Source organism: Procambarus clarkii, unplaced genomic scaffold (assembly GCF_040958095.1).
Source record: "Procambarus clarkii isolate CNS0578487 unplaced genomic scaffold, FALCON_Pclarkii_2.0 HiC_scaffold_377, whole genome shotgun sequence".
NCBI classification, from domain to species: domain Eukaryota; kingdom Metazoa; phylum Arthropoda; class Malacostraca; order Decapoda; family Cambaridae; genus Procambarus; species Procambarus clarkii.
Window position 1 is genome coordinate 558 of NW_027189410.1, and position 144,179 is coordinate 144,736.

General features: G+C 42.0%; 22 protein-coding genes across 22 annotated transcripts; all 22 read left to right on the forward strand.

Moving 5' to 3' along the window:
• Positions 1-38,751: 38,751 nt before the first annotated feature.
• On the forward strand, positions 38,752-42,868 carry LOC138361420 (golgin subfamily A member 6-like protein 22). Its single transcript, XM_069320751.1, has 4 exons — positions 38,752-39,259; positions 39,929-40,498; positions 42,215-42,586; positions 42,864-42,868. Exons 1-4 carry the CDS (start codon positions 38,752-38,754, stop codon positions 42,866-42,868), a joined length of 1,455 nt encoding a protein of 484 aa, XP_069176852.1.
• A 331-nt stretch (positions 42,869-43,199) lies between these two features.
• LOC138361421 (golgin subfamily A member 6-like protein 22) lies at positions 43,200-45,708 on the forward strand. Its single transcript, XM_069320752.1, has 3 exons — positions 43,200-43,722; positions 45,139-45,510; positions 45,704-45,708. Exons 1-3 carry the CDS (start codon positions 43,200-43,202, stop codon positions 45,706-45,708), a joined length of 900 nt encoding a protein of 299 aa, XP_069176853.1.
• A 331-nt stretch (positions 45,709-46,039) lies between these two features.
• Positions 46,040-48,545, forward strand: LOC138361422 (golgin subfamily A member 6-like protein 25). The gene is made up of 3 exons (XM_069320754.1): positions 46,040-46,808; positions 47,976-48,347; positions 48,541-48,545. The coding sequence occupies exons 1-3, from the start codon at positions 46,040-46,042 to the stop codon at positions 48,543-48,545; spliced, it is 1,146 nt and encodes a 381-aa protein (XP_069176855.1).
• Positions 48,546-48,876: 331 nt separating this feature from the next.
• Positions 48,877-50,722, forward strand: LOC138361423 (golgin subfamily A member 6-like protein 25). The gene is made up of 2 exons (XM_069320755.1): positions 48,877-49,645; positions 50,718-50,722. The coding sequence occupies exons 1-2, from the start codon at positions 48,877-48,879 to the stop codon at positions 50,720-50,722; spliced, it is 774 nt and encodes a 257-aa protein (XP_069176856.1).
• Positions 50,723-51,053: 331 nt separating this feature from the next.
• LOC138361424 (golgin subfamily A member 6-like protein 25) lies at positions 51,054-55,096 on the forward strand. The gene is made up of 4 exons (XM_069320756.1): positions 51,054-51,579; positions 51,812-52,147; positions 54,527-54,898; positions 55,092-55,096. Exons 1-4 carry the CDS (start codon positions 51,054-51,056, stop codon positions 55,094-55,096), a joined length of 1,239 nt encoding a protein of 412 aa, XP_069176857.1.
• Positions 55,097-55,427: 331 nt separating this feature from the next.
• On the forward strand, positions 55,428-57,933 carry LOC138361425 (golgin subfamily A member 6-like protein 22). The gene is made up of 3 exons (XM_069320757.1): positions 55,428-56,196; positions 57,097-57,735; positions 57,929-57,933. The coding sequence occupies exons 1-3, from the start codon at positions 55,428-55,430 to the stop codon at positions 57,931-57,933; spliced, it is 1,413 nt and encodes a 470-aa protein (XP_069176858.1).
• A 331-nt stretch (positions 57,934-58,264) lies between these two features.
• LOC138361427 (golgin subfamily A member 6-like protein 25) lies at positions 58,265-60,110 on the forward strand. Its single transcript, XM_069320758.1, has 2 exons — positions 58,265-59,033; positions 60,106-60,110. Exons 1-2 carry the CDS (start codon positions 58,265-58,267, stop codon positions 60,108-60,110), a joined length of 774 nt encoding a protein of 257 aa, XP_069176859.1.
• Positions 60,111-60,441: 331 nt separating this feature from the next.
• On the forward strand, positions 60,442-61,892 carry LOC138361428 (golgin subfamily A member 6-like protein 22). Its single transcript, XM_069320759.1, has 3 exons — positions 60,442-60,967; positions 61,200-61,526; positions 61,870-61,892. The coding sequence occupies exons 1-3, from the start codon at positions 60,442-60,444 to the stop codon at positions 61,890-61,892; spliced, it is 876 nt and encodes a 291-aa protein (XP_069176860.1).
• Positions 61,893-63,585: 1,693 nt separating this feature from the next.
• Positions 63,586-64,308, forward strand: LOC138361429 (golgin subfamily A member 6-like protein 22). Its single transcript, XM_069320760.1, has one exon. The coding sequence runs from the start codon at positions 63,586-63,588 to the stop codon at positions 64,306-64,308; it is 723 nt and encodes a 240-aa protein (XP_069176861.1).
• Positions 64,309-67,452: 3,144 nt separating this feature from the next.
• LOC138361430 (golgin subfamily A member 6-like protein 22) lies at positions 67,453-70,234 on the forward strand. The gene is made up of 4 exons (XM_069320762.1): positions 67,453-67,860; positions 68,404-69,049; positions 69,476-69,772; positions 70,146-70,234. Exons 1-4 carry the CDS (start codon positions 67,453-67,455, stop codon positions 70,232-70,234), a joined length of 1,440 nt encoding a protein of 479 aa, XP_069176863.1.
• Positions 70,235-70,308: 74 nt separating this feature from the next.
• On the forward strand, positions 70,309-70,881 carry LOC138361431 (golgin subfamily A member 6-like protein 22). Its single transcript, XM_069320763.1, has 2 exons — positions 70,309-70,656; positions 70,783-70,881. Exons 1-2 carry the CDS (start codon positions 70,309-70,311, stop codon positions 70,879-70,881), a joined length of 447 nt encoding a protein of 148 aa, XP_069176864.1.
• A 1,348-nt stretch (positions 70,882-72,229) lies between these two features.
• LOC138361432 (golgin subfamily A member 6-like protein 22) lies at positions 72,230-73,939 on the forward strand. Its single transcript, XM_069320764.1, has 3 exons — positions 72,230-72,610; positions 72,794-73,003; positions 73,667-73,939. The coding sequence occupies exons 1-3, from the start codon at positions 72,230-72,232 to the stop codon at positions 73,937-73,939; spliced, it is 864 nt and encodes a 287-aa protein (XP_069176865.1).
• A 4,056-nt stretch (positions 73,940-77,995) lies between these two features.
• LOC138361433 (golgin subfamily A member 6-like protein 22) lies at positions 77,996-79,676 on the forward strand. The gene is made up of 3 exons (XM_069320765.1): positions 77,996-78,422; positions 79,278-79,520; positions 79,663-79,676. Exons 1-3 carry the CDS (start codon positions 77,996-77,998, stop codon positions 79,674-79,676), a joined length of 684 nt encoding a protein of 227 aa, XP_069176866.1.
• A 1,202-nt stretch (positions 79,677-80,878) lies between these two features.
• LOC138361434 (golgin subfamily A member 6-like protein 22) lies at positions 80,879-82,766 on the forward strand. The gene is made up of 2 exons (XM_069320766.1): positions 80,879-81,494; positions 82,402-82,766. Exons 1-2 carry the CDS (start codon positions 80,879-80,881, stop codon positions 82,764-82,766), a joined length of 981 nt encoding a protein of 326 aa, XP_069176867.1.
• Positions 82,767-83,499: 733 nt separating this feature from the next.
• Positions 83,500-85,202, forward strand: LOC138361435 (golgin subfamily A member 6-like protein 22). The gene is made up of 3 exons (XM_069320767.1): positions 83,500-84,090; positions 84,331-84,915; positions 85,164-85,202. Exons 1-3 carry the CDS (start codon positions 83,500-83,502, stop codon positions 85,200-85,202), a joined length of 1,215 nt encoding a protein of 404 aa, XP_069176868.1.
• A 3,240-nt stretch (positions 85,203-88,442) lies between these two features.
• On the forward strand, positions 88,443-89,425 carry LOC138361436 (golgin subfamily A member 6-like protein 22). Its single transcript, XM_069320768.1, has 2 exons — positions 88,443-88,821; positions 89,061-89,425. The coding sequence occupies exons 1-2, from the start codon at positions 88,443-88,445 to the stop codon at positions 89,423-89,425; spliced, it is 744 nt and encodes a 247-aa protein (XP_069176869.1).
• A 4,929-nt stretch (positions 89,426-94,354) lies between these two features.
• LOC138361438 (golgin subfamily A member 6-like protein 22) lies at positions 94,355-95,547 on the forward strand. The gene is made up of 2 exons (XM_069320769.1): positions 94,355-94,733; positions 94,973-95,547. Exons 1-2 carry the CDS (start codon positions 94,355-94,357, stop codon positions 95,545-95,547), a joined length of 954 nt encoding a protein of 317 aa, XP_069176870.1.
• A 1,794-nt stretch (positions 95,548-97,341) lies between these two features.
• LOC138361439 (golgin subfamily A member 6-like protein 22) lies at positions 97,342-98,387 on the forward strand. The gene is made up of 2 exons (XM_069320770.1): positions 97,342-97,720; positions 97,960-98,387. Exons 1-2 carry the CDS (start codon positions 97,342-97,344, stop codon positions 98,385-98,387), a joined length of 807 nt encoding a protein of 268 aa, XP_069176871.1.
• A 1,864-nt stretch (positions 98,388-100,251) lies between these two features.
• On the forward strand, positions 100,252-101,480 carry LOC138361440 (golgin subfamily A member 6-like protein 22). Its single transcript, XM_069320771.1, has 2 exons — positions 100,252-100,599; positions 101,019-101,480. The coding sequence occupies exons 1-2, from the start codon at positions 100,252-100,254 to the stop codon at positions 101,478-101,480; spliced, it is 810 nt and encodes a 269-aa protein (XP_069176872.1).
• Positions 101,481-106,214: 4,734 nt separating this feature from the next.
• On the forward strand, positions 106,215-107,294 carry LOC138361441 (golgin subfamily A member 6-like protein 6). Its single transcript, XM_069320773.1, has 2 exons — positions 106,215-106,638; positions 106,993-107,294. Exons 1-2 carry the CDS (start codon positions 106,215-106,217, stop codon positions 107,292-107,294), a joined length of 726 nt encoding a protein of 241 aa, XP_069176874.1.
• Positions 107,295-109,381: 2,087 nt separating this feature from the next.
• Positions 109,382-109,786, forward strand: LOC138361442 (uncharacterized). Its single transcript, XM_069320774.1, has one exon. It carries the CDS (start codon positions 109,382-109,384, stop codon positions 109,784-109,786), a length of 405 nt encoding a protein of 134 aa, XP_069176875.1.
• Positions 109,787-115,979: 6,193 nt separating this feature from the next.
• LOC138361443 (golgin subfamily A member 6-like protein 22) lies at positions 115,980-116,532 on the forward strand (the record flags this gene model as incomplete). The annotated part of the gene is made up of 1 exon (XM_069320775.1): positions 115,980-116,532. A coding segment is annotated over exon 1 (553 nt), but the record flags the coding sequence as incomplete, so codon positions are not given.
• Positions 116,533-144,179: the final 27,647 nt, after the last annotated feature.

The following is a 144,179-nucleotide window of genomic DNA, read 5'->3' on the forward strand; positions in this document are numbered from 1 at the left end:
TTTCAGTGGCACGTATCTAGTTGTCAGTGGCACATATCAGGCTGTCAGAGGCATGTACCTTGTTGTCAGTGGCACATATTATGGTGTCAGTGGCACATATTATGTTGTCAGTGGCACGTATCATGTTGTCAGTGGCAAGTATCATGGTGTCAGTGGCATGTATCCTGTTTTCTGTGGCACATATCTTGCTACCAGTGGCACGTATCCTGTTGTCAGTGGCTTGTATCCCGTTTTCTGTGGCACATATCTTGCTATCAGTGGCACGTTTCTCAATAACATGTATCATGTTTTCAGTGGCACGTGTTTTGTTGTTATTGGGACGTATCTTGTTGTCGGCACGTATCTTGTTGTCAGTGGCACGAATCTTGTTGTCAGTGACACGTATCTTGTTGTCAGTGGCACCTATCATGTTGTCAGTGGCACGTACCTTGTAGTCAGTAGCACGTATCATGTGTCAGTGGCACGTATCTTGTTGTCAGAAGGATGTATCATGTTTTCAGTGGCATGTATCATGTTGTCAGTGGCATATATCATGTTGTCAGTGGCACGTATCTTGTTGTCAGTGGCATGTATCATATTGTCAGTGGCATGTATGATGTTGTCACTGGCATGTATCATTTTGTCTGTGGCACGTATCATGTTGTCATTTGCACGTATATTGTGGTCAGTGGCACATATCATGTTATCAGTGGCATGTATCATGGTGTCACTGGCATGTATCATTTTGTCTGTGGCACGTATCTTGTTGTCAGTGGGATGTATCTTGTTTTCAGTGGAATGTATCTTGTTGTCAGTGGTATGTATCATGTTGTCAGTGGCACGAATCTTGTTGTCAGTGGCACGTATCATGTTGTCAGTGGCATGTATGATGTTGTCACTTTCATGTATCATTTTGTCTGTGGCACGTATCATGTTGTCAGTTGCATATATCTTGTTGTCAGTTGGACGTATCTTGTTGTCTGTGGCACGTATCTTGTTGTCAGTGGCACGTATCTTGTTGTCAGTGACACGTATCTTGTTGTCAGTGGCACGTATCTTGTTGTCAGTGACACGTATCTTGTTGCCAGTGGCACATTTGTCAGTGGCACATATCGTTTTGTCAGTGGCACGTATCTTGTTGTCAATGGCACGTATCATGTTGTCAGTGGCACGTATCTTTTTGTCAGTGGGAAGCATCTTGTTATCAGGAGCACGTATCTTGTTGTCAGTAGCATGCATCATGTTGTCAGTGGCACGTATCATATTGTCAGTGGTACGTATCATGTTGTCTGTGGCATGTATCATTTTGTCTTTGGCATGTATCCTGTTGTAAGTGGCACTTATCTTGTTATCATTGGCACGTTTGTCAGTGGCATGTATCTGTTGTCAGTGGGACAAATCGTGTAGTCAGTGGCACGTATCTCGTTTTCAGTGGCACGTATCATTGTTGTCAGAGGCATGTATCATGTTATCAGTGACACTTTGTCAGTGGTACGTATCCTGTTGTCAGTGGCACGTATCCTGTTTTCTGTGGCATATATCTTGCTATCAGTGGCACGTTTTTCAATGGCACGTATCATGTTTTCAGTGGCACGTTTTTTTGTTGTTTGTGGGACGTATCTTGTTGTCGGTGGCACGTATCTTGTTGTCAGATGCACGAATCTTGTGTCAGTGACACGTATCTTGTTGTCAGTGGCACGTTTGTCACTGGCACGTATCATGTGGTCAGTGGCACGTATCTTGTTGTCAGTGGCACGGATCATGTTGTCAGTGGCACGTATCTTCTTGTCAGTGGGATGTATTTTGTTTCAGTGGCATGTATCTTGTTGTCAGTGTCATGTATCATGTTGTCACTGGCATGTATCATTTTGTCTGTGGCACGTATCATGTTATCAGTGGCACGTATCATGTTATCAGTGGCATGTATCTGGTTATCAGTGGCACGTATCCTGTTGTCAGTGGCACGTATCCTGTTTTCAGTGGCACATATCTTGTTATCAGTGGCATGTTTTCAATGGCACGTATCATCTTGTCAGTGGCACGTAACAGGTTGTCAGTAGCATGTATCAAGTTGTCAGTGGGACGTATCATGTTGTCAGTGGCACCTATCAGGTTTTCAGTGGAACGTATCCTGTTGTCAGTGGCACGTATCATGTTGTCATTGGCACGTATCATTTTGTCAGTGGCATGTATCTGTTCTAAGTGGCACGAGTCATGGTGTCAGTGGAACGTATCTTGTTGTCTGTGGCATGTATCTTGTTATCAGTGGCACGTATCTTGTTGTCAGTGGCACGTATCATGGTGTCAGTGGCCCGTGTCTTGTTGTCAGTGGAATGTATCTTGTTGTCAATGGCACGTATCATGGTGTCAGTGGCACATATCTTGTTGTCAGTGGTATGTATCTTGTTGTTAGTGGCATGTATCTTGTTGTCTGTGGCACGTATGATGCTGTCAATGGCATGTATCTGTTGTCAGTGCCACGTATCATTTTGTCAGTGGCACATATCTGGTTGTCAGTGGCATGTACCTGTTGTCAATGGCACGTTTCATGGTGTCAGTGTCACGTATCATGTTGTCAGTGGCACGTATCATGTTGTCAGTGGCACGTATCATGCTGTCAGTGGCACGTATCTTGTTGTCAGTGACACGTATCTTGTTGTCAGTGGCACGTATCTTGTTGTCAGTGGCACGTATCTTTTTGTCAGTGGCATGTATCTTCTTGTCAGTGGCAGGTATCTTGTCTCAGTGGCACGTATCTGTTGTCGGTGGCACGTATCATGCTAACAGTGGCACGTATCTTGTTATCAGTTGCACGTATCTTGTTATCAGTGGCACGTATCTTGTTATCAGTGGCACGTATCTTGTTGTCAGTGGCACCTATCAGGTTGTCAGTAGCACCTATCAGGTTGTCAGTGGCACGTATCTTCTTGTCAGTGGCACGTATGTTGTTGTCAGTGGCACGTATGTTGTTGTCAGTGGCACGTATCTTGATGTCAATGGCACGTATCTTGTTGTCAGTGGTATGTATCTTGTTGTTAGTGGCATGTATCATGTTGTCAGTGGCACGTATCCTCTTGTCAGTTGCACGTATCTTGTTGTCAGTGGCATGTACCTGTTGTCAGTGGAATGTATCTTGTTGTCAGTGACATGTATCTTGTTGTCAGTGGCACGTATCTTGTTACCAGTGGCACGTATCTTGTTATCATTGGCATGTATCTTGTTGTCACTGGCACGTATCTTGTTATAATCAGAACATATCCTGTTTTTAGTTGCACGTATTTTGATATCAGTGCCACGTATCTTTTTATCAGTGGCATGTATCTTGTTATCAGTGGCCCGTTTCTTGTTGTCAGTGGCATGTATCCTGTTGTCAGTGGCACATATCTTGTTATAAGTGGCACGTTGTCAGTGGCACGTATCATGTTGTCAGTTGCACGTATCTTGTTGTCAGTTGGACTTATCTTGATTTCTGTGGCACGTATCTTATTGTCAGTGGCACGTATCTTGTTGTCAGTGACACGTATCTTGTTGTCAGTGGCACATTTGTCAGTGGCACATATCGTTTTCTCAGTGGCACGTATCTTGTTGTCAGTGGGAAGTATCTTGTTATCAGTGGCACGTATCTTCTTGTCAGTAGCACGTATCATGTTTTCATGGCACGTATCTTGTTGTCAATGGCACGTATCATATTGTCAGTGGCATGTATCATGTTGTCTGTGGCACGTGTCATTTTGTCTTTGGCATGTATCCTGTTGTCAGTGGCACGTATCTTGTTATCATTGGCACGTTTGCAGTGGCATGTATAATGTTGTCAGTGGCACGTATCATGTTGTCAGTGGGACGTATCGTGTTGTCAGTGGCACGTATCTTGTTGTCAGTGGCACATATCTTATTGTCAGTGGCACGTATCATGTTATTCGTGGCACTTTTGTCAGTGTCACATATCATGTTGTCAGTGGGACGTATCTTGTTGTCAGTGGAACTTATCGTGTTGTCGGTGGCACGTATCTTGTTGTCAGTGGCACGTATCTTATTGTCAGTGGCACATATCATTATCAGTGGCACTTTTGTCAGTGGCACGTATCATGTTGTCAGTGGCACGTATCTTGTTGTCAGTGGCACGTATCATGTTGTCTGTGGCATGTATCATGTTGTCGGTGGAACATATCTTGTTTTCAGTGGAATGTATCATGTTGTCAGTGGCACATATCAGGTTGTCAGAGGCACGTATCATGTTGTCAGTGGCACGTATCATGGTGTCGGTGGCATGTATCCTGTTTTCTGTGGCACATATCTTGCTACCAGTGGCACGTATCCTGTTGTCAGTGGCACGTATCATGGTGTCGGTGGCATGTATCCTGTTTTCTGTGGCACATATCTTGCTATCAGTGGCACGTTTCTCAATAACATGTATCATGTTTTCAGTGGCACGTGTTTGTTGTTATTGGGACGTATCTTGTTGTCGGTGGCACGTATCTTGTTGTCAGTGGCACGAATCTTGTTGTCAGTGACACGTATCTTGTTGTCAGTGGCACCTATCATGTTGTCAGTGCACGTATCTTGTAGTCAGTAGCACATATCATGTTGTCAGTGGCACGTATCTTGTTGTCAGTGGATGTATCATGTTTTCAGTGGCATGTATCATGTTGTCAGTGGCATATATCATGTTGTCAGTGGCACGTATCTTGTTGTCAGTGGCATGTATCATATTGTCAGTGGCATGTATGATGTTGTCACTGGCATGTATCATTTGTCTGTGGCACGTATCATGTTGTCATTTGCACGTATATTGTGGTCAGTGGCACATATCATGTTATCAGTGGCATGTATCATGTTGTCACTGGCATGTATCATTTTGTCTGTGGCACGTATCTTGTTGTCAGGGGATGTATCTTGTTTTCAGTGGAATGTATCTTGTTGTCAGTGGTATGTATCATGTTGTCAGTGGCACGAATCTTGTGTCAGTGGCACGTATCATGTTGTCAGTGGCATGTATGATGTTGTCACTTTCATGTATCATTTTGTCTGTGGCACGTATCATGTGTCAGTTGCATGTATCTTGTTGTCAGTTGGACGTATCTTGTTGTCTGTGGCACGTATCTTGTTGTCAGTGGCACGTATCTTGTTGTCAGTGACACGTATCTTGTTGTCCGTGGCACGTATCTTGTTGTTAGTGACACGTATCTTGTTGCCAGTGGCACATTTGTCAGTGGCACATATCGTTTTGTCAGTGGCACGTATCTTGTTGTCAATGGCACGTATCATATTGTCAGTGGCACGTATCTTTTTGTCAGTGGGAAGCATCTTGTTATCAGGAGCACGTATCTTGTTGTCAGTAGCATGCATCATGTTGTCAGTGGCACGTATCATATTGTCAGTGGTACGTATCATGTTGTCTGGCATGTATCATTTGTCTTTGGCATGAATCCTGTTGTAAGTGGCACTTATCTTGTTATCATTGGCACGTTTGTCAGTGCATGTATCTTGTTGTCAGTGGGACAAATGTGTAGTCAGTGGCACGTATCTCGTTTTCAGTGGCACGTATCATTGTTGTCAGAGGCATGTATCATGTTATCAGTGGCACTTTGTCAGTGGTACGTATCCTGTTGTCAGTGGCACGTATCCTGTTTTCTGTGGCATATATCTTGCTATCAGTGGCACGTTTTTCAATGGCACGTATCATGTTTCAGTGGCACGTTTTTTGTTGTTTGTGGGACGTATCTTGTTGTCGGTGGCACGTATCTTGTTGTCAGATGCACGAATCTTGTTGTCAGTGACACGTATCTTGTTGTCAGTGGCACGTTGTCAGTGGCACGTATCATGTGGTCAGTGGCATGTATCTTGTTGTCAGTGGCACGGATCATGTTGTCAGTGGCACGTATCTTCTTGTCAGTGGGATGTATTTTGTTTTCAGTGCATGTATCTTGTGTCAGTGTCATGTATCATGTTGTCACTGGCATGTATCATTTTGTCTGTGGCACGTATCATGTTATCAGTGGCACGTATCATGTTATCAGTGGCATGTATCTGGTTATCAGTGGCACGTATCCTGTTGTCAGTGGCACGTATCCTGTTTTCAGTGGCACATATCTTGTTATCAGTGGCATGTTTTCAATGGCACGTATCATCTGGTCAGTGGCACGTATCAGGTTGTCAGTGGCATGTATCTTGTTGTCAGTGGCACGTATCAGGTTGTAAGGGCACGTAACAGGTGTCACCCAGCAAACACAAATCATCTACACAACGTTCGCCTATCTCTTCCCATAGGTGTGGAATGATTTGCATTGAGAATGGTGATTGAGAGTTAGTGAGAGTAGGAGTGATTGAGAGTAAGAGTGATTGAGAGTAAGAGTGAATTGAGAGTAAGAGTGATTGGATTAAGAGTGATTGGGAGTAAGAGTGATTGAGAGTAAGAGTGATTGAGAGTAAGAGTGATTGAGAGTAAGAGTGATTGGGAGTAGGAGTTAGAGTGAGAGCAGGAGTAAGAATGAGAATAAGAGTGATTGAGAGTAAGAGTGAGTAAGAGTAAGAATGAGAGTAAGAGTGATTGAGAGTAAGAGTGATTGAGAGTAAGAGTGATTGAGAGTAAGAGTGATTGGAGTAAGAGTGATTGGGAGTAAGAGTAAGAGTGAGAGTAAGAGTAAGAATGAGAATAAGAGTGATTGAGAGTAAGAGTGATTGGGAGTAAGAGTAAGAGTAAGAATGAGAGTAGGAGTGATTGAGAGTAGGAGTGATTGGGAGTAGGAGTGATTGGGAGTAAGAGTGATTGAGAGTAAGAGTAATTGAGAGTAAGAGTATGAGAGTAAGAGTGAGAGAGTGAGTATGAATGGGTAAGGGTGACTGAGAGTGAGTAAGAGTGACAGAGTAAGAATGATAGAGTAAGAGTGATAGAGAGTAAGAGTGACAGAGAGTAAGAGTGACAGAGAGTAAGAGTGACAGAGAGTAAGAGTGACAGAGAGTAAGAGTGACAGAGAGTAAGAGTGACAGAGTAAGAGTGAGTATGAGAGTGAGTAAGGATGACTGAGAGAAAGAGTGAGTAATAGTGCATATGAGTGATTGAGAGTTAGAGTGAGAGTAAGAGTGATTGAGAGTTAGTGAGAGTAAGAGTGATTGAGAGTAAGAGTAATTGAGAGTAAAAGTGATTGAGAGTAAGAGTGATTGAGAGTAAGAGTGATTGGGAGTAAGAGTGATTGAGAGTAAGAGTGATTGGGAGTAAGAGTGATGAGAGTAAGAGTGATTGGGAGTAAGAGTGATTGAGAGTAAGAGTGATTGGGAGTAAGAGTGATTGAGAGTAAGAGTGATTGGAGTAAGAGTGATTGGGAGTAGGAGTAAGAATGAGAATAAGAGTGATTGAGAGTAAGAGTGAGTAAGAGTAAGAATGAGAGTAAGAGTGATTGAGAGTAAGAGTGATTGAGAGTAAGAGTGATTGAGAGTAAGAGTGATTGGGAGTAAGAGTGATTGGGAGTAAGAGTAAGAGTGAGAGTAAGAGTAAGAATGAGAATAAGAGTGATTGAGAGTAAGAGTGATTGGGAGTAAGAGTAAGAGTAAGAATGAATGTAGGAGTGATTGAGAGTAGGAGTGATTGGGAGTAGGAGTGATTGGGAGTAAGAGTGATTGAGAGTAAGAGTAATTGAGAGTAAGAGTATGAGAGTAAGAGTGAGAGAGTGAGTATGAATGGGTAAGGGTGACTGAGAGTGAGTAAGAATGACAGAGTAAGAGTGACAGCGAGTAAGAGTGACAGAGAGTAAGAGTGACAGAGAGTAAGAGTGACAGAGAGTAAGAGTGACAGAGTAAGAGTGACAGAGAGTAAGAGTGACAGAGAGTAAGAGTGACAGAGAGTAAGAGTGACAGAGAGTAAGAGTGACAGAGAGTAAGAGTGACAGAGAGTAAGAGTGACAGAGTAAGAGTGACAGAGAGTAAGAGTGACAGAGAGTAAGAGTGACAGAGAGTAAGAGTGACAGAGTGTAAGAGTGACAGAGAGTAAGAGTGACAGAGAGTAAGAGTGACAGAGAGTAAGAGTGACAGAGAGTAAGAGTGACAGAGTAAGAGTGACAGAGAGTAAGAGTGACAGAGAGTAAGAGTGACAGAGAGTAAGAGTGACAGAGAGTAAGAGTGACAGAGAGTAAGAGTGACAGAGAGTAAGAGTGACAGAGAGTAAGAGTGACAGAGAGTAAGAGTGACAGAGAGTGAGGTGACAGAGAGTAAGAGTGACAGAGAGTAAGAGTGACAGAGAGTAAGAGTGACAGAGAGTAAGAGTGACAGAGAGTAAGAGTGACAGAGTAAGAGTGACAGAGAGTAAGAGTGACAGAGAGTAAGAGTGACAGAGAGTAAGAGTGACAGAGAGTAAGAGTGACAGAGAGTAGAGTGACAGAGAGTAAGAGTGACAGAGTAAGAGTGACAGAGAGTAAGAGTGACAGAGAGTAAGAGTGACAGAGAGTAAGAGTGACAGAGTGTAAGAGTGACAGAGAGTAAGAGTGACAGAGAGTAAGAGTGACAGAGAGTAAGAGTGACAGAGAGTAAGAGTGACAGAGTAAGAGTGACAGAGAGTAAGAGTGACAGAGAGTAAGAGTGACAGAGAGTAAGAGTGACAGAGAGTAAGAGTGACAGAGAGTAAGAGTGACAGAGAGTAAGAGTGACAGAGAGTGAGAGTGACAGAGAGTAAGAGTGACAGAGAGTAAGAGTGACAGAGAGTAAGAGTGACAGAGAGTAAGAGTGACAGAGAGTAAGAGTGACAGAGTAAGAGTGACAGAGAGTAAGAGTGACAGAGAGTAAGAGTGACAGAGAGTAAGAGTGACAGAGAGTAAGAGTGACAGAGAGTAAGAGTGACAGAGTAAGAGTGACAGAGTAAGAGTGACAGAGTAAGAGTGACAGAGAGTAAGAGTGACAGAGAGTAAGAGTGACAGAGAGTAAGAGTGACAGAGAGTAAGAGTGACAGAGAGTAAGAGTGACAGAGAGTAAGAGTGACAGAGAGTAAGAGTGACAGAGTAAGAGTGACAGAGAGTAAGAGTGACAGAGTAAGAGTGACAGAGAGTAAGAGTGACAGAGAGTAAGAGTGACAGAGTAAGAGTGACAGAGAGTAAGAGTGACAGAGAGTAAGAGTGACAGAGAGTAAGAGTGACAGAGAGTAATAGTGACAGAGAGTAAGAGTGACAGAGAGTAAGAGTGACAGAGTAAGAGTGACAGAGAGTAAGAGTGACAGAGTAAGAGAGTGAGAGTGATTATGAGAGAGTTAAGAGTGTGAGGTGTGTGAGTGTAGCAGGCCAGGGAGGCAGGATGTGTGGTCACAGGCGAGGCCTAGGCCTCGTGATCTCTAATGTTGGTTTTTATATATATGTGGGATTTTTTGTCCTGTTTCAAATTATAATTATTTAGCAGAATGTAATAAGATATTGCACAGTATTAATGTGACAATAATATATGCATTATTTCCTTGATAATCAAACTTGTTGTTCAGAGATAATATACAATCTTTGAAGGAAACATTTTGAGAGCGCGAGCTGGCAACACTGGGCTGGTGGATGAGAGAGACATATGTTAGTTTTGCTCAGACCTTCAGTGGTGAAGGGTGTGTCCCAGCTGGCCGCCACCAGCCGCCACCCGCCGCCACCCGCCGCCCACCACCAGCCGCCACCCGCCACCACCCACCACCAGCCGCCTCCCACCACCAGCCGCCACCCGCCACCACCCACCACCAGCCGCCACCTGCCACCACCCACCACCCGCCGCCACCCGCCACCAGCCGCCACCCGCCGCCACCCACCACCACCCGCACCACCCACCGTCAGCCGCCACCCGCCACCACCCACCACCAGCCGCCACCCGCCACCACCCACCACCAGCCGCCACCAGCCACCGCCACCCACCACCGCCACTCACCACCCGCCGCCACCACCCACCACCAGCCGCCACCCGCCAACACCAGCCGCCACCCACCACCAGCCGCCACCCGCCACCCGCCACCACCCACCACCAGCCGCCACCCGCCACCACCCACCACCAGCCGCCACCCGCCACCAGCCACCGCCACCCACCACCGCCACTCACCACCCGCCGCCACCACCCACCACCCGCCGCCACCACCACCAGCCGCCACCCGCCACCACCCACCACCAGCCGCCACCCGCCACCACCCGCCACCCGCCACCACCCGCCACCAGCCACCGCCACCCACCACCGCCACTCACCACCCGCCGCCACCACCCACCACAGCCGCCACCAGCCACCGCCACCCACCACCGCCACCCGCCGCCACCACCACCACCACCACCCACCACCAGCAAACACAAATCATCTACACAACGTTCGCCTATCTCTTGCCATAGGTGTGGGAATGATTTGCATTGAGAATGGTGCAGGAGAAGCCTTTGAGAAACTTTTACTCAAAAAATCCAACACAAAGGTTTAATTATAAATTGTTTTTCTACAATTATTTCTTCCAAATGTAAAACAAATAGTTTTTACATGTTTAAATATAAAATTTATGGTGTTTTTTTGTAAAATTCATTAATAAATTGTGAATGATATATTGGCTGAGTGAAACCTTTATAATCCATTTAGTTATAATTTGAACAGAAAAAAGTATTTTCCAAATTTTCTAAAAATTGCTCTTTTTAACACAATTTGACTCCTTATACATTCCACTAAACACTATATCATGTTTAAATATATAATTTATGTATTATTCTCTAAAATAATTTATATAAATTATATAAGTTGCTGGAAAGTGGTGTTAAGGATTTTGAAAACATTTTGTTGTGTTAATATGTTCTTATTAACTATGTCTCAAGTTCACAGTTTATCAAACAAGAATATTAACATTCGTCAACTCTTAAAATCTTATATGTTATCTTGCTGGTGCAAAAAAGGGTGAATCTTTAGGAACAGCTATAGTATCTATATATCCACAAATTGGTGTTTCCCTAACTCAAACAATGTAGGGTTTATTATTCTACACATATTTCTAATGACTCTTAGATGTTTACATTCTCTGAAGTATAATTGTGAAGGCTGTGTCCATCACTCTCAACACAGATTCTTAAACTCGTCTCTGCAGGTTCAACTATATAATTAGTTTCCATTTTGAATTTCCATGGACATTTGTATCCAAAATGAAACCAATGTGGTTTCCTTCAGCGCCTTCAGCCAGCACATTTGCTCATTCATTTCCACAGATTCCAACAAGGTAGGGATTTACAGAAATTTGTATATTCATATTGTTTATATATTAAAATATGAATGCAGTTCAATATGATAAGACAAATACATGAGTTTATGATAAATTCGTTTTCTGGATATACCATTGATATGCTCTTTTTTCTTTAAACGGCAGACTAAACTAAAGTGCTCACATCAACAGATTTGATGTATAAATGGTCAACGCTCAACAGAGTTAGTATAAATGTATTAGTATAAATCTTACTTGTCTCATTGTTAATTCACATTCAATGTCAACTTGTGGTTTTGATGTGGCACGTTTGGCCAAGACACCCCACCCCATTATGCACCCCATACCCATCTTGTGGGCGGTTGTGGAAAGGGTTTACAGAGGCACATAATGGGCTCAGGGACTGAACCCCACAATTCATTTAGCTAAGCAAGTTACAATCTTGATGAGCTAGTTACAAAATTCAATATAAGTCATCACATCAACAATGGGTTCGAGATCGACCTCAAGTACAGGTTCTAATTAAGCAACTGACATATGTGGAGAGCTAGTATCAAAATTTATATGTTTGTCCTGCACACCGTCCCCCATCCAGTGGGCAGCGGTGGATAGGTTACAATCACTTAGTTGTTATCTACAGTTAGCAAACTGGGGATATTTGGCTAAATTTCTGGTAGCAGATCATTTTGAATGAAATATTGACACATCGCTGGAACATTGGTTATAGAATTGTCTCTAAATTCATGTATCTTTTCGCACTCCATCACATAGTGACGGAGGGTGTGCGAATAATTTTGTTGACACAGTTTACATTTGGTCAGGTCTACATCAGCAGATAATGAGAATTCCCAGAGATACTTGTAACCGAGTCTAAGCCGAGCAGTAGTAACATCTAGAAGTCTGCTGATTTTATTGGATGATCCATAGATGTGTGGCTCCTCTTGTATGATATGTATGATAGATGGAATTACTAGTTCCAGTTTCTAGGCAGGCGATGAGTACTCACAATAACCTTAATTAAGCGTCAAAACAAAAATGTGTATACTCTTTTTACTCTCCTGACCTTAGTTCTCGAGCTATGTATTTCATTTTGGTACCAACGTGTTCGCAATAACATTCTCTAGAAGAAAATCAGCAAAAACGGTCACCAAAATTATATGAATACCAGCACCCAATAAATACCTACGTAGATGACTCGCCGTGAGTGCCCAAGAGCAACAAAATGTTTTTACTCTTGGGATTGTTATCACTTCACACTTGTCCTACAGCGTTAATTTTGGTATCAATGTACTCGCAATGAAATTCCCAACACGGTGATTGAATATAAACGTAGAATAATGGTCGCTGCCCACCGCAAGAGTGTGGGAAGTGGCGGAACTGTTACCCAGTATTGGTGACAAGACGACACATGGGCGATACAGTGCTTTGAAAGTTTATAATTATATCACTGTCCTGACATTATTATTGTATGTACGTCATTCATTTTTGTGCCAATGTTTTCGCAATAGAATGTTCTATGAGCCCGTAGGTAAAAAAGAGCAACAAAGCGTAGATAGAATAGCACCATATATAAAACAACGCTGGTACATATCAGTGAGCGTCAAACACACACGAAATGTGTGTGTTTGATGGTGGTCAAACGATGTTTGATGTGTTTGATCAGGTGATGTCCTGATCCGCATAATTAAAGTATGAATTATGTTGAGAAAAAATAAGAAAAAAGGGAAAAAACAGGGGTGGGAGAAACATGACAGAAAAGAGTAAAATACAATTTGGTCAACAAAACAGCATTGTTTAAAATAAAAGATATGGATTGACATTTTGGGGGTTAGGTTGGTAGGTTACATTGAGTTAATTAGGTAGTACTTAGTGTTTATCTGTTATAGATAGGAGCTGCCTGGTATGGGCAATAGGCCTTCTGCAGTTACCTTTGTTTTTATGTTTTTGCCCTGTAACCTAAATGGTTAGAGAGGCACATATATGGGCTTAGGGACTGAACCCCACACTACATTTAGCTAAGCTGGTTACAATCTTGATGATATAGTTACAAAATTCTGTATAAGTCGTCACATTATCAATGGGTTCGAGATCAACCACAATTTCCTGAATAGATATAACAAAGGGGATATTAATAGGGTATTAAAATTGTCAACACAAGATAGAACACGAAACAATGGGTATAAATTGGATAAGTTTAGATTTAGGAAAGGACTTGGGTAAATACAGGGTCAGTACAGGGTTGTTGATTTGTGGAATTTTTCTTAACTTATAAATTTATCTTTATTTATCTTAAACTGGTTGGGAGAGGTACAGTTTTTAACATAATTGGGAAGGTCATTCCACATTCGAGGTTCTCTTGATTTGTAAAGCATTTCTAGTTTGACTAAGTCGTACTCTTGGAATATCAAATAGGTATTTGTTTCTGGTGTGGTGCTCATGGGATCTGTTTACAACCTTCTAGGAAGCTTTTAAGGTCAGGATTGACATTACAGTGCAGCGTTTTTATATATATAAAATACACATGAGAGTATGTGCAGGGACTTAATATCTAACATATTCAGAGATTTGAGTAGGGGTCCATATATACTGCCCGGTTGCCTGAAATGCTATATAGGCCTACTATAGTGGCTTTAGGTATTGTATGCACTAGCTCTATCTATAAATCCAACATTATGTTTGTAAATCAACTATGTATGTATGAAAAAAATGACTAATACGTTCGGCGAATGACTTTGACTTCAACTTCACTTTGACTTCGTTCATGTCATCCGTATTTTCCGTAATCTATAAAGGTTATGACAATGCAATTATATTATTGTGTGCAAATAGTTTGAAATTTCATGTACCCTAAAAATATTAAATAAAGAATAAGAATAATTAAATAATTGTTGTAGTAAATTGTCACACGTTCATCATACGCAAACGAACACACAGTTTGGAGCGTCAGTACAAGACCGCCGCCATTTTAAAACACCTGCTTCGAATGTAAGTAATGTTTTTCTCGTACTAACACTGTGTTATACAATAGATTTGGTCTTGAATTCACAAATTTAGTTGTTACATCTGACAGAGTATGTTAGACGGTGTAATGCTGGTCCATGTTAACGTATTTGTGGCTTGGTTGGTTTAAATGTGGAGGCGAGGCCTGGCAGTGCTGGTGTATGTGGAGGCGAGGCGAGGCCTGGCAGTGCTGGTGTATGTGGAGGCGAGGCCTGGCTGTGCTGGTGAGTATGTGGAGGCGAGGCCCTGGCAGTGCTGGTGTATGTGGAGGCGAGGCCTGGCTGTGCTAGTGTGTATGTGGAGGCGAGGCCTGGCTGTGCTAGTGTGTATGTGGAGGCGAGGCCTGGCAGTGCTGGTGTATGTGGAGCGAGGCCTGGCTGTGCTAGTGTGTATGTGGAGGCGAGGCTGGCAGTGCTGGTGTATGTGGAGGCGAGGCCTGGCTGTGCTAGTGTGTATGTGGAGGCGAGGCCTGCTGTGCTAGTGTGTATGTGGAGGCGAGGCATGTACAAACACTCCCCAATAGGAAGAAAACCCACTGGGTTCTAGGCTAGGTTAGGCTTATCTGTAATAATTGAATTAAGCCTAGCAAAGCCTAGAACCTAGTTCAGTAATTTAAAAAATGTTGTAACTTGAAAAATGCCATTCAATACATTACACAATTTAAATATTTTCAGGCAATCAACACAACCCTCATGTTGGCTAACCCTCTCTCATGTTGGTCAATAATTTAATTATTTTTTTATGGAGTAATCTTTGCTGTTGAAATGTAGTCTGAAGACTACATTTCAACAGCAAAGATTACTCCATAAAAAAATAATTAAATTATTGACCAACATGAGAGAGGGTTAGCCAACATGAGGGTTGTGTTGATTGCCTGAAAATATTTAAATTGTGTAATGTATTGAATGGCATTTTTCAAGTTACAACATTTTTTAAATTACTGAACTAGGTTCTAGGCTTTGCTAGGCTTAATTCAATTATTACAGATAAGCCTAACCTAGCCTAGAACCCAGTGGGTTTTCTTCCTATTGGGGAGTGTTGTACATGCCTCGCCTCCACATACACACTAGCACAGCCAGGCCTCGCCTCCACATACACACTAGCACAGCCAGGCCTCGCCTCCACATACACCAGCACTGCCAGGCCTCGCCTCCACATACACACTAGCACAGCCAGGCCTCGCCTCCACATACACCAGCACTGCCAGGCCTCGCCTCCACATACACACTAGCACAGCCAGGCCTCGCCTCCACATACACACTAGCACAGCCAGGCCTCGCCTCCACATACACCAGCACTGCCAGGCCTCGCCTCCACATACTCACCAGCACAGCCAGGCCTCGCCTCCACATACACCAGCACTGCCAGGCCTCGCCTCGCCTCCACATACACCAGCACTGCCAGGCCTCGCCTCCACATTTAAACCAACCAAGCCCACAAATACGTTAACATGGACCAGCATTACACCGTCTAACATACTCTGTCAGATGTAACAACTAAATTTGTGAATTCAAGACCAAATCTATTGTATAACACAGTGTTAGTACGAGAAAAACATTACTTACATTCGAAGCCGTGTTTTAAAATGGCGGCGGTCTTGTACTGACGCTCCAAACTGTGTGTTCGTTTGCGTATGATGAACGTGTGACAATTTACTACAACAATTATTTAATTATTCTTATTCTTTATTTTAATATTTTTAGGGTACATGAAATTTCAAACTTATTTGCACACAATAATATAATTGCATTGTCATAACCTTTATATATTACGGAAAATACGATGACATGAACGAAGTCAAAGTGAAGTTGAAGTCAAAGTCATTCGCCGAACGTATTAGTCATTTTTTTTCATACATACATAGTTGATTTACAAACATAATGTTGGATTTATAGATAGAGCTAGTGCATACAATACCTAAAGCCACTATAGTAGGCCTATATAGCATTTCAGGCAACCGGGCAGTATATATGGACCCCTTACTCAAATCTCTGAATATGTTAGATATTAAGTCCCTGCACATACTCTCATGTGTATTTTATATATATAAAACGCTGCACTGTAATGTCAATCCTGACCTTAAAAGCTTCCTAGAAGGTTGTAACAGATCCCATGAGCACCACACCAGAAACAAATACCTATTTGATATTCCAAGAGTACGACTTAGTCAAACTAGAAATGCTTTACAAATCAAGAGACCTCGAATGTGGAATGACCTTCCCAATTATGTTAAAAACTGTACCTCTCCCAACCAGTTTAAGATAAATAAAGATAAATTTATAAGTTAAGAAAAATTCCACAAATCAACAACCCTGTTACTGACCCTGTATTTACCCAAGTCTTTCCTAAATCTAAACTTATCCAATTTATACCCATTGTTTCGTGTTCTATCTTGTGTTGACAATTTTAATACCCTATTAATATCCCCTTTGTTATATCTATTCAGGAAATTGTGGTTGATCTCGAACCCATTGATAATGTGACGACTTATACAGAATTTTGTAACTATATCATCAAGATTGTAACCAGCTTAGCTAAATGTAGTGTGGGGTTCAGTCCCTAAGCCCATATATGTGCCTCTCTAACCATTTAGGTTACAGGGCAAAAACATAAAAACAAAGGTAACTGCAGAAGGCCTATTGGCCCATACCAGGCAGCTCCTATCTATAACAGATAAACACTAAGTACTACCTAATTAACTCAATGTAACCTACCAACCTAACCCCCAAAATGTCAATCCATATCTTTTATTTTAAACAATGCTGTTTTGTTGACCAAATTGTATTTTTACTCTTTTTCTGTCATGTTTCTCCCACCCCTGTTTTTTCCCTTTTTTCTTATTTTTTCTCAACATAATTCATACTTTAATTATGCGGATCAGGACATCACCTGATCAAACACATCAAACATCGTTTGACCACCATCAAACACACACATTTCGTGTGTGTTTGACGCTCACTGATATGTACCAGCGTTGTTTTATATATGGTGCTATTCTATCTTACGCTTTGTTGCTCTTTTTTACCTACGGGCTCATAGAACATTCTATTGCGAAAACATTGGCACAAAAATGAATGACGTACATACAATAATAATGTCAGGACAGTGATATAATTATAAACTTTCAAAGCACTGTATCGCCCATGTGTCGTCTTGTCACCAATACTGGGTAACAGTTCCGCCACTTCCCACACTCTTGCGGGTGGGCAGCGACCATTATTCTACGTTTATATTCATATCACCGTGTTGGGAATTTCATTGCGAGTACATTGATACCAAAATTAACGCTGTAGGACAAGTGTGGAAGTGATAACAATCCCAAGAGTAAAAACATTTTGTTGCTCTTGGGCACTCACGGCGAGTCATCTACGTAGGTATTTATTGGGTGCTGGTATTCATATAACTTTTGGTGACCGTTTTTGCTGATTTTCTTCTAGAGAATGTTATTGCGAACACGTTGGTACCAAAATGAAATACATAGCTCGAGAACTAAGGTCAGGAGAGTAAAAAGAGTATACACATTTTGTTTTGACGCTTAATTAAGGTTATTGTGAGTACTCATCGCCTGCCTAGAAACTGGAACTAGTAATTCCATCTATCATACATATCATACAAGAGGAGCCACACATCTATGGATCATCCAATAAAATCAGCAGACTTCTAGATGTTACTACTGCTCGGCTTAGACTCGGTTACAAGTATCTCTGGGAATTCTCATTATCTGCTGATGTAGACCTGACCAAATGTAAACTGTGTCAACAAAATTATTCGCACACCCTCCGTCACTATGTGATGGAGTGCGAAAAGATACATGAATTTAGAGACAATTCTATAACCAATGTTCCAGCGATGTGTCAATATTTCATTCAAAATGATCTGCTACCAGAAATTTTAGCCAAATATCCCCAGTTTGCTAACTGTAGATAACAACTAAGTGATTGTAACCTATCCACCGCTGCCCACTGGATGGGGGACGGTGTGCAGGACAAACATATAAATTTTGATACTAGCTCTCCACATATGTCAGTTGCTTAATTTAGAACCTGTACTTGAGGTCGATCTCGAACCCATTGTTGATGTGATGACTTATATTGAATTTTGTAACTAGCTCATCAAGATTGTAACTTGCTTAGCTAAATGAATTGTGGGGTTCAGTCCCTGAGCCCATTATGTGCCTCTGTAACCCTTTCCACAACCGCCCACAAGATGGGTATGGGGTGCATAATGGGGTGGGGTGTCTTGGCCAAACGTGCCACATCAAAACCACAAGTTGACATTGAATGTGAATTAACAATGAGACAAGTAAGATTTATACTAATACATTTATACTAACTCTGTTGAGCGTTGACCATTTATACATCAAATCTGTTGATGTGAGCACTTTAGTTTAGTCTGCCGTTTAAAGAAAAAAAGAGCATATCAATGGTATATCACAGAAAACGAATTTATCATAAACTCATGTATTTGTCTTATCATATTGAACTGCATTCATATTTTTAATATATAACAATATGAATATACAAATTTCTGTAAATCCCCTACCTTGTTGGAATCTGTGGAAATGAATGAGCAAATGTGCTGGCTGAAGGCGCTGAAGGAAACCACATTGGTTTCATTTTGGATACAAATGTCCATGGAAATTCAAAATGGAAACTAATTATATAGTTGAACCTGCAGAGACGAGTTTAAGAATCTGTGTTGAGAGTGATGGACACAGCCTTCACAATTATACTTCAGAGAATGTAAACATCTAAGAGTCATTAGAAATATGTGTAGAATAATAAACCCTACATTGTTTGAGTTAGGGAAAACACCATTTGTGATATATAGATACTATAGCTGTTCCTAAAGATTCACCCTTTTTTGCACCAGCAAGATAACATATAAGATTTTAAGAGTTGACGAATGTTAATATTCTTGTTTGATAAACTGTGAACTTGAGACATAGTTAATAAGAACATATTAACACAACAAAATGTTTTCAAAATCCTTAACACCACTTTCCAGCAACTTATATAATTTATATAAATTATTTTAGAGAATAATACATAAATTATATATTTAAACATGATATAGTGTTTAGTGGAATGTATAAGGAGTCAAATTGTGTTAAAAAGAGCAATTTTTAGAAAATTTGGAAAAATACTTTTTTCTGTTCAAATTATAACTAAATGGATTATAAAGGTTTCACTCAGCCAATATATATCATTCACAATTTATTAATGAATTTTACAAAAAAACACCATAAATTTTATATTTAAACATGTAAAAACTATTTGTTTTACATTTGGAAGAAAATAATTGTAGAAAAACAATTTATAATTAAACCTTTGTGTTTGGATTTTTTGAGTAAAAGTTTCTCAAAGGCTCTCCTGCACCATTCTCAATGCAAATCATTCCCACACCTATGGCAAGAGATAGGCGAACGTTGTGTAGATGATTTGTGTTTGCTGGGTGGTGGGTGGTGGTGGTGGGTGGTGGCGGCGGGTGGCGGTGGTGGGTGGCGGTGGCTGGTGGCGGCTGGTGGTGGGTGGTGGCGGCGGGTGGTGAGTGGCGGTGGTGGGTGGCGGTGGCTGGTGGCGGGTGGTGGCGGGTGGCGGGTGGTGGCGGGTGGCGGCTGGTGGTGGGTGGTGGCGGGTGGCGGCTGGTGGTGGGTGGCGGCGGGTGGTGGGTGGTGGCGGCGGGTGGTGAGTGGCGGTGGTGGGTGGCGGTGGCTGGTGGCGGGTGGCGGCTGGTGGTGGGTGGTGGCGGGTGGCGGCTGGTGGTGGGTGGTGGCGGGTGGCGGGTGGCGGCTGGTGGTGGGTGGCGGCTGGTGTTGGCGGGTGGCGGCTGGTGGTGGGTGGTGGCGGCGGGTGGTGAGTGGCGGTGGTGGGTGGCGGTGGCTGGTGGCGGCTGGTGGTGGGTGGTGGCGGGTGGCGGCTGGTGGTGGGTGGTGGCGGGTGGCGGCTGACGGTGGGTGGTGGCGGGTGGTGGTGGGTGGCGGCGGGTGGCGGCTGGTGGCGGGTGGCGGCGGGTGGTGGGTGGTGGCAGGTGGCGGCTGGTGGTGGGTGGTGGCGGGTGGCGGCTGGTGGTGGGAGGCGGCTGGTGGTGGGTGGTGGCGGGTGGCGGCTGGTGGTGGGCGGCGGGTGGCGGCGGGTGGCGGCTGGTGGCGGCCAGCTGGGACACACCCTTCACCACTGAAGGTCTGAGCAAAACTAACCATATGTCTCTCTCATCCACCAGCCCAGTGTTGCCAGCTCGCGCTCTCAAAATGTTTCCTTCAAAGATTGTATATTATCTCTGAACAACAAGTTTGATTATCAAGGAAATAATGCATATATTATTGTCACATTAATACTGTGCAATATCTTATTACATTCCTGCTAAATAATTATAATTTGAAACAGGACAAAAAATCCCACATATATATAAAAACCAACATTAGAGATCACGAGGCCTAGGCCTCGCCTGTGACCACACATCCTGCCTCCCTGGCCTGCTACACTCACACACCTCACACTCTTAACTCTCTCATAATCACTCTCACTCTCTTACTCTGTCACTCTTACTCTCTGTCACTCTTACTCTGTCACTCTTACTCTCTGTCACTCTTACTCTCTGTCACTATTACTCTCTGTCACTCTTACTCTCTGTCACTCTTACTCTCTGTCACTCTTACTCTCTGTCACTCTTACTCTGTCACTCTTACTCTCTGTCACTCTTACTCTCTGTCACTCTTACTCTGTCACTCTTACTCTCTGTCACTCTTACTCTGTCACTCTTACTCTCTGTCACTCTTACTCTCTGTCACTCTTACTCTCTGTCACTCTTACTCTCTGTCACTCTTACTCTCTGTCACTCTTACTCTCTGTCACTCTTACTCTCTGTCACTCTTACTCTGTCACTCTTACTCTGTCACTCTTACTCTGTCACTCTTACTCTCTGTCACTCTTACTCTCTGTCACTCTTACTCTCTGTCACTCTTACTCTCTGTCACTCTTACTCTCTGTCACTCTTACTCTGTCACTCTTACTCTCTGTCACTCTTACTCTCTGTCACTCTTACTCTCTGTCACTCTTACTCTCTGTCACTCTTACTCTCTGTCACTCTCACTCTCTGTCACTCTTACTCTCTGTCACTCTTACTCTCTGTCACTCTTACTCTCTGTCACTCTTACTCTCTGTCACTCTTACTCTCTGTCACTCTTACTCTCTGTCACTCTTACTCTGTCACTCTTACTCTCTGTCACTCTTACTCTCTGTCACTCTTACTCTCTGTCACTCTTACTCTCTGTCACTCTTACACTCTGTCACTCTTACTCTCTGTCACTCTTACTCTCTGTCACTCTTACTCTCTGTCACTCTTACTCTGTCACTCTTACTCTCTGTCACTCTTACTCTCTGTCACTCTTACTCTCTGTCACTCTTACTCTCTGTCACTCTTACTCTCTGTCACTCTTACTCTCTGTCACTCTTACTCTGTCACTCTTACTCTCTGTCACTCTTACTCTCTGTCACTCTTACTCTCTGTCACTCTTACTCTCTGTCACTCTTACTCTCTGTCACTCTCACTCTCTGTCACTCTTACTCTCTGTCACTCTTACTCTCTGTCACTCTTACTCTCTGTCACTCTTACTCTCTGTCACTCTTACTCTCTGTCACTCTTACTCTCTGTCACTCTTACTCTCTGTCACTCTTACTCTCTGTCACTCTTACTCTGTCACTCTTACTCTCTGTCACTCTTACTCTCTGTCACTCTTACTCTCTGTCACTCTTACTCTCTGTCACTCTTACACTCTGTCACTCTTACTCTCTGTCACTCTTACTCTCTGTCACTCTTACTCTCTGTCACTCTTACTCTGTCACTCTTACTCTCTGTCACTCTTACTCTCTGTCACTCTTACTCTCTGTCACTCTTACTCTCTGTCACTCTTACTCTCTGTCACTCTTACTCTCTGTCACTCTTACTCTGTCACTCTTACTCTCTGTCACTCTTACTCTCTGTCACTCTTACTCTCTGTCACTCTTACTCGCTGTCACTCTTACTCTGTCATTCTTACTCACTCTCAGTCACCCTTACCCATTCATACTCACTCTCTCACTCTTACTCTCATACTCTTACTCTCAATTACTCTTACTCTCAATCACTCTTACTCCCAATCACTCCTACTCCCAATCACTCCTACTCTCAATCACTCCTACATTCATTCTTACTCTTACTCTTACTCCCAATCACTCTTACTCTCAATCACTCTTATTCTCATTCTTACTCTTACTCTCACTCTTACTCTTACTCCCAATCACTCTTACTCCCAATCACTCTTACTCTCAATCACTCTTACTCTCAATCACTCTTACTCTCAATCACTCTTACTCTCATTCTTACTCTTACTCACTCTTACTCTCAATCACTCTTATTCTCATTCTTACTCCTACTCCCAATCACTCTTACTCCCAATCACTCTTACTCTCAATCACTCTTACTCCCAATCACTCTTACTCTCAATCACTCTTACTCCCAATCACTCTTACTCTCAATCACTCTTACTCCCAATCACTCTTACTCTCAATCACTCTTACTCCCAATCACTCTTACTCTCAATCACTCTTACTCTCAATCACTTTTACTCTCAATTACTCTTACTCTCAATCACTCTTACTCTCACTAACTCTCAATCACTCTTACTCTCACTCTAACTCTCAATCACTCATATGCACTATTACTCACTCTTTCTCTCAGTCATCCTTACTCACTCTCATACTCACTCTTACTCTGTCACTCTTACTCTCTGTCACTCTTACTCTCTGTCACTCTTACTCTCTGTCACTCTTACTCTCTGTCACTCTTACTCTCTGTCACTCTTACTCTCTATCACTCTTACTCTATCATTCTTACTCTGTCACTCTTACTCACTCTCAGTCACCCTTACCCATTCATACTCACTCTCTCACTCTTACTCTCATACTCTTACTCTCAATTACTCTTACTCTCAATCACTCTTACTCCCAATCACTCCTACTCCCAATCACTCCTACTCTCAATCACTCCTACTCTCATTCTTACTCTTACTCTTACTCCCAATCACTCTTACTCTCAATCACTCTTATTCTCATTCTTACTCTTACTCTCACTCTTACTCTTACTCCCAATCACTCTTACTCCCAATCACTCTTACTCTCAATCACTCTTACTCTCAATCACTCTTACTCTCAATCACTCTTACTCTCATTCTTACTCTTACTCACTCTTACTCTCAATCACTCTTATTCTCATTCTTACTCCTGCTCTCACTCTAACTCCTACTCCCAATCACTCTTACTCTCAATCACTCTTACTCTCAATCACTCTTACTCTCAATCACTCTTACTCCCAATCACTCTTAATCTCAATCACTCTTACTCTCAATCACTCTTACTCTCAATCACTCTTACTCTCAATCACTCCTACTCTCACTAACTCTCAATCACCATTCTCAATGCAAATCATTCCCACACCTATGGGAAGAGATAGGCGAACGTTGTGTAGATGATTTGTGTTTGCTGGGTGACAACCTGTTACGTGCCCTTACAACCTGATACGTGCCACTGACAACAAGATACATGCCACTGACAACCTGATACGTGCCACTGACCAGATGATACGTGCCATTGAAAACATGCCACTGATAACAAGATATGTGCCACTGAAAACAGGATACGTGCCACTGACAACAGGATACGTGCCACTGATAACCAGATACATGCCACTGATAACATGATACGTGCCACTGATAACATGATACGTGCCACAGACAAAATGATACATGCCAGTGACAACATGATACATGACACTGACAACAAGATACATGCCACTGAAAACAAAATACATCCCACTGACAAGAAGATACGTGCCACTGACAACATGATCCGTGCCACTGACAACAAGATACATGCCACTGACCACATGATACGTGCCACTGACAAACGTGCCACTGACAACAAGATACGTGTCACTGACAACAAGATTCGTGCATCTGACAACAAGATACGTGCCACCGACAACAAGATACGTCCCACAAACAACAAAAAACGTGCCACTGAAAACATGATACGTGCCATTGAAAAACGTGCCACTGATAGCAAGATATATGCCACAGAAAACAGGATACGTGCCACTGACAACAGGATACGTACCACTGACAAAAGTGCCACTGATAACATGATACATGCCTCTGACAACAATGATACGTGCCACTGAAAACGAGATACGTGCCACTGACTACACGATTTGTCCCACTGACAACAAGATACATGCCACTGACAAACGTGCCAATGATAACAAGATAAGTGCCACTTACAACAGGATTCATGCCAAAGACAAAATGATACATGCCACAGACAACATGATACGTACCACTGACAATATGATACGTGCCACTGACAACATGATGCATGCTACTGACAACAAGATACGTGCTCCTGATAACAAGATGCTTCCCACTGACAAAAAGATACGTGCCACTGACAATATGATACGTGCCATTGACAACAAGATACGTGCCACTGACAAAACGATATGTGCCACTGACAAATGTGCCACTGGCAACAAGATACGTGTCACTAACAACAAGATACGTGCCACGGACAACAAGATACGTGTCACTGACAACAAGATACGTGCCACTGACAACAAGATACGTGCCACAGACAACAAGATACGTCCAACTGACAACAAGATACATGCAACTGACAACATGATACGTGCCACAGACAAAATGATACATGAAAGTGACAACATCATACATGCCACTGACAACATGATACGTGCCACTGACAACAAGATTCGTGCCACTGACAACATGATACATACCACTGACAACAAGATACATTCCACTGAAAACAAGATACATCCCACTGACAACAAGATACGTGCCACAGACAAAATGATACATGCCAGTGACAACATGATACATGCCACTGATAACATGATATGTGCCACTGACCACAATATACGTGCAAATGACAACATGATACGTGCCACAGACAAAATGATACATGCCAGTGACAACATCATACATGCCACTGACAATATGATACATGCCACTGACAACAAGATACGTGCCACTGACAACATGATATATGCCACTGACAACATGATACATGCCACTGAAAACATGATACATCCCACTGACAACAAGATACGTGCCACTGACAACATGATATGTGCTACTGACTACAAGATACGTGCCACTGACAACATGATAGGTGCCACTGACAACAAGATACGTGTCACTGACAACAAGATTCGTGCCACTGACAACAAGATACGTGCCACCGACAACAAGATACGTCCCAATAACAACAAAACACGTGCCACTGAAAACATGATACATGTTATTGAGAAACGTGCCACTGATAGCAAGATATGTGCCACAGAAAACAGGATACATGCCACCGACACCATGATACGTGCCACTGACAACAGGATACGTGCCACTGGTAGCAAGATATGTGCCACAGAAAACAGGATACATGCCACCGACACCATGATACGTGCCACTGACAACATGATACGTGCCTCTGACAACCTGATATGTGCCACTGACAACATGATACATTCCACTGAAAACAAGATATGTTCCACCGACAACATGATACATGCCACAGACAACATGATACGTGCCACTGACAACAAGATACGTGCCACTGACAACATGATACGTGCCACTGACAAAAGTGCCACTGATAACATGATATGTGCCACTGACAATAAGATACGTGCCACTGACAACAAGATACGTGCCACCGACAACACGATAAGTTCCACTGACAACAAGATACGTCCCACTGACAACATGATATGTGACACTGACAAAAGTGCCACGAATAACATGATACGTGCCACTGACAATAAGATATGTGCCACTGACAACAAGATACGTGCCACTGACAACACGATACGTCCCACTGACAACATGATACGTGCCACTGACAACATTATACATGCCACTGGCAAACGTGCCAATGATAACAAGATACGTGCCACTGACAACAGGATACATGCCAAAGACAAAATGACACGTGCCACAGACAACATGATACATGCCACTGACAATATGATACGTGCCATTGACAACAAGATACGTGCCAATGAAAACATGATACGTGCTACTGACAAGAAGATACGTGCCACTGATAACAAGATACTTCCCACTGACAACAAGATACGTGCCACTGAGAAAACGATATGTGCCACTGACAAATGTGCCACTGACAACAAGATACGTGTCACTGACAACAAGATACGTGCCACTGACAATAAGATACGTGCCACAGAAATCAAGATAAGTCCAACTGACAACAAGATACGTGCAACTGACAACATGATACGTGCCACTGACAAACGTGCCACTTATAACAAGATATGTGCCACTGACAACAGGATACATGCCACTGACAACAAGAAACGGGCCACTGATAACAAGATACATGCCACTGATAAAAAGATACGTGGCACTGATATCAAAATACGTGCAACTAAAAACAGGATATGTTCTGATTATAACAAGATACGTGCCAGTGACAACAAGATACATGCCAATGATAACAAGATACGTGCCACTGGTAACAAGATACGTGCCACTGACAACAAGATACATGTCACTGACAACAAGATACATTCCACTGACAACAAGGTACATGCCACTGACAACAAGATACGTGCAACTGACAAGAGGATACGTGCCACTGACAACATGATACATGCCACTAACAACAAGATACATACCACTGACAACAAGATACGTGCCATTGACATCAAGATACGTGCCACTGACAACAACATACGTGCCACTGACAACAACATACGTGCCACTGACAAGAAGATACGTGCCACTGACAACCTGATAGGTGCTACTGACAACCTGATAGGTGCCACTGACAACAAGATACGTGCCACTGATAACAAGATACGTGCCACTGATAACAAGATACGTGCAACTGATAACAAGATACGTGCCACTGTTAGCATGATACGTGCCACCGACAACAAGATACGTGCCACTGAGAACAAGATACCTGCCACTGACAAGAAGATACATGCCACTGACAAAAAGATACGTGCCACTGACAACAAGATACGTGCCACTGACAACAAGATACGTGTCACTGACAACAAGATACGTGCCACTGACAGCATGATACGTGCCACTGACAACATGATACGTGCCACTGACAACATGATACGTGACACTGACACCATGAAACGTGCCATTGACAACAGGTACATGCCACTGACAACCAGATATGTGCCACTGACAAAATGATACGTGGCACTGACAACAAGATACATGCCATTGACAGCATCATACGTGCCACAGACAACAAGATACATGCCACTAACAACAAGATACATACCACTGACAACAAGATATGTGCCACTGACACCATGATACGTGCCATTGACAACAAGATACATTCCACTGACAACAAGACACGGGCCACTGACACCATGATACGTGCCACTGACAACAAGATACGTGCCACTGATAACAAGATACATGCCACAGACAACAAGATACGTTCCACTGACACCATGACTCGTGCCACTTAGAACAAGATACATGCCACTGACAAAATGATACGTGCCAATGACAACATGATACGTGCCACTGACAACAGGATACGTTCCACTGAAAACCTGATAGGTGCCACTGACAACATGATACGTCCCACTGACAACTTGATACATGCTACTGACAACCTGTTACGTGCCACTGACAAGATGATACGTGCCATTGAAAACATGCCACTGATAACAAGATATGTGCCACTGAAAACAGGATACGTGCCACTGACAACAGGATACGTGCCACTGATAACCAGATACATGCCACTGATAACATGATACGTGCCACTGATAACATGATACGTGCCACAGACAAAATGATACATGCCAGTGACAACATGATACATGACACTGACAACAAGATACATGCCACTGAAAACAAAATACATCCCACTGACAAGAAGATACGTGCCACTGACAACATGATCCGTGCCACTGACAACAAGATACGTGCCACTGACCACATGATACGTGCCAGTGACAAACGTGCCACTGACAACAAGATACGTGTCACTGACAACAAGATTCGTGCATCTGACAACAAGATACGTGCCACCGACAACAAGATACGTCCCACAAACAACAAAAAACGTGCCACTGAAAACATGATACGTGCCATTGAAAAACGTGCCACTGATAGCAAGATATATGCCACAGAAAACAGGATACGTGCCACTGACAACAGGATACGTACCACTGACAAAAGTGTCACTGATAACATGATACATGCCTCTGACAACAATGATACGTGCCACTGAAAACGAGATACGTGCCACTGACTACACGATTTGTCCCACTGACAACAAGATACATGCCACTGACAAACGTGCCAATGATAACAAGATAAGTGCCACTTACAACAGGATACATGCCAAAGACAAAATGATACATGCCACAGACAACATGATACGTACCACTGACAATATGATACGTGCCACTGACAACATGATGCATGCTACTGACAACAAGATACGTGCTCCTGATAACAAGATGCTTCCCACTGACAAAAAGATACGTGCCACTGACAACATGATACGTGCCATTGACAACAAGATACGTGCCACTGACAAAACGATATGTGCCACTGACAAATGTGCCACTGGCAACAAGATACGTGTCACTGACAACAAGATACGTGCCACTGACAACAAGATACGTGTCACTGACAACAAGATACGTGCCACTGACAACAAGATACGTGCCACAGACAACAAGATACGTCCAACTGACAACAAGATATATGCAACTGACAACATGATACGTGCCACAGACAAAATGATACATGAAAGTGACAACATCATACATGCCACTGACAACATGATACGTGCCACTGACAACAAGATTCGTGCCACTGACAACATGATACATACCACTGACAACAAGATACATTCCACTGAAAACAAGATACATCCCACTGACAACAAGATACGTGCCACAGACAAAATGATACATGCCAGTGACACCATGATACATGCCACTGATAACATGATATGTGCCACTGACCACAATATACGTGCAAATGACAACATGATACGTGCCACAGACAAAATGATACATGCCAGTGACAACATCATACATGCCACTGACAATATGATACATGCCACTGACAACAAGATACGTGCCACTGACAACATGATATATGCCACTGACAACATGATACATGCCACTGAAAACATGATACATCCTTCTGACAACAAGATACGTGCCACTGACAACATGATACGTGCTACTGACTACAAGGTACGTGCCACTGACAACATGATAGGTGCCACTGACAACAAGATACGTGTCACTGACAACAAGATTCGTGCCACTGACAACAAGATACGTGCCACCGACAACAAGATACGTCCCAATAACAACAAAACACGTGCCACTGAAAACATGATACATGTTATTGAGAAACGTGCCACTGATAGCAAGATATGTGCCACAGAAAACGGGATACAAGCCACTGACAACAGGATACGTGCCACTGGTAGCAAGATATGTGCCACAGAAAACAGGATACATGCCACTGACACCATGATACTTGCCACTGACAACATGATACGTGCCACTGACAACATAATATGTGCCACTGACACCATAATATGTGCCACTGACAACAAGGTACATGCCTCTGACAGCCTGATATGTGCCACTGACAACTAGATACGTGCCACTGAAAACAAGATATGTGCCACCGACAACATGATACATGCCACTGACAACATGATACGTGCCACTGACAACAAGATGCGTGCCACTGACAACATGATACATGCCACTGACAAACTTGCCACTGACAACAATATACGTGTCACTGACAACAAGATTCGTGCCACTGACAACAAGATACGTGCCACCGACAACAAGATATGTCCCAATACCAACAAAACACATGGCCACTGAAAACATGATACATATTATTGAGAAACTTGCCAATGACAACAGGATACGTGCCACTGGTAGCAAGATATGTGCCACAGAAAACAGGATACATGCCACCGACACCATGATACGTGCCACTGACAACATGATACGTGCCTCTGACAACCTGATATGTGCCACTGACAACATGATACATGCCACTGAAAACAAGATATGTTCCACCGACAACATGATACATGCCACAGACAACATGATACGTGCCACTGACAACAAGATACGTGCCACTGACAACATGATACGTGCCACTGACAAAAGTGCCACTGATAACATGATATGTGCCACTGACAATAAGATACGTGCCACTGACAACAAGATACGTGCCACCGACAACACGATAAGTTCCACTGACAACAAGATACGTCCCACTGACAACATGATATGTGACACTGACAAAAGTGCCACGAATAACATGATACGTGCCACTGACAATAAGATATGTGCCACTGACAACAAGATACGTGCCACTGACAACACGATACGTCCCACTGACAACATGATACGTGCCACTGACAACATGATACATGCCACTGGCAAACGTGCCAATGATAACAAGATACGTGCCACTGACAACAGGATACATGCCAAAGACAAAATGACACGTGCCACAGACAACATGATACATGCCACTGACAATATGATACGTGCCATTGACAACAAGATACGTGCCACTGAAAACATGATACGTGCTACTGACAAGAAGATACGTGCCACTGATAACAAGATACTTCCCACTGACAACAAGATACGTGCCACTGAGAAAACGATATGTGCCACTGACAAATGTGCCACTGACAACAAGATACGTGTCACTGACAACAAGATACGTGCCACTGACAATAAGATACGTGCCACAGAAATCAAGATAAGTCCAACTGACAACAAGATACGTGCAACTGACAACATGATACGTGCCACTGACAAACGTGCCACTTATAACAAGATATGTGCCACTGACAACAAGATACATGCCACTGACAACAAGAAACGGGCCACTGATAACAAGATACATGCCACTGATAAAAAGATACGTGGCACTGATATCAAAATACGTGCAACTAAAAACAGGATATGTTCTGATTATAACAAGATACGTGCCAGTGACAACAAGATACATGCCACTGATAACAAGATACGTGCCACTGGTAACAAGATACGTGCCACTGACAACAAGATACATGTCACTGACAACAAGATACATTCCACTGACAACAAGGTACATGCCACTGACAACAAGATACGTGCAACTGACAAGAGGATATGTGCCACTGACAACATGATACATGCCACTAACAACAAGATACATACCACTGACAACAAGATACGTGCCATTGACATCAAGATACGTGCCACTGACAACAACATACGTGCCACTGACAACAACATACGTGCCACTGACAAGAAGATACGTGCCACTGACAACCTGATAGGTGCTACTGACAACCTGATAGGTGCCACTGACAACAAGATACGTGCCACTGATAACAAGATACGTGCCACTGATAACAAGATACGTGCCACTGATAACAAGATACGTGCCACTGTTAGCATGATACGTGCCACCGACAACAAGATACGTGCCACTGAGAACAAGATACCTGCCACTGACAAGAAGATACATGCCACTGACAAAAAGATACGTGCCACTGACAACAAGATACGTGCCACTGACAACAAGATACGTGTCACTGACAACAAGATACGTGCCACTGACAGCATGATACGTGCCACTGACAACATGATACGTGCCACTGACAACATGATACGTGACACTGACACCATGAAACGTGCCATTGACAACAGGTACATGCCACTGACAACCAGATATGTGCCACTGACAAAATGATACGTGGCACTGACAACAAGATACATGCCATTGACAGCATCATACGTGCCACAGACAACAAGATACATGCCACTAACAACAAGATACATACCACTGACAACAAGATATGTGCCACTGACACCATGATACGTGCCATTGACAACAAGATACATTCCACTGACAACAAGACACGGGCCACTGACACCATGATACGTGCCACTGACAACAAGATACGTGCCACTGATAACAAGATACATGCCACAGACAACAAGATACGTTCCACTGACACCATGACTCGTGCCACTTAGAACAAGATACATGCCACTGACAAAATGATACGTGCCAATGACAACAGGATACGTGCCACTGACAACAGGATACGTTCCACTGAAAACCTGATAGGTGCCACTGACAACATGATACGTCCCACTGACAACTTGATACATGCTACTGACAACCTGTTACGTGCCACTGACAAGATGATACGTGCCATTGAAAACATGCCACTGATAACAAGATATGTGCCACTGAAAACAGGATACGTGCCACTGACAACAGGATACGTGCCACTGATAACCAGATACATGCCACTGATAACATGATACGTGCCACTGATAACATGATACGTGCCACAGACAAAATGATACATGCCAGTGACAACATGATACATGACACTGACAACAAGATACATGCCACTGAAAACAAAATACATCCCACTGACAAGAAGATACGTGCCACTGACAACATGATCCGTGCCACTGACAACAAGATACGTGCCACTGACCACATGATACGTGCCACTGACAAACGTGCCACTGACAACAAGATACGTGTCACTGACAACAAGATTCGTGCATCTGACAACAAGATACGTGCCACCGACAACAAGATACGTCCCACAAACAACAAAAAACGTGCCACTGAAAACATGATACGTGCCATTGAAAAACGTGCCACTGATAGCAAGATATATGCCACAGAAAACAGGATACGTGCCACTGACAACAGGATACGTACCACTGACAAAAGTGCCACTGATAACATGATACATGCCTCTGACAACAATGATACGTGCCACTGAAAACGAGATACGTGCCACTGACTACACGATTTGTCCCACTGACAACAAGATACATGCCACTGACAAACGTGCCAATGATAACAAGATAAGTGCCACTTACAACAGGATACATGCCAAAGACAAAATGATACATGCAACAGACAACATGATACGTACCACTGACAATATGATACGTGCCACTGACAACATGATGCATGCTACTGACAACAAGATACGTGCTCCTGATAACAAGATGCTTCCCACTGACAAAAAGATACGTGCCACTGACAACATGATACGTGCCATTGACAACAAGATACGTGCCACTGACAAAACGATAAGTGCCACTGACAAATGTGCCACTGGCAACAAGATACGTGTCACTGACAACAAGATACGTGCCACTGACAACAAGATACGTGTCACTGACAACAAGATACGTGCCACTGACAACAAGATACGTGCCACAGACAACAAGATACGTCCAACTGACAACAAGATACATGCAACTGACAACATGATACGTGCCACAGACAAAATGATACATGAAAGTGACAACATCATACATGCCACTGACAACATGATACGTGCCACTGACAACAAGATTCGTGCCACTGACAACATGATACATACCACTGACAACAAGATACATTCCACTGAAAACAAGATACATCCCACTGACAACAAGATACGTGCCACAGACAAAATGATACATGCCAGTGACAACATGATACATGCCACTGATAACATGATATGTGCCACTGACCACAATATACGTGCAAATGACAACATGATACGTGCCACAGACAAAATGATACATGCCAGTGACAACATCATACATGCCACTGACAATATGATACATGCCACTGACAACAAGATACGTGCCACTGACAACATGATATATGCCACTGACAACATGATACATGCCACTGAAAACATGATACATCCTTCTGACAACAAGATACGTGCCACTGACAACATGATACGTGCTACTGACTACAAGGTACGTGCCACTGACAACATGATAGGTGCCACTGACAACAAGATACGTGTCACTGACAACAAGATTCGTGCCACTGACAACAAGATACGTGCCACCGACAACAAGATACGTCCCAATAACAACAAAACACGTGCCACTGAAAACATGATACATGTTATTGAGAAACGTGCCACTGATAGCAAGATATGTGCCACAGAAAACGGGATACAAGCCACTGACAACAGGATACGTGCCACTGGTAGCAAGATATGTGCCACAGAAAACAGGATACATGCCACTGACACCATGATACTTGCCACTGACAACATGATACGTGCCACTGACAACATAATATGTGCCACTGACACCATAATATGTGCCACTGACAACAAGGTACATGCCTCTGACAGCCTGATATGTGCCACTGACAACTAGATACGTGCCACTGAAAACAAGATATGTGCCACCGACAACATGATACATGCCACTGACAACATGATACGTGCCACTGACAACAAGATGCGTGCCACTGACAACATGATACATGCCACTGACAAACTTGCCACTGACAACAATATACGTGTCACTGACAACAAGATTCGTGCCACTGACAACAAGATACGTGCCACCGACAACAAGATATGTCCCAATACCAACAAAACACATGGCCACTGAAAACATGATACATATTATTGAGAAACGTGCCAATGACAACAGGATACGTGCCACTGGTAGCAAGATATGTGCCACAGAAAACAGGATACATGCCACCGACACCATGATACGTGCCACTGACAACATGATACGTGCCTCTGACAACCTGATATGTGCCACTGACAACATGATACATGCCACTGAAAACAAGATATGTTCCACCGACAACATGATACATGCCACAGACAACATGATACGTGCCACTGACAACAAGATACGTGCCACTGACAACATGATACGTGCCACTGACAAAAGTGCCACTGATAACATGATATGTGCCACTGACAATAAGATACGTGCCACTGACAACAAGATACGTGCCACCGACAACACGATAAGTTCCACTGACAACAAGATACGTCCCACTGACAACATGATATGTGACACTGACAAAAGTGCCACGAATAACATGATACGTGCCACTGACAATAAGATATGTGCCACTGACAACAAGATACGTGCCACTGACAACACGATACGTCCCACTGACAACATGATACGTGCCACTGACAACATGATACATGCCACTGGCAAACGTGCCAATGATAACAAGATATGTGCCACTGACAACAGGATACATGCCAAAGACAAAATGACACGTGCCACAGACAACATGATACATGCCACTGACAATATGATACGTGCCATTGACAACAAGATACGTGCCACTGAAAACATGATACGTGCTACTGACAAGAAGATACGTGCCACTGATAACAAGATACTTCCCACTGACAACAAGATACGTGCCACTGAGAAAACGATATGTGCCACTGACAAATGTGCCACTGACAACAAGATACGTGTCACTGACAACAAGATACGTGCCACTGACAATAAGATACGTGCCACAGAAATCAAGATAAGTCCAACTGACAACAAGATACGTGCAACTGACAACATGATACGTGCCACTGACAAACGTGCCACTTATAACAAGATATGTGCCACTGACAACAAGATACATGCCACTGACAACAAGAAACGGGCCACTGATAACAAGATACATGCCACTGATAAAAAGATACGTGGCACTGATATCAAAATACGTGCAACTAAAAACAGGATATGTTCTGATTATAACAAGATACGTGCCAGTGACAACAAGATACATGCCACTGATAACAAGATACGTGCCATTGGTAACAAGATACGTGCCACTGACAACAAGATACATGTCACTGACAACAAGATACATTCCACTGACAACAAGGTACATGCCACTGACAACAAGATACGTGCAACTGACAAGAGGATATGTGCCACTGACAACATGATACATGCCACTAACAACAAGATACATATCACTGACAACAAGATACGTGCCATTGACATCAAGATACGTGCCACTGACAACAACATACGTGCCACTGACAACAACATACGTGCCACTGACAAGAAGATACGTGCCACTGACAACCTGATAGGTGCTACTGACAACCTGATAGGTGCCACTGACAACAAGATACGTGCCACTGATAACAAGATACGTGCCACTGATAACAAGATACGTGCCACTGATAACAAGATACGTGCTACTGACAGCATGATACGGGCCACCGACAACAAGATACGTGCCACTGAGAACAAGATACCTGCCAATGACAACAAGATACGTGCCACTGACAACAAGATAGGTGCCCCTGACAAAAAGATACGTGCCACTGACAACAAGATACGTGTCACTGACAACAAGACACGTGCCACTGACTGCATGATACGTGCCACCAACAACAGGATACGTGCCACTGACAGCATGATACGTGCCACTGACAACATGATACGTGCCACTGACAACATGATACGTGCCACTGACACCATGATACGTGCCAGTGACAACAGGTACATGCCACTGACAACCAGATATGTGCCACTGACAACATGATACGTGGCACTGACAACAAGATACATGCCACTGACAACATGATACGTGCCACAGACAACAAAATACATGCCACTAACAACAAGATACATACCACTGACAACAAGATACGTGCCACCGACAACAAGATACGTCCCACAAACAACAAAAAACGTGCCACTGAAAACATAATACGTGCCATTGAAAAACGTGCCACTGATAGCAAGATATGTGCCACAGAAAACAGGATACGTGCCACTGACAACAGGATACGTACCACGGATAACATGATACGTGCCACTGACAAAAGTGCCACTGATAACATGATACGTGCCACTGACAGCAAGAAACGTGCCACTGAAAACAAGATACGTGCCACCGACAACACGATACGTCCCACTGACAACAAGATACGTGCCACTGACAATATGATACGTGCCACTGACAAAAGTGCCACTGATAACATGACTCGTGCCACTGACAACAAGATATGTGCCACTGACAACAAGATACATGCCTCTGACAACCTGATATGTGCCACTGACAACTACATACGTGCCACTGAAAACAAGATATGTGCCACCGACAACATGATACATGCCACTGACAACATGATACGTGCCACTGACAACAAGATATGTGCCACTGACAACATGATACGTGCCACTGACAAAAGTGCCACTGATAACATGACACGTGCCACTGACAATAAGATACGTGCCACTGACAACAAGATACGTGCCACCGACAACACGATACGTCCCACTGACAACAAGATACGTCCCCTTGACAACATGATACGTGCCACTGACAAAAAGATATATGCCACTGACAACAAGATACGTGCCACTGACAACATGATACGTCCCACTAACAACATGATACATGCCACTGACAACATGATACATGCCACTGGCAAACGTGCCAATGATAACAAGATACGTGCCACTGACAACAGGATACATGCCAAAGACCAAATGACACGTGCCACAGACAACATGATACATGCCACTGACAATATGATACGTGCCACTGACAACAAGATACGTGCCACTGACAACATGATACGTGCCATTGACAACAAGATACGTGCCACTGAGAAAACGATATGTGCCACTGACAAATGTGCCACTGACAACAAGATACGTGTCACTGACAACAAGATACGTGCCACAGACAACAAGATACGTCCAACTGACAACAAGATACGTTCAACTGACAACATGATACGTGCCACTGACAAACGTGCCACTGACAACCTGATAGGTGCTACTGACAACCTGATACGTGCCACTGACAGCATGATACGTGCCACCGACAACAAGATACGTGCCACTGACAACATGATACGTGCCACTGACAACATGATACGTGCCACTGACACCATGATACGTGCCATTGACAACATGTACATGCCACTGACAACCAGATATGTGCCACCGACAACATGATACGTGGCACTGACAATTAGATACATGCCACTGACAACATGATACGTGCCACAGACAACAAGATACATGCCACTGACAACAAGATACATACCACTGACAACAAGATACGTGCCAATGACACCATGATATGTGTTATTGACAACAAGATACATTCCACTGACAACAAGACACGTGCCACTGACACCATGATACGTGCCACTGATAACAAGATACATGCCACAGACAACAAGATACGTTCCACTGACACTATGACACGTGCCACTGACAACAAGAAACATGCCACTGTCAAAATGCTACGTGCCAATGACAACAAGATACGTGCAACTGACAACAGGATACGTGCCACTCAAAACCTGATACGTGCCAATGACAACATGATACATGCCACTGACAACCTGATACATGCTACTGACAACCTGTTACTTGCCTTTACAACCTGATACGTGCCACTGACAACATGATACGTGCCACTGACAACAAGATACATGCCACTGACAACCTGATACGTGCCACTGAGAAGATGATACGTGCCATTGAAAACATGCCACTGATAACAAGATATGTGCCACTGAAAACAGAATACGTGCTACTGTCAACAGGATACGTGCCACTAATAACAAGATACATGCCACTGATAACATGATACGTGCCATGATAACATGATACGTGCCACAGACAAAATGATACATGCCAGTGACAACATGATACATGCCATTGAAAACAAGATACATGCCACTGAAAACAAGATACATCCCACTGACAAGAAGATATGTGCCGATGACAACATGATACGTGCCACTGACAACAAGATACGTGCCACTGACAACATGATACGTGTCACTGACAAACGTGCCACTGACAACAAGATACGTGTCACTGACAACACGATTCGTGCATCTGACAACAAGATACGTGCTACCGACAACAAGATACGTCCCACAAACAACAAAAAACGTGCCACTGAAAACATGATACGTACCATTGATAAACGTGCCACTGATAGCAAGATATGTGCCACAGAAAACAGGATACGTACCACTGATAACATGATACGTGCCACTGACAAAAGTGCCACTGATAACATGATACGTGCCACTGACAACAAGATACGTGCCACTGAAAACAAGATTCGTGCCATCGACAACATGATACGTCCCACTGACAACAAGATACGTGCCACTGACAACATGATACGTGCCACTGATAAAAGTGCCACTGATAACATGATTCGTGCCACTGACAACAAGATATGTGCAACTGACAACAAGATACGTCCCACTGACAACAAGATACATCCCACTGACAAACGTGCCAATGATAACAAGATACGTGCCACTTACAACAGGATACATGCCAAAGACAAAATGATACTTGCCACAGACAACATGATACATGCCACTGACAATATGATACGTGCCACTGACAACAAGATACGTGCCACTGAAAACATGATACGTGCTACTGAAAACAAGATACGTGCTACTGATAACAAGATACTTCCCACTGACAACAAGATACGTGCCACTGACAACATGATAAGTGCCATTGACAACAAGATACGTTCCACTAATAAAACGATATGTGCCACTGACAAATGTGCCACTGACAACAAGATACGTGTCACTGACAACAAGATACGTGCCACTGACAACAAGATACGTGCCACTGACAACATGATACATGCCACAGACAAAATGATACATGCCAGTGACAACATCATACATGCCACTGACAACATTATACGTGCCACTGACTACAAGATACGTGCCACTGACAACATGATACATGCCACTGACAACAAGATACATGCCACTGAAAACAAGATACATCCCACTGACAACAAGATACGTGCCACTGACAACATGATACGTGCCACAGACAAAATGATACATGCCAGTGACAACATGATACATGCCACTGACAACATGATATGTGCCACTGACCACAAGATACGTGCAAATGACAACATGATACGTGCTACAGACAAAATGATACATGCCAGTGACAACATCATACATGTCACTGACAACATGATACATGACACTGACAACAAGATACGTGCCACTGACAACATGATACATGCCACTGACAACATGATACATGCCACTAAAAACATGATACATCCCACTGACAACAAGATAAGTGCCACTGACAACATGATACATGCCACTGACTACAAGATACGTGCCACTGACAACATGATACGTGCCACTGAAAAACGTGCCACTGAAAAACGTGCCACTGACAACAAGATACGTGTCACTGACAACAAGATTCGTGCCACTGACAACAAGATACGTGCCACCGACAACAAGATACGTCCCAATAACAACAAAATACGTGCCACTGAAAACATGATACATGTTATTGAGAAACGTGCCACTGATAGCAAGATACGTGCCACAGAAAACAGGATACGTGCCAATGACAACAGGATACGTGCCACTGGTAGCAAGATATGTGCCACAGAAAACAGGATACATGCCACTGACACCATGATACGTGCCACTGACAACATGATACGTGCCACTGACAACATAATATGTGCCACTGACACCATAATACGTGCCACTGACAAGAAGATACATGCCTCTGACAACCTGATAAGTGCCACTGACAACTAGATACGTGCCACTGAAAACAAGATATGTGCCACTGACAACATGATACGTGCCACAGTAAAAAGTGCCACTGATAACATGATACGTGCCACTGGCAATAAGATATGTGCCACTGACAACAAAATACGTCCCACCGACAACACGATACGTCCCACTGACAACAAGATACGTCCCACTGACAACATGATATGTGCCACTGACAAAAGTGCCACAGACAACATGATACATGCCACTGACGATATGATACGTTCCACTGACAACAAGATACGTGCCATTGAAAACAGGAAACGTGCTACTGACAAAAAGATACGTGCCACTGATAACAAGATACTTCCCACTGACAACAAGATACGTGCCACTGACAACATGATACGTGCCATTGACAACAAGATACGTGCCACTGAGAAAACGATATGTGCCACTGACAAATGTGCCACTGACAACAAGATACGTGTCGCCGAAAACAAGATACGTACCACTGACAACAAGATACGTGCCACAGACAACAAGATACGTCCAACTGACAACAAGATACGTGCAACTGACAACGTGGTACGTGCCACTGACAAACGGGCCACTGATAACAAGATATGTGCCACTGACAACAGGATACATGCCACTGACAACAAGAAACAGGCCACTGATAACAAGATACATGCCACTGATAACAATATACGTGCCACTGACAACAAGATACGCGCCACTGAAAACCAGATACGTGCCTCTGACAACCTGATATGTGCCACGGACAACTAGATACGTGCCACTGAAAACAAGATATGTGCCACCGACAACATGATACATGCCACTGACAACATGATACGTGCCACTGACAACAAGATACGTGCCACTGACAACATGATACGTGCCACTGACAAAAGTGCCACTGATAACATGATACGTGCCACTGACAATAAGATACATGCCACTGACAACAAAATACGTGCCACCGACAACACGATACGTCCCACTGACAACAAGATACGTCCCACTGACAACATGATATGTGCCACTGACAAAAGTTCCAGTGATAACATGATACGTGCCACTGACAACAAGATATGTGCCACTGACAACAAGATACGTGCCACAGACAACACGATACGTCCCACTGACAACAAGATACTTGCCACTGACAACACGATACGTCCCACTGACAACATGATACGTGCCACTGACAACATGATACATGCAACTGACAAACGTGCCAATGATAACAAGATACGTGCCACTGACAACAGGATACATGCTAAAGACAAAATGACACGTGCCACAGGCAACATGATACATGCCACTGACAATATGATACGTGCTACTGACAACAAGATACGTGTCACTGAAAACATGATACGTGCTATTGACAAAATGATACGTGCCTCTGATAACAAGATACGTGCCACTGACAACATGATACGTGCCATTGACAACAGGATACGTGCCACTGAGAAAACGATATGTGCCACTGACAAATGTGACACTGACAACAAGATACGTGTCGCTGACAACAAGATACGTGCCACTGACAACAAGATACGTGCCACAGACTACAAAATACGTCCAACTGACAACAAGATACGTGCAACTGACAACGTGATACGTGCCACTGACAAACGTGCCACTGATAGCAAGATATGTGCCAATGACAACAGGATACATGCCACTGACAACAAGAAACGGGCCACAGATAACAAGATACATGCCACTGATAACAAGATACGTGCAACTGAAAACAGGATATGTGCTGATTATAACAAGATACGTGCCAGTGACAACAAGATACGTGCCAGTGACAACAAGATACATGCCACTGATAACAAGACAAGTGCCACTTACAAAAAGATACGTGGCACTAACATCAAGATACGTGCAACTGATAACAAGATTCGTGCCACTGATAACAAGATACGTGCCACTGGTAACAAGATACGTGCCACTGACAACAAGATACAAGCCACTGACAACAAGATACATGCCACTGACAACAAGATACATGCCACTGACAACAAGGTACATGCCACTGACAACAAGATACGTGCAACTGACAACAGCATACGTGCCACTGACAACAAGATACATGCCACTAACAACAAGATACATACCACTGACAACAAGATACGTGCCACTGATAACAAGATACGTGCCACTGATAACAAGATACGTGCCACTGATAACAAGATACGTGCCACTGACAGCATGATACGTGCCACCGACAACAAGATACGTGCCACTGAGAACAAGATACCTGCCACTGACAACAAGATACGTGCCACTGACAACAAGATACGTTCCACTGACAACAAGATGCTTGCCACTGACAACAAGATACGTGTCACTGAAATCAAGATACATGCCACTGACCGCATGATACGTGCCACTAACAACAGGATACGTGCCAGTGACAGCATGATACGTGCCACTGACAACATGATATGTGCCACTGACAACATGATACGTGCCACTGACACCATGATACGTGCCATTGACAACAGGTACATGCCACTGACAACCAGATATGTGCCACTAACAACATGATACATGGCACTGACAACAAGATACGTGCCCCTGACACCATGATACGTGCCATTGACAACAAGATACATTCCACTAACAACAAGACAAGTGCCACTGACACAATAATACGTGCCATTGACAACAAGATACGTGCCACTGATAACAAGATACATGCCACAGACAACAAAATACGTTCCACTGACACTATGACACGTGCCACTGACAAGATACATGCCACTGACAAAATGATACGTGCCAATGACAACAAGATACGTGCCACTGCCAACAGGATACGTGCCACTGAAAACCTGATACGTGCCACTGACAACATGATACGTGCCACTGACAACCTGATACGTGCCACTGACAACAAGATACATGTCACTGACAATAAGATTCGTGCATCTGAACACAAGATACGTGCCACTGACAACAAGATACGTTCCACAAACAACAAAAAACGGGCCACGGAAAACATGATACGTGCCATTGAAAAACGTGCCACTGATAGCAAGATCTGTGCCACAGAAAACAGGATACGTGCCACTGACAACAGGATACGTGCCACTGACAACAAGATACGTCCCACTGACAACATGATATGGGCCACTGACAAAAGTGCCACAGACAACATGATACATGCCACTGACGATATGATACGTTCCACTGACAACAAGATACGTGCCATTGAAAACAGGAAACGTGCTACTGACAAAAAGATACGTGCCACTGATAACAAGATACTTCCCACTGACAACAAGATACGTGCCACTGACAACATGATACGTGCCATTGACAACAAGATACGTGCCACTGAGAAAACGATATGTGCCACTGACAAATGTGCCACTGACAACAAGATACGTGTCGCCGAAAACAAGATACGTACCACTGACAACAAGATGCGTGCCACAGACAACAAGATACGTCCAACTGACAACAAGATACGTGCAACTGACAACGTGGTACGTGCCACTGATAAACGGGCCACTGATAACAAGATATGTGCCACTGACAACAGGATACATGCCACTGACAACAAGAAACGGGCCACTGATAACAAGATACATGCCACTGATAACAATATACGTGCCACTGACAACAAGATACGCGCCACTGAAAACCAGATACGTGCCTCTGACAACCTGATATGTGCCACGGACAACTAGATACGTGCCACTGAAAACAAGATATGTGCCACCGACAACATGATACATGCCACTGACAACATGATACGTGCCACTGACAACAAGATACGTGCCACTGACAACATGATACGTGCCACTGACAAAAGTGCCACTGATAACATGATACGTGCCACTGACAATAAGATACATGCCACTGACAACAAAATACATGCCACCGACAACACGATACGTCCCACTGACAACAAGATACGTCCCACTGACAACATGATATGTGCCACTGACAAAAGTTCCAGTGATAACATGATACGTGCCACTGACAACAAGATATGTGCCACTGACAACAAGATACGTGCCACAGACAACACGATACGTCCCACTGACAACAAGATACTTGCCACTGACAACACGATACGTCCCACTGACAACATGATACGTGCCACTGACAACATGATACATGCAACTGACAAACGTGCCAATGATAACAAGATACGTGCCACTGACAACAGGATACATGCTAAAGACAAAATGACACGTGCCACAGGCAACATGATACATGCCACTGACAATATGATACGTGCTACTGACAACAAGATACGTGTCACTGAAAACATGATACGTGCTATTGACAAAATGATACGTGCCTCTGATAACAAGATACGTGCCACTGACAACATGATACGTGCCATTGACAACAGGATACGTGCCACTGAGAAAACGATATGTGCCACTGACAAATGTGACACTGACAACAAGATACGTGTCGCTGACAACAAGATACGTGCCACTGACAACAAGATACGTGCCACAGACTACAAAATACGTCCAACTGACAACAAGATACGTGCAACTGACAACGTGATACGTGCCACTGACAAACGTGCCACTGATAGCAAGATATGTGCCACTGACAACAGGATACATGCCACTGACAACAAGAAACGGGCCACAGATAACAAGATACATGCCACTGATAACAAGATACGTGGCACTGGTAACAAAATACGTGCAACTGAAAACAGGATATGTGCTGATTATAACAAGATACGTGCCAGTGACAACAAGATACATGCCACTGATAACAAGACACGTGCCACTTACAAAAAGATACGTGGCACTAACATCAAGATACGTGCAACTGATAACAAGATACGTACCACTGATAACAAGATACGTGCCACTGGTAACAAGATACGTGCCACTGACAACAAGATACAAGCCACTGACAACAAGATACATGCCACTGACAACAAGATACATGCCACTGACAACAAGGTACATGCCACTGACAACAAGATACGTGCAACTGACAACAGCATACGTGCCACTGATAACAAGATACGTGCCACTGATAACAAGATACGTGCCACTGACAGCATGATACGTGCCACCGACAACAAGATACGTGCCACTGAGAACAAGATACCTGCCACTGACAACAAGATACGTGCCACTGACAACAAGATACGTTCCACTGACAACAAGATGCTTGCCACTGACAACAAGATACGTGTCACTGAAATCAAGATACATGCCACTGACCGCATGATACGTGCCACTAACAACAGGATACGTGCCAGTGACAGCATGATACGTGCCACTGACAACATGATATGTGCCACTGACAACATGATACGTGCCACTGACACCATGATACGTGCCATTGACAACAGGTACATGCCACTGACAACCAGATATGTGCCACTAACAACATGATACATGGCACTGACAACAAGATACGTGCCCCTGACACCATGATACGTGCCATTGACAACAAGATACATTCCACTAACAACAAGACAAGTGCCACTGACACAATAATACGTGCCATTGACAACAAGATACGTGCCACTGATAACAAGATACATGCCACAGACAACAAAATACGTTCCACTGACACTATGACACGTGCCACTGACAAGATACATGCCACTGACAAAATGATACGTGCCAATGACAACAAGATACGTGCCACTGACAACAGGATACGTGCCACTGAAAACCTGATACGTGCCACTGACAACATGATACGTGCCACTGACAACCTGATACGTGCCACTGACAACAAGATACATGTCACTGACAATAAGATTCGTGCATCTGAACACAAGATACGTGCCACTGACAACAAGATACGTTCCACAAACAACAAAAAACGGGCCACGGAAAACATGATACGTGCTATTGAAAAACGTGCCACTGATAGCAAGATCTGTGCCACAGAAAACAGGATACGTGCCACTGACAACAGGATACGTGCCACTGACAACAAGATACGTCCCACTGACAACATGATATGTGCCACTGACAAAAGTGCCACAGACAACATGATACATGCCACTGACGATATGATACGTTCCACTGACAACAAGATACGTGCCATTGAAAACAGGAAACGTGCTACTGACAAAAAGATACGTGCCACTGATAACAAGATACTTCCCACTGACAACAAGATACGTGCCACTGACAACATGATACGTGCCATTGACAACAAGATACGTGCCACTGAGAAAACGATATGTGCCACTGACAAATGTGCCACTGACAACAAGATACGTGTCGCCGAAAACAAGATACGTACCACTGACAACAAGATACGTGCCACAGACAAGATACGTCCAACTGACAACAAGATACGTGCAACTGACAACGTGGTACGTGCCACTGACAAACGGGCCACTGATAACAAGATATGTGCCACAGACAACAGGATACATGCCACTGACAACAAGAAACGGGCCACTGATAACAAGATACATGCCACTGATAACAATATACGTGCCACTGACAACAAGATACGCGCCACTGAAAACCAGATACGTGCCTCTGACAACCTGATATGTGCCACGGACAACTAGATACGTGCCACTGAAAACAAGATATGTGCCACCGACAACATGATACATGCCACTGACAACATGATACGTGCCACTGACAACAAGATACGTGCCACTGACAACATGATACGTGCCACTGACAAAAGTGCCACTGATAACATGATACGTGCCACTGACAATAAGATACATGCCACTGACAACAAAATACATGCCACCGACAACACGATACGTCCCACTGACAACAAGATACGTCCCACTGACAACATGATATGTGCCACTGACAAAAGTTCCAGTGATAACATGATACGTGCCACTGACAACAAGATATGTGCCACTGACAACAAGATACGTGCCACAGACAACACGATACGTCCCACTGACAACAAGATACTTGCCACTGACAACACGATACGTCCCACTGACAACATGATACGTGCCACTGACAACATGATACATGCAACTGACAAACGTGCCAATGATAACAAGATACGTGCCACTGACAACAGGATACATGCTAAAGACAAAATGACACGTGCCACAGGCAACATGATACATGCCACTGACAATATGATACGTGCTACTGACAACAAGATACGTGTCACTGAAAACATGATACGTGCTATTGACAAAATGATACGTGCCTCTGATAACAAGATACGTGCCACTGACAACATGATACGTGCCATTGACAACAGGATACGTGCCACTGAGAAAACGATATGTGCCACTGACAAATGTGACACTGACAACAAGATACGTGTCGCTGACAACAAGATACGTGCCACTGACAACAAGATACGTGCCACAGACTACAAAATACGTCCAACTGACAACAAGATACGTGCAACTGACAACGTGATACGTGCCACTGACAAACGTGCCACTGATAGCAAGATATGTGCCACTGACAACAGGATACATGCCACTGACAACAATAAACGGGCCACAGATAACAAGATACATGCCACTGATAACAAGATACGTGGCACTGGTAACAAAATACGTGCAACTGAAAACAGGATATGTGCTGATTATAACAAGATACGTGCCAGTGACAACAAGATACATGCCACTGATAACAAGACACGTGCCACTTACAAAAAGATACGTGGCACTAACATCAAGATACGTGCAACTGATAACAAGATACGTGCCACTGATAACAAGATACGTGCCACTGGTAACAAGATACGTGCCACTGACAACAAGATACAAGCCACTGACAACAAGATACATGCCACTGACAACAAGATACATGCCACTGACAACAAGGTACATGCCACTGACAACAAGATACGTGCAACTGACAACAGCATACGTGCCACTGATAACAAGATACGTGCCACTGATAACAAGATACGTGCCACTGACAGCATGATACGTGCCACCGACAACAAGATACGTGCCACTGCGAACAAGATACCTGCCACTGACAACAAGATACGTGCCACTGACAACAAGATACGTTCCACTGACAACAAGATGCTTGCCACTGACAACAAGATACGTGTCACTGAAATCAAGATACATGCCACTGACCGCATGATACGTGCCACTAACAACAGGATACGTGCCAGTGACAGCATGATACGTGCCACTGACAACATGATATGTGCCACTGACAACATGATACGTGCCACTGACACCATGATACGTGCCATTGACAACAGGTACATGCCACTGACAACCAGATATGTGCCACTAACAACATGATACATGGCACTGACAACAAGATACGTGCCCCTGACACCATGATACGTGCCATTGACAACAAGATACATTCCACTAACAACAAGACAAATGCCACTGACACAATAATACGTGCCATTGACAACAAGATACGTGCCACTGATAACAAGATACATGCCACAGACAACAAAATACGTTCCACTGACACTCTGACACGTGCCACTGACAAGATACATGCCACTGACAAAATGATACGTGCCAATGACAACAAGATACGTGCCACTGACAACAGGATACGTGCCACTGAAAACCTGATACGTGCCACTGACAACATGATACGTGCCACTGACAACCTGATACGTGCCACTGACAACAAGATACATGTCACTGACAATAAGATTCGTGCATCTGAACACAAGATACGTGCCACTGACAACAAGATACGTTCCACAAACAACAAAAAACGGGCCACGGAAAACATGATACGTGCTATTGAAAAACGTGCCACTGATAGCAAGATCTGTGCCACAGAAAACAGGATACGTGCCACTGACAACAGGATACGTGCCACTGACAACAAGATACGTCCCACTGACAACATGATATGTGCCACTGACAAAAGTGCCACAGACAACATGATACATGCCACTGACGATATGATACGTTCCACTGACAACAAGATACGTGCCATTGAAAACAGGAAACGTGCTACTGACAAAAAGATACGTGCCACTGATAACAAGATACTTCCCACTGACAACAAGATACGTGCCACTGACAACATGATACGTGCCATTGACAACAAGATACGTGCCACTGAGAAAACGATATGTGCCACTGACAAATGTGCCACTGACAACAAGATACGTGTCGCCGAAAACAAGATACGTACCACTGACAACAAGATACGTGCCACAGACAAGATACGTCCAACTGACAACAAGATACGTGCAACTGACAACGTGGTACGTGCCACTGACAAACGGGCCACTGATAACAAGATATGTGCCACAGACAACAGGATACATGCCACTGACAACAAGAAACGGGCCACTGATAACAAGATACATGCCACTGATAACAATATACGTGCCACTGACAACAAGATACGCGCCACTGAAAACCAGATACGTGCCTCTGACAACCTGATATGTGCCACGGACAACTAGATACGTGCCACTGAAAACAAGATATGTGCCACCGACAACATGATACATGCCACTGACAACATGATACGTGCCACTGACAACAAGATACGTGCCACTGACAACATGATACGTGCCACTGACAAAAGTGCCACTGATAACATGATACGTGCCACTGACAATAAGATACATGCCACTGACAACAAAATACGTGCCACCGACAACACGATACGTCCCACTGACAACAAGATACGTCCCACTGACAACATGATATGTGCCACTGACAAAAGTTCCAGTGATAACATGATACGTGCCACTGACAACAAGATATGTGCCACTGACAACAAAATACGTGCCACCGACAACACGATACGTCCCACTGACAACAAGATACGTCCCACTGACAACATGATATGTGCCACTGACAAAAGTTCCAGTGATAACATGATACGTGCCACTGACAACAAGATACAAGCCACTGACAACAAGATACATGCCACTGACAACAAGATACATGCCACTGACAACAAGGTACATGCCACTGACAACAAGATACGTGCAACTGACAACAGCATACGTGCCACTGACAACAAGATACATGCCACTAACAACAAGATACATACCACTGACAACAAGATACGTGCCACTGATAACAAGATACGTGCCACTGATAACAAGATACGTGCCACTGATAACAAGATACGTGCCACTGACAGCATGATACGTGCCACCGACAACAAGATACGTGCCACTGAGAACAAGATACCTGCCACTGACAACAAGATACGTGCCACTGACAACAAGATACGTTCCACTGACAACAAGATGCTTGCCACTGACAACAAGATACGTGTCACTGAAATCAAGATACATGCCACTGACCGCATGATACGTGCCACTAACAACAGGATACGTGCCAGTGACAGCATGATACGTGCCACTGACAACATGATATGTGCCACTGACAACATGATACGTGCCACTGACACCATGATACGTGCCATTGACAACAGGTACATGCCACTGACAACCAGATATGTGCCACTAACAACATGATACATGGCACTGACAACAAGATACGTGCCCCTGACACCATGATACGTGCCATTGACAACAAGATACATTCCACTAACAACAAGACAAGTGCCACTGACACAATAATACGTGCCATTGACAACAAGATACGTGCCACTGATAACAAGATACATGCCACAGAAAACAGGATACATGCCACTGACAACAAGGTACATGCCACTGACAACAAGATACATGCCACTGACAAAATGATACGTGCCAATGACAACAAGATACGTGCCACTGACAACAGGATACGTGCCACTGAAAACCTGATACGTGCCACTGACAACATGATACGTGCCACTGACAACCTGATACGTGCCACTGACAACAAGATACATGTCACTGACAATAAGATTCGTGCATCTGAACACAAGATACGTGCCACTGACAACAAGATACGTTCCACAAACAACAAAAAACGGGCCACGGAAAACATGATACGTGCCATTGAAAAACGTGCCACTGATAGCAAGATCTGTGCCACAGAAAACAGGATACGTGCCACTGACAACAGGATACGTGCCACTGACAACAAGATACATGCCACTGACAACCTGATACGTGCCACTGAGAAGATGATACGTGCCATTGAAAACATGCCACTGATAACAAGATATGTGCCACTGAAAACAGAATACGTGCCACTGTCAACAGGATACGTGCCACTAATAACAAGATACATGCCACTGATAACATGATACGTGCCATGATAACATGATTCGTGCCACAGACAAAATGATACATGCCAGTGACAACATGATACATGCCATTGAAAACAAGATACATCCCACTGAAAACAAGATACATCCCACTGACAAGAAGATATGTGCCGCTGACAACATGATACGTGCCACTGACAACAAGATACGTGCCACTGACAACATGATACGTGTCACTGACAAACGTGCCACTGACAACAAGATACGTGTCACTGACAACACGATTCGTGCATCTGACAGCAAGATACGTGCTACCGACAACAAGATACGTCCCACAAACAACAAAAAACGTGCCACTGAAAACATGATACGTGCCATTGAAAAACGTGCCACTGATAGCAAGATATGTGCCACAGAAAACAGGATACGTACCACTGATAACATGATACGTGCCACTGACAAAAGTGCCACTGATAACATGATACGTGCCACTGACAACAAGATACGTGCCACTGAAAACAAGATTCGTGCCATCGACAACACGATACGTCCCACTGACAACAAGATACGTGCCACTGACAACATGATACGTGCCACTGATAAAAGTGCCACTGATAACATGATTCGTGCCACTGACAACAAGATATGTGCAACTGACAACAAGATACGTCCCACTGACAACAAGATACATCCCACTGACAAACCTGCCAATGATAACAAGATACGTGCCACTTACAACAGGATACATGCCAAAGACAAAATGATACTTGCCACAGACAACATGATACATGCCACTGACAATATGATACGTGCCACTGACAACAAGATACGTGCCACTGAAAACATGATACGTGCTACTGAAAACAAGATACGTGCTACTGATAACAAGATACTTCCCACTGACAACAAGATACGTGCCACTGACAACATGATACGTGCCATTGACAACAAGATACGTTCCACTAATAAAACGATATGTGCCACTGACAAATGTGCCACTGACAACAAGATACGTGTCACTGACAACAAGATACGTGCCACTGACAACAACATACGTGCCACAGACATCAAGATACGTCCAACTGACAACAGGATACGTGCAACTGACAACATGATACATGCCACAGACAAAATGATACATCCCAGTGACAACATCATACATGCCACTGACAACATTATACGTGCCACTGACTACAAGATACGTGCCACTGACAACATGATACATGCCACTGACAACAAGATACATGCCACTGAAAACAAGATACATCCCACTGACAACAAGATACGTGCCACTGACAACATGATACGTGCCACAGACAAAATGATACATGCCAGTGACAACATGATACATGCCACTGACAACATGATATGTGCCACTGACCACAAGATACGTGCAAATGACAACATGATACGTGCTACAGACAAAATGATACATGCCAGTGACAACATCATACATGCCACTGACAACATGATACATGACACTGACAACAAGATACGTGCCACTGACAACATGATACATGCCACTGACAACATGATACATGCCACTGAAAACATGATACATCCCACTGACAACAAGATAAGTGCCACTGACAACATGATACATGCCACTGACTACAAGATACGTGCCACTGACAACATGATACGTGCCACTGAAAAACGTGCCACTGAAAAACGTGCCACTGACAACAAGATACGTGTCGCCGAAAACAAGATACGTACCACTGACAACAAGATGCGTGCCACAGACAACAAGATACGTCCAACTGACAACAAGATACGTGCAACTGACAACGTGGTACGTGCCACTGATAAACGGGCCACTGATAACAAGATATGTGCCACTGACAACAGGATACATGCCACTGACAACAAGAAACGGGCCACTGATAACAAGATACATGCCACTGATAACAATATACGTGCCACTGACAACAAGATACGCGCCACTGAAAACCAGATACGTGCCTCTGACAACCTGATATGTGCCACGGACAACTAGATACGTGCCACTGAAAACAAGATATGTGCCACCGACAACATGATACATGCCACTGACAACATGATACGTGCCACTGACAACAAGATACGTGCCACTGACAACATGATACGTGCCACTGACAAAAGTGCCACTGATAACATGATACGTGCCACTGACAATAAGATACATGCCACTGACAACAAAATACATGCCACCGACAACACGATACGTCCCACTGACAACAAGATACGTCCCACTGACAACATGATATGTGCCACTGACAAAAGTTCCAGTGATAACATGATACGTGCCACTGACAACAAGATATGTGCCACTGACAACAAGATACGTGCCACAGACAACACGATACGTCCCACTGACAACAAGATACTTGCCACTGACAACACGATACGTCCCACTGACAACATGATACGTGCCACTGACAACATGATACATGCAACTGACAAACGTGCCAATGATAACAAGATACGTGCCACTGACAACAGGATACATGCTAAAGACAAAATGACACGTGCCACAGGCAACATGATACATGCCACTGACAATATGATACGTGCTACTGACAACAAGATACGTGTCACTGAAAACATGATACGTGCTATTGACAAAATGATACGTGCCTCTGATAACAAGATACGTGCCACTGACAACATGATACGTGCCATTGACAACAGGATACGTGCCACTGAGAAAACGATATGTGCCACTGACAAATGTGACACTGACAACAAGATACGTGTCGCTGACAACAAGATACGTGCCACTGACAACAAGATACGTGCCACAGACTACAAAATACGTCCAACTGACAACAAGATACGTGCAACTGACAACGTGATACGTGCCACTGACAAACGTGCCACTGATAGCAAGATATGTGCCACTGACAACAGGATACATGCCACTGACAACAAGAAACGGGCCACAGATAACAAGATACATGCCACTGATAACAAGATACGTGGCACTGGTAACAAAATACGTGCAACTGAAAACAGGATATGTGCTGATTATAACAAGATACGTGCCAGTGACAACAAGATACATGCCACTGATAACAAGACACGTGCCACTTACAAAAAGATACGTGGCACTAACATCAAGATACGTGCAACTGATAACAAGATACGTACCACTGATAACAAGATACGTGCCACTGGTAACAAGATACGTGCCACTGACAACAAGATACAAGCCACTGACAACAAGATACATGCCACTGACAACAAGATACATGCCACTGACAACAAGGTACATGCCACTGACAACAAGATACGTGCAACTGACAACAGCATACGTGCCACTGATAACAAGATACGTGCCACTGATAACAAGATACGTGCCACTGACAGCATGATACGTGCCACCGACAACAAGATACGTGCCACTGAGAACAAGATACCTGCCACTGACAACAAGATACGTGCCACTGACAACAAGATACGTTCCACTGACAACAAGATGCTTGCCACTGACAACAAGATACGTGTCACTGAAATCAAGATACATGCCACTGACCGCATGATACGTGCCACTAACAACAGGATACGTGCCAGTGACAGCATGATACGTGCCACTGACAACATGATATGTGCCACTGACAACATGATACGTGCCACTGACACCATGATACGTGCCATTGACAACAGGTACATGCCACTGACAACCAGATATGTGCCACTAACAACATGATACATGGCACTGACAACAAGATACGTGCCCCTGACACCATGATACGTGCCATTGACAACAAGATACATTCCACTAACAACAAGACAAGTGCCACTGACACAATAATACGTGCCATTGACAACAAGATACGTGCCACTGATAACAAGATACATGCCACAGACAACAAAATACGTTCCACTGACACTATGACACGTGCCACTGACAAGATACATGCCACTGACAAAATGATACGTGCCAATGACAACAAGATACGTGCCACTGACAACAGGATACGTGCCACTGAAAACCTGATACGTGCCACTGACAACATGATACGTGCCACTGACAACCTGATACGTGCCACTGACAACAAGATACATGTCACTGACAATAAGATTCGTGCATCTGAACACAAGATACGTGCCACTGACAACAAGATACGTTCCACAAACAACAAAAAACGGGCCACGGAAAACATGATACGTGCTATTGAAAAACGTGCCACTGATAGCAAGATCTGTGCCACAGAAAACAGGATACGTGCCACTGACAACAGGATACGTGCCACTGACAACAAGATACGTCCCACTGACAACATGATATGTGCCACTGACAAAAGTGCCACAGACAACATGATACATGCCACTGACGATATGATACGTTCCACTGACAACAAGATACGTGCCATTGAAAACAGGAAACGTGCTACTGACAAAAAGATACGTGCCACTGATAACAAGATACTTCCCACTGACAACAAGATACGTGCCACTGACAACATGATACGTGCCATTGACAACAAGATACGTGCCACTGAGAAAACGATATGTGCCACTGACAAATGTGCCACTGACAACAAGATACGTGTCGCCGAAAACAAGATACGTACCACTGACAACAAGATACGTGCCACAGACAAGATACGTCCAACTGACAACAAGATACGTGCAACTGACAACGTGGTACGTGCCACTGACAAACGGGCCACTGATAACAAGATATGTGCCACAGACAACAGGATACATGCCACTGACAACAAGAAACGGGCCACTGATAACAAGATACATGCCACTGATAACAATATACGTGCCACTGACAACAAGATACGCGCCACTGAAAACCAGATACGTGCCTCTGACAACCTGATATGTGCCACGGACAACTAGATACGTGCCACTGAAAACAAGATATGTGCCACCGACAACATGATACATGCCACTGACAACATGATACGTGCCACTGACAACAAGATACGTGCCACTGACAACATGATACGTGCCACTGACAAAAGTGCCACTGATAACATGATACGTGCCACTGACAATAAGATACATGCCACTGACAACAAAATACATGCCACCGACAACACGATACGTCCCACTGACAACAAGATACGTCCCACTGACAACATGATATGTGCCACTGACAAAAGTTCCAGTGATAACATGATACGTGCCACTGACAACAAGATATGTGCCACTGACAACAAGATACGTGCCACAGACAACACGATACGTCCCACTGACAACAAGATACTTGCCACTGACAACACGATACGTCCCACTGACAACATGATACGTGCCACTGACAACATGATACATGCAACTGACAAACGTGCCAATGATAACAAGATACGTGCCACTGACAACAGGATACATGCTAAAGACAAAATGACACGTGCCACAGGCAACATGATACATGCCACTGACAATATGATACGTGCTACTGACAACAAGATACGTGTCACTGAAAACATGATACGTGCTATTGACAAAATGATACGTGCCTCTGATAACAAGATACGTGCCACTGACAACATGATACGTGCCATTGACAACAGGATACGTGCCACTGAGAAAACGATATGTCCCACTGACAAATGTGACACTGACAACAAGATACGTGTCGCTGACAACAAGATACGTGCCACTGACAACAAGATACGTGCCACAGACTACAAAATACGTCCAACTGACAACAAGATACGTGCAACTGACAACGTGATACGTGCCACTGACAAACGTGCCACTGATAGCAAGATATGTGCCACTGACAACAGGATACATGCCACTGACAACAATAAACGGGCCACAGATAACAAGATACATGCCACTGATAACAAGATACGTGGCACTGGTAACAAAATACGTGCAACTGAAAACAGGATATGTGCTGATTATAACAAGATACGTGCCAGTGACAACAAGATACATGCCACTGATAACAAGACACGTGCCACTTACAAAAAGATACGTGGCACTAACATCAAGATACGTGCAACTGATAACAAGATACGTGCCACTGATAACAAGATACGTGCCACTGGTAACAAGATACGTGCCACTGACAACAAGATACAAGCCACTGACAACAAGATACATGCCACTGACAACAAGATACATGCCACTGACAACAAGGTACATGCCACTGACAACAAGATACGTGCAACTGACAACAGCATACGTGCCACTGATAACAAGATACGTGCCACTGATAACAAGATACGTGCCACTGACAGCATGATACGTGCCACCGACAACAAGATACGTGCCACTGAGAACAAGATACCTGCCACTGACAACAAGATACGTGCCACTGACAACAAGATACGTTCCACTGACAACAAGATGCTTGCCACTGACAACAAGATACGTGTCACTGAAATCAAGATACATGCCACTGACCGCATGATACGTGCCACTAACAACAGGATACGTGCCAGTGACAGCATGATACGTGCCACTGACAACATGATATGTGCCACTGACAACATGATACGTGCCACTGACACCATGATACGTGCCATTGACAACAGGTACATGCCACTGACAACCAGATATGTGCCACTAACAACATGATACATGGCACTGACAACAAGATACGTGCCCCTGACACCATGATACGTGCCATTGACAACAAGATACATTCCACTAACAACAAGACAAATGCCACTGACACAATAATACGTGCCATTGACAACAAGATACGTGCCACTGATAACAAGATACATGCCACAGACAACAAAATACGTTCCACTGACACTCTGACACGTGCCACTGACAAGATACATGCCACTGACAAAATGATACGTGCCAATGACAACAAGATACGTGCCACTGACAACAGGATACGTGCCACTGAAAACCTGATACGTGCCACTGACAACATGATACGTGCCACTGACAACCTGATACGTGCCACTGACAACAAGATACATGTCACTGACAATAAGATTCGTGCATCTGAACACAAGATACGTGCCACTGACAACAAGATACGTTCCACAAACAACAAAAAACGGGCCACGGAAAACATGATACGTGCTATTGAAAAACGTGCCACTGATAGCAAGATCTGTGCCACAGAAAACAGGATACGTGCCACTGACAACAGGATACGTGCCACTGACAACAAGATACGTCCCACTGACAACATGATATGTGCCACTGACAAAAGTGCCACAGACAACATGATACATGCCACTGACGATATGATACGTTCCACTGACAACAAGATACGTGCCATTGAAAACAGGAAACGTGCTACTGACAAAAAGATACGTGCCACTGATAACAAGATACTTCCCACTGACAACAAGATACGTGCCACTGACAACATGATACGTGCCATTGACAACAAGATACGTGCCACTGAGAAAACGATATGTGCCACTGACAAATGTGCCACTGACAACAAGATACGTGTCGCCGAAAACAAGATACGTACCACTGACAACAAGATACGTGCCACAGACAAGATACGTCCAACTGACAACAAGATACGTGCAACTGACAACGTGGTACGTGCCACTGACAAACGGGCCACTGATAACAAGATATGTGCCACAGACAACAGGATACATGCCACTGACAACAAGAAACGGGCCACTGATAACAAGATACATGCCACTGATAACAATATACGTGCCACTGACAACAAGATACGCGCCACTGAAAACCAGATACGTGCCTCTGACAACCTGATATGTGCCACGGACAACTAGATACGTGCCACTGAAAACAAGATATGTGCCACCGACAACATGATACATGCCACTGACAACATGATACGTGCCACTGACAACAAGATACGTGCCACTGACAACATGATACGTGCCACTGACAAAAGTGCCACTGATAACATGATACGTGCCACTGACAATAAGATACATGCCACTGACAACAAAATACGTGCCACCGACAACACGATACGTCCCACTGACAACAAGATACGTCCCACTGACAACATGATATGTGCCACTGACAAAAGTTCCAGTGATAACATGATACGTGCCACTGACAACAAGATATGTGCCACTGACAACAAAATACGTGCCACCGACAACACGATACGTCCCACTGACAACAAGATACGTCCCACTGACAACATGATATGTGCCACTGACAAAAGTTCCAGTGATAACATGATACGTGCCACTGACAACAAGATACAAGCCACTGACAACAAGATACATGCCACTGACAACAAGATACATGCCACTGACAACAAGGTACATGCCACTGACAACAAGATACGTGCAACTGACAACAGCATACGTGCCACTGACAACAAGATACATGCCACTAACAACAAGATACATACCACTGACAACAAGATACGTGCCACTGATAACAAGATACGTGCCACTGATAACAAGATACGTGCCACTGATAACAAGATACGTGCCACTGACAGCATGATACGTGCCACCGACAACAAGATACGTGCCACTGAGAACAAGATACCTGCCACTGACAACAAGATACGTGCCACTGACAACAAGATACGTTCCACTGACAACAAGATGCTTGCCACTGACAACAAGATACGTGTCACTGAAATCAAGATACATGCCACTGACCGCATGATACGTGCCACTAACAACAGGATACGTGCCAGTGACAGCATGATACGTGCCACTGACAACATGATATGTGCCACTGACAACATGATACGTGCCACTGACACCATGATACGTGCCATTGACAACAGGTACATGCCACTGACAACCAGATATGTGCCACTAACAACATGATACATGGCACTGACAACAAGATACGTGCCCCTGACACCATGATACGTGCCATTGACAACAAGATACATTCCACTAACAACAAGACAAGTGCCACTGACACAATAATACGTGCCATTGACAACAAGATACGTGCCACTGATAACAAGATACATGCCACAGAAAACAGGATACATGCCACTGACAACAAGGTACATGCCACTGACAACAAGATACATGCCACTGACAAAATGATACGTGCCAATGACAACAAGATACGTGCCACTGACAACAGGATACGTGCCACTGAAAACCTGATACGTGCCACTGACAACATGATACGTGCCACTGACAACCTGATACGTGCCACTGACAACAAGATACATGTCACTGACAATAAGATTCGTGCATCTGAACACAAGATACGTGCCACTGACAACAAGATACGTTCCACAAACAACAAAAAACGGGCCACGGAAAACATGATACGTGCCATTGAAAAACGTGCCACTGATAGCAAGATCTGTGCCACAGAAAACAGGATACGTGCCACTGACAACAGGATACGTGCCACTGACAACAAGATACATGCCACTGACAACCTGATACGTGCCACTGAGAAGATGATACGTGCCATTGAAAACATGCCACTGATAACAAGATATGTGCCACTGAAAACAGAATACGTGCCACTGTCAACAGGATACGTGCCACTAATAACAAGATACATGCCACTGATAACATGATACGTGCCATGATAACATGATTCGTGCCACAGACAAAATGATACATGCCAGTGACAACATGATACATGCCATTGAAAACAAGATACATCCCACTGAAAACAAGATACATCCCACTGACAAGAAGATATGTGCCGCTGACAACATGATACGTGCCACTGACAACAAGATACGTGCCACTGACAACATGATACGTGTCACTGACAAACGTGCCACTGACAACAAGATACGTGTCACTGACAACACGATTCGTGCATCTGACAGCAAGATACGTGCTACCGACAACAAGATACGTCCCACAAACAACAAAAAACGTGCCACTGAAAACATGATACGTGCCATTGAAAAACGTGCCACTGATAGCAAGATATGTGCCACAGAAAACAGGATACGTACCACTGATAACATGATACGTGCCACTGACAAAAGTGCCACTGATAACATGATACGTGCCACTGACAACAAGATACGTGCCACTGAAAACAAGATTCGTGCCATCGACAACACGATACGTCCCACTGACAACAAGATACGTGCCACTGACAACATGATACGTGCCACTGATAAAAGTGCCACTGATAACATGATTCGTGCCACTGACAACAAGATATGTGCAACTGACAACAAGATACGTCCCACTGACAACAAGATACATCCCACTGACAAACCTGCCAATGATAACAAGATACGTGCCACTTACAACAGGATACATGCCAAAGACAAAATGATACTTGCCACAGACAACATGATACATGCCACTGACAATATGATACGTGCCACTGACAACAAGATACGTGCCACTGAAAACATGATACGTGCTACTGAAAACAAGATACGTGCTACTGATAACAAGATACTTCCCACTGACAACAAGATACGTGCCACTGACAACATGATACGTGCCATTGACAACAAGATACGTTCCACTAATAAAACGATATGTGCCACTGACAAATGTGCCACTGACAACAAGATACGTGTCACTGACAACAAGATACGTGCCACTGACAACAACATACGTGCCACAGACATCAAGATACGTCCAACTGACAACAGGATACGTGCAACTGACAACATGATACATGCCACAGACAAAATGATACATCCCAGTGACAACATCATACATGCCACTGACAACATTATACGTGCCACTGACTACAAGATACGTGCCACTGACAACATGATACATGCCACTGACAACAAGATACATGCCACTGAAAACAAGATACATCCCACTGACAACAAGATACGTGCCACTGACAACATGATACGTGCCACAGACAAAATGATACATGCCAGTGACAACATGATACATGCCACTGACAACATGATATGTGCCACTGACCACAAGATACGTGCAAATGACAACATGATACGTGCTACAGACAAAATGATACATGCCAGTGACAACATCATACATGCCACTGACAACATGATACATGACACTGACAACAAGATACGTGCCACTGACAACATGATACATGCCACTGACAACATGATACATGCCACTGAAAACATGATACATCCCACTGACAACAAGATAAGTGCCACTGACAACATGATACATGCCACTGACTACAAGATACGTGCCACTGACAACATGATACGTGCCACTGAAAAACGTGCCACTGAAAAACGTGCCACTGACAACAAGATACGTGTCACTGACAACAAGATTCGTGCCACTGACAACAAGATACGTGCCACCGACAACAAGATACGTCCCAATAACAACAAAATACGTGCCACTGAAAACATGATACATGTTATTGAGAAACGTGCCACTGATAGCAAGATATGTGCCACAGAAAACAGGATACGTGCCAATGACAACAGGATACGTGCCACTGGTAGCAAGATATGTGCCACAGAAAACAGGATACATGCCACTGACAACAAGGTACATGCCACTGACAACAAGATACGTGCAACTGACAACAGCATACGTGCCACTGACAACAAGATACATGCCACTAACAACAAGATACATACCACTGACAACAAGATACGTGCCACTGATAACAAGATACGTGCCACTGATAGCAAGATACGTGCCACTGATAACAAGATACGTGCCACTGACAGCATGATACGTGCCACCGACAACAAGATACGTGCCACTCAGAACAAGATACCTGCCACTGACAACAAGATACGTGCCACTGACAACAGGATACGTTCCACTGACAACAAGATGCTTGCCACTGACAACAAGATACGTGTCACTGAAATCAAGATACATGCCACTGACCGCATGATACGTGCCACTAACAACAGGATACGTGCCAGTGACAGCATGATACGTGCCACTGACAACATGATATGTGCCACTGACAACATGATACGTGCCACTGACACCATGATACGTGCCATTGACAACAGGTACATGCCACTGACAACCAGATATGTGCCACTAACAACATGATACATGGCACTGACAACAAGATACGTGCCCCTGACACCATGATACGTGCCATTGACAACAAGATACATTCCACTAACAACAAGACAAGTGCCACTGACACAATAATACGTGCCATTGACAACAAGATACGTGCCACTGATAACAAGATACATGCCACAGACAACAAAATACGTTCCACTGACACTATGACACGTGCCACTGACAAGATACATGCCACTGACAAAATGATACGTGCCAATGACAACAAGATACGTGCCACTGACAACAGGATACGTGCCACTGAAAACCTGATACGTGCCACTGACAACATGATACGTGCCACTGACAACCTGATACGTGCCACTGACAACAAGATACATGTCACTGACAATAAGATTCGTGCATCTGAACACAAGATACGTGCCACTGACAACAAGATACGTTCCACAAACAACAAAAAACGGGCCACGGAAAACATAATACGTGCCATTGAAAAACGTGCCACTGATAGCAAGATCTGTGCCACAGAAAACAGGATACGTGCCACTGACAACAGGATACGTGCCACTGACAACAAGATACATGCCACTGACAACCTGATACGTGCCACTGAGAAGATGATACGTGCCATTGAAAACATGCCACTGATAACAAGATATGTGCCACTGAAAACAGAATACGTGCCACTGTCAACAGGATACGTGCCACTAATAACAAGATACATGCCACTGATAACATGATACGTGCCATGATAACATGATTCGTGCCACAGACAAAATGATACATGCCAGTGACAACATGATACATGCCATTGAAAACAAGATACATGCCACTGAAAACAAGATACATCCCACTGACAAGAAGATATGTGCCGCTGACAACATGATACGTGCCACTGACAACAAGATACGTGCCACTGACAACATGATACGTGTCACTGACAAACGTGCCACTGACAACAAGATACGTGTCACTGACAACACGATTCGTGCATCTGACAGCAAGATACGTGCTACCGACAACAAGATACGTCCCACAAACAACAAAAAACGTGCCACTGAAAACATGATACGTGCCATTGAAAAACGTGCCACTGATAGCAAGATATGTGCCACAGAAAACAGGATACGTACCACTGATAACATGATACGTGCCACTGACAAAAGTGCCACTGATAACATGATACGTGCCACTGACAACAAGATACGTGCCACTGAAAACAAGATTCGTGCCATCGACAACACGATACGTCCCACTGACAACAAGATACGTGCCACTGACAACATGATACGTGCCACTGATAAAAGTGCCACTGATAACATGATTCGTGCCACTGACAACAAGATATGTGCAACTGACAACAAGATACGTCCCACTGACAACAAGATACATCCCACTGACAAACGTGCCAATGATAACAAGATACGTGCCACTTACAACAGGATACATGCCAAAGACAAAATGATACTTGCCACAGACAACATGATACATGCCACTGACAATATGATCCGTGCCACTGACAACAAGATACGTGCCACTGAAAACATGATACGTGCTACTGAAAACAAGATACGTGCTACTGATAACAAGATACTTCCCACTGACAACAAGATACGTGCCACTGACAACATGATACGTGCCATTGACAACAAGATACGTTCCACTAATAAAACGATATGTGCCACTGACAAATGTGCCACTGACAACAAGATACGTGTCACTGACAACAAGATACGTGCCACTGACAACAACATACGTGCCACAGACATCAAGATACGTCCAACTGACAACAGGATACGTGCAACTGACAACATGATACATGCCACAGACAAAATGATACATCCCAGTGACAACATCATACATGCCACTGACAACATTATACGTGCCACTGACTACAAGATACGTGCCACTGACAACATGATACATGCCACTGACAACAAGATACATGCCACTGAAAACAAGATACATCCCACTGACAACAAGACACGTGCCACTGACAACATGATACGTGCCACAGACAAAATGATACATGCCAGTGACAACATGATACATGCCACTGACAACATGATATGTGCCACTGACCACAAGATACGTGCAAATGACAACATGATACGTGCTACAGACAAAATGATACATGCCAGTGACAACATCATACATGCCACTGACAACATGATACATGACACTGACAACAAGATACGTGCCACTGACAACATGATACATGCCACTAACAACATGATACATGCCACTGAAAACATGATACATCCCACTGACAACAAGATAAGTGCCACTGACAACATGATACATGCCACTGACTACAAGATACGTGCCACTGACAACATGATACGTGCCACTGAAAAAGTGCCACTGAAAAACGTGCCACTGACAACAAGATACGTGTCACTGACAACAAGATTCGTGCCACTGACAACAAGATACGTGCCACCGACAACAAGATACGTCCCAATAACAACAAAATACGTGCCACTGAAAACATGATACATGTTATTGAGAAACGTGCCACTGATAGCAAGATATGTGCCACAGAAAACAGGATACGTGCCAATGACAACAGGATACGTGCCACTGGTAGCAAGATATGTGCCACAGAAAACAGGATACATGCCACTGACACCATGATACGTGCCACTGACAACATGATACGTGCCACTGACAACATAATATGTGCAACTGACACCATAATACGTGCCACTGACAACAAGATACATGCCTCTGACAACCTGATAAGTGCCACTGACAACTAGATACGTGCCACTGGCAATAAGATATGTGCCACTGACAACAAAATATGTCCCACCGACAACACGATTCGTCCCACTGACAACAAGATACGTCCCACTGACAACATGATATGTGCCACTGACAAAAGTGCCACTGATAACATGATACGTGCCACTGACGATATGATACGTTCCACTGACAACAAGATACGTGCCATTGAAAACAGGAAACGTGCTACTGACAAAAAGATACGTGCCACTGATAACAAGATACTTCCCACTGACAACAAGATACGTGCCACTGACAAAATGATACGTGCCATTGACAACAAGATACGTGCCACTGAGAAAACGATATGTGCCACTGACAAATGTGCCACTGACAACAAGATACGTGTCGCTGAAAACAAGATACGTACCACTGACAACAAGATACGTGCCACAGACAACAAGATACGTCCAACTGACAACAAGATACGTGCAACTGACAACGTGGTACGTGCCACTGACAAACGGGCCACTGATCACAAGATATGTGCCACTGACAACAGGATACATGCCACTGACAACAAGAAACGGGCCACTGATAACAAGATACATGCCACTGATAACAATATACGTGCCACTGAGAACAAGATACCTGCCACTGACAACAAGATACGTGCCACTGAAAACCAGATACGGGCCTCTGACAACCTGATATGTGCCACGGACAACTAGATACGTGCCACTGAAAACAAGATATGTGCCACCGACAACATGATACATGCCACTGACAACATGATACGTGCCACTGACAACAAGATACGTGCCACTGACAACATGATACGTGCCACTGACAAAAGTGCCACTGATAACATGATACGTGCCACTGACAATAAGATACGTGCCACTGACAACAAAATACTTGCCACCGACAACACGATACGTCCCACTGACAACAAGATACGTCCCACTGACAACATGATATGTGCCACTGACAAACGTGCCACTGATAACATGATACGTGCCACTGACAACAAGATATGTGCCACTGACAACAAGATACGTGCCACTGACAACACGATACGTCCCACTGACAACAAGATACTTGCCACTGACAACACGATACGTCCCACTGACAACATGATACGTGCCACTGACAACATGATACATGCAACTGACAAACGTGCCAATGATAACAAGATACGTGCCACTGACAACAGCATACATGCTAAAGACAAAATGACACGTGCCACAGGCAACATGATACATGCCACTGACAATATGAAACGTGCTACTGACAACAAGATACGTGTCACTGAAAACATGATACGTGGTATAGACAAAATGATACGTGCCTCTGATAACAAGATACGTGCCACTGACAACATGATACGTGCCATTGACAACAGGATACGTGCCACTGAGAAAACGATATGTGCCACAGACAAATGTGCCACTGACAACAAGATACGTGTCGCTGACAACAAGATACGTGCCACTGACAACAAGATACGTGCCACAGACTACAAAATACGTCCAACTGACAACAAGATACGTGCAACTGACAATGTGATACGTGCCACTGACAAACGTGCCACTGATAACAAGATATGTGCCAATGACAACAGGATACATGCCACTGACAACAAGAAACGGGCCACTGATAACAAGATACATGCCACTGATAACAAGATACGTGGCACTGGTAACAAAATACGTGCAACTGAAAACAGGATATGTGCTGATTATAACAACATACGTGCCAGTGACAACAAGATACATGCCACTGATAACAAGACACGTGCCACTTACAAAAAGATACGTGGCACTAACATCAAGATACGTGCAACTGATAACAAGATACGTGCCACTGATAACAAGATATGTGCCACTGATAACAAGATACGTGCCACTGACAACAAGATACAAGCCACTGACAACAAGATACATGCCACTGACAACAAGATACATGCCACTGACAACAAGGTACATGCCACTGACAACAAGATACGTGCAACTGACAACAGCATACGTGCCACTGACAACAAGATACATGCCACTAACAACAAGATACATACCACTGACAACAAGATACGTGCCACTGATAACAAGATACGTGCCACTGACAGCATGATACGTGCCACCGACAACAAGATACGTGCCACTGAGAACAAGATACCTGCCACTGACAACAAGATACGTGCCACTGACAACAAGATACGTGCCACTGACAACAAGATGCATGCCACTGACAACAAGATACGTGCCCCTGACACCATGATACGTGCCATTGACAACAAGATACATTCCACTAACAACAAGACAAGTGCCACTGACACAATAATACGTGCCATTGACAACATGATTCGTGCCACTGATAACAAGATACATGCCACAGACAACAAAATACGTTCCACTGACACTATGACACGTGCCACTGACAAGATACATGCCACTGACAAAATGATACGTGCCAATGACAACAAGATACGTGCCACTGACAACAGGATACGTGCCACTGAAAACCTGATACGTGCCACTGACAACATGATACGTGCCACTGACAACCTGATACGTGCCACTGACAACAAGATACATGTCACTGACAATAAGATTCGTGCATCTGACAACAAGATACGTGCCACTGACAACAAGATACGTTCCACAAACAACAAAAAACGGGCCACGGAAAACATGATACGTGCCATTGAAAAACGTGCCACTGATAGCAAGATCTGTGCCACAGAAAACAGGATACGTGCCACTGAGAACAGGATACGTGCCACTGATAACATGATACGTGCCACTGACAAAAGTGCCACTGATAACATGATACGTGCCACTGACAACAAGATACGTGCCACTGAAAACAAGATACGTGCCACCGACAACACGATACGTCCCACTGACAACAAGATACGTGCCACTGACAACATGATACGTGCCTCTGACAAAAGTGCCACTGATAACATGATACGTGCCACTGACAACAAGATACGTGCCACTGAAAACAAGATACGTGCCACCGACAACACGATACGTCCCACTGACAACAAGATACATGCCACTTACAACAGGATACATGCCAAAGACAAAATGATACATGCCACAGACAACATGATACATGCCACTGACAATATGATACGTGCTACTGACAACAAGATATGTGCCACTGAAAACATAGTACGTGCTACTGACAACAAGATACGTGCTGCTGATAACAACATACTTCCCACTGACAACAAGATACGTGCCACTGACAACATGATACGTGCCATTGACAACAAGATACGTGCCACTGACAAAACGATGTGTGCCACTGACAAATGTGCCACTGACAACAAGATACGTGTCACTGACAACAAGATACGTGCCACTGACAACAAGATACGTCCAACTGACAATAAGATACGTGCAACTGACAACATGATACGTGCCACAGACAAAATGATACATGCCAGTGACAACATGATACATGCCAGTGAAAACATCATACATGCCACTGACAACATAATACATGCCACAGACAACAAAATACGTGCCACTGACAACATGATACATGCCACTGACAACATGATACATGCCACTGAAAACATGATACATCCCACTGACAACAAGATACGTGCCACTGACAACATGATACGTGCCACTGACTACAAGATACGTGCCACTGACAACATGATACGTGCCACTGACATACGTGCCACTGACAACAAGATACGTGTCACTGACAACAAGATTCGTGCCACTGACAACAAGATACGTGCCACCGACAACAAGATACGTCCCAATAACAACAAAATACGTGCCACTGAAAACATGATACATGTTATTGAGAAACGTGCCACTGATAGCAAGATATGTGCCACAGAAAACAGGATACGCGCAACTCACAACAGGATACGTGCCATTGGTAGCAAGATATGTGCCACAGAAAACATGATACGTGCCACTGACAACAGGATACGTGCCACTGATAACATGATACGTGCCACTGACAAACGTGCTACTGATAACATGATACGTGCCACTGACAACAAAATACGTGCCACTGACAACAAGATACGGGCCACCGACAACACAATAAGTCCCACTGACAACAAGATACGTGCAACTGACAACATGATACGTGCCTCTGACAAAAGTGTCATTGATAACATGATGCGTGCCACTGACAACAAGATATGTGCCACCGACAACATGATACGTCCCACTGACAACAAGATACGTGCCACTGACAACATGATACATGCCACTGACAAACGTGCCAATGATAACAAGACACGTGCCACTTACAACAGGATACATGACAAAGACAAAATGATACATGCCACAGACAACATGATACATGCCACTGACAATATGGTACGTGCCACTGACAACAAGATACGTGTTACTGATAACAAGATACGTGCCACTGACAACAAGATACATGCCACTGACAACAGGATACATGCCACTGACAACAAGATACATGCCACTGACAACCAGATAGGTGCTACTGACAACCAGATAGGTGCCACTGACAACAAGATACGTGCCACTGATAACAAGATACGTGCCACTGATAACAAGATACGTGAACACTGATGACAAGATACGTGCCACTGACAGCATGATACCTGCCACCGACAACAAGATACGTGCCACTGACAACATGATACGTGCCACTGACAACATGATACGTGCCACTGACACCATGATACGTGCCATTGACAACAGGTACATGCCACTGACAACCAGATATGTGCCACTGACAACATGATACGTGGCGCTGACAACAAGATACATGCCACTGACAACATGATACGTGCCACAGACAACAAGATACATGCCACTAACAACAAGATACATACCACTGAAAACAAGATACGTGCCACTGACACCATGATACGTGCCATTGACAACAAGATAAATTCCTCTGACAACAAGACACGTGCCACTGACACCATGATACGTGCCATTGACCACAAGATACGTGCCACTGATAACAAGATACATGCCACAGACAACATGATACGTTCCACTGACACCATGACACGTGCCACTGACAACAAGATACATGCCACTGACAAAATGATACGTGCCAATGACAACAATATATGTGCCACTGACAACAGGATACGTGCCACTGAAAACCTGATACGTGCCACTGACAACATGATACGTGCCACTGACAACATGATACGTGCCACTGACAACCTGATACATGCTACTGACTACCTGTTACGTTCCCGTACAACCTGATACGTGCCACTGACAACATGATACGTGCCACTGACAACAAGATACATGCCACTGACAACCTGATATGTGCCACTGACAAGATGATACGTGCTATTGAAAACATGCCACTGATAACAAGATATGTGCCACTGAAAACAGGATACGTGCCACTGACAACAGGATACGTGCCACTAATAACAAGATACATGCCACTGATAACATGATACGTGCCACTGATAACATGATACGTGCCATAGACCAAAAGATACATGCCAGTGACAACATGATACATGCCACTGACAACAAGATACATGCCTCTGAAAACAAGATACATCCCACTGACAAGAAGATACGTGACACAGACAACATGATACGTTCCACTGACAAAAGTGCCACTGATAACATGATACGTGCCACTGACAACAAGATACGTGCCACTGAAAACAAGATACGTGCCACCGACAACACGATACGTCCCACTGACAACAAGATACATGCCACTGACAACATGATACGTGCCTCTGACAAAAGTGCCACTGATAACATGATACGTGCCACTGACAACAAAATATGTGCCACTGACAACAAGATACGTGCCACCGACAACACGATACGTCCCACTGACAACAAGATACGTGCCACTTACAACAGGATACATGCCAAAGACAAAATGATACATGCCACAGACAACATGATACATGCCACTGACAATATGATACGTGCTACTGACAACAAGATATGTGCCACTGAAAACATGGTACGTGCTACTGACAACAAGATACGTGCTGCTGATAACAACATACTTCCCACTGACAACAAGATACGTGCCACTGACAACATGATACGTGCCATTGACAACAAGATACGTGCCACTGACAAAACGATGTGTGCCACTGACAAATGTGCCACTGACAACAAGATACGTGTCACTGACAACAAGATACGTGCCACTGACAACAAGATACGTCCAACTGACAATAAGATACGTGCAACTGACAACATGATACGTGCCACAGACAAAATGATACATGCCAGTGACAACATGATACATGCCACTGACAACATGATATGTGCCACTGACCACAAGATATGTGCAAATAACAACATGATACGTGCCACAGACAAAATGATACATGCCAGTGAAAACATCATACATGCCACTGACAACATAATACATGCCACAGACAACAAAATACGTGCCACTGACAACATGATACATGCCACTGACAACATGATACATGCCACTGAAAACATGATACATCCCACTGACAACAAGATACGTGCCACTGACAACATGATAAGTGCCACTGACTACAAGATACGTGCCACTGACAACATGATACGTGCCACTGACATACGTGCCACTGACAACAAGATACGTGTCACTGACAACAAGATTCGTGCCACTGACAACAAGATACGTGCCACCGACAACAAGATACGTCCCAATAACAACAAAATACGTGCCACTGAAAACATGATACATGTTATTGAGAAACGTGCCACTGATAGCAAGATATGTGCCACAGAAAACAGGATACGCGCAACTCACAACAGGATACGTGCCATTGGTAGCAAGATATGTGCCACAGAAAACATGATACGTGCCACTGACAACAGGATACGTGCCACTGATAACATGATACGTGCCACTGACAAACGTGCTACTGATAACATGATACGTGCCACTGACAACAAAATACGTGCCACTGACAACAAGATACGGGCCACCGACAACACAATAAGTCCCACTGACAACAAGATACGTGCAACTGACAACATGATACGTGCCTCTGACAAAAGTGCCACTGATAACATGATGCGTGCCACTGACAACAAGATATGTGCCACCGACAACATGATACGTCCCACTGACAACAAGATACGTGCCACTGACAACATGATACATGCCACTGACAAACGTGCCAATGATAACAAGACACGTGCCACTTACAACAGGATACATGACAAAGACAAAATGATACATGCCACAGACAACATGATACATGCCACTGAAAATATGGTACGTGCCACTGACAACAAGATACGTGTTACTGATAACAAGATACGTGCCACTGACAAAAAGATACATGCCACTGACAGCAGGATACATGCCACTGACAACAAGATACATGCCACTGACAACCAGATAGGTGCTACTGACAACCAGATAGGTGCCACTGACAACAAGATACGTGCCACTGATAACAAGATACGTGCCACTGATAACAAGATACGTGCCACTGATGACAAGATACGTGCCACTGACAGCATGATACCTGCCACCGACAACAAGATACGTGCCACTGACAACATGATACGTGCCACTGACAACATGATACGTGCCACTGACACCATGATACGTGCCATTGACAATAGGTATATGCCACTGACAACCAGATATGTGCCACTGACAACATGATACGTGGCGCTGACAACAAGATACATGCCACTGACAACATGATACGTGCCACAGACAACAAGATACATGCCACTAACAACAAGATACATACCACTGAAAACAAGATACGTGCCACTGACACCATGATACGTGCCATTGACAACAAGATACATTCCTCTGACAACAAGACACGTGCCACTGACACCATGATACGTGCCATTGACCACAAGATACGTGCCACTGATAACAAGATACATGCCACAGACAACATGATACGTTCCACTGACACCATGACACGTGCCACTGACAACAAGATACATGCCACTGACAAAATGATACGTGCCAATGACAACAATATATGTGCCACTGACAACAGGATACGTGCCACTGAAAACCTGATACGTGCCACTGACAACATGATACGTGCCACTGACAACATGATACGTGCCACTGACAACCTGATACATGCTACTGACTACCTGTTACGTTCCCGTACAACCTGATACGTGCCACTGACAACATGATACGTGCCACTGACAACAAGATACATGCCACTGACAACCTGATATGTGCCACTGACAAGATGATACGTGCTATTGAAAACATGCCACTGATAACAAGATATGTGCCACTGAAAACAGGATACGTGCCACTGACAACAGGATACGTGCCACTAATAACAAGATACATGCCACTGATAACATGATACGTGCCACTGATAACATGATACGTGCCATAGACCAAAAGATACATGCCAGTGACAACATGATACATGCCACTGACAACAAGATACATGCCTCTGAAAACAAGATACATCCCACTGACAAGAAGATACGTGCCACAGACAACATGATACGTGCCACTGACAAAAGTGCCACTGATAACATGATACGTGCCACTGACAACAAGATACGTGCCACTGAAAACAAGATACGTGCCACCGACAACACGATACGTCCCACTGACAACAAGATACATGCCACTGACAACATGATACGTGCCTCTGACAAAAGTGCCACTGATAACATGATACGTGCCACTGACAACAAAATATGTGCCACTGACAACAAGATACGTGCCACCGACAACACGATACGTCCCACTGACAACAAGATACGTGCCACTTACAACAGGATACATGCCAAAGACAAAATGATACATGCCACAGACAACATGATACATGCCACTGACAATATGATACGTGCTACTGACAACAAGATATGTGCCACTGAAAACATGGTACGTGCTACTGACAACAAGATACGTGCTGCTGATAACAACATACTTCCCACTGACAACAAGATACGTGCCACTGACAACATGATACGTGCCATTGACAACAAGATACGTGCCACTGACAAAACGATGTGTGCCACTGACAAATGTGCCACTGACAACAAGATACGTGTCACTGACAACAAGATACGTGCCACTGACAACAAGATACGTCCAACTGACAATAAGATACGTGCAACTGACAACATGATACGTGCCACAGACAAAATGATACATGCCAGTGACAACATGATACATGCCACTGACAACATGATATGTGCCACTGACCACAAGATATGTGCAAATAACAACATGATACGTGCCACAGACAAAATGATACATGCCAGTGAAAACATCATACATGCCACTGACAACATAATACATGCCACAGACAACAAAATACGTGCCACTGACAACATGATACATGCCACTGACAACATGATACATGCCACTGAAAACATGATACATCCCACTGACAACAAGATACGTGCCACTGACAACATGATACGTGCCACTGACTACAAGATACGTGCCACTGACAACATGATACGTGCCACTGACATACGTGCCACTGACAACAAGATACGTGTCACTGACAACAAGATTCGTGCCACTGACAACAAGATACGTGCCACCGACAACAAGATACGTCCCAATAACAACAAAATACGTGCCACTGAAAACATGATACATGTTATTGAGAAACGTGCCACTGATAGCAAGATATGTGCCACAGAAAACAGGATACGCGCAACTCACAACAGGATACGTGCCATTGGTAGCAAGATATGTGCCACAGAAAACATGATACGTGCCACTGACAACAGGATACGTGCCACTGATAACATGATACGTGCCACTGACAAACGTGCTACTGATAACATGATACGTGCCACTGACAACAAAATACGTGCCACTGACAACAAGATACGGGCCACCGACAACACAATAAGTCCCACTGACAACAAGATACGTGCAACTGACAACATGATACGTGCCTCTGACAAAAGTGCCACTGATAACATGATGCGTGCCACTGACAACAAGATATGTGCCACCGACAACATGATACGTCCCACTGACAACAAGATACGTGCCACTGACAACATGATACATGCCACTGACAAACGTGCCAATGATAACAAGACACGTGCCACTTACAACAGGATACATGACAAAGACAAAATGATACATGCCACAGACAACATGATACATGCCACTGAAAATATGGTACGTGCCACTGACAACAAGATACGTGTTACTGATAACAAGATACGTGCCACTGACAACAAGATACATGCCACTGACAGCAGGATACATGCCACTGACAACAAGATACATGCCACTGACAACCAGATAGGTGCTACTGACAACCAGATAGGTGCCACTGACAACAAGATACGTGCCACTGATAACAAGATACGTGCCACTGATAACAAGATACGTGCCACTGATGACAAGATACGTGCCACTGACAGCATGATACCTGCCACCGACAACAAGATACGTGCCACTGACAACATGATACGTGCCACTGACAACATGATACGTGCCACTGACACCATGATACGTGCCATTGACAATAGGTATATGCCACTGACAACCAGATATGTGCCACTGACAACATGATACGTGGCGCTGACAACACGATACATGCCACTGACAACATGATACGTGCCACAGACAACAAGATACATGCCACTAACAACAAGATACATACCACTGAAAACAAGATACGTGCCACTGACACCATGATACGTGCCATTGACAACAAGATACATTCCTCTGACAACAAGACACGTGCCACTGACACCATGATACGTGCCATTGACCACAAGATACGTGCCACTGATAACAAGATACATGCCACAGACAACATGATACGTTCCACTGACACCATGACACGTGCCACTGACAACAAGATACATGCCACTGACAAAATGATACGTGCCAATGACAACAATATATGTGCCACTGACAACAGGATACGTGCCACTGAAAACCTGATACGTGCCACTGACAACATGATACGTGCCACTGACAACATGATACGTGCCACTGACAACCTGATACATGCTACTGACTACCTGTTACGTTCCCGTACAACCTGATACGTGCCACTGACAACATGATACGTGCCACTGACAACAAGATACATGCCACTGACAACCTGATATGTGCCACTGACAAGATGATACGTGCTATTGAAAACATGCCACTGATAACAAGATATGTGCCACTGAAAACAGGATACGTGCCACTGACAACAGGATACGTGCCACTAATAACAAGATACATGCCACTGATAACATGATACGTGCCACTGATAACATGATACGTGCCATAGACCAAAAGATACATGCCAGTGACAACATGATACATGCCACTGACAACAAGATACATGCCTCTGAAAACAAGATACATCCCACTGACAAGAAGATACGTGCCACAGACAACATGATACGTGCCACTGACAAAAGTGCCACTGATAACATGATACGTGCCACTGACAACAAGATACGTGCCACTGAAAACAAGATACGTGCCACCGACAACACGATACGTCCCACTGACAACAAGATACATGCCACTGACAACATGATACGTGCCTCTGACAAAAGTGCCACTGATAACATGATACGTGCCACTGACAACAAAATATGTGCCACTGACAACAAGATACGTGCCACCGACAACACGATACGTCCCACTGACAACAAGATACGTGCCACTTACAACAGGATACATGCCAAAGACAAAATGATACATGCCACAGACAACATGATACATGCCACTGACAATATGATACGTGCTACTGACAACAAGATATGTGCCACTGAAAACATGGTACGTGCTACTGACAACAAGATACGTGCTGCTGATAACAACATACTTCCCACTGACAACAAGATACGTGCCACTGACAACATGATACGTGCCATTGACAACAAGATACGTGCCACTGACAAAACGATGTGTGCCACTGACAAATGTGCCACTGACAACAAGATACGTGTCACTGACAACAAGATACGTGCCACTGACAACAAGATACGTCCAACTGACAATAAGATACGTGCAACTGACAACATGATACGTGCCACAGACAAAATGATACATGCCAGTGACAACATGATACATGCCACTGACAACATGATATGTGCCACTGACCACAAGATATGTGCAAATAACAACATGATACGTGCCACAGACAAAATGATACATGCCAGTGAAAACATCATACATGCCACTGACAACATAATACATGCCACAGACAACAAAATACGTGCCACTGACAACATGATACATGCCACTGACAACATGATACATGCCACTGAAAACATGATACATCCCACTGACAACAAGATACGTGCCACTGACAACATGATACGTGCCACTGACTACAAGATACGTGCCACTGACAACATGATACGTGCCACTGACATACGTGCCACTGACAACAAGATACGTGTCACTGACAACAAGATTCGTGCCACTGACAACAAGATACGTGCCACCGACAACAAGATACGTCCCAATAACAACAAAATACGTGCCACTGAAAACATGATACATGTTATTGAGAAACGTGCCACTGATAGCAAGATATGTGCCACAGAAAACAGGATACGCGCAACTCACAACAGGATACGTGCCATTGGTAGCAAGATATGTGCCACAGAAAACATGATACGTGCCACTGACAACAGGATACGTGCCACTGATAACATGATACGTGCCACTGACAAACGTGCTACTGATAACATGATACGTGCCTTTGACAACAAAATACGTGCCACTGACAACAAGATACGGGCCACCGACAAGACAATAAGTCCCACTGACAACAAGATACGTGCAACTGACAACATGATACGTGCCTCTGACAAAAGTGCCACTGATAACATGATGCGTGCCACTGACAACAAGATATGTGCCACCGACAACATGATACGTCCCACTGACAACAAGATACGTGCCACTGACAACATGATACATGCCACTGACAAACGTGCCAATGATAACAAGACACGTGCCACTTACAACAGGATACATGACAAAGACAAAATGATACATGCCACAGACAACATGATACATGCCTCTGACAATATGGTACGTGCCACTGACAACAAGATACGTGTTACTGATAACAAGATATGTGCCACTGACAACAAGATACATGCCACTGACAACAGGATAGATGCCACTGACAACAAGATACATGCCACTGACAACCAGATAGGTGCTACTGACAACCAGATAGGTGCCACTGACAACAAGATACGTGCCACTGATAACAAGATACGTGCCACTGATAACAAGATACGTGCCACTGATAACAAGATACGTGCCACTGACAGCATGATACGTGCCACCGACAACAAGATACGTGCCACTGACAACATGATACGTGCCACTGACAACATGATACGTGCCACTGACACCATGATACGTGCAATTGACAACAGGTACATGCCACTGACAACCAGATATGTGCCACTGACAACATGATACGTGGCACTGACAACAAGATACATGCCACTGACAACATGATACGTGCCACAGACAACAAGATACCTGCCACTAACAACAAGATACATACCACTGAAAACAAGATACGTGCCACTGACACCATGATACGTGCCATTGACAACAAGATACATTCCTCTGACAACAAGACACATGCCACTGACACCATGATACGTGCCATTGACAACAAGATACGTGCCACTGATAACAAGATACATGCTACAGACAACATGATACGTTCCACTGACACCATGACACGTGCCACTGACAACAAGATACATGCCACTGACAAAATGATACGTGCCAATGACAACAATATATGTGCCACTGACAACAGGATACGTGCCACTGAAAACCTGAAACGTGCCACTGACAACATGATACGTGCCACTGACAACATGATACGTGCCACTGACAACCTGATACATGCTACTGACAACCTGTTACGTTCCCGTACAACCTGATACGTGCCACTGACAACATGATACGTGCCACTGACAACAAGATACATGCCACTGACAACCTGATACGTGCCACTGACAAGATGATACGTGCTATTGAAAACATGCCACTGATAACAAGATATGTGCCACTGAAAACAGGATACGTACCACTGACAACAGGATACGTGCCACTAATAACAAGATACATGCCACTGATAACATGATACGTGCCACTGATAACATGATACGTGCCACAGACCAAAATATACATGCCCGTGACAACATGATACATGCCACTGACAACAAGATACATGCCTCTGAAAACAAGAAACATCCCACTGACAAGAAGATACGTGCCACAGACAACATGATACGTGCCACTGACAAAAGTGCCACTGATAACATGATACGTGCCACTGACAACAAGATACGTGCCACTGAAAACAAGATACGTGCCACCGACAACACGATACGTCCCACTGACAACAAGATACGTGCCACTGACAACATGATACGTGCCTCTGACAAAAGTGCCACTGATAACATGATACGTGCCACTGACAACAAAATATGTGCCACTGACAACAAGATACGTGCCACCGACAACACGATACGTCCCACTGACAACAAGATACGTGCCACTTACAACAGGATACATGCCAAAGACAAAATGATACATGCCACAGACATCATGATACATGCCACTGACAATATGATACGTGCTACTGACAACAAGATATGTGCCACTGAAAACATGGTACGTGCTACTGACAACAAGATACGTGCTGCTGATAACAACATACTTCCCACTGACAACAAGATACGTGCCACTGACAACATGATACGTGCCATTGACAACAAGATACGTGCCACTGGCAAAACGATGTGTGCCACTGACAACAAGATACGTGTCACTGACAACAAGATACATGCCACTGACAACAAGATACTTCCAACTGACAATAAGATACGTGCAACTGACAACATGATACGTGCCACAGACAAAATGATACATGCCAGTGACAACATGATACATGCCACTGACAACATGATATGTGCCACTGACCACAAGATATGTGCAAATAAGAACATGATACGTGCCACAGACAAAATGATACATGCCAGTGAAAACATCATACATGCCACTGACAACATAATACATGCCACAGACAACAAAATACGTGCCACTGACAACATGATACATGCCACTGACAACATGATACATGCCACTGAAAACATGATACATCCCTCTGACAACAAGTTACGTGCCACTGACAACATGATACGTGCCACTGACTACAAGATACGTGCCACTGACAACATGATACGTGCACTGACATACGTGCCACTGACAACATGATACGTGTCACTGACAACAAGATTCGTGCCACTGACAACAAGATACGTGCCACCGACAACAAGATACGTCCCAATAACAACAAAATACGTGCCACTGAAAACATGATACATGTTATGGAGAAACGTGCCACTGATAGCAAGGTATGTACCACAGAAAACAGGATACGCGCAACTCACAACAGGATACGTGCCATTGGTAGCAAGATATGTGCCACAGAAAACATGATACGTGCCACTGACAACAGGATACGTGCCACTGATAACATGATACGTGCCACTGACAAACGTGCTACTGATAACATGATACGTGCCACTGACAACAAAATACGTGCCACTGACAACAAGATACGGGCCACCGACAACACAATACGTCCCACTGACAACAAGATACGTGCAACTGACAACATGATACGTGCCTCTGACAAAAGTGCCACTGATAACATGATACGTGCCACTGACAACAAGATATGTGCCACCGACAACATGATACGTCCCACTGACAACAAGATACGTGCCACTGACAACAAGATACATGCCACTGACAACCAGATAGGTGCAACTGACAACCAGATAGGTGCCACTGACAACAAGATACGTGCCACTGATAACAAGATACGTGCCACTGATAACAAGATACGTGCCACTGATAACAAGATACGTGCCACTGACAGCATGATACGTGCCACCGACAACAAGATACGTGCCACTGACAACATGATACGTGCCACTGACAACATGATACGTGCCACTGACACCATGATACGTGCCATTGACAACAGGTACATGCCACTGACAACCAGATATGTGCCACTGACAACATGATACGTGGCACTGACAACAAGATACATGCCACTGACAACATGATACGTGCCACAGACAACAAGATACATGCCACTAACAACAAGATACATACCACTGAAAACAAGATACGTGCCAATGACACCATGATATGTGCCATTGACAACAAGATACATTCCTCTGACAACAAAACACGTGCCACTGACACCATGATACGTACCATTGACAACAAGATACGTGCCACTGATAACAAGATACATGCCACAGACAACATGATACGTTCCACTGACACCATGACACGTGCCACTGACAACAAGATACATGCCACTGACAAAATGATACGTGCCAATGACAACAATATATGTGCCATTGACAACAGGATACGTGCCACTGAAAACCTGATACATGCTACTGACAACCTGTTACGTTCCCGTACAACCTGATACGTGCCACTGACAACATGATACGTGCCACTGACAAAAAGATACATGCCACTGACAACCTGATACGTGCCACTGACAAGATGATACGTGCTATTGAAAACATGCCACTGATAACAAGATATGTGCCACTGAAAACAGGATACGTGCCACTGACAACAGGATACGTGCCACTAATAACAAGATACATGCCACGGATAACATGATACGTGCCACTGATAACATGATACGTGCCACAGACCAAATGATACATGCCAGTGACAACATGATACATGCCACTGACAACAAGATACATGCCTCTGAAAACAAGATACATCCCACTGACAAGAAGATACGTGCCACAGACAACATGATACGTGCCACTGACAAAAGTGCCACTGATAACATGATACGTGCCACTGACAACAAGATATGTGCCACTGACAACAAGATACGTGCCACCGACAACACGATACGTCCCAATGACAACAAGATACGTGCCACTGACAAAATGATACATGCCACTGACAAACGTGCCAATGATAACAAGATACGTGCCACTTACAACAGGATACATGCCAAAGACAAAATAATACATACCACAGACAACATGATACATGCCACTGACAATATGATACGTGCCACTGACAACAAGATATGTGCCACTGAAAACAAGATACATCCCACTGACAACAAGATACGTGCCACTGACAACATGATACGTGCCACAGACAAAATGATACATGCCAGTGACAACATGACACTTGCCACTGACAACATGATATGTGCCACTGACCACAAGATACGTGCAAATGACAACATGATACGATCCACAGACAAAATGATACATGCCAGTGACAACATCATACATGCTACTAACAACATAATACATGCCACTGACAACGAAATACGTGCCACTGACAACATGATACATGCCAATGACAACATGATACATGCCACTGAAAACATGATACATCCCACTGACAACAAGATACGTGCCACTGGCAACATGATACGTGTTACTGACAACAAGATACGTGCCACTGACAACATGATACGTGCCATTGACAACAAGATACGTGCCACTGGCAAAACGATGCGTGCCACTGACAAATGTGCCACTGACAACAAGATACGTGTCACTGACAACAAGATACATGCCACTGACAACAAGATACTTCCAACTGACAATAAGATACGTGCAACTGACAACATGATACGTGCCACAGACAAAATGATACATGCCAGTGACAACATGATACATGCCACTGACAACATGATATGTGCCACTGACCACAAGATATGTGCAAATAAGAACATGATACGTGCCACAGACAAAATGATACATGCCAGTGAAAACATCATACAAGCCACTGACAACATAATACATGCCACAGACAACAAAATACGTGCCACTGACAACATGATACATGCCACTGACAACATGATTCATGCCACTGAAAACATGATACATCCCACTGACAACAAGATACGTGCCACTGTCAACATGATACGTGCCACTGACTACAAGATACGTGCCACTGACAACATGATACGTGCCACTGACATACGTACCACTGACAACAAGATACGTGTCACTGACAACAAGATTCGTGCCACTGACAACAAGATACGTGCCACCGACAACAAGATACGTCCCAATAACAACAAAATACGTGCCACTGAAAACATGATACATGTTATTGAGAAACGTGCCACTGATAGCAAGATATGTGCCACAGAAAACAGGATACGCGCCACTGACAACAGGATACGTGCCACTGATAACATGATACGTGCCACTGACAAACGTGCTACTGATAACATGATACGTGCCACTGACAACAAAATACGTGCCACTGACAACAAGATACGGGCCACCGACAACACAATAAGTCCCACTGACAACAAGATACGTGCAACTGACAACATGATACGTGCCTCTGACAAAAGTGCCACTGATAACATGATGCGTGCCACTGACAACAAGATATGTGCCACCGACAACATGATATGTCCCACTGACAACAAGATACGTGCCACTGACAACATGATACATGCCACTGACAAACGTGCCAATGATAACAAGACACGTGCCACTTACAACAGGATACATGACAAAGACAAAATGATACATGCCACAGACAACATGATACATGCCACTGACAATATGGTACGTGCCACTGACAACAAGATACGTGTTACTGATAACAAGATACGTGCCACTGACAACAAGATACATGCCACTGACAACAGGATACATGCCACTGACAACAAGATACATGCCACTGACAACCAGATAGGTGCTACTGAGAACCAGATAGGTGCCACTGACAACAAGATACGTGCCACTGATAACAAGATACGTGCCACTGATAACAAGATACGTGCCACTGATAACAAGATACGTGCCACTGACAGCATGATACGTGCCTCCGACAACAAGATACGTGCCACTGACAACATGATACGTGCCACTGACAACATGATACGTGCCACTGACACCATGATACGTGCCATTGACAACAGGTACATGCCACTGACAACCAGATATGTGCCACTGACAACATGATACGTGGCACTGACAACAAGATACATGCCACTGACAACATGATACGTGCCACAGACAACAAGATACATGCCACTAACAACAAGATACATACCACTGAAAACAAGATACGTGCCACTGACACCATGATACGTGCCATTGACAACAAGATACATTCCTCTGACAACAAGACACATGCCACTGACACCATGATACGTGCCATTGACAACAAGATACGTGCCACTGATAACAAGATACATGCTACAGACAACATGATACGTTCCACTGACACCATGACACGTGCCACTGACAACAAGATACATGCCACTGACAAAATGATACGTGCCAATGACAACAATATATGTGCCACTGACAACAGGATACGTGCCACTGAAAACCTGAAACGTGCCACTGACAACATGATACGTGCCACTGACAACATGATACGTGCCACTGACAACCTGATACATGCTACTGACAACCTGTTACGTTCCCGTACAACCTGATACGTGCCACTGACAACATGATACGTGCCACTGACAACAAGATACATGCCACTGACAACCTGATACGTGCCACTGACAAGATGATACGTGCTATTGAAAACATGCCACTGATAACAAGATATGTGCCACTGAAAACAGGATACGTGCCACTGACAACAGGATACGTGCCACTAATAACAAGATACATGCCACTGATAACATGATACGTGCCACTGATAACATGATACGTGCCACAGACCAAAAGATACATGCCCGTGACAACATGATACATGCCACTGACAACAAGATACATGCCTCTGAAAACAAGATACATCCCACTGACAAGAAGATACGTGCCACAGACAACATGATACGTGCCACTGACACCATGATACGTGCCATTGACAACAGGTACATGCCACTGACAACCAGATATGTGCCACTGACAACATGATACGTGGCACTGACAACAAGATACATGCCACTGACAACATGATACGTGCCACAGACAACAAGATACATGCCACTAACAACAAGATACATACCACTGAAAACAAGATACGTGCCACTGACACCATGATACGTGCCATTGACAACAAGATACGTGCCACTGATAACAAGATACATGCTACAGACAACATGATACGTTCCACTGACACCATGACACGTGCCACTGACAACAAGATACATGCCACTGACAAAATGATACGTGCCAATGACAACAATATATGTGCCACTGACAACAGGATACGTGCCACTGAAAACCTGAAACGTGCCACTGACAACATGATACGTGCCACTGACAACATGATACGTGCCACTGACAACCTGATACATGCTACTGACAACCTGTTACGTTCCCGTACAACCTGATACGTGCCACTGACAACATGATACGTGCCACTGACAACAAGATACATGCCACTGACAACCTGATACGTGCCACTGACAAGATGATACGTGCTATTGAAAACATGCCACTGATAACAAGATATGTGCCACTGAAAACAGGATACGTGCCACTGACAACAGGATACGTGCCACTAATAACAAGATACATGCCACTGATAACATGATACGTGCCACTGATAACATGATACGTGCCACAGACCAAAAGATACATGCCCGTGACAACATGATACATGCCACTGACAACAAGATACATGCCTCTGAAAACAAGATACATCCCACTGACAAGAAGATACGTGCCACAGACAACATGATACGTGCCACTGACAAAAGTGCCACTGATAACATGATACGTTCCACTGACAACAAGATACGTGCCACTGAAAACAAGATACGTGCCACCGACAACACGATACGTCCCACTGACAACAAGATACGTGCCACTGACAACATGATACGTGCCTCTGACAAAAGTGCCACTGATAACATGATACGTGCCACTGACAACAAAATATGTGCCACTGACAACAAGATACGTGCCACCGACAACACGATACGTCCCACTGACAACAAGATACGTGCCACTTACAACAGGATACATGCCAAAGACAAAATGATACATGCCACAGACAACATGATACATGCCACTGACAATATGATACGTGCTACTGACAACAAGATATGTGCCACTGAAAACATGGTACGTGCTACTGACAACAAGATACGTGCCACTGACAACATGATACGTGCCATTGACAACAAGATACGTGCCACTGGCAAAACGATGTGTGCCACTGACAAATGTGCCACTGACAACAAGATACGTGTCACTGACAACAAGATACATGCCACTGACAACAAGATACTTCCAACTGACAATAAGATACGTGCAACTGACAACATGATACGTGCCACAGACAAAATGATACATGCCAGTGACAACATGATACATGCCACTGACAACATGATATGTGCCACTGACCACAAGATATGTGCAAATAAGAACATGATACGTGCCACAGACGAAATGATACATGCCAGTGAAAACATCATACATGCCACTGACAACATATTACATGCCACAGACAACAAAATACGTGCCACTGACAACATGATACATGCCACTGACAACATGATACATGCCACTGAAAACATGATACATCCCACTGACAACAAGATACGTGCCACTGACAACATGATACGTGCCACTGACTACAAGATACGTGCCACTGACAACATGATACGTGCACTGACATACGTGCCACTGACAACATGATACGTGTCACTGACAACAAGATTCGTGCCACTGACAACAAGATACGTGCCACCGACAACAAGATACGTCCCAATAACAACAAAATACGTGCCACTGAAAACACGATACATGTTATTGAGAAACGTGCCACTGATAGCAAGGTATGTGCCACAGAAAACAGGATACGCGCAACTCACAACAGGATACGTGCCATTGGTAGCAAGATATGTGCCACAGAAAACATGATACGTGCCACTGACAACAGGATACGTGCCACTGATAACATGATACGTGCCACTGACAAACGTGCTACTGATAACATGATACGTGCCACTGACAACAAAATACGTGCCACTGACAACAAGATACGGGCCACCGACAACACAATACGTCCCACTGACAACAGGATACGTGCAACTGACAACATGATACGTGCCTCTGACAAAAGTGCCACTGATAACATGATACGTGCCACTGACAACAAGATATGTGCCACCGACAACATGATACGTCCCCCTGACAACAAGATACGTGCCACTGACAACATGATACATGCCACTGACAAACGTGCCAATGATAACAAGACACGTGCCACTTACAACAGGATACATGACAAAGACAAAATGATACATGCCACAGACAACATGATACATGCCACTGACAATATGGTACGTGAGACTGACAACAAGATACGTGTTACTGATAACAAGATACGTGCCACTGACAACAAGATACATGCCACTGACAACAGGATACATGCCACTGACAACAAGATACATGCCACTGACAACCAGATAGGTGCTACTGACAACCAGATAGGTGCCACTGACAACAAGATACGTGCCACTGATAACAAGATACGTGCCACTGATAACAAGATACGTGCCACTGATAACAAGATACGTGCCACTGACAGCATGATACGTGCCACCGACAACAAGATACGTGCCACTGACAACATGATACGTGCCACTGACAACATGATACGTGCCACTGACACCATGATACGTGCCATTGACAACAGGTACATGCCACTGACAACCAGATATGTGCCACTGACAACATGATACGTGGCACTGACAACAAGATACATGCCACTGACAACATGATACGTGCCACAGACAACAAGATACATGCCACTAACAACAAGATACATACCACTGAAAACAAGATACGTGCCAATGACACCATGATATGTGCCATTGACAACAAGATACATTCCTCTGACAACAAGACACGTGCCACTGACACCATGATTCGTGCCATTGACAACAAGATACGTGCCACTGATAACAAGATACATGCCACAGACAACATGATACGTTCCACTGACACCATGACACGTGCCACTGACAACAAGATACATGCCACTGACAAAATGAGACGTGCCAATGACAACAATATATGTTCCATTGACAACAGGATACGTGCCACTGAAAACCTGATACATGCTACTGACAACCTGTTACGTTCCCGTACAACCTGATACGTGCCACTGACAACATGATACGTGCCACTGACAAAAAGATACATGCCACTGACAACCTGATACGTGCCACTGACAAGATGATACGTGCTATTGAAAACATGCCACTGATAACAAGATATGTGCCACTGAAAACAGGATACGTGCCACTGACAACAGGATACGTGCCACTAATAACAAGATACATGCCACTGATAACATGATACGTGCCACTGATAACATGATACGTGCCACAGACCAAATGATACATGCCTGTGACAACATGATACATGCCACTGACAACAAGATACATGCCTCTGAAAACAAGATACATCCCACTGACAAGAAGATACGTGCCACAGACAACATGATACGTGCCACTGACAAAAGTGCCACTGATAACATGATACGTGCCACTGACAACAAGATATGTGCCACTGACAACAAGATACGTGCCACCGACAACACGATACGTCCCAATGACAACAAGATACGTGCCACTGACAACATGATACATGCCACTGACAAACGTGCCAATGATAACAAGATACGTGCCACTTACAACAGGATACATGCCAAAGACAAAATAATACATACCACAGACAACATGATACATGCCACTGACAATATGATACGTGCCACTGACAACAAGATATGTGCCACTGAAAACAAGATACATCCCACTGACAACAAGATACGTGCCACTGACAACATGATACGTGCCACAGACAAAATGATACATGCCAGTGACAACATGATACTTGCCACTGACAACATGATATGTGCCACTGACCACAAGATACGTGCAAATGACAACATGATACGTTCCACAGACAAAATGATACATGCCAGTGACAACATCATACATGCTACTAACAACATAATACATGCCACTGACAACGAAATACGTGCCACTGACAACATGATACATGCCAATGACAACATGATACATGCCACTGAAAACATGATACATCCCACTGACAACAAGATACGTGCCACTGGCAACATGATACGTGTTACTGACAACAAGATACGTGCCACTGACAACATGATACGTGCCATTGACAACAAGATACGTGCCACTGGCAAAACGATGTGTGCCACTGACAAATGTGCCACTGACAACAAGATACGTGTCACTGACAACAAGATACATGCCACTGACAACAAGATACGTGTCACTGACAACAAGATACATGCCACTGACAACAAGATACTTCCAACTGACAATAAGATACGTGCAACTGACAACATGATACGTGCCACAGACAAAATGATACATGCCAGTGACAACATGATACATGCCACTGACAACATGATATGTGCCACTGACCACAAGATATGTGCAAATAAGAACATGATACGTGCCACAGACAAAATGATACATGCCAGTGAAAACATCATACATGCAACTGACAACATAATACATGCCACAGACAACAAAATACGTGCCACTGACAACATGATACATGCCACTGACAACATGATTCATGCCACTGAAAACATGATACATCCCACTGACAACAAGATACGTGACACAGTCAACATGATACGTGCCACTGACTACAAGATACGTGCCACTGACAACATGATACGTGCCACTGACATACGTGCCACTGACAACAAGATACGTGTCACTGACAACAAGATTCGTGCCACTGACAACAAGATACGTGCCACCGACAACAAGATACGTCCCAATAACAACAAAATACGTGCCACTGAAAACATGATACATGTTATTGAGAAACGTGCCACTGATAGCAAGATATGTGCCACAGAAAACAGGATACGCGCAACTCACAACAGGATACGTGCCATTGGTAGCAAGATATGTGCCACAGAAAACATGATACGTGCCACTGACAACAGGATACGTGCCACTGATAACATGATACGTGCCACTGACAAACGTGCTACTGATAACATGATACGTGCCACTGACAACAAAATACGTGCGACTGACAACAAGATACGGGCCACCGACAACACAATAAGTCCCACTGACAACAAGATACGTGCAACTGACAACATGATACGTGCCTCTGACAAAAGTGCCACTGATAACATGATGCGTGCCACTGACAACAAGATATGTGCCACCGACAACATGATACGTCCCACTGACAACAAGATACGTGCCACTGACAACATGATACATGCCACTGACAAACGTGCCAATGATAACAAGACACGTGCCACTTACAACAGGATACATGACAAAGACAAAATGATACATGCCACAGACAACATGATACATGCCACTGACAATATGGTACGTGCCACTGACAACAAGATACGTGTTACTGATAACAAGATACGTGCCACTGACAACAAGATACATGCCACTGACAACAGGATACATGCCACTGACAACAAGATACATGCCACTGACAACCAGATAGGTGCTACTGACAACCAGATAGGTGCCACTGACAACAAGATACGTGCCACTGATAACAAGATACGTGCCACTGATAACAAGATACGTGCCACTGATAACAAGATACGTGCCACTGACAGCATGATACGTGCCACCGACAACAAGATACGTGCCACTGACAACATGATACGTGCCACTGACAACATGATACGTGCCACTGACACCATGATACGTGCCATTGACAACAGGTACATGCCACTGACAACCAGATATGTGCCACTGACAACATGATACGTGGCACTGACAACAAGATACATGCCACTGACAACATGATACGTGCCACAGACAACAAGATACATGCCACTAACAACAAGATACATACCACTGAAAACAAGATACGTGCCACTGACACCATGATACGTGCCATTGACAACAAGATACATTCCTCTGACAACAAGACACATGCCACTGACACCATGATACGTGCCATTGACAACAAGATACGTGCCACTGATAACAAGATACATGCTACAGACAACATGATACGTTCCACTGACACCATGACACGTGCCACTGACAACAAGATACATGCCACTGACAAAATGATACGTGCCAATGACAACAATATATGTGCCTCTGACAACAGGATACGTGCCACTGAAAACCTGAAACGTGCCACTGACAACATGATACGTGCCACTGACAACATGATACGTGCCACTGACAACCTGATACATGCTACTGACAACCTGTTACGTTCCCGTACAACCTGATACGTGCCACTGACAACATGATACGTGCCACTGACAACAAGATACATGCCACTGACAACCTGATACGTGCCACTGACAAGATGACACGTGCTATTGAAAACATGCCACTGATAACAAGATATGTGCCACTGAAAACAGGATACGTGCCACGGACAACAGGATACGTGCCACTAATAACAAGATACATGCCACTGATAACATGATAAGTGCCACTGATAACATGATACGTGCCACAGACCAAAAGATACATGCCCGTGACACCATGATACATGCCACTGACAACAAGATACATGCCTCTGAAAACAAGATACATCCCACTGACAAGAAGATACGTGCCACAGACAACATGATACGTGCCACTGACAAAAGTGCCACTGATAACATGATACGTGCCACTGACAACAAGATACGTGCCACTGAAAACAAGATACGTGCCACCGACAACACGATACGCCCCACTGACAACAAGATACGTGCCACTGACAACATGATACGTGCCTCTGACAAAAGTGCCACTGATAACATGATACGTGCCACTGACAACAAAATATGTGCCACTGACAACAAGATACGTGCCACCGACAACACGATACGTCCCACTGACAACAAGATACGTGCCACTTACAACAGGATACATGCCAAAGACAAAATGATACATGCCACAGACAACATGATACATGCCACTGACAATATGATACGTGCTACTGACAACAAGATATGTGCCACTGAAAACATGGTACGTGCTACTGACAACAAGATACGTGCTGCTGATAACAACATACTTCCCACTGACAACAAGATACGTGCCACTGGCAAAACGATGTGTGCCACTGACAAATGTGCCACTGACAACAAGATACGTGTCACTGACAACAAGATACATGCCACTGACAACAAGATACTTCCAACTGACAATAAGATACGTGCAACTGACAACATGATACGTGCCACAGACAAAATGATACATGCCAGTGACAACATGATACATGCCACTGACAACATGATATGTGCCACTGACCACAAGATATGTGCAAATAAGAACATGATACGTGCCACAGACAAAATGATACATGCCAGTGAAAACATCATACATGCCACTGACAACATAATACATGCCACAGACAACAAAATACGTGCCACTGACAACATGATACATGCCACTGACAACATGATACATGCCACTGAAAACATGATACATCCCACTGACAACAAGATACGTGCCACTGACAACATGATACGTGCCACTGACTACAAGATACGTGCCACTGACAACATGATACGTGCACTGACATACGTGCCACTGACAACATGATACGTGTCACTGACAACAAGATCCGTGCCACTGACAACAAGATACGTGCCACCGACAACAAGATACGTCCCAATAACAACAAAATACGTGCCACTGAAAACATGATACATGTTATTGAGAAACGTGCCACTGATAGCAAGGTATGTGCCACAGAAAACAGGATACGCGCAACTCACAACAGGATACGTGCCATTGGTAGCAAGATATGTGCCACAGAAAACATGATACGTGCCACTGACAACAGGATACGTGCCACTGATAACATGATACGTGCCACTGACAAACGTGCTACTGATAACATGATACGTGCCACTGACAACAAAATACGTGCCACTGACAACAAGATACGGGCCACCGACAACACAATACGTCCCACTGACAACAAGATACGTGCAACTGACAACATGATACGTGCCTCTGACAAAAGTGCCACTGATAACATGATACGTGCCACTGACAACAAGATATGTGCCACCGACAACATGATACGTCCCCCTGACAACAAGATACGTGCCACTGACAACATGATACATGCCACTGACAAACGTGCCAATGATAACAAGACACGTGCCACTTACAACAGGATACATGACAAAGACAAAATGATACATGCCACAGACAACATGATACATGCCACTGACAATATGGTACGTGAGACTGACAACAAGATACGTGTTACTGATAACAAGATACGTGCCACTGACAACAAGATACATGCCACTGACAACAGGATACATGCCACTGACAACAAGATACATGCCACTGACAACCAGATAGGTGCTACTGACAACCAGATAGGTGCCACTGACAACAAGATACGTGTCACTGATAACAAGATAAGTGCCACTGATAACAAGATACGTGCCACTGATAACAAGATGCGTGCCACTGACAGCATGATACGTGCCACCGACAACAAGATACGTGCCACTGACAACATGATACGTGCCACTGACAACATGATACGTGCCACTGACACCATGATACGTGCCATTGACAACAGGTACATGCCACTGACAACCAGATATGTGCCACTGAAAACATGATACGTGGCACTGACAACAAGATACATGCCACTGACAACATGATACGTGCCACAGACAACAAGATACATGCCACTAACAACAAGATACATACCACTGAAAACAAGATACGTGCCAATGACACCATGATATGTGCCATTGACAACAAGATACATTCCTCTGACAACAAGACACGTGCCACTGACACCATGATACGTGCCATTGACAACAAGATACGTGCCACTGATAACAAGATACATGCCACAGACAACATGATACGTTCCACTGACACCATGACACGTGCCACTGACAACAAGATACATGCCACTGACAAAATGATACGTGCCAATGACAACAATATATGTGCCATTGACAACAGGATACGTGCCACTGAAAACCTGATACGTGCCACTGACAACATGATACGTGCCACTGACAACATGATACGTGCCACTGACAACAAGATACATGCCACTGACAAAATGATACGTGCCAATGACAACAATATATGTGCCTCTGACAACAGGATACGTGCCACTGAAAACCTGAAACGTGCCACTGACAACATGATACGTGCCACTGACAACATGATACGTGCCACTGACAACCTGATACATGCTACTGACAACCTGTTACGTTCCCGTACAACCTGATACGTGCCACTGACAACATGATACGTGCCACTGACAACAAGATACATGCCACTGACAACCTGATACGTGCCACTGACAAGATGACACGTGCTATTGAAAACATGCCACTGATAACAAGATATGTGCCACTGAAAACAGGATACGTGCCACGGACAACAGGATACGTGCCACTAATAACAAGATACATGCCACTGATAACATGATAAGTGCCACTGATAACATGATACGTGCCACAGACCAAAAGATACATGCCCGTGACACCATGATACATGCCACTGACAACAAGATACATGCCTCTGAAAACAAGATACATCCCACTGACAAGAAGATACGTGCCACAGACAACATGATACGTGCCACTGACAAAAGTGCCACTGATAACATGATACGTGCCACTGACAACAAGATACGTGCCACTGAAAACAAGATACGTGCCACCGACAACACGATACGCCCCACTGACAACAAGATACGTGCCACTGACAACATGATACGTGCCTCTGACAAAAGTGCCACTGATAACATGATACGTGCCACTGACAACAAAATATGTGCCACTGACAACAAGATACGTGCCACCGACAACACGATACGTCCCACTGACAACAAGATACGTGCCACTTACAACAGGATACATGCCAAAGACAAAATGATACATGCCACAGACAACATGATACATGCCACTGACAATATGATACGTGCTACTGACAACAAGATATGTGCCACTGAAAACATGGTACGTGCTACTGACAACAAGATACGTGCTGCTGATAACAACATACTTCCCACTGACAACAAGATACGTGCCACTGGCAAAACGATGTGTGCCACTGACAAATGTGCCACTGACAACAAGATACGTGTCACTGACAACAAGATACATGCCACTGACAACAAGATACTTCCAACTGACAATAAGATACGTGCAACTGACAACATGATACGTGCCACAGACAAAATGATACATGCCAGTGACAACATGATACATGCCACTGACAACATGATATGTGCCACTGACCACAAGATATGTGCAAATAAGAACATGATACGTGCCACAGACAAAATGATACATGCCAGTGAAAACATCATACATGCCACTGACAACATAATACATGCCACAGACAACAAAATACGTGCCTCTGACAACATGATACATGCCACTGACAACATGATACATGCCACTGAAAACATGATACATCCCACTGACAACAAGATACGTGCCACTGACAACATGATACGTGCCACTGACTACAAGATACGTGCCACTGACAACATGATACGTGCACTGACATACGTGCCACTGACAACATGATACGTGTCACTGACAACAAGATCCGTGCCACTGACAACAAGATACGTGCCACCGACAACAAGATACGTCCCAATAACAACAAAATACGTGCCACTGAAAACATGATACATGTTATTGAGAAACGTGCCACTGATAGCAAGGTATGTGCCACAGAAAACAGGATACGCGCAACTCACAACAGGATACGTGCCATTGGTAGCAAGATATGTGCCACAGAAAACATGATACGTGCCACTGACAACAGGATACGTGCCACTGATAACATGATACGTGCCACTGACAAACGTGCTACTGATAACATGATACGTGCCACTGACAACAAAATACGTGCCACTGACAACAAGATACGGGCCACCGACAACACAATACGTCCCACTGACAACAAGATACGTGCAACTGACAACATGATACGTGCCTCTGACAAAAGTGCCACTGATAACATGATACGTGCCACTGACAACAAGATATGTGCCACCGACAACATGATACGTCCCCCTGACAACAAGATACGTGCCACTGACAACATGATACATGCCACTGACAAACGTGCCAATGATAACAAGACACGTGCCACTTACAACAGGATACATGACAAAGACAAAATGATACATGCCACAGACAACATGATACATGCCACTGACAATATGGTACGTGAGACTGACAACAAGATACGTGTTACTGATAACAAGATACGTGCCACTGACAACAAGATACATGCCACTGACAACAGGATACATGCCACTGACAACAAGATACATGCCACTGACAACCAGATAGGTGCTACTGACAACCAGATAGGTGCCACTGACAACAAGATACGTGTCACTGATAACAAGATAAGTGCCACTGATAACAAGATACGTGCCACTGATAACAAGATGCGTGCCACTGACAGCATGATACGTGCCACCGACAACAAGATACGTGCCACTGACAACATGATACGTGCCACTGACAACATGATACGTGCCACTGACACCATGATACGTGCCATTGACAACAGGTACATGCCACTGACAACCAGATATGTGCCACTGAAAACATGATACGTGGCACTGACAACAAGATACATGCCACTGACAACATGATACGTGCCACAGACAACAAGATACATGCCACTAACAACAAGATACATACCACTGAAAACAAGATACGTGCCAATGACACCATGATATGTGCCATTGACAACAAGATACATTCCTCTGACAACAAGACACGTGCCACTGACACCATGATACGTGCCATTGACAACAAGATACGTGCCACTGATAACAAGATACATGCCACAGACAACATGATACGTTCCACTGACACCATGACACGTGCCACTGACAACAAGATACATGCCACTGACAAAATGATACGTGCCAATGACAACAATATATGTGCCATTGACAACAGGATACGTGCCACTGAAAACCTGATACGTGCCACTGACAACATGATACGTGCCACTGACAACATGATACGTGCCACTGACAACCTGATACATGCTACTGACAACCTGTTACGTTCCCGTACAACCTGATACGTGCCACTGACAACATGATACGTGCCACTGACAAAAAGATACATGCCACTGACAACCTGATACGTGCCACTGACAAGATGATACGTGCTATTGAAAACATGCCACTGATAACAAGATGTGTGCCACTGAAAACAGGATACGTGCCACTGACAACAGGATACGTGCCACTAATAACAAGATACATGCCACTGATAACATGATACGTGCCACTGATAACATGATACGTGCCACAGACCAAATGATACATGCCAGTGACAACATGATATATGCCACTGACAACAAGATACATGCCTCTGAAAACAAGATACATCCCTCTGACAAGAAGATACGTGCCACAGACAACATGATACGTGCCACTGACAAAAGTGCCACTGATAACATGATACGTGCCACTGACAACAAGATATGTGCCACTGACAACAAGATACGTGCCACCGACAACACGATACGTCCCAATGACAACAAGATACGTGCCACTGACAACATGATACATGCCACTGACAAACGTGCCAATGATAACAAGATACGTGCCACTTACAACAGGATACATGCCAAAGACAAAATAATACATACCACAGACAACATGATACATGCCACTGACAATATGATACGTGCCACTGACAACAAGATATGTGCCACTGAAAACAAGATACATCCCACTGACAACAAGATACGTGCCACTGACAACATGATACGTGCCACAGACAAAATGATACATGCCAGTGACAACATGATACTTGCCACTGACAACATGATATGTGCCACTGACCACAAGATACGTGCAAATGACAACATGATACGTTCCACAGACAAAATGATACATGCCAGTGACAACATCATACATGCTACTAAGAACATAATACATGCCACTGACAACGAAATACGTGCAACTGACAACATGATACATGCCAATGACAACATGATACATGCCACTGAAAACATGATACATCCCACTGACAACAAGATACGTGCCACTGGCAACATGATACGTGTTACTGACAACAAGATACGTGCCACTGACAACATGATACGTGCCATTGACAACAAGATACGTGCCACTGGCAAAACGATGTGTGCCACTGACAAATGTGCCACTGACAACAAGATACGTGTCACTGACAACAAGATACGTGCCACTGACAACAAGATACTTCCAACTGACAATAAGATACGTGCAACTGACAACATGATACGTGCCACAGACAAAATGATACATGCCAGTGACAACATGATACATGCCACTGACAACATAATATGTGCCACTGACCACAAGATATGTGCAAATAAGAACATGATACGTGCCACAGACAAAATGATACATGCCAGTGAAAACATCATACATGCCACTGACAACATAATACATGCCACAGACAACAAAATACGTGCCACTGACAACATGATACATGCCACTGACAACATGATTCATGCCACTGAAAACATGATACATCCCACTGACAACAAGATACGTGCCACTGTCAACATGATACGTGCCACTGACTACAAGATACGTGCCACTGACAACATGATACGTGCCACTGATATACGTGCCACTGACAACAAGATACGTGTCACTGACAACAAGATTCGTGCCACTGACAACAAGATACGTGCCACCGACAACAAGATACGTCCCAATAACAACAAAATACGTGCCACTGAAAACATGATACATGTTATTGAGAAACGTGCCACTGATAGCAAGATATGTGCCACAGAAAACAGGATACGCGCAACTCACAACAGGATACGTGCCATTGGTAGCAAGATATGTGCCACAGAAAACATGATACGTGCCACAGACAACAGGATACGTGCCACTGATAACATGATACGTGCCACTGACAAACGTGCTACTGATAACATGATACGTGCCACTGACAACAAAATACGTGCCACTGACAACAAGATACGGGCCACCGACAACACAATAAGTCCCACTGACAACAAGATACGTGCAACTGACAACATGATTCGTGCCTCTGACAAAAGTGCCACTGATAACATGATGCGTGCCACTGACAACAAGATATGTGCCACCGACAACATGATACGTCCCACTGACAACAAGATACGTGCCACTGACAACATGATACATGCCACTGACAAACGTGCCAATGATAACAAGACACGTGCCACTTACAACAGGATACATGACAAAGACAAAATGACACATGCCACAGACAACATGATACATGCCACTGACAATATGGTACGTGCCACTGACAACAAGATACGTGTTACTGATAACAAGATACGTGCCACTGACAACAAGATACATGCCACTGACAACAGGATACATGCCACTGACAACAAGATACATGCCACTGACAACCAGATAGGTGCTACTGACAACCAGATAGGTGCCACTGACAACAAGATACGTGCCACTGATAACAAGATACGTGCCACTGATAACAAGATACGTGCCACTGATAACAAGATACGTGCCACTGACAGCATGATACGTGCCACCGACAACAAGATACGTGCCACTGACAACATGATACGTGCCACTGACAACATGATACGTGCCACTGACACCATGATACGTGCCATTGACAACAGGTACATGCCACTGACAACCAGATATGTGCCACTGACAACATGATACGTGGCACTGACAACAAGATACATGCCACTGACAACATGATACGTGCCACAGACAACAAGATACATGCCACTAACAACAAAATACATACCACTGAAAACAAGATACGTGCCACTGACACCATGATACGTGCCATTGACAACAAGATACATTCCTCTGACAACAAGACACATGCCACTGACACCATGATACGTGCCATTGACAACAAGATACGTGCCACTGATAACAAGATACATGCTACAGACAACATGATACGTTCCACTGACACCATGACACGTGCCACTGACAACAAGATACATGCCACTGACAAAATGATACGTGCCAATGACAACAATATATGTGCCACTGACAACAGGATACGTGCCACTGAAAACCTGAAACGTGCCACTGACAACATGATACGTGCCACTGACAACATGATACGTGCCACTGACAACCTGATACATGCTACTGACAACCTGTTACGTTCCCGTACAACCTGATACGTGCCACTGACAACATGATACGTGCCACTGACAAAAAGATACATGCCACTGACAACCTGATACGTGCCACTGACAAGATGATACGTGCTATTGAAAACATGCCACTGATAACAAGATATGTGCCACTGAAAACAGGATACGTGCCACTGACAACAGGATACGTGCCACTAATAACAAGATACATGCCACTGATAACATGATACGTGCCACTGATAACATGATACGTGCCACATACCAAAAGATACATGCCCGTGACAACATGATACATGCCACTGACAACAAGATACATGCCTCTGAAAACAAGATACATCCCACTGACAAGAAGATACGTGCCACAGACAACATGATACGTGCCACTGACAAAAGTGCCACTGATAACATGATACGTGCCACTGACAACAAGATACGTGCCACTGAAAACAAGATACGTGCCACCGACAACAAGATACGTCCCACTGACAACAAGATACGTGCCACTGACAACATGATACGTGCCTCTGACAAAAGTGCCACTGATAACATGATACGTGCCACTGACAACAAAATATGTGCCACTGACAACAAGATACGTGCCACCGACAACACGATACGTCCCACTGACAACAAGATACGTGCCACTTACAACAGGATACATGCCAAAGACAAAATGATACATGCCACAGACAACATGATACATGCCACTGACAATATGATACGTGCTACTGACAACAAGATATGTGCCACTGAAAACATGGTACGTGCTACTGACAACAAGATACGTGCTGCTGATAACAACATACTTCCCACTGACAACAAGATACGTGCCACTGACAACATGATACGTGGCACTGACAACAAGATACATGCCACTGACAACATGATACGTGCCACAGACAACAAGATACATGCCACTAACAACAAGATACATACCACTGAAAACAAGATACGTGCCAATGACACCATGATGTGTGCCATTGACAACAAGATACATTCCTCTGACAACAAGACATGTGCCACTGACAAAACGATGTGTGCCACTGACAAATGTGCCACTGACAACAAGATACGTGTCACTGACAACAAGATACATGCCACTGACAACAAGATACTTCCAACTGACAATAAGATACATGCAACTGACAACATGATACGTGCCACAGACAAAATGATACATGCCAGTGACAACATGATACATGCCACTGACAACATGATATGTGCCACTGACCACAAGATATGTGCAAATAAGAACATGATACGTGCCACAGACAAAATGATACATGCCAGTGAAAACATCATACATGCCACTGACAACATAATACATGCCACAGACAACAAAATACGTGCCACTGACAACATGATACATGTCACTGACAACATGATACATGCCACTGAAAACATGATACATCCCACTGACAACAAGATACGTGCCACTGACAACATGATACGTGCCACTGACTACAAGATACGTGCCACTGACAACATGATACGTGCACTGACATACGTGCCACTGACAACATGATACGTGTCACTGACAACAAGATTCGTGCCACTGACAACAAGATACGTGCCACCGACAACAAGATACGTCCCAATAACAACAAAATACGTGCCACTGAAAACATGATACATGTTATTGAGAAACGTGCCACTGATAGCAAGGTATGTGCCACAGAAAACAGGATACGCGCAACTCACAACAGGATACGTGCCATTGGTAGCAAGATATGTGCCACAGAAAACATGATACGTGCCACTGACAACAGGATACGTGCCACTGATAACATGATACGTGCCACTGACAAACGTGCTATTGATAACATGATACGTGCCACTGACAACAAAATACGTGCCACTGACAACAAGATACGGGCCACCGACAACACAATACGTCCCACTGACAACAAGATACGTGCAACTGACAACATGATACGTGCCTCTGACAAAAGTGCCACTGATAACATGATACGTGCCACTGACAACAAGATATGTGCCACCGACAACATGATACGTCCCCCTGACAACAAGATACGTGCCACTGACAACATGATACATGCCACTGACAAACGTGCCAATGATAACAAGACACGTGCCACTTACAACAGGATACATGACAAAGACAAAATGATACATGCCACTGACAATATGGTACGTGAGACTGACAACAAGATACGTGTTACTGATAACAAGATACGTGCCACTGACAACAAGATACATGCCACTGACAACAGGATACATGCCACTGACAACAAGATACATGCCACTGACAACCAGATAGGTGCTACTGAGAACCAGATAGGTGCCACTGACAACAAGATACGTGCCACTGATAACAAGATACGTGCCACTGATAACAAGATACGTGCCACTGATAACAAGATACGTGCCACTGACAGCATGATACGTGCCACCGACAACAAGATACGTGCCACTGACAACATGATACGTGCCACTGACAACATGATACGTGCCACTGACACCATGATACGTGCCATTGACAACAGGTACATGCCACTGACAACCAGATATGTGCCACTGACAACATGATACGTGGCACTGACAACAAGATACATGCCACTGACAACATGATACGTGCCACAGACAACAAGATACATGCCACTAACAACAAGATACATACCACTGAAAACAAGATACGTGCCAATGACACCATGATATGTGCCATTGACAACAAGATACATTCCTCTGACAACAAGACACGTGCCACTGACACCATGATACGTGCCATTGACAACAAGATACGTGCCACTGATAACAAGATACATGCCACAGACAACATGATACGTTCCACTGACACCATGACACGTGCCACTGACAACAAGATACATGCCACTGACAACCTGATACATGCTACTGACAACCTGTTACGTTCCCGTACAACCTGATACGTGCCACTGACAACATGATACGTGCCACTGACAAAAAGATACATGCCACTGACAACCTGATACGTGCCACTGACAAGATGATACGTGCTATTGAAAACATGCCACTGATAACAAGATATGTGCCACTGAAAACAGGATACGTGCCACTGACAACAGGACACGTGCCACTAATAACAAGATACATGCCACTGATAACATGATACGTGCCACTGATAACATGATACGTGCCACAGACCAAATGATACATTCCAGTGACAACATGATACATGCCACTGACAACAAGATACATGCCTCTGAAAACAAGATACATCCCACTGACAAGAAGATACGTGCCACAGACAACATGATACGTGCCACTGACAAAAGTGCCACTGATAACATGATACGTGCCACTGACAACAAGATATGTGCCACTGACAACAAGATACGTGCCACCGACAACACGATACGTCCCAATGACAACAAGATACGTGCCACTGACAACATAATACATGCCACTGACAAACGTGCCAATGATAACAAGATACGTGCCACTTACAACAGGATACATGCCAAAGACAAAATAATACATACCACAGACAACATGATACATGCCACTGACAATATGATACGTGCCACTGACAACAAGATATGTGCCACTGAAAACAAGATACATCCCACTGACAACAAGATACGTGCCACCGACAACATGATACGTGCCACAGACAAAATGATACATGCCAGTGACAACATGATACTTGCCACTGACAACATGATATGTGCCACTGACCACAAGATACGTGCAAATGACAACATGATACGTTCCACAGACAAAATGATACATGCCAGTGACAACATCATACATGCTACTAACAACATAATACATGCCACTGACAACGAAATACGTGCCACTGACAACATGATACATGCCAATGACAACATGATACATGCCCCTGAAAACATGATACATCCCACTGACAACAAGATACGTGCCACTGGCAACATGATACGTGTTACTGACAACAAGATACGTGCCACTGACAACATGATACGTGCCACTGACAACAAGATACATGTCACTGACAACACGATTCGTGCATCTGACAACAAGATACGTGCCACCGACAACAAGATACGTCCCACAAACAACAAAAAACGTGCCACGGAAAACATGATACGTGCCATTGAAAAACGTGCCACTGATAGCGAGATCTGTGCCACAGAAAACAGGATACGTGCCACTGACAAAAGTGCAACTGATAACATGATACGTGCCACTGACAAAAGTGCCACTGATAACATGATACGTGCCACTGACAAAAGTGCCACTGAAAACAAGATACGTGCCACCGACAACACGATACGTCCCACTGACAACAAGATATGTGCCACTGACAACATGATACGTGCCACTGACAAAAGTGCCACTGATAACATGATACGTGCCACTGACAACAAAATATGTGCCACTGACAACAAGATACGTGCCACCGACAACACGATACGTCCCACTGACAACAAGATACGTGCCACTGACAACATGATACATGCCACTGACAAACGTGCCAATGATAACAAGATACGTGCCACTTACAACAGGATACATGCCAAAGACAAAATGATACATGCCACAGACAACATGATACATGCCACTGACAATATGATACGTGCAACTGACAACAAAATATTTGCCACTGAAAACATGGTACGTGCTACTGACAACAAGATACGTGCTGCTGATAACAAGATACTTCCCACTGACAACAAGATACGTGCCACTGACAACATGATACATGCCATTGACAGCAAGATACGTGCCACTGACAAAACGATGTGTGCCACTGACAACAAGATACGTGCCACTGACAACATGATACATGCCATTGACAGCAAGATACGTGCCACTGACAAAACGATGTGTGCCACTGACAAATGGGCCACTGACAACAAGATACGTGCCACTGACAACATGATACGTGCCACTGACAAACGTGCCACTGACAACAAGATACGTGTCACTGACAACAAGATTCGTGCCACTGACAACAAGATACGTGCCACCGACAACAAGATACGTCCCAATAACAACAAAATACGTGCCACTGAAAACATGATACATGTTATTGAGAAACGTGCCACTGATAGCAAGATATGTGCCACAAAATTCAGGATATGTGCAACTGACAACAGGATACGTGCCACTGGTAGCAAGATATGTGCCACAGTAAACACGATACGTGCCACTGACAACAGGATACGTGCCACTGATAACATGATACGTGCCACTGACAAACGTGCCACTGATAACATGATACGTGCCACTGACAACAAGATACGTGCCACTGACAACAAGATACGTGCCACCGACAACACGATATGTCCCACTGACAACAAGTTACGTGCCACTGACAACATGATACGTGCCACTGACAAAAGTGCAACTGATAACATGATACGTGCCACTGACAATAAGATATGTGCCACTGACAACAAGATACGTGCCACCAACAACACGATACGTCCCACTGACAACAAGATACGTGCCACTGACAACATGATACATGCCACTGACAAACGTGCCAATGATAACAAGATACGTGCCACTTACAACAGGATACATAACAAAGACAAAATGATACATGCCACAGACAACATGATACATGCCACTGACAATATGGTACGTGCCACTGACAACAAGATACGTGCCACTGATAACAAGATACATGCCACAGACAACATGATACGTTCCACTGACACCATGACACGTGCCACTGACAACAAGATACATGCCACTGACAAAATGATACGTGCCAATGACAACAATATATGTGCCACTGACAACAGGATACGTGCCACTGAAAACCTGATACGTGCCACTGACAACATGATACGTGCCACTGACAACCTGATACATGCTACTGACAACCTGTTACGTTCCCGTACAACCTGATACGTGCCACTGACAACATGATACGTGCCACTGACAACAAGATACATGCCACTGACAACCTGATACGTGCCACTGACAAGATAATACGTGCTATTGAAAACATGCCACTGATAACAAGATATGTGCCACTGAAAACAGGATACGTGCCACTGACAACAGGATACGTGCCACTAATAACAAGATACATGCCACTGATAACATGATACGTGCTACTGATAACATGATACGTGCCACAGACCAAATGATACATGCCAGTGACAACATGATACATGCCACTGACAACAAGATACATGCCTCTGAAAACAAGATACATCCCTCTGACAAAAAGATACGTGCCACTGACAACATGATACGTGCCACTGACAACAAGATACGTGCCACTGACAACATGATACGTGCTACTGACAAACGTGCCACTGACAACAAGATACGTGTCACTGACAACATGATACGTGCCACTGACAACAAGATACGTGCCACTGAAAACATGATAAGTGCCAATGAAAAACGTGCCACTGATAGCAAGATATGTGCCACAGAAAACAGGATACGTGCCACTGACAACAGGATACCTGCAACTGATATCATGATATGTGCCACTGACAAAAATGCCACTGATAACATGATACATGCCACTGACAACAAGATACGTGCCAATGAAACCAAGATACGTGCCACCGACAACACGATACGTCCCACTGACAAGAAGATACGTGCCACTGACAACATGATACGTGCCACTGACAAAAGTGCCACTGATAACATGATACGTGCCACTGACAACAAGATATGTGCCACTGACAACAAGATACGTGCCACCGACAACACGATACGTCCCAATGACAACAAGATACGTGCCACTGACAACATGATACATGCCACTGACAAACGTGCCAATGATAACAAGATACGTGCCACTTACAACAGGATACATGCCAAAGACAAAATAATACATACCACAGACAACATGATACATGCCAATGACAATATGATACGTGCCACTGACAACAAGATATGTGCCACTGAAAACAAGATACATCCCACTGACAACAAGATACGTGCCACTGACAACATGATACGTGCCACAGACAAAATGATACATGCCAGTGACAACATGATACTTGCCACTGACAACATGATATGTGCCACTGACCACAAGATACGTGCAAATGACAACATGATATGTTCCACAGACAAAATGATACATGCCACTGACAACATAATACATGCCACTGGCAACAAAATACGTGTCACTGACAACATGATACATGCCAAAGACAACATGATACATGCCACTGAAAACATGATACATCCCACTGACAACAAGATACGTGCCACTGGCAACATGATACGTGCCACTGACAACAAGATACGTGCCACTGACAACATGATACGTGCCACTGACAACAAGATACATGTCACTGACAACAAGATTCGTGCATCTGACAACAAGATACGTCCCACAAACAACAAAAAACGTGCCACGGAAAACATGATACGTGCCATTGAAAAACGTGCCACTGATAGCAAGATCTGTGCCACAGAAAACAGGATACGTGCCACTGACAAAAGTGCCACTGATAATATGATACGTGCCACCGACAAAAGTGCCACTGATAACATGATACGTGCCACTGACAAAAGTGCCACTGAAAACAAGATACGTGCCACCGACAACACGATACGTCCCACTGACAACAAGATACGTGCCACTGACAACATGATACGTGCCACTGACAAAAGTGCCACTGATAACATGATACGTGCCACTGACAACAAAATATGTGCCACTGACAACAAGATACGTCCCACCGACAACACGATACGTCCCACTGACAACAAGATACGTGCCACTGACAACATGATACATGCCACTGACAAACGTGCCAATGATAACAAGATACGTGCCACTTACAACAGGATACATGCCAAAGACAAAATGATACATGCCACAGACAACATGATACATGCCACTGACAACAAGATATGTGCCACTGAAAACATGGTACGTGCTACTGACAAAAATATACGTGCTGCTGATAACAAGATACTTCCCACTAACAACAAGATACGTGCCACTGACTAACATGATACCTGCCATTGACAGCAAGATACGTGCCACTGACAAAACGATGTGTGCCACTGACAAATGTGCCACTAACAACAAGATACGTGCCACTGACAACATGATACGTGCCACTGACAAACGTGCCACTGACAACAAGATACGTGTCACTGACAACAAGATTCGTGCCACTGACAACAAGATACGTGCCACCGACAACAAGATACGTCCCAATAGCAACAAAATACGTGCCACTGAAAACATGATACATGTTATTGAGAAACGTGCCACTGATAGCAAGATATGTGCCACAGAATACAGAATATGTGCAACTGACAACAGGATACGTGCCACTGGTAGCAAGATATGTGCCACAGAAACAGGATACGTGCCACTGACAACAGGATACGTGCCACTGATAACATGATACGTGCAACTGGCAAACGTGCCACTGATAACATGATACGTGCCACTGACAACAAGATACGTGCCACTGACAACAAGATACGTGCCACCGACAACACGATATGTCCCACTGACAACAAGATACGTGCCACTGACAACATGATACGTGCCACTGACAAAAGTGCAACTGATAACATGATACGTTTCACTGACAATAAGATATGTGCCACTGACAACAAGATACGTGCCACCAACAACACGATACGTCCCACTGACAACAAGATACGTGCCACTGACAACATGATACATGCCACTGACAAACGTGCCAATGATAACAAGATACGTGCCACTTACAACAGGAAACATAACAAAGACAAAATGATACATGCCACAGACAACATGATACATGCCACTGACAATATGGTACGTGCCACTGACAACAAGATACGTGCCACTGAAAACATGATACGTGCTATTGACAACAAGATACTTGCTACTGATAACAAGATACTTCCCACAGACAACAAGATACGTGCCACTGACAACATGATACTTGCCATTGACAACAAGATAAGTGCCACTGACAAAACGATATGTGCCACTGACAAATGTGCCACTGACAACAAGATACGTGTCACTGATAACAAGATACGTACCACTGTCAACAAGATACGTGCCACAGACAAAATGATACATGCCAGTGACAACATGATACGTGCCACAGACAACATGATACTTGCCACTGACAACAAGATACGTGCCACTGACAACATGATACATGCCACTGACAACAAGATACATGCCACTGAAAACAAGATACATCCCACTGACAACAAAGTACGTGCCACTGACAACATGATACGTGCCACAGACAAAATGATACATGCCACTGACAACATGATACGTGCCACTGACAAGATACATGCCACTGAAAACAAGATACATTCCACTGACAACAAGATACGTGCCACTGACAACATGATACGTGCCACTGACAACAAGATACGTGCCACTGACAACATGATACGTGCCACTGACAAACGTGCCACTGACAACAAGATACGTGTCACTGACATCAAGATTCGTGCCAGTAACAACAAGATACGTGCCACAGACAACAAGATACGTCCCACTAACAACAAAATACGTGCCACTGAAAACATGATACATGCCATTGAGAAACGTGCCACTGATAGCAAGATATGTGCCACTGAAAACAAGATACGTGCCACTGACAACAGGATACGTGCCACTGATAACATTATACGTGCCACTGACAAAAGTGCCACTGATAACATTATACGTGCCACTGACAACATGATACGTGCCACTGACAACAAGATACGTGCCACCGACAACACGATACGTCCCACTGACAACAAGATACGTGCCACTGACAACATGATACGTGCCACTGACAAAAGTGCCACAGATAACATGATACATGCCACTGACAACAAGATATGTGCCACTGACAACAAGATACGTGCCACCGACAACATGATACGTCCCCCTGACAACAAGATACCTGCCACTGACAACATGATACATGCCACTGACAAACGTGCCAATGATAACAAGATACGTGCCACTGATAACAGGATACATGCCAAAGGCAAAATGGTATATGCCACAGACAACATGATACATGCCACTGACAATATGATACGTGCCACTGACAACAAGATACGTGTCACTGATAACAAGATACTTCCCACTGACAACAAGATACGTGCCACTGACAACATGATACGTGCCATTCACAACAAGATACGTGCCATTGACAAAACGATATATGCCACTGACAAATGTGCCACTGACAACAAGATACGTGTCACTGAAAACAAGATACGAGCCACTGACAACAAGATACGTGCCACAGACAACAAGATACGTCCAACTGACAACAAGATACGTACAACTGACAACATGATACGTGCCACTGACAAACGTGCCACTGATAACAAGATATGTGTCACTGACAACATAATACATGCCACTGACAACAAGAAACGTGGCACTGATTACAAAATACGTGCAACTGAAAACAGGATATGTGCTGATTATAACAAGATACGTGGCACTGACAACAAGATACCTGCCACTGACAACAAGATATATGCCACTGACAACAAGATACATGCCACTGACAACAAGGTACATGCCACTGACAAGAAGATATGAGCAACTGACAACAGGATACGTGCCACTGACAAGATGATATGTGCCACCGACAACAAGATACGTGCCACTGAGAACACGATACCTGCCACTGACAACAAGATACGTTCTACTGACAACAAGATACGTGCCACTGACAACAAGATACATGCCACTGACAACAAGATACGTGCCACTGACAACAAGATACATGCCACTGACAACAAGACACGTGCCACTGAGCCACTGACAACAAGATATGTGCCACTGACCGCATGATACGTGCCACCAACAACAGGATACGTGCCACTGACAACATGAAACGTGCCACTTACAACATGATACATGCCACTGACAACATTATACGTGTCACTGACACCATGATACGTGCCATTGACAACAAGAAACATTCCATTGACACCATGATATGTGCCACTGTCAACAAGATACATACCATTGACCACATGATACGTGCCCATTACACCATGATACATGCCACTGACAAGATACGTGCCATTGACACCAAGATATGTGCCACTGACACCAAGATATGTGCCACTCACAACATGATACGTGCCACTGACAACAAGATACATGCAAAAGACAACAAGATACATTCCAATGACAGCAAAATACGTGCCACTGACACCAAGATACGTGCCACTGACACCATTATATGTGACACTGACAACAGGATACATGCCACAGACAACAAGATACGTACCAATGACAACAAGATATGTGCCACTGACAACATGATACGTGCCACTGACAACAAGATACGTGCCACGGACAACAAGATACATTCCACTGACATGATACGTGCTACTGACAACAAGATTCGTGCCACTGACAATAGGATACGTGCCACTGACAACCTGATAAGTGTCACTGATAACCTGATACGTGCCTTGACAACCTGATACGTGCCACTGACAACATGATACGTACCACTGACAACAACATACATGCCACTGACAACATGATACGTACCACTGACAACATGATACATCGCACTGACAACAAAATACCTGCCCCTGACACCATGATACATGCCACTGACAAGAAGATACGTGCCACTGACAACAAGATACGTGCCACTGACACCAAGATACGTGCCACTGACAATAAGATACGTGCCACTGATAACAAGATACATGCCACTGACAACCTGATACGTGCCACTGACAATCTTTTACGTGCCACTGACATCAGAATATGTGCCATTGACATCCTGACACGTCCCACTGACAACATGATATGTGCCATTGACAGACAGATACATGCTACTGACAATATGATACGTGCCACTGACACCATGATATGTGCCACTGACAACAAGAAACGTGCCACTGACAACAAGATACGTGCCACTGACACCAAGACACTTGCCACCGACAACAAGATACTTGGAACTGACAACAAGATACGTGACACTGACACCAAGATACTTGCCACTGACAACAAGTTACATGCCACTGACAACAAGATACGTGCTTCTGACACCATGATACGTGCCACGGACAACTTCATACGTGCCACTAACAACCTGATACGTGCCACTGACAACAGAATACGTGCCATTGACAACCTGATTTGTCCCACTGACAACATGATATGTGCCATTGACAGACAGATACATGCCACTGACAATATGATACGTGCCATTGACAACAAGATACATGCCACAGACAAGATACATGCCACTGACAACAAGATACATGCCACTGACACCATGATATGTGCCACCGACAACAAGATACTTGGAACTGACAACAAGATACGTGCCACTGACACCAAGATACTTGCCACTGACATCAAGTTACATGCCAATGACAACAAGATACGTGCCACTGACACCATGATACGTGCCACTGACAACTTGATACGTGCCACTAACAACCTGATACGTGCCACTGACAACAGAATATGTGCCATTGACAACCTGATACGTCCCACTGACAACATGATATGTGACATTGACAGCAAGATACATGCCACTGACAACAAGATACGTGCCACTGACACCATGATACGTGCCACTGACAACTTGATACGTGCCACTAACAACCTGATACGTGCCACTGACAACAGAATATGTGCCATTGACAACCTGATACGTCCCACTGACAACATGATATGTGACATTGACAGCAAGATACATGCCACTGACACCATGATACGTGCCACTGACAAAAAGATACGTGCCACTGACAACAAGATTCATGCCACTGACAACAAGATACGTGACACTGACATCATGATACGTGCCACTGACTACAAGATACATGCCACTTACAACAAGATATGTGCCACTGACACCATGATACCTGCCACTGACAACAAGATACGTGCCACTGACAACAAGATACGTGCCACTGTCAACAAGATACGTGCCACTAACAACAAGATACGTGCCATTGACAAAACGATATATGCCACTGACAAATGTGCCACTGACAACAAGATACGTGTCACTGAAAACAAGATACGTGCCACTGACAACAAGATACGTGCCACAGACAACAAGATACGTCCAACTGACAACAAGATACGTACAACTGACAACATGATACGTGCCACTGACAAACGTGCCACTGATAACAAGATATGTGTCACTGACAACATAATACATGCCACTGACAACAAGAAACGTGGCACTGATTACAAAATACGTGCAACTGAAAACAGGATATGTGCTGATTATAACAAGATACGTGGCACTGACAACAAGATACCTGCCACTGACAACAAGATTTATGCCACTGACAACAAGATACATGCCACTGACAACAAGGTACATGCCACTGACAAGAAGATATGAGCAACTGACAACAGGATACGTGCCACTGACAAGATGATACGTGCCACCGACAACAAGATACGTGCCACTGAGAACACGATACCTGCCACTGACAACAAGATACGTTCTACTGACAACAAGATACGTGCCACTGACAACAAGATACATGCCACTGACAACAAGATACGTGCCACTGACAACAAGATACATGCCACTGACAACAAGACACGTGCCACTGAGCCACTGACAACAAGATATGTGCCACTGACCGCATGATACGTGCCACCAACAACAGGATACGTGCCACTGACAACATGAAACGTGCCACTTACAACATGATACATGCCACTGAAAACATGATACGTGTCACTGACACCATGATACGTGCCATTGACAACAAGAAACATTCCATTGACACCATGATATGTGCCACTGTCAACAAGATACATACCATTGACCACATGATACGTGCCCATTACACCATGATACATGCCACTGACAAGATACGTGCCATTGACACCAAGATATGTGCCACTGACACCAAGATATGTGCCACTCACAACATGATACGTGCCACTGACAACAAGATACATGCCAAAGACAACAAGATACATTCCAATGACAGCAAGATACGTGCCACTGACACCAAGATACGTGCCACTGACACCATTATATGTGACACTGACAACAAGATACATGCCACAGACAACAAGATACGTACCAATGACAACAAGATATGTGCCACTGACAACATGATACGTGCCACTGACAACAAGATACGTGCCACGGACAACAAGATACATTCCACTGACATGATACGTGCTACTGACAACAAGATTCGTGCCACTGACAATAGGATACGTGCCACTGACAACCTGATACGTGTCACTGATAACCTGATACGTGCCTTGACAACCTGATAGGTGCCACTGACAACATGATACGTACCACTGACAACAACATACATGCCACTGACAACATGATACGTACCACTGACAACAAGATACATCGCACTGACAACAAAATACCTGCCCCTGACACCATGATACATGCCACTGACAAGAAGATACGTGCCACTGACAACAAGATACGTGCCACTGACACCAAGATACGTGCCACTGACAATAAGATACGTGCCACTGATAACAAGATACATGCCACTGACAACCTGATACGTGCCACTGACAATCTTTTACGTGCCACTGACATCAGAATATGTGCCATTGACAACCTGACACGTCCCACTGACAACATGATATGTGCCATTGACAGACAGATACATGCTACTGACAATATGATACGTGCCACTGACACCATGATATGTGCCACTGACAACAAGAAACGTGCCACTGACAACAAGATACGTGCCACTGACACCAAGACACTTGCCACCGACAACAAGATACTTGGAACTGACAACAAGATACGTGCCACTGACACCAAGATACTTGCCACTGACATCAAGTTACATGCCAATGACAACAAGATACGTGCCACTGACACCATGATACCTGCCACTGACAACTTGATACGTGCCACTAACAACCTGATACGTGCCACTGACAACAGAATATGTGCCATTGACAACCTGATACGTCCCACTGACAACATGATATGTGACATTGACAGCAAGATACATGCCACTGACAACAAGATACGTGCCACTGACACCATGATACGTGCCACTGACAAAAAGATACGTGCCACTGACAACAAGATTCATGCCACTGACAACAAGATACGTGACACTGACATCATGATACGTGCCACTGACTACAAGATACATGCCACTTACAACAAGATATGTGCCACTGACACCATGATACCTGCCACTGACAACAAGATACGTGCCACTGACAACAAGATACGTGCCACTGTCAACAAGATACGTGCCACTAACAACAAGATACATGCCACTGAAGATGTTCTTCCGGTATTCGAAATATTTCAAGATGTTTGGAAGGGTTCCCAGCGCCAGTATCGACCTTACCCGACATTCAAGACTTTGCTTCCTGAGATTTCACATTAAAAAGCTTTCGTGTGAAGGATGGAGACAATTTTAACAAGGTAGGACAGTAAGACCTTTGGTATACGACATTAAGGCGGCCAATTTTTAAAGTGGGCGTCCAGGAGAAGCGTATACTACTGCAGCTGCTCCCGGTATCTGTTTATATATATATATATATATATATATATATATATATATATATATATATATATATATATATATATATATATATATATATATATATATATATATATATATATATATATATATATATGTCGTACCTAGTAGCTAGAATGCCCTTCTCAGCCTACTATGCAAGGCCCGATTTGCCTAATAAGCCAAGTTTTCATGAATTAATGTTTTTTCGACTACCTAACCTACCTAACCTAACCTAACTAAACTTTTTCAGCTACCTAACCTAACCTAACCTATAAAGATAGGTTAGGTTAGGTTAGGTAGGGTTGGTTAGGTTCGGTCATATATCTACGTTAATTTTAACTCCAATTAAAAAAAATTGACCTCATACATAATGAAATGGGCAGGTTTATCATTTCATAAGAAAAAAATTAGAGAAAATATAATAATTCAGGAAAACTTGGCTTATTAGGCAAATCGGGCCTTGCATAGTAGGCTGAGAAGTGCGTTCTGGCTACTAGGTACGACATATATATATATATATATATATATAGATATATATATATATATATATATATATATATATATATATATATATATATATATATATATATATATATATATATATATATATATATATATATATATATATATATATGTACGCTATATATATATATATATATATATGTACGCTACTAGGTACGACATATATATATATATATATATATATATATATATATATATATATATATATATATATATATATATATATATATATATATATATATATATTATATATATATATATATATATATATATATATTATATATATAATATATATATATATATATATATAATATATATATATATGTCGTACCTAATAGCCAGAACTCACTTCTCAGCCTACTATTCAAGGCCCGATTTGCCTAATAAGCCAAGTTTTCCTGAATTAATATATTTACTATAATTTTTTTCTTATGAAATGATAAAGCTTCCCTTTTCTCTATGTATGAGGTCAATTTTTTTTATTTGAGTTAAAATTAACGTAGATATATGACCAAACCTAACCAACCCTACCTAACCTAACCTAACCTATATTTATAGGTAAGGTTAGGTTAGGTAGCCAAAAAAAGCTAGGTTAGGTTAGGTTAGGTAGCTTAGGTAGACGAAAAAACATTAATTCATGAAAACTTGGCTTATTAGGCAAATCGGGCCTTGAATAGTAGGCTGAGAAGTGCGTTCTGGCTATTAGGTACGACATATATATATATATATATATATATATATATATATATATATATATATATATATATATATATATATATATATATATATATATATATATATATGTCGTACCTAGTAGCCAGAACGCACTTGTCAGCCTACTATGCAAGGCCCGATTTGCCTAATAAGCCAAGTTTTCATGAATTAATTTTTTTTCGACTACCTAACCTACCTAACCTAACCTAACCTAACTTTTTCGGCCACCTAACCTAACCTAACCTATTAAGATAGGTTAGGTTAGGTTAGGTAGGGTTGGTTAGGTTCGGTCATATATCTACATTAATTTTAACTCCAATAAAAAAAAATTGACCTCATACATAATGAAATGGGTAGCTTTATCATTTCATAAGAAAAAATTAGAGAAAATATATTAATTCAGGAAAACGTGGCTTATTAGGCAAATTGGGCCTTGCATAGTAGGCTGGGAAGTGCGTTCTGGCTACTAGGTACGACATATATATATATATATATATATATATATATATATATATATATATATATATATATATATATATATATATATATATATATATATATATATATATATATATATATATATATGTGGTACCTAATAGCCAGAACTCACTTCTTGGCCTACTATGCAGGGCTCTCGTCTTACTTAACTAAGTTAGCAAGGACTCTGTTGTTTCTGGCTAAGTGTAAACATTTTGGCCTATTATGCAAAAAATTATACTGTTTTTTTGGCCAAGAATGCAAACTGGCGATTGTTTGTTTGTTTATCACATGGTCACTGTAAAGTAAGATGTTGTCCATTGAATGTAGGAAGATATTTAGATAAAAATGTTAAATGGGGACGATGTACAGATTAATAATGGCCTTAGGAATTGTTTGTACTAGAAATCAGTAGCACGTGGAGAGATATGGTGCTTGAACACTTAGCCGGCATACACTATTATTTAAAACAATTTTGTGTTTATAGAGAGAAAGAGAGAGATAGATTAATAGTTCTCAACTCCTTAAAACATACATAACTGAAACATGCTCATGTCTGAACATTTTGTCCTGCCTCAAAATCACATTGAACAAATAATGTCTTATCCCAGGCCAGCATCCTGTCCGATAAGGATCCTTGGTGGCTCGACCACCAGAAGTTACATCCTGTATACCACTACATTCTCATTTGAACCTAATAGTACTTACCTAACCTAACTTTTTATATAGTCTGTATACGGTAGCTTATTACGAAGCGATAAGCACCCTCCCCTAGGATAGGTTAGGTTAGGTTCCCTAGGTTCAACGCAACCCCCTGTCCCATCATGCCTGGAGGAGACAGCTGGTTGCCCGGAGTAGATGGTAGCAGTGTCAGCTGAATTATATAAATATCAAGTAGTCGCAGGCTACTCTCACATTTTACATCCACTGACGGCCAACCAACACACGCTTCACTACTCTTCCATCCAATAGAAATTTAGTAGCCACATTCTTACTAATATTTGGAATATTCAGGTGTACAAAGCTTTTAAAACCATGGTATCCATATTTCCCTTTAAATCTTTTACATCTTCGATTACATCAAGTTCCCAAATAAAAAAATATGTAGACAAATATTGTTCAGTTGATATAAATATTACATTAGAACCATCTATAATTAAATTAAGACCATCTAAACACAAAATTGTAAATGTTTATGCTATAAAAATATGGATGGGTTCTACTCAAGAAGGATATCCTGCGGCATCCCAATTACAATTTATACTGCGAGTCGCAGTTAGGGAGGATGAAAATTATTGTTCTTATATATTTGTAGAATTCTTCTCTAACATTGATCAAAGAAGCATCATGTTCTGTGAACATAATTTCAAGTACCCCCATGATCCGGATTACTTAAAATTGCCTATCAAGGGATATAGGTCTTACGCCAAAGATCCTTCCATATTTCTGATGATGATACAAGCTTCCAATCAGGAACGAGAAGCTCTGAGAGAGATAATGATAGCAGACGGAATATCGATTCCATCGCTATGTAGCAAAGTTGATCAGGCAGCGCTGAAAAAGCTTATGTCCCTCAAACAATATTTGAATCGGCATTATTATTTTAGGTACATGATGTTTAAAAATATACGTTGGGAATTAACCCGAGATGTGAGAGCTTACGAAGCATGGTTTAAAAATGAAAAATGGCTTAACTTCATTCATCGCAGGATGGAACAACATAAACTCTATTGTTTATATATAGAACGTTGTCATAGCTACCCTCGTCAAGATATGATTTATAGGGACCCCAACCATAAACTTGAATCTAATTCTTATTTTTGGGGGGTACCCGAATATCGTAAGAAATGGTCTGAAAATTATATATTTCGGGTTTTCAGTGATGGTGATGAAAAGTGTGATGATATATGTGATATTACGCTAGGAAACCTTGACCGAATTTATCATTTAAATTTGGCGAAGGGTGAATTAATTGCTCGAATAGTGGTGAAAGAATACGGATCATTTTATGTAGAAAAGTTAAAACACGTACTTTTCATAACCCGAAATCCCCATCTCTTTATGGACCTCATTCAAATGGGAGAAAAGGAAGAAATCTGTCGTTTTATTATAGTAGACGAAGGTTTATCATCATCACCACCACCACCTCCATATAAAAACACCTACAACCCAAATAGTTTGCAGGCAATGTGCGTCAAGCAATTTGTGAATTCCTTTTTGGATACTACTAGAATGGGATATTGGACCGTGGCCTACTTACGTAGAGCAATCAACACCAATCCTAACATTCCTGATTTTTTAAAACCCCAATTAATCAACGAAGTTCAACGGAATCTAATGATTAGATCGTGGGAAAGAGCAGTGGCAGATGAAACAACTACTGAACTTTTATTTAAATAAGAATAAATTCAATGAAATTGTTTTTTACTGAATTGAAAATATTTGTTTATTATTCTTATGATAAATAAATCTAAAGTTGGGAGCAAATAATGAAAAAACATTGATGAATCTTAATAATGTAATAATGCCCAACCAATTAATTCACATATCAATCTTTACATTAGAAAGGGAACTTAAGTGACTGACTGGACTGTGGCCAATGGTAAATTTAACCAGTTCAGTTATCATTTTCTGCACTTCAGAGTTACGTACTTCTTCTGTTAGTCGCAAGGCAACATTTTGTAAATGATCCACACTATCTTGAAGCCTCGACAATTTAGTTAACACCTCAATAACAGTTATATGGGTGGTTAATTCATATTGGGGATATTTACTCAAATCTATTGAAGGTTTCGGTAATCTACCTTTGGTTTCCAGGTAATCAAGGCCTTTAAAAATATCTGTAACGTATTCATCTTTCGTTTTGTATTTATCCTTGTAATCCATCATATCTTGATAATTAAAACCTTGTACTCCCAATGGCCACTCATCACCATTATTACATGATGCCAATATTTTTTGGGTAGCAAGGAGTTCATCATTTGAATAAAAGGTTACTAAAATCTTTCTAAGTTTTGCAGCATCATACTCTTTTCTAAAGAATAAAATATAGTTGATAATTTCATTTACAGACGACGTCATTATGTATTCGTTTTTGGTAAATGAATGGAATAGTTAAGTGAAATTCAAAATTTTTATTACTTATATACTTCTTACCAAAATTTTATTTCTAATTAGCGACAATAGTCTCTGAAAACTTGTACTTTTAATAATGATTAGTTCCCCTTTTTATACCCTTCTACTTAATACTAAATAGCCGCAATTTTGGTTATCTCAATATTTTATTGAGGATACTCTTGGTCTTCAATAGTTTCATCTTTAACACAATATAAAAAAAAATACAACTGTCTTCATCACAAGTATGGCCTTTTTTTGTTGCTGAGTGACTTCACAAATGTTCAGCCTGGTTGATTCTCTGACTGAATTCTTCACCACACATATTTGGGATATAGGTTTCATGGCTACTGAATATATTTTATTATATTATTTCCATAAATCAATTTATTGTATTATCTTACCCCAACCAAAATTTTGCCCAGACTTTATTTATTAAAAAAAAAAACTCAAATAGACAAACCGATAAAATAAAATTGACCTCTCCACCTCAATACAAAACAAAAAAGGATGGTAGATAATGATTTTTTTTAACAAATCTGGGCAATTAATTAACAATTTTGTGCATTTTTTATTATTTCTTTTACAAAATACAGTGATGATTAACACAGGATAAAAGTTGACAATGGCATAGTAATGGTTTCAGATATCTATTATTCCAACTAAATAATTGAGTCTTATTAATTTCATGGGTAATAATTCTTGCAAAGGATTTATCAAAGTCATTTCTAGACAAATTTTGGTCAATTGTTCCAAATTTGGTGGCTACATGAATATAACTCTCTTCAATGTGTTCTAGTTTTTGGTAAATGAATTGTTTGATAGTGAAATTCTAAATTTTTATTACTTTTATACTTCTTGCTAATTTATTTTTCCTAATTTGCGACAATAGTTGCTGAAAACTTGATTCTTGTTGAATCTGTAATTAAATTTTTTTGCTTTAATATACTCACAAAGAGTTGATCAGCTAACATTTTTACTTCATTTTTTTTCTTCTAAAGTAGAAATAGAAATTTAGTAGCCACACTCCTACTAACATTCTGAATATTCAGCTGCACAAAGCTTTTAAAAAAACATTTTATCAATGTTTCCCTTTAAATCTTTTATATCTTCGATTACATCAAGTTCCCAAATAGAAGAATATTTAGACAGAGATAAATCTTATCTTATAAATATTACTTTAGAACCATGTATAATTAAATTATGGCTATACCCAATTAAATTGTAAATGTTTATGCTATAAAAATATGGATGGGATCTACTCAAGAAGGATATCCTGCGGCCTCCCAATTACAATTTATACTGCGAGTCGTAGTTAGGGAGCATGTAAAATATTGTTCTTATATGTTTGTGGAACTCTTCTTTAACATTGACCAAAGAAGCATCACGTTCTGTAAACATAATTTCGAGCTCCCCAAGTATCATTACTTAAAATTGCCTATGACGGGATATAGGTCTTACGCCAAAGATCCTTCCATATTTCTGATGATGATACAAGCTTCCAATCAGGAACGAGAAGCTCTGAGAGAGATAATGATAGCAGACGGAATATCGATTCCATCGCCATGTAGCAAAGTTGATCAGGGTGCGCTGAAAAAGCTTATGTCCCTCAAACAATATTTGAATCGGCATTATTATTTTAGGTACATGATGTTTAAAAATATACGTTGGGAATTAACCCGAGATTTGAGAGCTTACGAAGCATGGTTTAAAAATGAAAAATGGCTAAACTACGTTTTTCATAGGATGGAACAACATAAACTCTATTGTTTATATATAGAACGTTGTCATAGCTACCCTCGTCAAGATATGATTTATAGGGACCCCAACCATAAACTTGAATCTAATTCTTATTTTTGGGGGGTACCCGAATATCGTAAGAAATGGTCTGAAAATTATATATTTCGGGTTTTCAGTGATGGTGATGAAAAGTGTGATGATATATGTGATATTACGCTAGGAAACCTTGACCGAATTTATCATTTAAATTTGGCGAAGGGTGAATTAATTGCTCGAATAGTGGTGAAAGAATACGGATCATTTTATGTAGAAAAGTTAAAACACGTACTTTTCATAACCCGAAATCCCCATCTCTTTGTGGACCTCATTCAAATGGGAGAAAAGGAAGAAATCTGTCGTTTTATTATAGTAGACGAAGGTTTATCATCATCACCACCACCACCTCCATATAAAAACACCTACAACCCAAATAGTTTGCAGGCAATGTGCGTCAAGCAATTTGTGAATTCCTTTTTGGATACTACTAGAATGGGATATTGGACCGTGGCCTACTTACGTAGAGCAATCAACACCAATCCTAACATTCCTGATTTTTTAAAACCCCAATTAATCAACGAAGTTCAACGGAATCTAATGATTAGATCGTGGGAAAGAGCAGTGGCAGATGAAACAACTACTGAACTTTTATTTAAATAAGAATAAATTCAATGAAATTGTTTTTTACTGAATTGAAAATATTTGTTTATTATTCTTCTAATAAATAAATCTAAAGTTGGGATTAAATGCTAAAAAAAACATTGATGAATCTTAATAATGTAATAATGCCCAACCAATTAATTCACATATCAATCTTTACATTAGAAAGGGAACTTAAGTGACTGACTGGACTCTGGCCGATGGTAGATTTAACCAGTTCAGTTATCATTTTCTGTATTTCAGAGTTACGTACTTCTTCCGTTAGTCGCAAGGCAACATTTTGTAAATGATCCACACTATCTTGAAGCCTCGACAATTTAGTTAGCACCTCAATAACAGTTATATGGGTGGTTAATTCATATTGGGGATATTTACTCAAATCTATTGAAGGTTTCGGTAATCTACCTTTGGTTTCCAGGTAATCAAGACCTTTTAAAATACAAGTAATGTGTTTCTCTTTCGTTTTGTATTTATAGTCACGATCCATATCTGGATAATTAAAGTCGTCTAATTCTTCATATCCCAATGGCCACTTTGGCCACTCGTCACCATTATTACATGATTTCACTATTTTGTTGGTGGTTTTGAAATCATCATTTGAATAAAAGGTCACTAAAATATTTTTAAGTTTTGCAGTATCATACTTTTTTCTAAAGAATAAAATATAGTTGATCATTTCATTTACTGACGACGTCATTATGTATTCGTTTTTGGTAAATGAATGGAATAGTTAAGTGAAATTCTAAATTTTTATTACTTATATACACTTCTTGCCCAAATTTTATTTCTAATTAGCACCGCCTTATAAGACAATATGCCGATTCCCAGCGAAAATGTAGTGTTTTTAGTAAAAGAAACTGCACAAAGAGAAGTCCAGCTGACCCATCCCCCTACGTAAATTTATGTGTTCTCCTTTTTGGTTGAATGGATGGATAGTTAGTGAAATTCTAAATTTTTATTACTTTTATACTTCTTGCTAATTAATTTGTGACAATAGTTACTGAAAACTTTGTTTTCATTGAATCTGTACTTATTTTTTTTTTTTCTTACTCATTGCACATAAAGGTTTTTTTTTTGGCTTGAATGTACTCACAAATAGTTGATCAGTTAACATTTTTACCTCATTTTTTTTTTAATTTCATTTAACAATTCCAAGGTTATATATATTATATAGAAATAGAAATTTAGTAGCCACATTCCTACTGACATTTGGAATATTCAGCTGCACAAACTTTTTAAAACCATGGTATCCATATTTCCCTTTAAATCTTTTACATCTTCGATTACATCAAGTTCCCAAATAGAAAAATATTTAGACCAATCATGTTCGCATAGTGTAGATATTACTTTAGAACCATGTATAATTAAATTAAGACTAAAGCAACAAGAAATTGTAATTGTAAATGTTTATGCTATAAAAATATGGATGGGATCTACTCAAGAAGGATATCCTGCGGCATCCCAATTACAATTTATACTGCGAGTCGCAGTTAGGGAGGATGAAAATTATTGTTCTTATATGTTTGTGGAACTCTTCTTTAACATTGACCAAAGAACCAGCATGTTCTGTGAACATAATTTCAAGTATTCCCATGATCCGGATTACTTAAAATTGCCTATCACGGGATATAGGTCCTACGCCAAAGATCCTTCCATATTTCTGATGATGATACAAGCTTCCAATCAGGAACGAGAAGCTCTGAGAGAGATAATGATAGCAGACGGAATATCGATTCCATCGTCATTTTGTAAAGTTGATCAGGGTGCGCTCAAAAGGCTTATGTCCCTCAAACAATATTTGAATCGGCATTATTATTTTAGGTACATGATGTTTAAAAATATACGTTGGGAAATAACCCGAGATTTGAGATATTATGAAGTATGGTTGAAAAATAAAAAATGGCTTAACTACGTTAATCACAGGATGATTCAACATAGACCCTATTGTTTATATGATGAATATTTTCATGACGTGCCTCAAGATGGAATTTATAATATATGGTCTTCAGATTATACATTTCGGGTTTTCAGTGATGGTGATGAAAAGTGTGATGATATATGTTGTATTACGCTACGAAACCTTGACCGAATTTATCATTTAAATTCGGCGAAGAGCGAATTAATTGCTCGAATAGTGGCAAAAGAATATGGATCATTTTATATACAAAAGGTAAAACGCGTACTTTTCATAACCCGAAATCCCCATCTCTTTATGGACCTCATTCAAACGGGAGAAAAGGAAGAAATTTGTCGTTTTATTATAGAAGACGAAGGTTTATCATCATCATCATCATCATCATCATCATCACCACCACCTCCATGTAAAAACACCTACAACCCAAATAGTTTGCAGGCAATGTGCGTCAATCAATTTGTGAATTCCTTTTTGGATATTAATAGAATGGGATATTGGACCGTGGCCTGCTTACGTAGAGCAATCAACACCAACCCTAATATTCCTCATTTATTTAAACACCAATTAATCAACGAAGTTCAACGGAATCTAATGATTAGATCTTGGGAAAAAGCAGTGGCTGATGAACCAACTACTAAACTTTTTTTTTTTTAAGAACAGATTCAATGAAAAAGTTTTTTACTGAATTGAAAATATTTGTTTATTATTCTTATAATAAATAAATCTAAAGTTGGGATTAAATAATGAAAAAACATTGATGAATCTTAATAATGTAATAATGTCCAATCAATTAATTCACATATCAATTTTTACATTAGAAAGGGAACTTAAGTGACTGACTGGACTCTGGCCGATGGTAGATTTAACCAGTTCAGTTATCATTTTCTCCACTTCAGAGTTACGTACTTCTTCCGTTAGTCGCAAGGCAACATCTTGTAAATGATCCACACTATCTTGAAGCCTCGATAATTTAGTTAGCACCTCAATACCAGTTATATGGGTGGTTAATTCATATTGGGGATATTTAGCCAAATCGATTGAAGGTTTCGGTAATCTACCTTTGGTTTCCAGGTAATCAAGGCCTTTAAAAATACAAGTAATGTGTTCGTCTTTCGTTTTGTATTGATCCTTGTAATCCATCATATCTGGATAATTAAATTCGTCTAATTCATATGGTCACTTGTCATCATTATTACATGATTTCACTATTATTTTGGTGGTTTTGAGATCATCATTTGAATAAAAGGTCACTAAAATATTTTTAAGTTTTGCAGTATCATACTTTTTTCTAAAGAATAAAATATAGTTGATCATTTCATTTACTGACGACGTCATTATGTATTCGTTTTTGGTAAATAAATTGGAATAGTTAAGTGAAATTCTAAATTTTTATTACTTATATACACTTCTTGCCCAAATTTTATTTCTAATTAGCACCGCCTTATAAGACAATATGCCGATTCCCAGCGAAAATGTAGTGTTTTTAGTAAAAGAAACTGCACAAAGAGAAGTCCAGCTGACCCATCCCCCTACGTAAATTTATGTGTTCTCCTTTTTGGTTGAATGGATGGATAGTTAGTGAAATTCTAAATTTTTATTACTTTTATACTTCTTGCTAATTAATTTGTGACAATAGTTACTGAAAACTTTGTTTTCATTGAATCTGTACTTATTTTTTTTTCTTACTCATTGCACATAAAGGTTTTTTTTTTGGCTTGAATGTACTCACAAATAGTTGATCAGTTAACATTTTTACCTCATTTTTTTTTAATTTCATTTAACAATTCCAAGGTTATATATATTATATAGAAATAAAAATTTAGTAGCCACATTCCTACTAACATTTGGAATATTCAGCTGCACAAACTTTTTAAAACCATGGTATCCATATTTCCCTTTAAATCTTTTACATCTTCGATTACATCAAGTAAAAGAAACTGCACAAAGAGAAGTCCAGCTGACCCATCCCCCTACGTAAATTTATGTGTTCCCATTTATCATTTAAATTCGGCGAAGAGCGAATTAATTGCTCGAATAGTGGCAAAAGAATATGGATTATTTTTTGCAGGCAATGTGCGTCAATCAATTTGTGAATTCCTTTTTGGATACTACTAGAATGGGATATTGGACCGTGGCCTACTTACGTAGAACAATCAACACCAACCCTAACATTCCTCATTTTTTAAAACACCAATTAATCAACGAAGTTCCACGGAATGTAATGATTAGATCGTGGGAAAGAGCAGTGGCAGATGAACCAACTACTGAACTTTTATTTTTTTTAAGAACAAATTCAATGAAAAAGTTTTTTACTGAATTGAAAATATTTGTTTATTATTCTTCTAATAAATAAATCTAAAGTTGGGAGCAAATGCTAAAAAAAACATTGATGAATCTTAATAATGTAATAATGCCCAACCAATTAATTCACATATCATTCTTTACATTAGAAAGGGAACTTAAGTGACTGACTGGACTCTGGCCGATGGTAGATTTAACCAGTTCAGTTATCATTTTCTGTATTTCAGAGTTACGTACTTCTTCCGTTAGTCGCAAGGCAACATTTTGTAAATGATCCACATTATCTTGAAGCCTCGACAATGTAGTTAGCACCTCAATACCAGTTATATGGGTGGTTAATTCATATTTTGGATATTTAGCCAAATCGATTGAAGGTTTCGGTAATCTACCTTTGGTTTCCAGGTAATTAAGACCTTTAAAAATACAAGTAACGAATTCGTCTTTCGTTTTGTATTGATCATTGTAATCCATCATATCTGGATAATTAAATTCGTATAATTCATATGGCCACTCATCACCATTATTACATGATGCCACTATTTTTTTGGTAGTTTGGAGATCATCATTTGAATAAAAGGTTACTAAAATATGTTTAAGTTTTGTAGTATCATACTTTTTTCTAAAGAATAAAATAAAGTTGATCATTTCATTTACTGACGTCGTCATTATGTATTCGTTTTTGGTAAATGAATGAAATAGTTAAGTGAAATTCTAAATTTTTATTACTTATATACTTCTGGCCAAAATTTAATTTCTAATTAGCGACAATAGTTGCTGAAAACTTGTACTTTTGATAATGATTAGTTCCCCTTTTTATACCCTTCGACTTAATACTAAATAACTGCAATTTTTGTTATCTCAATATTTTATTGAGAATGCTCTTGGTCTTCTTTCATCTTTAACATAATATAAAAAAAATACAATTGTCTTCATCACACATATGGACTTTTTTTGTTGCTGAGTGACTTCAAATATTCAGCCTGGTTGATTCTCTGACTGAATTCTTCACCACATATATTTATGAACAGTCAGTAGGTGTACGCAAACCAAAGTAATGGTTGAATCTGGATATAGGTTTTTTTTTGGTTCCCTCTGTAGTTCATTTTTCTCACACACCTCCCTTATATGTTTAAATGATTTTCACTGATATGGGTTCCTTAATAGGCGTTGGTGGTGATTGATTAAGACAGAAATTATTGAGCAAGAAATTGATTAGAAAAATTTAGTTTTTATCAAATCATATTTCGTTTTAACCTGATTAGAGTCGTTTAATTCTATATCTTCATTTAATGTATAAGATGAGAAGTTATTATAAATCCAAATGAAAAGTACTAAACTTATCAAAAAAATAGGAATTATAATAATAATAATAAGAACAGTCGAATTGATATTGATTGTTTCTTGTGTGTCATTTCGTATAGTTGAGTTGGTGGTTTCTTCTTTGGGAGTTTCTTCTGTTGTTTCTAAAGTTGACTGGCTTTCTTCGGTTGTTGGTGGGGTGGTTGCCTTAATAATTATTATTTCTTCGGTTGAGACAACTGTATATGTTTTCATCGCTGTATCATTTTCCCATGGTGGTGGTGTTGTGGCCATGGCCGGTCTTTCTGGTGATGTTGTTGCCTGGCTTTCTTGAGGGGTAGATGCTGTCGTCTCCTCATGGGTGTCATTGGTTGTGGTTGTTGTTGTTGTTGTTGTCGAGGGAGGAGTGGTTTCTGTTTCATCATCATAGTTGTAGTAATTTTCTGATGATGTTGTTGCCTGGCTTTCTTGAGGGGTAGATGCTGTCGTCTCCTCATGGGTGTCATTGGTTGTGGTTGTTGTTGTTGTTGTCGAGGGAGGAGTGGTTTCTGTTTCATCATCATAGTTGTAGTAATTTTCTGATGATGTTGTTGCCTGGCTTTCTTGAGGGGTAGATGCTGTCGTCTCCTCATGGGTGTCATTGGTTGTGGTTGTTGTTGTTGTTGTTGTTGTCGAGGGAGGAGTGGTTTCTGTTTCATCATCATAGTTGTAGTAATTTTCTGATGATGTTGTTGCCTGGCTTTCTTGAGGGGTAGATGCTGTCGTCTCCTCATGGGTGTCATTGGTTGTGGTTGTTGTTGTTGTTGTTGTTGTTGTTGTTGTCGAGGGAGGAGTGGTTTCTGTTTCATCATCATAGTTGTAGTAATTTTCTGATGATGTTGTTGCCTGGCTTTCTTGAGGGGTAGATGCTGTCGTCTCCTCATGGGTGTCATTGGTTGTGGTTGTTGTTGTTGTCGAGGGAGGAGTGGTTTCTGTTTCATCATCATAGTTGTAGTAATTTTCTGATGATGTTGTTGCCTGGCTTTCTTGAGGGGTAGATGCTGTCGTCTCCTCATGGGTGTCATTGGTTGTGGTTGTTGTTGTTGTTGTTGTTGTTGTTGTCGAGGGAGGAGTGGTTTCTGTTTCATCATCATAGTTGTAGTAATTTTCTGATGATGTCGTTGCCTGGCTTTCTTGAGGGGTAGATGCTGTCGTCTCCTCATGGGTGTCATTGGTTGTGGTTGTTGTTGTTGTTGTTGTTGTCGAGGGAGGAGTGGTTTCTGTTTCATCATCATAGTTGTAGTAATTTTCTGATGATGTTGTTGCCTGGCTTTCTTGAGGGGTAGATGCTGTCGTCTCCTCATGGGTGTCATTGGTTGTGGTTGTTGTTGTTGTTGTTGTTGTGGGCACGCCGCGCCGCTCGAGAACACGCCCACGCAGCCTAGCATCTACCGAAGGGACTGAGATACGCCGGTCCGAGCTCGGTTCAGAACAGTTGGCCGGACAGAGCGGACGTCCCCGACCTTCACCTCGCCCAGTCTCCTGGCTTTCTTGAGGGGTAGATGCTGTCGTCTCCTCATGGGTGTCGTTGGTTGTTGTGGTTATGGTTGTTGTTGTTGTTGTTGTTGTTGTCGAGGGAGGAGTAGTTCCTGTTTCCTCGTAGTCCTGGTTTTCTTGAAAGGTAGATGCTGTCGTCTCTTCATGGGTGTCGTTGGTTGTTGTGGTTATGGTTGTTGTTGGTGATGTCGAGGGAGGAGTAGTTCCTGTTGCCTCGTAGTCCTGGTTTTCTTGAAAGGTAGATGCTGTCGTCTCCTCATGGGTGTCGTTGGTTGTTGTGGTTATGGTTGTTGTTGTCGAGGGAGGAGTAGTTCCTGTTGCCTCGTAGTCCTGGTTTTCTTGAAAGGTAGATGCTGTCGTCTCCTCATGGGTGTCGTTGGTTGTTGTGGTTATGGTTGTTGTTGTTGTCCAGGGAGGAGTAGTTCCTGTTGCCTCGTAGTCCTGGTTTTCTTGAAAGGTAGATGCTGTCGTCTCCTCATGGGTGTCGTTGGTTGTTGTTGTTGTTGTTGTTGTTGTCGAGGGAGGAGTAGTTCCTGTTTCCTCGTAGTCCTGGTTTTCTTGAGAGGTAGATGCTGTCGTCTCTTCATGGGTGTCGTTGGTTGTTGTGGTTATGGTTGTTGTTGTTGTTGTTGTTGTTGTTGTCGAGGGAGGAGTAGTTCCTGTTTCCTCGTAGTCCTGGTTTTCTTGAGAGGTAGATGCTGTCGTCTCTTCATGGGTGTCGTTGGTTGTTGTGGTTATGGTTGTTGTTGTTGTTGTTGTCGAGGGAGGAGTAGTTCCTGTTTCCTCATAGTCCTGGTTTTCTTGAGAGGTAGATGCTGTCGTCTCTTCATGGGTGTCGTTGGTTGTTGTGGTTATGGTTGTTGTTGTTGTTGTTGTTGTTGTTGTCGAGGGAGGAGTAGTTCCTGTTTCCTCGTAGTCCTGGTTTTCTTGAGAGGTAGATGCTGTCGTCTCTTCATGGGTGTCGTTGGTTGTTGTGGTTATGGTTGTTATTGTTGTCGAGGGAGGAGTAGTTCCTGTTTCCTCGTAGTCCTGGTTTTCTTGAGAGGTAGATGCTGTCGTCTCTTCATGGGTGTCGTTGGTTGTTGATATTACTACCAGTCTTGGTTTGGCTGTTGTTGAGTTGCTAATAAGAGGTTTAGTTATCTTTTTCTTTTTAGTTGTTGTTGTGTTGTAAGCTGCTCTCTCATTTTCTGAAGTTATCATTAGTGAGACAAATGTAGATGTTTCCGTCACTGTAACATTTTCCCATGATGTTAGAGGGGCTGTTGATGTTTTCTCATTTTCAATTAAGTGGGAAGTTGTAATTGGTGTAGTTGTGTTTTTCTTTTTGGACCACATACAACTTTTGGTAAATCCAACTATTAATATGAGTATTAGCACATTCATTTTCTTTTAGTGTCAGGAAAAGGTTGATATGTGAATCGATCAAAATTCACAGAAGAAATAAAATAAATTTGCTGCGATTTACTATATTTATATGGTCCACTAGGAAAATCGAGCACAAGACACTGCCAGGGTAGTAGGCTGTCACAAACACCGTTAACAGCAATAGCCTGTGTGAGAGAGAGACACACACACACGTCCGCTCTCTCCGGGAGGCAGCGTGCCACTGTAAAGAAAAGGAGCCGGAGGATCTTTTTTTATCTCCTCTCTCCATGGTGTAGGTGCCGGAAGCACTCAACTATCTTTTAATATCAAATCTTGTTTGCTCCCAGTATGTGATTTACCTACCAATTTCAGAAGAATTTCGCAAAATTTTTAGGCTAATTTCCTTACAAACGGTGATTTACTAAAAAAAAAAAAAAAAAAAAATAGAATTTAGTTTTGTTAAAAAAAAAATATAGCATATTGGAATAATACAAAAAATCTATTAATTTCTTTTAATAATTTTTAGTTTTACATTATCATTTTTAATGTATAATTTCTTATTAGAACATATTAAGGAAATTTAATGCTGCTTCCTCTTGATTTTCATAATTAATACAATTCTCCTCTTCATTTAATTCTCCAACTAAAGGAGCTACTATTTTACTATTTTCCACATCTAAATTACACTTCTCTGCCTCTTTAAAATCGTCCTCATTAACTTTTTTCTCAATTTTTATTCGTTTGAATGGTGGTTCTTCAGCTGTGACACTTCCATTACATATAGGTTCTTCTACCTGAACTTCATCTATTACTTTAGAAATAATATCTTTATATTTGGGCATTAGTTTCTTCCTAATGCTATTATTAGTTAAAAGAATTTGTTTAATTGCATCAGAGGCTTGATTTCGGATATTGTTAGCTGGGACATCTGAATAAAAAACAGAATCTAAATTACGTAGATACAGAATTATTTTGTTATTAAAAACTCCAATTTCAGATAAACCAAATGAAATTAAAGCATTAACAGGACACGGAGATTCTCTAATTTCAACAAAGGTTTCACTTGAGTAAGGGATTCGGTTACGACCAATCCCATATATTTTAGAATTTTTGATGTAAACATTTCCTAGCGGCGAACCCATGTAAACTTCATCTTCTTTAGAGTTGGCCACAAAAGGACAAAATTGAACACCTAAATTTAGACGTTGACGCAAACACTCGTTCTGAAATTGTGGCTGTTTTTGTATAAGTATTTCATTACATTTTAAAGAACATTGTTTATCTTTATGACCATCTATATACATTGATGCGCTCCAGATTTTACCCTGGGAAGGTTTATCAATTTTTAATGCCTCAGCTATTGGTTGGATTAGATTTTCTTCAAATATTTTCTGAATATCTTCACCGAATTCAATATTTCCAATCTTATTAGGTACTAAGGCAAATTTTGTTCCTCCCAAAACTATAAAACATTTGACCTCCAACAACTTAACGGTTAAGCTAGTTAAATAATCATTGTTAATTCTATAATATTTCATGCTGTTTTGGTTATTTGCCTTGATTTTTTCTTCAAATACAGAACTACCGAGTTTTTCATATTGTTCTTTAAATTTAGTTAATTTCTCTAAAATATTGTTTTTATTCAACTCTCTTAAATTTTCGATGGTTATCAATTTTTTGTGAATATTGGGTGGCTCATTGGGAAGTATATAATAATTCGAACTTGAAGCTTTGTTCAGCATTTCTGCAATAATTTCCATAACCTCTTCATCTTCGTTGATGAAGTTGAGGGTGCTATAATACTTTTCTTCCGTTTGAAGTTGAGGGGGAGGAGGGTGAGATTGATAAATTCCATCTGTAGTCGTTGGTTGGTGATATATTGAGGTTGCATTTTTTGCCTGAATTATTGTTTGTTGTTGCTGTAGTTGTGTTGTTGCTGCTGGTGGATAGGTAGGAGAAGGTAAATATTGACCATAATATCCTGAGGTATTCATTGTATGAAAGAGTCAAAATGATATAATGAGTTATGAACTTTTGATATCCTAATTATATACTGACTGACTTTAAAAAAAAAAAAAAAAAAAAAAAAAATATATATATATATATATATATATATATATATATATATATATATATATATATATATATATATATATATATATATATATATATATATATATATATATATATATAACTTTTAATAAAATGTATAATATGAATTTTCTGCCAATGTGTCTCGCCTTATGGCGACAAATGGTAATATAATTAACCACCGATCATCATCATTATCTATCTTATTTTGTTTATTTTCCATAATTATATCATACATATCACACTCCAAACTATAAACAAAAATAAAAAAGGCTAACATCTCTTCGAAACAGTTAGAATTTAATGTGAATAAAATGACTGTATTATTAATATTGCTACTATTCACCATTGAGATCGTTGGTACCAAATGTGTCAGTTTGCTTACATTACCAGAAAGAAAATGTGATTTATTTTTTAAATTGCTAAATTTTCGACATTGAGCATCAGAATCTAGAGTCACCCACATTTTTCTTTTGGTCTTATCATAATGAAAAGTTGTACGTAAAATAAAATTACATTCAGATTTTTTTTTCTTATTCCTATTATTATTATTATTATTATTATTATTATTATTATTAGTAGTAGTAGTAGTACTATACCACCATTTTTGTTTTCTAGTCAAAGATGACATATAAAATTTTGAATTTTCTAAACACTCGTAATGAAATGAGGGCCATATTGAAGTTATTTCAATGCAAGGAATATTTAACAAAAGCTCACAGGCACTCAGATTACAAACTCTATAACCATGTGCAACATGTTTTTCATACAGCTGATATCTTTCATTTTTTTGATAATCCAAGCTTAAGTTTTCTATACTATATTGAGACGCATTTTCTGAATCAGCAGTCTGAATAAGAGCATTAACAGTTTGGCCTATATCAGAAATTAATCCCATTAAACGATTAATTATTTGTATTTGGGGTCTATATGTAATAGCTGGACATAGACACACACTCTTGGGTAAAGTTAAAGCCCTTGGTACTAATGGTACCATTGTATAGTATGAAATATGAGTACCACCTTCTGCTGTTATTGTACCTGTCATTGCATTGCATTTAAGCTGTCATTGCAATCAATCATAGCTACCTATGTGCTTCAATATACTGTTCCTATAATTTTCTCTCATCTTCTTTTTTTTTCATTCCATGTAATCTGTTATCATTTTTTGTCTAAAAATTTTGCAAGTATTTACCTCCTTAAAATTTTCTTAGATTAAGGACCTCCCCGAAATGCTGTGCGTGCTAGTGGCTTTACAAGACTGTAATTACCATATTTGTATCCTCACATTCCTTATGTACATTCTTGTATATGCATAAATAAATAAAGAAATAAATATATACCTGGATGAAGTTGCTCAATTTTAGTTCCCAAGCAATAATGAATGCAACTAGTTGATTTATACATATGAAGAGGTCGAATTTTAATGGTACTCAAAAACCGCTGGTGGTTGATCTCATCATCATTTTGATTTATTATTTGATTAAACCATTGTGTTACTTCATTTCTAATATTCTTAAAAATGTGAGCTGGGTCATTGTCCCGTAAAATCATAAGAACATGTTGCAATAAATTTGTTAAGTCACGATGATTACTAAGGTTGATACGTTTTTTATAACCACTGATTTTACATTTATTGCCAACTTGTCTTTCTTGTATAGCCATATAATGTTTTTTTTTTATTAGCACTAGAACACCAAATGCATTTTCGAAAGCTAGTTTGAGATAACATGTAGAAGGTATATCTTGTCTGAGATTAGTATTATAACGATTAGCCAATTCATCTCCAGTTCCTGCTGAACGAGATACCTTCAGAAATAATGAATCAGTGTCGCCATATAAAACTGTCGCTCCAATTCCATTTTCATCTTTAGTATAAAAATGTTGAGCCCGATTAAGATGATACCGACCATAACCAGTAACCATGCATGGGACCAGTTCATCTGCGAGTAGTTTAATGGCCGCCATTGCCCCATAAATAGAATTTACCATAATCTTAAGAGCGTTAGCTTGAGTGGTCATTCCTAATTTTTTCATAATACCTCGTTCATTTACTAATTTTTCACATATCTGACGTAATGGTGATTGAGTGTATGGTTTTCCTTCTTGGACTTTAACACTAACATAAGCAAAATAAGGATCTTCATCCATAATAAGTATATGAAATAAATTTTCATCAACTTCTGGGAGTTGACAACGTGAAATTCGAGTCACGAACCCTCGATTTAAATTATAGTCAATAATTAAACTAGGATATAATGAACAAAAATCAAAAACAAATATTGAATGAGTATTAGAAGCTAAATGTACTCCAATTTTCGGTTCAAGAACTTCAGCGCCTTTGTAAGTGTTTTTTCTACCTGTATCCAAATGATCCTTTTGTTCGATGGAATGTCTAGCGTATCGATTTTGTGGAAGAATACGACCTATTTCCCATTGAGATTGTGAATAACAGTTTACTTTATTAATGAGATGTTCGTCAATAGGAGCCGTATAAATTGAATTAAGTAAATTTATAAGGTAACGTCTCACAATAGCTGTAGAACTGGCACCAAGACAATGGTATGGGTCAAGGTCGCCCATACGAGATAAACCCATTGTAATTCTAATAGTATTAAGGTGCCCATTCAATTGAGTGACCAGATCCACATCTACAGTACAATAATCTAGAAAATTTTCAAAAAAAAAACTATCTGGTTCCTCTCCATTGTCTTCTAAATTTTTATACATTTTATTTATAGCTACAATATTAAAATCTACTTTATTGCGGCCCATTATAGCTTCTGCACAAGCATCTAAACTATCAGAAGGTGGTTCAAGAAACTTACCAACTGGAAAATTTTTTTTACGGCAAATTATAACATCTACATCTAAAATCCAAGGTGGAGTCATATGGGGTACGGTTCTCATATCACAATATGACCTTAAAGTGTAAGTGTGGAAAAATAAATGTCCAGGTAAAAGACCATGAAATAGTGCTCGTTTGAAGAGGAATGGATGGTCGTATCCATCAGTGTTATAACCAGTAGCAAAAATATGTTGAGGTTTGCTTAGTAACTCCAAAGATCGAGAAAGAGTTTGTTTTTCTTCAGAATATATTTGAACATGGATCGAAATTCCTTGTTTAGTTATCATGGAAAATTCTCTATTTTTGTTTTGAGAATTTGGATAATATACAACCAAGAGGGTATTTATGTCACTTAATTCAGTTGGATATTGGGCATTCATTACAGTTGCTGTCTGAAAAGAAGTAGCAACTAACCTATCATTTGAACTATCCCCTAGAGGAATGGCACCAGTTAAATCATGCCGACTAGTTTCTATATCAAATGAGAGGATCCGATATGGTGGAAAAAAGTTGTCGATATCCCCACTCACAAAAACAAGTTGATTGTCATGTACTTTAAATAAACCCCTAGATTGAAATTTTGGATTGTGTCGTCGTTCACAGTCAAAATAACATTGGTATGAATTAAAATATTTACCCATAGCATTAATACCAAATGGATGATAGTTATATTTTAGAAAGTTAAAGAGATCCATACACCTACGATAACCTTTACAAAAAACGCGAGCGGCGTAACCTCGATATTTTTCCAATTGCAAATCTTCCAATGAGGCTTCGCCCATAATCAAATGACCACTCTGACTATGTTTAGCTTCAAGAGTATAATAATCTATCAGCCCACAATTATACAAAAATATCATAGAACGATCAAATAGTTCACGTTGTTGTGTAACTAAAACTAAGTGATCAAAATTTGATGCATCAAAAATTACTCGTATAGGGTCTTGTGGTACTATATTTTCACGATTTAAACCACTATCTTGAATTTGACTTTGAGGCACTGGAATCCCATAAAATTCTTGTTCTTCAACATTCCATGAATATATCCACACATAATCTAGCATGGATAATTCAACTAGTTTGGGTTTCATATTTAAGTTTACAAGAAGAGAAAGGTAGAAGAAGGATAAATATACTGTCATATATTTGTTTATTTTTTTTGTTCTTGTATTATAATACTATAATATTCTTCTGCCATATAAATATAACACAATTAGTTTTTTTATATAGTGAAACATTTTACATTTGTTTAATCAATTTCATCATTACTTGACTTGATGATAACACTTTCAAATATTACAGTCAACATTTTTAGTTTGTCACTATTTAATGACTTTGCATGTTGATGAATTATATCTGTTATTCTAATGAATGATATTGATTTATTGTCAGTCATTAAATAATCCTTAACCCATTTATTTTTCTCTGGAGAGAGATTGGGAAAAATAATATGGATATAAAATGTATTTGAACAGAGTGTTATTTGGTAAAAAACATCTAATTCTTTATAATCTAATTCTTTATCGTTTTCTATAAATAAAATTTCTAGATCAATATTAGCAGTTGTTTGCTTATCATGATCTTTCTTTTTCAACTTTTTTTTTTTTGTTTTTGTTTTTTTCTTCTTCTTCTGCAAATCCATTATTAATGCCAAATGGGACAGTTAAGAGTTATTTAATTTCTGCATAATGATCACCACACCATCTTTAACTGTAAAAAAAAAAAAAAAGGAAATTACCATAATTTATTAGAAAAATTGACTATTTCATAATGAAAGTATATCATTTCAGAGAAAAATGAGGCAAAAAAAAAAAAAAAAAAAAGGACAGTTCAATAATTTGAAAATTAAATTTAATTAATTAACACTTTTCTGACAACTTCATTTGGATTTACGGGAAGATTTATTTAAGTGCTTGTCGGATCACGACTTACATTTACGGACTGTGTTATAGTGGGTATATACTACTCCATCGACTTGGGGTTTGTATGAATATGTTTGCCATTAAATTTCTTGTTTTCTCTAATAGGCACTACAGTGCCTATTTGAGAAAACGGTAATGTATTGTAATTTGAAGGAGAGACTATTGAATTGGTGACACAACGTGGGTAATCGCGCACTCCACACACTCTTGTGTTGGCCGCGATCATGATTCTACATTTATATCCATTTGTCTATGTAGAGAATTTTATTCCGAACACTATACAAACCAAAAAAAACGGTTAACTTGAAAAACATGAGCAAATTAAAAAAAAATTTTATGCTCATGGGTACAATCACAACAGTGTTGTCGCTGCTGAAATCACGGCTAACGCTTCGCCCAGTTCCTACACTCGTGTGGAACATTAATTAGACATTGATAGGCATATGTCTGGGTGGGGAATTTTATTGTGAGTTCCGTGATATCAAAATAAGCGCTGTAGGATGACTGTGAGGTTGGTAACAAACGAAAGAGTATGAACATTTTGGGTGTCACGGCGAGTCATCTTCGTCTTTATTTACTTCGTGGTGGGATAGCAAATGCTTTGGTGACATTCACTTTTTTGTGCACTAAAGTGTTTTAAACCTTTAATAATCAAATATATGACAAAAGGATAATAATAATAATAAAAATAATAATAATAATAATAATAATAATAATAATAATACAACTTTAATCTTACTGTGAATCCTCCAGAAGTAGGACGACCAGTATGTTGCTTATTGATTGGTCAAAAGATAGATGGATACTGAATGTGTTGTGGAGCGGTGGGTGTGTGTGGCTGGGAGCAGGTTGAGCACGATGTGGATGAGGCAGACTGGAGCCACAGACCTTCTAGTGCCTATTTGAGAAAACGGTAATGTATTGTAATTTGAAGGAGAGACTATTGAATTGGTGACACAACGTGGGTAATCGCGCACTCCACACACTCTTGTGTTGGCCGCGATCATGATTCTACATTTATATCCATTTGTCTATGTAGAGAATTTTATTCCGAACACTATACAAACCAAAAAAAACGGTTAACTTGAAAAACATGAGCAAATTAAAAAAAATTTTTATGCTCATGGGTACAATCACAACAGTGTTGTCGCTGCTGAAATCACGGCTAACGCTTCGCCCAGTTCCTACACTCGTGTGGAACATTAATTAGACATTGATAGGCATATGTCTGGGTGGGGAATTTTATTGTGAGTTCCGTGATATCAAAATAAGCGCTGTAGGATGACTGTGAGGTTGGTAACAAACGAAAGAGTATGAACATTTTGGGTGTCACGGCGAGTCATCTTCGTCTTTATTTACTTCGTGGTGGGATAGCAAATGCTTTGGTGACATTCACTTTTTTGTGCACTAAAGTGTTTTAAACCTTTAATAATCAAATATATGACAAAAGGATAATAATAATAATAATAATAATAATAATAATAATAATAATAATAATAATACAACTTTAATCTTACTGTGAATCCTCCAGAAGTAGGACGACCAGTATGTTGCTTATTGATTGGTCAAAAGATAGATGGATACTGAATGTGTTGTGGAGCGGTGGGTGTGTGTGGCTGGGAGCAGGTTGAGCACGATGTGGATGAGGCACACTGGAGCCACAAACTGAAGGTCTGACGGAGGGCTCAGGGTGCTACTCTCCCGGTGGAGAGAAGTGGTGGGGGGGGGGGTTCTTAATTTATATGACATTATGTCTCATTGTTCGTTGTTGCTAGTGAGAAAGCAAATGTTTTTCATTAGTTTGGGAGTTGACTCCTTTCCCTTTTACCCATTTAATCAACCAATATAGATTTCTGAGCCTACTGGGTTTTATTTATCATATCTACAGTTTAAACTGTGTATGAAGTCAATTTATAAACTAGCACCACATCCTAAATAATTTCATTCACTCTCTCATTCACTCTCTCTCTCTCTCTCTCTCTCTCTCTCTCTCTCTCTCTCTCTCTCTCTCTCTCTCTCTCTCTCTCTCTCTCTCTCTCTCATTCACTCTCTCTCTCTCATTCACTCTCTCTCTCTCTCTCATTCACTCTCTCTCTCTCTCTCATTCACTCTCTCTCTCTCTCTCTCATTCACTCTCTCTTTCTCTCTCTCATTCACTCTCTCTTTCTCATTCACTCTTTTCTCATTCACTCTCTCTCTCATTCACTCTCTCTCTCTCTCGTTCTTCTTTTCTTTTCTTTTCTTCCACTAAAATTAAACTAAATTATAAAATATCTTCCAGACAGTCAGCAGCGAGAATTCCACGTGGTGTATAAATTCTACCGTCATAACCACAAATAAGTAAACAAGTACAATACAATAGTTTTATATAAGCATATCCATATAGAGCTATGTCTTTATTAGATGCATCACGTGACAGTTGGGCCATTTTAATAAAGCTTTGACGGTTCATTCCTTCAAGAAAACTTTGATGAGCTCGTTCATTTATTTTGCCGACAATCTGCCATAAATGATCGATTGAAAAACGAGATGATTCAGACTGAATCATACATTTTATAGTATTATTATTACTTACACTAGGAAATATTTTTTCAACAAAATCAACATAGGATGGTGTAGGTTGACGAATAAACTGTAGTAAATCATTATAAGATATCGAAAAAACGTTTTGAGTTTTAGTTATTTTATGACAAATCTTTCTAAGATGAATGAATATATCATATGCTCTCGAGGAAGATTCAGTTATAGCTAAACGATACAGAGCTCCATGAATTTCATTTCTATTAAGACCATATAGGTAATATAACATTAAAATTTCATCATGATCAAAAGCTAAACGTAGACTACCTGGTAAGACAAAATTTGTACGAGGATGGAAAAGAATAACGGCTTCAGCTTCAGAAGCCACATTATGACTTACTGGAATAACTTGCATAGCATCACCATCGAAGTCGGCATGATTACCATGCACAATGCTAGTGGGGATAGCCATGACTGGATAGATCCAAAAAGCTTTCACCCGATGTAAGGTAAAATTTCTATCATCAAGTGTAGGATAACGGTGGGCAAGAACATAACGTGGACAATCTAGTCGTCTCCATACACTAATAGGAAGAATACATTCATCTGGTTCAAGTTCATTACAGGGGGTAATAATGACGCGGGCTGAACCAATGTATCGTTTATTGTGTCCATGTTGATGTATAGAAGAAAATTTACCACTTTTCATTCGACTCAACACTGATCCATAACTCGTTTTAACTTTACTCATATTTACACTAGGATCTGAAATAAGTTTTTTGTAAAACGGCAATGATCGTTGATGATTCATAAGGAAGGCTAAAGGTGGAATTAACCGGTGAATTCCATTCGATAACTTTATATGCACACTATAATTAAGTTCATTAGGATCATTTCTTAATTCAAATTGTGATTGGGTTGTAAGTCGCTCAAATAATATTCTTGGGTTTCTAAAGAGGAATTTATCATGAGTGTTATTATTATCTGCTTTTGATGAGCTATTTCCTTGCCAAATATGATTAAGGTAAATTCTAAATTCAGCATATGAATGTTCATATTTTGTTTGGCACGCTTTACATTGCCATCCACCTGTTGTTGGACGAAAAATACGGTTTCTCACTTTAAGATAACGAAAAATAGCATTAGAAAGACCCTGGACTGAATTTGCATTTGGGAATACACTTGATAATAATTCTTCATGGGGTTTGAAAATTAAATGACATTGAGAGCACTTTATAAAACGAGGATAACTATCATTTAAGTTTCTAGTTAAAACTTTATAATTACTCATGTAACGTTTAAATTTATTTCGATCAATACAAATTACACAATTTACAAAAGTAACAACTAGGACAGATTGACTGACTAAATGCTATGAAATATTTTAGATCTGTCTTAACCAGTTGGTTTGTTAATTTAGATATTCGTATATACCTATACGATATATTTTCATTTCCAATATTTTGTTTTCCTTTCATGTTGCTTTCAAAATTAGTAGATTTAGATTTAATGTTGCAAATATTTAATACAATGTCATCATAAGTTTCTAATGAAATTTTTAAAGGTTTTATTGCATAATATGATTGTTGTTTTTGTCCCAATTGGGAAACTTTTTTACCCATGAAAGCTTTTTCGATATTTAATGATGTATTTTTATATCCCCTAATAGGCATTAACCATTTGTAAGAGGTCATTATAGTGAAAGAATGTTAGTATTTATGAAAAAAATATTACATCGCGTTCCTATATAAAGTACAGTACCCTTCCTTCTGATATTATTTATTCTCTGACTCCCAAACCTTACAATGGTAAGGAAGAATCCCACTCAAACTAAAACTTCAGCATCAGTTATGGACATGGCAACAATTGCTAATCAACCTGAAGTGGTTGAATTAACTAACAAGAAACAATCACGCAAAAGGAAATCACAATCTCCTAATGCTCTATATCGTAATTTAATGATTATTAATGAAGAACAGGAAGACGAAAAATATTTAATTACATACAATTCAGGTAATAGGAAACTGAAAACCAAGGAAGAAATTATCCAAAAAGTGGATGAAACTTTTCATGTATTTAAAGAAAGTCAAAGAGAAGAAAGTAAATACCGCATCATTGCAGGGCATGAAGATAAAAAAATGGACAAATGCGAAAGTATTTTGATTAAGTTTTATAAAAAAACATTGCCACCATCAATTCCAAATATACCCATTCCCGAAGTT

Excerpts from the sequence above, each read along its gene's own strand:
- LOC138361422 (XM_069320754.1), top strand. The coding sequence starts at position 46,040 with ATGATACATGGCACTGACAACAAGATACGTGCCCCTGACACCATGATA. Across the intron at positions 46,809-47,975 it reads TGCCACTGACAACATGATAC|ACTACAAAATACGTCCAACT; the intron begins GTGCCATTGACA and ends TACGTGCCACAG.
- LOC138361420 (XM_069320751.1), top strand. The coding sequence starts at position 38,752 with ATGATACATGCCATTGAAAACAAGATACATGCCACTGAAAACAAGATA. Across the intron at positions 39,260-39,928 it reads GATACGTGCCACTGATAAAA|ACAAAATGATACATGCCAGT; the intron begins GTGCCACTGATA and ends TACGTGCCACAG. Across the intron at positions 40,499-42,214 it reads CAACAGGATACGTGCCACTG|ACTACAAAATACGTCCAACT; the intron begins GTAGCAAGATAT and ends TACGTGCCACAG.
- LOC138361440 (XM_069320771.1), top strand. The coding sequence starts at position 100,252 with ATGATACGTGCCACTGACAACAAAATACGTGCCACTGACAACAAGATA. Across the intron at positions 100,600-101,018 it reads TACATGCCACTGACAATATG|ATACATGCCACTGACAACAT; the intron begins GTACGTGCCACT and ends ACTGACAACAAG.
- LOC138361439 (XM_069320770.1), top strand. The coding sequence starts at position 97,342 with ATGATACGTCCCCCTGACAACAAGATACGTGCCACTGACAACATGATA. Across the intron at positions 97,721-97,959 it reads TGCCACTGATAACAAGATAC|ACAACAAGATACATGCCACT; the intron begins GTGCCACTGATA and ends TACGTGCCACAG.
- LOC138361441 (XM_069320773.1), top strand. The coding sequence starts at position 106,215 with ATGATACATGCCATTGACAGCAAGATACGTGCCACTGACAAAACGATG. Across the intron at positions 106,639-106,992 it reads GATACGTGCCACTGACAAAC|ACAACATGATACATGCCACT; the intron begins GTGCCACTGATA and ends TACATGCCACAG.
- LOC138361438 (XM_069320769.1), top strand. The coding sequence starts at position 94,355 with ATGATACGTCCCCCTGACAACAAGATACGTGCCACTGACAACATGATA. Across the intron at positions 94,734-94,972 it reads TGCCACTGATAACAAGATAC|ACAACAAGATACATGCCACT; the intron begins GTGCCACTGATA and ends TACGTGCCACAG.
- LOC138361442 (XM_069320774.1), top strand. The coding sequence starts at position 109,382 with ATGATACCTGCCATTGACAGCAAGATACGTGCCACTGACAAAACGATG.
- LOC138361431 (XM_069320763.1), top strand. The coding sequence starts at position 70,309 with ATGATACGTGCCACTGACAACAAAATACGTGCCACTGACAACAAGATA. Across the intron at positions 70,657-70,782 it reads TACATGCCACTGACAATATG|ATAGGTGCTACTGACAACCA; the intron begins GTACGTGCCACT and ends ACTGACAACCAG.
- LOC138361435 (XM_069320767.1), top strand. The coding sequence starts at position 83,500 with ATGACACTTGCCACTGACAACATGATATGTGCCACTGACCACAAGATA. Across the intron at positions 84,091-84,330 it reads CCACAGACAAAATGATACAT|ATACGTGTCACTGACAACAA; the intron begins GCCAGTGAAAAC and ends ACTGACAACAAG. Across the intron at positions 84,916-85,163 it reads TACATGCCACTGACAATATG|CATGATACGTGCCTCCGACA; the intron begins GTACGTGCCACT and ends TGCCACTGACAG.
- LOC138361428 (XM_069320759.1), top strand. The coding sequence starts at position 60,442 with ATGATACATGGCACTGACAACAAGATACGTGCCCCTGACACCATGATA. Across the intron at positions 60,968-61,199 it reads TGCCACAGAAAACAGGATAC|ACAAAATGATACATGCCAGT; the intron begins GTGCCACTGACA and ends TTCGTGCCACAG. Across the intron at positions 61,527-61,869 it reads TGAAAAACGTGCCACTGATA|GATACATGCCAAAGACAAAA; the intron begins GCAAGATATGTG and ends CACTTACAACAG.
- LOC138361432 (XM_069320764.1), top strand. The coding sequence starts at position 72,230 with ATGATACGTGCTACTGACAACAAGATATGTGCCACTGAAAACATGGTA. Across the intron at positions 72,611-72,793 it reads CCACTGACCACAAGATATGT|ATACGTGCCACTGACAACAT; the intron begins GCAAATAACAAC and ends ACTGACAACAAG. Across the intron at positions 73,004-73,666 it reads CCACTGAAAACATGATACAT|ATAGGTGCTACTGACAACCA; the intron begins GTTATTGAGAAA and ends ACTGACAACCAG.
- LOC138361436 (XM_069320768.1), top strand. The coding sequence starts at position 88,443 with ATGATACGTCCCCCTGACAACAAGATACGTGCCACTGACAACATGATA. Across the intron at positions 88,822-89,060 it reads TGCCACTGATAACAAGATAC|ACAACAAGATACATGCCACT; the intron begins GTGCCACTGATA and ends TACGTGCCACAG.
- LOC138361424 (XM_069320756.1), top strand. The coding sequence starts at position 51,054 with ATGATACATGGCACTGACAACAAGATACGTGCCCCTGACACCATGATA. Across the intron at positions 51,580-51,811 it reads TGCCACAGAAAACAGGATAC|ACAAAATGATACATGCCAGT; the intron begins GTGCCACTGACA and ends TTCGTGCCACAG. Across the intron at positions 52,148-54,526 it reads TGCCACTGATAGCAAGATAT|ACTACAAAATACGTCCAACT; the intron begins GTGCCACAGAAA and ends TACGTGCCACAG.
- LOC138361425 (XM_069320757.1), top strand. The coding sequence starts at position 55,428 with ATGATACATGGCACTGACAACAAGATACGTGCCCCTGACACCATGATA. Across the intron at positions 56,197-57,096 it reads TGCCACTGACAACATGATAC|GCAACATGATACATGCCACT; the intron begins GTGCCATTGACA and ends CACGTGCCACAG.
- LOC138361433 (XM_069320765.1), top strand. The coding sequence starts at position 77,996 with ATGATACGTGCTACTGACAACAAGATATGTGCCACTGAAAACATGGTA. Across the intron at positions 78,423-79,277 it reads AGACAAAATGATACATGCCA|ACAACATGATACATGCCTCT; the intron begins GTGAAAACATCA and ends TACATGCCACAG.
- LOC138361421 (XM_069320752.1), top strand. The coding sequence starts at position 43,200 with ATGATACATGGCACTGACAACAAGATACGTGCCCCTGACACCATGATA. Across the intron at positions 43,723-45,138 it reads TGCCACAGAAAACAGGATAC|ACTACAAAATACGTCCAACT; the intron begins GTGCCACTGACA and ends TACGTGCCACAG.
- LOC138361427 (XM_069320758.1), top strand. The coding sequence starts at position 58,265 with ATGATACATGGCACTGACAACAAGATACGTGCCCCTGACACCATGATA.
- LOC138361423 (XM_069320755.1), top strand. The coding sequence starts at position 48,877 with ATGATACATGGCACTGACAACAAGATACGTGCCCCTGACACCATGATA.
- LOC138361434 (XM_069320766.1), top strand. The coding sequence starts at position 80,879 with ATGATACGTGCTACTGACAACAAGATATGTGCCACTGAAAACATGGTA. Across the intron at positions 81,495-82,401 it reads TGCCACTGACAACATGATAC|ACAACAAGATACATGCCACT; the intron begins GTGCACTGACAT and ends TACGTGCCACAG.
- LOC138361429 (XM_069320760.1), top strand. The coding sequence starts at position 63,586 with ATGATACATGGCACTGACAACAAGATACGTGCCCCTGACACCATGATA.
- LOC138361430 (XM_069320762.1), top strand. The coding sequence starts at position 67,453 with ATGATACATGCAACTGACAAACGTGCCAATGATAACAAGATACGTGCC. Across the intron at positions 67,861-68,403 it reads AGATACGTGCAACTGACAAT|ATACGTGCCACTGACAGCAT; the intron begins GTGATACGTGCC and ends ACTGATAACAAG. Across the intron at positions 69,050-69,475 it reads TGCCACAGAAAACAGGATAC|TACGTGCTACTGACAACAAG; the intron begins GTGCCACTGAGA and ends CTGAAAACATAG.